Source organism: Mobula birostris, chromosome 10 (genome assembly GCF_030028105.1).
Source record: "Mobula birostris isolate sMobBir1 chromosome 10, sMobBir1.hap1, whole genome shotgun sequence".
NCBI lineage: Eukaryota > Metazoa > Chordata > Chondrichthyes > Myliobatiformes > Myliobatidae > Mobula > Mobula birostris.
In genome coordinates, this window is record NC_092379.1 from 62,573,523 (window position 1) to 62,717,701 (window position 144,179).

At 41.2% G+C, this 144,179-nt stretch overlaps 1 protein-coding gene and 1 long non-coding RNA gene across 2 annotated transcripts; one reads left to right on the plus strand and one right to left on the minus strand.

The window, feature by feature from the left end:
* Positions 1-5,654: 5,654 nt before the first annotated feature.
* LOC140204519 (uncharacterized) lies at positions 5,655-61,118 on the minus strand. The gene is made up of 3 exons (XR_011887660.1): positions 61,003-61,118; positions 24,667-24,809; positions 5,655-7,427 (listed from the first exon to the last, which is right to left on the minus strand). It is a non-coding gene; the product is annotated as an uncharacterized lncRNA (long non-coding RNA).
* A 1,127-nt stretch (positions 61,119-62,245) lies between these two features.
* LOC140204521 (POU domain, class 3, transcription factor 4-like) lies at positions 62,246-64,571 on the plus strand. The gene has a single exon (XM_072271228.1). The coding sequence runs from the start codon at positions 62,353-62,355 to the stop codon at positions 63,448-63,450; it is 1,098 nt and encodes a 365-aa protein (XP_072127329.1). The 5' UTR covers positions 62,246-62,352; the 3' UTR covers positions 63,451-64,571.
* The last annotated feature ends 79,608 nt before the right edge of the window (positions 64,572-144,179 follow it).

The window sequence follows — 144,179 nt, forward strand, 5'->3', positions numbered from 1 at the left end:
AATCTTGTCTTAAATAGATTAACTGAGGTAGCCTCCACTGCTTCATTGGGCAGAGAATTCCACAGATTCACCACTCTCTAGGAAATGCAGTTTCTTCTCATCGCCATCCTAAATCTAGTCTCCCGAATCTTGAGGCAATGTCCCCTAGTTCTAGCCCTTGTCTCACCTACTATTGGAAAAAACTTTCCTGCCTCTATTTTATCTATCTCTTTCATAATTTTATATGTTTCAATAAGATCTCCTCTTATTCTTCTGAATTCCAGAGAACACAGTTCCAGGTGACTCAATCTTTCCTCATAGCCTGACCCTCTCATCTCTATAATCAACCTGGTGAACCTCCTCTGCACTGCTTCCACAGCCAGTATATCCTCCCTCAAGTAAGGAGACCAGAATTGTATGCAATACTCCAGCTGCAGCCTCACCAGTACCCTGCACAGTTGCAGCATAACCTCCCTGCTCTGAAATTCATCCCCTCTAGCAATGAAGGCCAACATTCCATTTGCCTTCTTGATGGTCTGCTGCACCTGCAAACCAACGTTTTGTGATAAATGCACAAGTCCCAGGTCCATCTGCACAGCAGAATGCTGCAATTTTTTACCATTTATAAAGTAATCTGCTCTTTCATTTTTCCTACCAAACTGGATGACTTCACATTTACCAACATTGTACCCTTGCCCACTCACTTAACCTATCTATATCTCTCTGCACACTCTTTGTATCCTCTGCACAATTTGTTTTTCCAGTCAATCATCAGCAAACTTAGATACACTACAGTCAGTCCTCTCTTCCAGATCGTTAATGTGTATCATGAACAGTTGCGGGCCCAGCACAGACTCCTGCGGCCCACCGCTCTCCACTGATCGCCAACCAGAGTAACACCCAAGTATCCCAACGCTCTGCCTTCTATTAGTTAACCAATCCTATATCCATGCTAATACATCACCCCCAACTCTATGCATTCTTATCCTATGGATAAGTCTTTTATGTGGCACCTTATCGAATGCCTTCTGGAAATCCAAGTAAGTAACGTCCATCTATTCCCCTCTATCCACTGCGCTCATTATATCCTCAAAGAACTCCAGTAAGTTTGTCAAATAGGACCTGCCTTTCTGAATCCATGCTGCATCTGCCTGATGGATCCATTTCTTTCCAGATGCCTCGTTATTTCTTCTTTAATGATAACTTCAAGCATTTTCCCAACTACTGATGTTAAACTAACTGGCCTGTAATTACCTGCCTTTTGCCTACATCCTTTTTTGAACAATGGCTTGATATTCACCATCTTCCAGTCTGCTTGCTGGGACCTGCACAGAGAATTTCGGTAAAATATCATCAAAGCCTCTACTATAACTTCTGCTATTTCTTTCATTACCCTGGGATGCATTCCATCAGGACCAGGGGATTTGTCTATCTTCAGGCTCACAAGTTTGTTTAGCACTACCTGTTTAGTGATAGCTATTGAATCAAGGTCCTCACCTCCCATTGCATCCATTAACACCTCTCTTTGGCATGTTAGACATGTCCTCCACCATGAAGATCAACACAAAATAGTCATTCAAAGCCTCTGCTATTTCCTCATTATCCAACATCAATTCCCCCTTCTTGTCCTCCAAGGGACCCACGTTCACTTTAGCCACCCTTTTCCACTTTATATAATTATAAAAACTTCTACAATCCATTTTTATATTTTGTGCTGGTTTCTTTTCATAATCTAGCTTCCCTTTCTTTATTGCTTGCTTAGTGGCTCTTTGTTGCTTTCTAAAGTTTTCCCAATCTTCCAGTTTCCCACTACTCTTAGTGACTTTGTACACATGAGCTTCTAGTTTGATGCCTTCTTTTATTTCCTTAGTTATCCAAGGCTGGCTCTCCCCACCCTTACTGTCCTTGCTTTTAACTGGAATATACTTTTGTTGAGAACTATAAAAAATTTTCTTTGAAAGTCTTCCACTGTTCCTCAGCTGTCCCACCATGTACTCCGTGTTCCCAATCTACTCTAGCCAAATCCTCCCTCGCCCTGCTGTAGTCTCCATTGTTTAGGCATAATACACTGGTTTTAGATCAAACTATTGCACCCTCCGTTTGTATGAGAAACTCAGTCATACTGTGATCACTCTTTCCAAGAGGATTCCTAAACAGAGGATCACTAATTTCACCTGTCTCATTGCACAGGACCAGATCTAAGATAACACGTTCCCTTGTAGGTTCAGTAAAATGCTGTTCAAGAAAGCCATCACGGATGCATTCTATGAAGTCCTCCACAAGACTGCCCTGACTAACTTGATTCACCCAATCTCTGTGCAAGTTAAAGTCCCCCATGAGAACTACTGTTCCATTCTCACATGCCTCAGATATTTCTCCGTCTATTGCCTGTACCACTGTAATGTTATTATTGGGTGGCTGATAGAAAGTCACACCAGCGATTTTTTTCCTGTTAGTACTTCTAATCTCTGCCCAGATGGGTTCAACATTCTGCTCCTTAGGTCTTATATTGCCTGTCACTATCACCCTGGCCTCATCCTTAACTAAGAGTGCTACCCCACCTCCCTTACCTTCCTCCCTGTCCTTCTGTATTAACTGATATCCTTGGATATTTAATTCCCTATTCTGTCCACCCTGCAACCACATTTCTGTAATGGCTGCTAAATCATACCCCCTTGTACTGATCTGTGCACAAGTTCACTGATCTTGTTTCAAGTACTACGGACATTCAGATAAAGTGCCCTTATACTCATTGCGCTTTTAAAATCTTGTAATCCTTGATACTTTTGCAGTTCACTTTTCTTCACTTCCTCTTACTCTTTTTTACTTTTGCTTTCTCTTTATCTTGTTGTGCAGTGGAGAGTGCACCGCAGCTTGTATGGAAACACTAATGCCCTTGAATGGAAAATCCTACAGAAAGTAGTGGATGTGGCCCAGTCCACCACGGGTAAAGCACTCCCCACCATTGAGTGCATCTGCAGGGAGTGCTGTCACAGGAATGCAGTATCCATCATCAGGGTCCCCCACCTCCCAGGTCATGCTCACTTCTCACAGCTGCCATCAGGAAGAAGGTACAGGAGCTTCAAGACTCACACCACCAGGTTCAGGAACAGTTAGTATCCATCAGTCATCAGGGTTTTGAACCAAAGAGGGATGACTTCACTCATTTTCACTTGCCCCATCATTGAAATATTCCTGCAACCTATGAACTCACTTTCAAGGACTCTTCATTTCATGTTCTTGATATTTATTCCTTATTTATTTATTGTTATTCTTTCTTTCTTTTTGTATTTGCATACTTGTTGTCTTTTGCACACTGATTGAATGCCCAAGTTGGTGCAGTCGTTCACTGGTTCTGTTATGGTTATTATTCTATTATGGATTTATTGAGTATGCCTGCAAGAAAATGAATCTCAGGGGTGCATATGGTGACATATATGTACTTTGATAATAAATTATCTTTGAACTTTGAAATCAGCCATGAAAAAATGGCAGTGCAGACTCAATGGGACAAATGCTCCTATGTCTTATGGTCTTATACCAATGCCAATCTTGGTTCATTTCCCTCAATCTATGGAAATCACTTGCTATCTTGCTCTGTAACATAATTCATGTAATTTGGAAATAAATATAAGTGAAAAGTAAACTTTGTTGTCTTCTAAATCAGTAATGAATAAGGTAAGTGAGAAAGAGACTTAATACTAAGCTCTATGAAAGACAAACATAACCAAATACAAATGGGGAAACAACTCTTATGGTTAATTTCATTCAACAGAAATTTATTAAAGAATTCCACATACAACAATTTAGAAAAAAAATCCAAGGAAAATCAAATTTGTAAATCAATAATCAATCTAGTCTCTTAGTTCCCCTCCTGATCATAACATCAAAAGGTTCACCTACCACCCCACCAGCCTTCGGGTCCAACATATAATTCTCCATAACTCCCGCCACCCCCAATGGGATCCCACCACCAAGCACATCTTTCCCTCCCCCACTTTCTGCTTTCCGCAGGGATCGCTCCCTAAGCGACTCCGTTGTCCATTCGCTCCCCCCATCCTTTCCCACCGATCTCCCTCCCGGCACTTATCCTTGTAAGCGAAACAAGTGCTACACATGCCCTTACACTTCCTCCCTTACCACCATTCAGGGCCCCAGACAGTCCTTCCAGGTGAGACGACACTTCACCTGTGAGTCGGCTGGAGTGATATACTGCGTCCAGTGCTCCCGATGCGGCCTTCTATATATCGGCGAGATCCAACACAGGCTGGGAGACTGTTTTTCTGAACACCCATGCTCTGTCTGCCAGAGAAAGCAGGATCTCCCAGTGGCCACACATTTTAATTCCACGTCCCATTCCCATTCTGATATGTCTATCCATGGCCTCCTCTATTGTCAAGATGAAGCCACACTCAGGTTGGAGGAACAACACCTTATAATCCGTCTGGGTAGCCTCCAACCTGATGGCATGAACATTGACTTCTCTAACTTCCGTTAATGCCCCTCCTCCCGTTCTTACCCCATCCCTTATTTATTTATTATTCTTTATTTTTTCCCTTTTTTTCTCTCTCTTTTTTTGCTCCCTCTGTCCCTCTCACGATAACTCCTTGCCTGCTCTCCATCTTCCTCTGGCGCTCCCCTCCCCTTTTCTTTCTCCCTAGGCCTCCCGTCCCATAATCCTCTCCCTTCTCCAGCCTTGTATCCCTTTTGCCAATCAACTTTCCAGCTCTTAGCTCCATCCCTCCCCATCCTGTCTTCTCCTATCATTTCAGATCTCCCCCTCCCCCTCCCACTTTCAAATCTCTTACTATCTCTTCTTTCAGTTAGTCCTGACAAAGGGTCTTGGCCCGAAACGTCAACTGTGCTTCTTCCTATGGATGCTGTCTGGCCTGCAGCGTTCCACCAGCATTTTGTGTGTGTTACTTGAATTTCCAGCATCTGCAGATTTCCTCATGTTTGTGATCAAAAGATTGGATGCTCTTTCTCAAATACGGCCTCTTTCCTGAATTCATGTCAGATAGCCAATATCATCCCAACATATTCTACCAACTCTTTAAAACTCGTCTTTAACTTTCACCAATAACTTCCTTGTAAAATGAACTCATTTGCTTAGATGATAGTGGGAAGCAAAGAGATGGTTGTTGTTCTGAGGCACTGGCGTGTTTTCACGTTGCAAACAAATACAAATTGTTACACACGTGTTGAATGCACCTTCAGATTAGAAATTGAAAATTAGGTTGGAGTTGTTGGTTAAGAATCCATGTGAAAGAACTCTTGGGCCTGGTTACTTTTTATTGACTTGATTTAATCACATTTTGAATACCTGTGTCTCTATCTCATTTTTCTTAGTGTTGTATAAGGCTTCATTACCTTCCTTTTCTCTTTGGGCCAGAAGGACCTGTTACAATGCTGTACTTCTAAATATGTTAGGTAAATGCATTTACTAGAATTTTTTGAAGGTGTAACTGGTGGAATAGGTAGGAGGGAGAACCAGTGGCTATGGTATGATTGGACAGCTTTCAACACAGTCTGGTATCAGAGATTAGTGTGCACAATTAAAGCACATAGGTTTGAAGGTAATTGTAGAAAATGGAGAACTAGTTGGCAGACACAATCAAATAGTATAAATAAGCAGATCCCTTTCCAAGTGGCTGTCTTTAACTAATGAAGTTCGAAGTCGAGTTTATTGTCATATGCACAAATACATGTATGCAAAAGCCAGTGAGGTGCTTAATTGCAGCAACATCACAGACACATAGCATTAGATGTTAAAAGTCACAAGAAAAACATAAACACATATTGTACAAAATTCTAAAAGAAAGACATAATTAGAACAAAACAAAAGATCCGTTGTAGTGCAACGTGGCCCAAGTCATCATAAATGTTACTGTAGGATTAGTGCCAAAATCTTGGATGAGGTAATGTCATTAATACCTTCAGCTTTAAGGGCAGCACAAAGCTAGGTGGAGCAGTAATCTGTGAGGACACCGAGCCTATACAGTGATTTATGTTTAGATGAGTAGATGGGTAAATGCATGTCAAATACACTCTAAGGTGAATAAATGTGTCTCGGCCATGTTGATGCCACAAAGGGGAAGGCAGGCCAGGCCTTGAGGCCTGTGTGCAGGTCTGGTCTCCTTATCTGAGGAGGGAGTGCAACAGGGCTTCAATGGACTATTTCCTAGCAGGACAGAATTACCTAAGGGACTGGGCTTACACTCCTTAGTTTAGAAAAATGAAAGAGATGTGAGCACAGGTTCCTGATGGTGGAGAAGTCCAAAATCAGGAGTCACAGCCTCAGAATACAGAATAGGCCTCTTACTAATGAAATGAGGAGAAAATCTTCCACAGAGTGATGCGCGTATGTAATTCTCTTCCACAGAGAGCAATTGAGGCAAACCACTCAGTCCATTCCAGAAGCAATTTGAAGTGAAAGGATATAGGCTTTCAGCAGGACCAGGATGATCAGCCCTGGTTCTACTGAGTGACAGAGAGGGCTCCCAGGGTCAACTGGCCCTGGCTGCTTCTACTTTAAATGATTCTGTGTCTCATTTTGTTGGTGGCAGCTGATAATTAAAAGTCTTGGTGAAGCACAAGCCTTTTGCAAATGCATCCACCAATAATCTGTCACTGACACAGCTACTCTTGATCAACCCTCTTCCATGATACTTTGGTAATATTCAATCATTATTTTCCTGTGGGCAGATCCTGTTCCAACTCCAATTAAATATTAGATTAGATTAGATTATGAGGACACGCAGTCCTCTTTTATTGTCATTTAATAATGCATGCATTAAGAAATGATACAATGTTTCTCCAGAATGATATCACAGAAACACATGACAAACCAACTGAAAAACGGACAAAAACCACATAATTATAACATATAGTTACAACAGTGCAAAGCAATACCGTAATTTGATAAAGAACAGACCATGGGCACGGTAAAAAGTCTCAAAGTCTCTCGAAAGTCCCATCATCTCACACAGACGGTGAACCTCCGGTGCCACAAACTTGCTGATGCAGCATCCTGGAAGCATCCGACCACAGTCCGACTCCGAGTTCGTCCGAAAACTCCGAGCCTCTGACCAGCCCTCTGACACCGAGCACCGAGCGCCATCTCTGCCAAGCGCTTCGACCCCGGCCCCGGTAACAGACAATAGGCAAAGCTGAGGATTTGGGGCCTTCCCGTCCGGAGATTCTCGATTGCACAGTAGCAGTGGCAGCGAAGGGGGCATTTCAGAAGTTTCTCCAGGTGTTCCTCTGTGCTTCTCACGGCTGTCTCCATCAAATCAAGATTGTGCATGGCCCCTAGTTACACATACGATATCATTCGGAACAGCCGCGCGTGCTGCGTCGCGCCGCCATCTTCTCCTCCCTCCTCCTGTATCTGGTCAGTTCAGAACGAATGATCTACCACGAGCTTCCATTTCAACAAACCATTTCATCTGTTGGGAGAGAAGGGATATAAATTAAAATCTAAGCACTCAGAAATGGGATTAAGCCTACATCCACTCTCAGTGTATTAATGGTGAAGAAATTTCACTCCCCTGTCAAACCCTAGTACCTTGTGTTATGCTCTGCTGGTAGCCAAGTTTGTTTGTATTCATAGAACAGCAGCTTGCAGCTTTGTGCTATTTTAGTTCCTGATCTTGTTGTTTAAGAGGCATTTAGATTCACACTTTAATATGAATACACTTGTAGCAGACTAAGTCAAGGCAGACACAAGATATACTGCTGATGCTGGAAGTCTAGGTCAACACGTATAAAATACTGAAAGAACTCAATGGGCTTGATGAAGGTACTTGGCCTAAAATAGTAACTCCTCATTTTCCTTCTGACCCGCAGAGTGCCTACAGAATTTTGGGCATGTTGTTGAGTCAAAGCAGTGATTAGCCTGTGCCAATGAAATTTAAAACCCATTGTTGTGGTGCTGTTGACATTACAAGTGTTAGTTGGACTGGCAGGACCATGACCTACTGACCCCTAATGGTCAATTGACAAGCCTCTGTAAATTACTTAGACATTTCCAATATTCGTTAATGCTAACTGGTTTTATGCAATTTTCTCTCGCGATAACACGACCACAGCAATTTAACTCCCAAAATTCTCCTTTTCAAGTTGGCACGTAACTCTAACAGCCAATACAGCTACCTTTATCATACAATCTACTTTGAAATTGACATACAGACACTTTATTCAATAAGCATTATCTTTACAGTTGGTTAATAATCTGTTTTTGCACCTTTGATTCTTCATCTTATGAGTAATGATACTTAAAGTGTTATAAACCTTGAGAGTGTAATCTAGACCTTAATTGTATCTTCCCATTCACATGTTGAAGTTGGAAGCAATCACTGATCTTGAAACCACAGCCCATCATTATACCTGCCTATCTGGAGATGTTCCTTTCTCTGTTTCAATGGTAACCTGTAGTATTCATCTAAACTCCATGTGCAATCAGAATGCCTGTCTACTAGTTAACCCCCTCGAGATCTCAACTCAAGTGCACTTATATTTCCCTTAAAAAGCTGACCCTTCCCCCTCACGCAACTATGTTTTTCCCTAAAACATCACTATAACCTGAAAAGTAAAAGCCGGAGAAAGCCAATGAGACTTCTGTGCCGTTCCACCACTCTTGTACATCAGTGCCACTTTGAGAGAGTCAGAGGCTCATGGAATTCTGCAGCATGAAAACAGGCTCTTCAGCCAAACTATTCCATGCCAGCCAAGGCAACATCTTGAACTAATCTCATTTGCCTGCATTTAGCTCTTAACATTATCTACAAACCTGTTCAGATGCCTTATAAACATTGTAAGTCCAGCCACATTTTTTAGTAGCTCATTCCATGTACACCCAACCCTCTGCCTGGACAAGGTACCCCTCAGGTAAGTCTTACCATCTGAATTATTAATAGTCTTCTCCAGAGTAACAGCTCCATAGCAGATGCCATCTCACTGGCTCTTCACTCAACTCTGGAACATCTAGCCAGCAAAAATGCATACATCAGGATGTTGTTTCTCGACTACAGTTCAGCAATCAATACCATAAGACCATAAGACATTGGAGCAGAATTAGGCCATTCAGCCCATCAAGTCTGCTCCACCATTCCATCATGGCTGATCACGGATCCCACACAACCCCATACACCTGCCTTCTCGCCATATCCTTTGATGCCCTGACTGATCAGGAAGCTATCTACTTCTACCTTAAATATATCCATGGACTTGGCCTCCACCACAGTCTGTGACAGAGCATTCCACAGATTCACTACCCTCTGGCTAAAAAAAATCCTCCCCACCTCTGTTCTAAAATGTTGCCCCTCAGTTTTGAGGCTGTACCCTCTAGTTACAGACACCACCACCATGTGAAATATTCTCTCCATATCCATCCTATCTAGTCCTTTCAACATCATCCCTTCAACACTAATCAATAAGCTTCAAGAATGAGGTTTTATGGGTGGAACTGAGGAATAAGAAGGCTACGGCCAGGTTAATGGGCTATATTATAGACTACTCAACAGATCACAGGATTTAGAGGAACAAATTTGTAGAGAGATTGCAGACTGTTGCAAGAAACATAAGGTTGTGATAGGTGATATTAATTTTCCACATATTGACTTGAGACTTGCAAAGGGCTAGATGGGACAGTGTTTGTCAAATGTGTTCAGGAAAGTTTCCTAAACTGGTATATAGAAGTCACAATGAGAGACCGTGCAATACTCGATCTCCTATTTGGGAATGAGTCAGAGCAGGTGTCAGAACTCTGTGTAGGGGAACGCTTTGCATCTAGTGATTATAATGCCATTAGTTTCAAACTAATTATGGAAGAGGATAGGTCTGGTCCTCGGGTTGAGATCCTAAATTGGAGAAAGGCTAGTTTTGATGATATTAGAAATGATCTGGCAAGCGTGGATCGGGAAAAGCTATTTTCTGTCAGAGGTGTACTTGGTAAGTGGGAAGGCTTCTAAAGTGAAATTTTCAGAATGCAAAGCTTGTATGTGCCAATCACAATAAAAGGCAAGGATAATAGGATTAGGGAACCTTGGTTTTCAAGAAATATTGAGACCATGGTTAAGAAAAAAAGATGTGTAAAGCAGGTACAGGCAGGTAGGAACAAATGAGTTACTTGAGGAGTATAAGAAATGCAAGAGAACACTTAAGAAAGAAATCAGGAGGGCTAAAAGATGGCATGAAGTTCCTATAGCAGACAAGATGAAGGAAGATCCTAAGGGTTTCTACAGATATGTTAAGAACTAACAGATTGCAAGGGACAAAATTGGTCCTCCGGAAGATCAGAATGGTAATCTATGCATAAAGCTTAAAGAGATATGGGAGATCTTAAATGGACTTTTTACATCGGTACTTACTCGGGAGGCGAACACAGAGTCTATAGATATGAGGCGAGTCTCCGGCAAGGTCAGGGACCCTATACAGACTACAGAGGAGGAGATGTTTGATGTTTTAAGGCAAATGGGGGGGAGGGGCAAATAATCAGACCGTAAGACATAGGAGCAGAATTAGGCCATTCAGCCCCTCAAATCAGCTCCACTATTCAATCATGGCTGATCCTTTTTTCCCATCTTCAGCCCTAATCCTCAGCTTTCTCCCCATTACCTTTAATGCTAGGGCCAATCAAGAACTGATCAATCTTCACTTTAAATACACCCAATGACCTGCTGTCCACAGCTACCTGTAGTAACAAATTCCACAGATTCATGGCGCTCCGGCTAAAGAAATTTCTCTGCTTCTCTGTTTTAAATTCTCACTCCTATATCCTGGGCTGTGCCCGCTTGTCCTGGACTACCCCACCATGGGAAACATCCTTTCCACTTCTTCTCTGTCTAGGCCTTCTAACATTTGAAAGGCTTCAATGAGATACCCCTCATCCTTCTAACTTCCAGTGAGTACAGACCAGAGCCATCAAACGTTCCTTATGTGTTAACCCTTTCACTTCCTGGAATCATCCGATGAACATCCTCTGAACCCTTTCCAATGCCAGCAAAACTTTTCTCATATAAGGAGCCCAAAACTGTTCACAATACTCAAGGTGAGACCTCACCAGTGTCTTATAAAGCCTTAGCATCATTTCATTGCTCCTATATTCCAGACCTCTTGAAATGAATGCTAACGTTGCATTTGCCGTGCTCACCACTGACTCTACCTGCAAGTTAACCTTCAGGGTGTTCTGCACAGGGACTCCCAAGTCCCCTTGCAGCTCAGATTTCTGGATTTTCTCCCCATTTAGAAAATAGTCGGTGCATTTATTTCTGCTACCAAAGTGCATGACCATGTATTTTCCAACATTGTATTTCATTTGCCACTTTCTTACCCATTCTTCTAAGCTGTCTAAGTGCTTCTGCAGCCTTCTTGTTTCCTCAACTCTACCTGCCCCTCCACCAGTCTTTGTATCACCTGCAAACTTGGCAACAAAGCTATCTATTTCATTATCTAAATCATTGATATACAGCATAAAAAGAAAAGTGGTCCCAACACCAACTACTGCAGAACACTACTAGTCACTGGCAGCCAACCAGAAAAGGATCCTTTTATTCCCACTTGCTGCCTCCTACCAATCAGCCAATGCTCTAACCATGCCAGTAACTTTCCTGTAATGCCATGGGCCATGGTTGGTAAACAGCCTCATGTGTGACTCTTGTCAAAAACCTTCTGAAAATCCAAATATACAACATCCACTACATCCCCTCTATCTATCCTACGTGTAATCTACTCAAAGAATTCCAGTAGGCTCATCAGGCAAGATTTTCCCTTAAGGAAACCATTCTGACTTTGTCCTATCTTGTCCTGTGTCACCAAATATCCATAACCTCATCCTTAACAATTGACTCCAACATCTTCCCAACCACTGAGGTCAGGCTAATTGGTCTATAATTGTTTTTCTGCTGCCTTCCTCCTTTCTTAAATTTTCCAGTCCTCTGGCACCATTTCAGAGTCCAATGATGTTTGGAAGATCATTACTAATGCCTCCACAATCTCTACTGCTACCTCTTTCAGAATCCTAGGGTGCTGTTCATCTGGCCCAGGTGATTTATATACCCTTCGGTCTTTCAGCTTTTTGAGCACCTTCTCCCTTGTAATAGTAACTGCACGCACTTCTCTTCCCTCACACCCTTCAACATCTGGCATACTGCTAGTGTCTTCCACAGTGAAGACTGATCCTATATCCACTATCATTTATTTTTTCTTTACTTGCAAACTCTTTTTCTATCCACCTTGATATCGTTTGCTAGCTTGTTTTAATATTCCATTTTTTCCCTCCTAATGAGTCTTTTAGTTGCTTTTTGTAGGTTTTTAAAAGCTTCCCAATCCTCAATCTTCCCACTAATTTTTCCTTTGTTGTATGCTTCTCTTTTGCTTTTATATTAACTCTGACTTCCCTTGTCAGCCCATTGTACTATTTTGCCATTTGAGTATTTCTTTGTTTTTAGAACATCTATCCTCATTTTTCCCAGAAACTGAAACCATCAGGGTCCTTTCTGCCTTTGCAGGTTCTTAACTCAACCCAAAAAAATTCAACATCTTTCAATCCTATGTCACAACTTTCTACTGATTTGATGACATTCTTTACCTGCAGAGCCACACCACCCCTTCTGCCTACCTTCCTATCTCCCTGAAAAGATGTGTAACTTTGGACATTCAACTCCCAACTACAACCATCCTTCAGCCATGATTCAGTGATGGCCACAATATCAGACCTGACGGCCTGTAACTGTGCAACTATCCGATCTATCCTGAGTCCTTTCACTCCAGTTCCCATCCCCCGGCCAGCTCTAACAAACCTGCCCACAAGAATTGGTTCCCCTCAGATCCAGGAGTAACCCATCCCTTTTGTATAGGTCATACCTCCCCACAGAAGAGATTCCAATGATCCAAAGACGTGAAGCCCTGCATTCTCAGTCATGCATTTATCTGCCAAATTGTCCTGTTACTGCCCTCGCTGGCATGTGACACAGGTAGCAATCCAGAAATTACTACCATGGAGATTCTGCCTCTTGGTGTTCTGCCTAGCTCTCTAAATTTTGTCTTCAGGACCTCCTTGCTTTTCCATCCTATGTATGTGTACCAAGAAGTCTGGCTGCTCTCCATCCCCATCTAAAATGCTGCGACGTCTCTGATCCCGGCATCTGGGAGGCCTGACAAGGTGTTCCCTTCGACCCTGCAGGAGGCAAAGTTCAGAAGTTGCCAAGACCCTAGCAGAGATATTTAAATCATCCTTGTTGACAGGCAAGGTCCCAGAAGATTGGAGCATATGTAATGTTGGTCCACTGGTTAAAAAGGCTCAAAGAGAAAAACAGGAGGTTATAGGCCAGTGAGCCTGACATCAGTAGTGGGAAAGTTATTAGAAGGGACCTGATATATGAGTATTTGGATAGACAGGTCTTGATTAGGAATAGTCAGCATGGCTTTGTGCATGCTAGGTCATGCCTAAACAATCTTAGAGAGTTTTTTGAGGAAGTTGCCAGAAAAGTTGATGAAGGCAAGGCAGTGGATGTTGTCTACATGAACTTTAGCAAAGCATTTGACAAGGTCCCACACCAGACACTCAGCATTCAAGATGAGGTGGTAAATTGGATTCGACATTGGCTTTGTGGAAGAAGTCAGAGAGTGGTGGTAGACTGTTGTCTGTCTGACTGAAGGCCTGTGACTAATGGAGTGCCTCAGGGATCAGTGCTGGGTTCATTGTTATTTCTCATCTATATCAACAATCTGGATGTAATGTGGTTAACGGGATCAGCAAATATGTGGATGATACCAAGACTGGGAGAATAATGGACACAGAGAGGAAGACTATGAAACCTTGCAGTGGAACCTGGGCCAGCTGGAAAAATAGGCTGAAAAATGGCAGATGGAATTTAATACGGACAAGCGTGAGGTGTTGCGCTTTGGAAGGACTATCCAGGGTAGGTCTTACACAGTGAGCGGTAGGACGCTGAGGAGTGAGGTAGAACGAAAGAATCTGGGAATTCAGCTCCATAATTAATTGAAAGAGGCATCACAGGTAGATAAGATTGTAAAGAAAGCTTTTGGTGCATCAGCCTTAATAAATCAAAGTAATGAATTCAGGAGTTGGGATGTTATTATTGAAATTGTATAAGACATTGGTGAGGCCTAGTTTGCAGTATTGTGTGCAGTTCTGGTCACCTACCTACAGGAAAGATGTAAATAAGGTTGAAGGAGTATAGAGAAAATGTCCAAGGACGTTGCCGTGTCTGGATGACCGGAGTTATAAGGAAAGGTTGAATAGCTTAGAACTTTATTCCCTAAAACATAAAGGTTGATGGGGATTCAATAGAGTTATACAAAATTATGAGGGGTATAGATTGGGCAAATGAAAGCAGGCTTTTTACACAAAGCTTTGGTGACACTGCATCTACAGGTCATGGGTAAATTTGAGAGGTGCAATGTTTAAGGGGAACTTGGGGGAAATTTCTTCACTCAGAGCGTGAAACGAGATGCTGTGGATGTGATTTCAAATTCAACGTTTAAGAGGAATTTGGATAGGTACATCAATACGAGGGGTATGGAGGGCAACGTTGCAGATTTGTCTAAGGAAGTTGGCAGTTTATAAGCTGGGCCAAAGGGCTTGTTTCTGTGCTGTAGCTATCTATGACTCTATGACTCTATGCCCTTGACCTCAATACGCTCTTAGCAATTGGATCCTCAATTTCCTCACTTCCACACCCAAGTCATTTCGGATTGAAAACAACATTTCCTCCACCATCTCCATCAGCACAGACTGGTGCCATTAAAATTCCCTCTTACTCAATGTCAACAAGACTAAGGAGCAGATTATTGATTTCAAGAGGAGGAAACCAGTGGTTGATGAGCCAGTCCTCATCGGAGAATCAGAGGTGTAGGTCGGCAACCCTAAATTCTTCTGTGTTATTACTTTGGAAGACATGTTGTGTGCCCAGCACATGTGCAATTATGAAGAAAGCACAGCAGTGTCTTTACTTCTTCAGGCGTTTGTGAAGATGCAGTATTACATCTAAAATGTTGACAAACTTCTTTAGATATATAGTGAAAAAATATTGATTGAGCACATCTACACAAAACATTGTTGCAGGAACACAGCATCCATCATCAGGGACCCTACCACCCAAGCCATGCTCTGTTCTCACTGCTGTCATCAGCAAGAAGGTACAGGAGCCTCAGGACCCACACCAGCAGGTTCAAGAACAATTATTACCCCTCAACTATCAGATTCTTGGAGATAGTTTCACTCAGCTTCCTTTGTCCCATCATTGAAATGTTCCCACAACTTATTGACTCATGTTCAAGCACTCTTCATGTCATGTTAAGAACACAGAACAGTACAACACATTACAGGCCCTTCAGCCCACAATGTTGTGCCAACCCTCAAACCCTGCCTCCCATATAATATCTGCCTCCACCACTGACTCAGGCAGTGCATTCCACGCACTAACCACTCTCTGAGTAAAAAACCTTCCTCTAATATCCCCCTTGAACTTCCCACACCTTACCTTAAAGCCATGTCCTCTTGTATTGAGCAGTGGTGCCCTGGGGAAGAGGTGCTGGCTGTCCACTCTATCTATTCCTCTTATTATCTTGTACACCTCTATCATGTCTCCTCTCATTCGCCTTCTCTCCAGAGAGTAAAGCCCTAGCTCCCTTAATCTCTGATCATAATCCATACTCTCTAAACCAGGCAGCATCCTGGTAAATCTCCTCTGTACCCTTTCCAATGCTTCTACATCCTTCCTATAGTGAGGTGACCAGAACTGGACACAGTACTCCAAGTGTGGCCTAACCAGAGTTTCATGGAGCTGCATCATTACCCCGCGACTCTTAAACTCTATCCCCCGACTTATGAAAGCTAACACTCCATAAACTTTCTGAACTACCCTATCTACCTGTGAGGCAACTTTCAGAGATCTATGGACATGTACCCCCAGATCCCTCTGTTCCTCCACACTACCAAGTATCCTGCCATTTACTTTGTACTCTGCCTTGGAGTTTGTCTTTCCAAAGTGTACCACCTCACACTTCTCTGGGTTGAACTCCATCTGCCACTACTCAATATGTTCTCAATATTTATTTACTATTATTATTTCTTTCTTTTTGTATTTGCACAGTTTCTTCATCTTTTGTACGCTGGTTGAACACCCAAGTTGGTGGGGTCTTTCATTGCTTCTGTTATGGTTATTATTCTATTATAGATTTACTGAGTATGCCTGCAAGAAAATGAATCTCATGGTTGTATACTGTACTTCAATAATAAATTTACTTATTATGTATGTACTTCAATAATAAATTTACTTTGAACTTTAAACTTTAAATTAAACCTATGTGCTTTATCTTTAGACTACCCTACACTTGGCCAAAGTCTGATAACTCACCTTTTATAGGATCCTGATGATGTTTTCAACCTCTATTCTTTCCTACGCTCTCTCTCTATTTCTTGAATCCTTTGATACTTAAGACTTCATAGTCCTATTAGGTACAGAATTCTAATGATTCACTACCTGTGAGGGTACAAAATTCTTCTCAGCTCTCTTTTACATGGCCAATTCCATAACATCCAGTTTCAGATGAGGGAAATACCATCCCTGGATCTGCCCTGTCAAGTCCCCTAAGAATGATGAGGTCACCACTCATTGTTCTGAACTCTGGAGAGCGTAGGTAGAATCTGCATGACTTCTTCTCATAATCAAGTTTATGAGTCTTCACCGCAGCATATCTATCCTTTGATAGAGAGGCCAGGTATACAGTAAACTCAATTTGTAAGATGTTGTCTTACCAGGACCCTTTACAATTAGAACAGGACATCTCAGCTGGTGTACTCAGACCTCTAGCAATGAAGGTCAATATACCATTCGTCTTGTTGACTGCTTGTTTCACCTGAAGAGTAACTTTCAATGATTACATACAAGAATTGGCAGATCTCTCAGAATACCAAGACCTTTCAAAATCTCCCTATTTAGAAATGATATCCTGCCCTTCCATTTTTTCCATTAATCAAGAAGATTTGGAAAGCGGTGAAATGATCGGACAAAGTCAGCATGGATTTGTGAAAGGAAAATCATGTCTGACGAATCTCATAGAATTTTTTGAGGATGTAACTAGTAGAGTGGATAGGGGAGAACCAGTGGATGTGGTATATTTGGATTTTCAGAAGGCTTTTGACAAGGTCCCACACAGGAGATTAGTGTGCAAACTTAAAGCACACGGTATTGGGGGTAAGATATTGGTGTGGGTGGAGAGTTGGTTAGCAGACAGGAAGCAAAGAGTGGGAGTAAACGGGACCTTTTCAGAATGGCAGGCGGTGACTAGTGGGGTACCGCAAGGCTCAGTGCTGGGACCCCAGTTGTTTACAATATATATTAATGACTTCGATGAGGGAACTAAATGCAGCATCTCCAAGTTTGCGGATGACACGAAGCTAGGTGGCAGTGTTAGCTGTGAGGAGGATGCTAAGAGGATGCAGAGTGACTTGGATAGGTTGGGTGAGTGGGCAAATTCATAGCAGATGCAATTTAATGTGGATAAATGTGAAGTTATCCACTTTGGTGGCAAAAATAGGAAAACAGATTATTATCTGAATGGTGGCCGATTAGGAAAAGGGGAGGTGCAACGAGACCTGGGTGTCATTATACACCAGTCATTGAAAGTGGGCATGCAGGTACAGCAGGCGGTGAAAAAGGCGAATGGTATGCTGGCATTTATAGCGAGAGGATTCGAGTACAGGAGCAGGGAGGTACTACTGCAGTTGTACAAGGCCTTGGTGAGACCACACCTGGAGTATTGTATGCAGTTTTGGTCCCCTAATCTGAGGAAAGACATCCTTGCCATAGAGGGAGAACAAAGAAGGTTCACCAGAGTGATTCTTGGGATGGCAGGACTTTCATATGAAGAAAGACTGGATGAACTGGGCTTGTACTCATTGGAATTTAGAAGATTGAGGGGGGATCTGATTGAAACGTATAAGATCCTAAAGGGATTGGATAGACTAGATGCAGGAAGATTGTTCCCGATGTTGGGGAAGTCCAGAACGAGGGGTCACAGTTTGAGGATAGAGGGGAAGCCTTTTAGGACTGAATTAGGAAAAACTTCTTCACACAGAGAGTGGTGAATCTGTGGAATTCTCTGCCACAGGAAACAGTTGAGGCCAGTTCTTTGGCTATATTTAAGAGGGAGTTAGATATGGCCTTTGTGGCTACGGGGGTCAGGGGGTATGGAGGGAAGGCTGGGGCGGGGTTCTGAGTTGGATGATCAGCCATGATCATAATAAATGGTGGTGCAGGCTCGAAGGGCCAAATGGCCTACTCCTGCACCTATTTTCTATGTTTCTATGTTTCTAAGATGTCATAGTTTTCCATACTATATTCCATCCATCATATCCGTGTCCATTCATATGTTTTCTGCATCTCCCCATTGTCCTCACAGCCAATCCTGAATCTATGACTCTATGACACAATGACACTGAACTTTGTGCCATCCATATATACACACATTCTTTTTCTCTCTCTCCTTTTTCACCCTCTGTCCCTCTCACTATATCCCTTGCCCATCCTCTGGGCTTTTTTTCCCCCCTCCTCTTTTCTTTTTTCCTGGGCTTCCTGTCCCGTGATCCTCTCATATCCTTTTTGCCAATCACCTAACCAGCTCTTGGCTCCATCCCTCCCCCTCTTGTCTTCTCCTATCATTTTGGATCTCCCCCTCCCCCTCCCACTTTCAAATCTCTTACTAGCTCTTCTTTCAGTTAGTCCTGACGAAGGGTCTCGGCCCGAAACGTCGACTGTACCTCTTCCTAAAGATGCTGCCTGGCCTGCTGCGTTCACCAGCAACTTTTATGGAAGGTGACAGTAACTCAGATAACCACATGAGCAATAGAAGAGCACCTCGGAATGCACAAGACATTGAATTTTGACTGGATGAGATACAGCAGCAGAAGACCACATACACACACTCAGTGGCCACTTTATTAGGTACAGGAGGTACCTCGTAAAGTGACCACTGACTGTGGTGGAGAAGGAATTATCAATTGTCAGTTTGACAATTTCTTCCCTACCTTGACCCACTGAGTTCCTCCTCAGTTTGTTTGTTGCTCCTGAATCCACACCTGCAGTCCCTTGTGCCTCCAATGCATGCAACACGGCCCCTCCTAACCCAAGAATAATCTACTCTCTGTTTACTGCATGTGAACAAATACTCAAAGCACACCAAAAAAACCCACCCAATTCTGTGTTATTTAAGTTTTGTACTCTATAATCACTTGTATATAGCTTCTTTATCAATGACCTCCTTAAAATTTATATACATCAACTGGTTCATCCTATCCTGTTTACTAACGCCTCAAAAATTCCAATAGATTTGTCAAGCAATATCTCCCTTCCAAAAATGAATCCTGAATTTCCCCAACTATATAATTATTTTCCAAGTATCCTGTAATGACTTCCTTGATAATAGGTTTCAGCATTTTCTGTATTACTGATGTCAGATAAATTTGTTTGTATTTGTCTGTATAAACTTGTAAATTTTCCTAGCTTTCTCTTTCCCACCTTTCTTAAATTGTGACATTACATTTGTTAACTTGTAAACTGCAAGAACGTTTATAGGACCTATGGAATTTTGAAAGGTGATGGTCACTTTCTCTAAAGACAACTTCCTCAAAACCTTGTGATAAAGATCATCAGCTCCTGCGAATTTATTACATTTCTATCCCAAGAATTTCTCTAATTCCAGTTTTTTTTTACTATTTCTAATTCCTTGATCCCACCCTTCTAACCCACCTAGATCATATCCTTGTTCCTGTATTTCAGAGGGACCTGGGTGTTCTTCTACATGAACCGCTGAAAGTTAACACACAAGCAATCAAGAAGCCAATGATATGTTGATCTTCACTGCTGGAGGGTTTGAGTACAAGGGGAGAAGGTGCTTTACTACAATTATATAGCACCCTGCTGAGTCCACATGCGGAATACACATCGTTTACCAAAGGAAGGATATACACGCAACCAAGGTTCACTAAGTTAATTACTGGGATGAGTATTTTTCTTATGACACAGTTTTGGACATTTTTGTAAACGCACTTCTAAAGACACACTGAAGGGATAATGGATGGATATCATTGGCCTAAAAGAGTTATTATTGGTAAGGTAACTTTCGGTACCTAAAAAGAGCCATTAACCAGAAAAATAAATGACTAAGAACATCTTTACAGTACAGGCATCACAGTGCCTTCCTGCAACTGCAAGCTTCTTACACCACCATATGCGCCACTGCTTCTCAGCTGCTATTTACAGAACCAAAATACTCAATTTAGATTGTGTTTTATGCGTATCTTACCACCTCAGCCGCAACTTGCATCATCCAATCAGTGTTCTTAATACAGCAAAGGTTTACATTTATAATTCCATGGAAGTATATGGAATCAGATGAAATGTTAGCATGTGTAAGGAATTGGTTAGAAAGTGGGGATAATTCGGCATCTATCTTCAGCCAGTAGTATCCCTTGGGGATCAGTCAAGGGGCCTCACTTTTTCACAAAATACGTACATCAAAGTAATGGCATAAATCTCTAGATTGCCTATTACACTAAATGTCATGCCAAGAAATGTAGATGGAAGCAGACAAGTGATGGAGGAAGTGGGTGGGCAAAACTTTGGCAGACTATTTCAAGACCATGGGACCATAAGACATAGGAGCAGAATTGGGCCATTTGGCCCATCAAGTCTGCTATTTGATCATGACTGATTTATTATCCCCCTCAACCCCATACTCCTGACTTCTCTCCATAAGCTTTGACACCCTTACTGATTAATTACTTATCAACCTGCACTTTAAATAGACCCAATTACTTGGCCTCCAGAGCTTTCTGTGGCAATAAATTCTACAGATTCACCACCCTCTGGATAAAGTAATTCCTCCTCACCCTTGTTCTAAAGAGACATCCGTCTATTCTGAGGGCAAGGCCTCTGTTCATAGACTTTCTTACTATTGGCAACATTCTTTCCACATCTGCTCTATCCAGGCCTTTCATGTTAACGCTCAGAATTAACTGTGTCCATGTGGTTTATATCAATTAATGTTGGTTAGATTCAGCTACTGCATTTAAACAGGGTGACTTATATCACCGAGCACAGTACAGGAACAAGCTATTCAGCCCTCCGAGTCAATGCTAACCCTCCTATTTTATTCTCCCCACGTTTCCCTCAGTTCCCTTTAGATTCCACCATTCACCTACCTATAAGGATCAATTTAAAGAAAAAAAATCTACCTTCTAACTCATGTCTCTCTGGGGGACTGTGGGAGGAAACCAGATCACTTGGGAAATACTAATTTGGTCATAAGGACAAGATACAGGAAATCAGGATTGAACCCGGGCTGCCAGAGTTCTGTGGTGCTGGCTCTACTCGCTGTTCCACCATTAATCTATTTGTAATCGATCGAGTAAGGAAGAAGAGCATACATGGACTGTGTGGTTAAGAAGGCATACAGTGTATTGGCCTTCATCAACCACTGGATTGAGTTCAAAAGCCGAGAGGTAATGTGGCAGCTGTATAGGATCCTGGTCAGACCCCACTTGGAGTACTGTGATCAGTTCTGGTCGCCTCACTACAGGAAGGGTGTGGATACAGGGAGAGAGTGCAGAGGAGATTTACCGGGATGTTGCCTGGATTGGGGAGCATGCCTTATTGGACAGCATAGCTTGAGTGAACTTGGTCTTTTCTCCTTGGAGCGACGGAAGATGAGAGGTGACCTGATAGAGGTGTATAAGATGATGAGAGGCATTGATTCTGTGGACAGTCAGAGGTTTTTTCCCAGGGCTAAAGTGGCTGACACGAGAGGACACAGTTTTAAGGTGCTCGGAAGTAGGTACAGAGGAGATGTCAGGGGGAAAGTGTTTTACGCATGGAGTGATGAGAGCGTGGAATGGGCTGCCAGCAGCGGTGGTGGAGGCAGAAACAATAGGGTATTTTAAGAGACTCCTGGATAGGTACATGGAGCTGAGAAGAATAGAGGGCTATGAGTAACCTGAGGTAAAGTAAGTACATGTCTAGCACAGCATTGTGGGCCAAAAGGCCTGTATTGTGCTGCAGGTTTTCTATGTTTCTATGTTTCTATGTTTCTAACTTAATCCTAGTGTTCTATCCATTATCTGCCTACCTGAAATTTACAATCAGTTTGGACTTCAACTACATAATTCACAGTATGTTGGAATTGTTAAGAAGCAGTGGAGGAGCAGAGAGATTTATTAGCCCAGAAGAGATACTGAAAACCACAAACTTATTTGGTGACTATTTTAAGGGCAGAACTAAAAGAAAGGGGGAAATTATGTGTTTATACTGGGTTCTGCATTTAGCTCAGGGAGCTGCATGTAAAGGGTGCCGGGAAGAAGGTTCTCCTAATTTACCACTCTGATAATGAGTACGGAAATCCTAGTTGAATGGCAGATACTTTTATACCTCATACGTGGAACTTTACAGGTTGATCTAAATAATCTCGTTGAGATGATTAAATACTCATTGCAAGAATAGGGGAGTCTGAAGGTACCCAGTTTAAGGTGAGAGGGAAAGAGTTAAAGGGAAATTTGGAGACAATGTTTTCACACAGAGGGTGGTGGTGTATGCAGCAAGCTGCCAGAGGAAGTGTTTACAATTGCAGTTCAAAGACATTTGGACAGGTAGATGGATAGGAAACATTTAGAGGATATGAGGAAAAATACAGGGCGATGGGACCTGCTCAGGTAGACACCTTGGTCACATGGATGAGTTGGCCAAAGAGCCCATTTCTGTGCTAAACAATTCTATGTCTCTAGCTTTGTAACACTATGACTCATTTTGGTGGGATGAAATGAAACAATTCCCCCTGTAAGAAAAATTGGAACAAGAGGAGATAACCTTCCAGTTCAAAGACTGTGAAAAGCTGCTATTCCCATACTTGAAGAGCTGTACAGCCCAACAGTCAAGAAAAAGCTTCAATTCATCTAAATGATGATCTGGTGCTTTGTTGTCTCCAAGAGTGTTCCACGAGGCTACGACAAAAGACCGGAAGCCAGGAGATGGAGAGCGAGCCCATGATTGACTCCATCTATTGCCGATCTCACCGAGGAAGACTGAAATCGTCAGGGTGGGCGCAGAAGGCAAGCAAGCGTTCAGCACCATCGAACAGCATCTCACTGGGTGCTGCTATAGTGGTCTCTCGCTGCTCCCGAGGGAAGGTCCTTGAGTTCGACTGATCTCTCTCCCCCTTGTTGCTGTTGGTAGATGGAGCAAGGATTAAGTGATGCGAATTATAGATCTGGGCTCCAGTTCAGGTTTATCTAGTTCTAGTTGTGGTCACTCTTTTTTGTTCCTACTTTTCAGCGATTTTTGAATCAGGGTGGCCTGTGGATAATGAACACTGAGCTGAACTGAACTGAAATATGCCTTTTGATTTTGCACGTTATTTCCTGTGTGTTCACTTGGTTTTCTTGTTGCCATTTGTTTGATTTTTTTGCATGTGGGGGGTGAGGGGGAGCTTGATGTCTGTTTTTGAATGGGCCGGTTCTATGGTTCTTCTTTGTTTCGTGACTGTCTGAAAGAAGACAAATTTCAAGGTTGCATACAGGATACATACTTTGATCATGAATGTATTTTGAATGTTGGATTTCATTTAAGGGATACAACTCCAAGGCAGATAAAGGAATTTGAAAGATGGGTCATTATAGAGCCAGGTAGCTCAGAAACAGGTCCTTCAGCTCACCGTGTCTTTGCAGACCATCACATACCCATCTGTACTGTTCCCATTTGCAGGCTCTTGCTTCATCACCACCTGTACCTTGGTGATTCAAGTGCTCATTTTAAAAGTTGTGAGCATTACTGGTTTATGCAATATAATAACTCATCGGGAAACTGCAAAGAACAGAGGAACTAGGATTTCACAGGTTGCAGATGCTGGGTTCTGGAGCAACAAACAATCTCCTAGAGGAGATCAGCCGGTGGAGCAGCATCTGTTGGGGTAAAGGAATTGTTGATGTTCCTGATACAGGATTCCAACTTGAAACATCAATAATCCCTTTCCCCTGACAGATGCTGTTCAGCACACTGTGTTCCTCCAGCAGATTGTTGCCAATGATCTCTCTGGGGTCTGCTAGGATTTTCACAGAAAACTAATAAATGTTGTCCTTATTTTACCTGATCTGAGAATGTACAAAATTATTAGACTTTACCTAATTGGATTTGAATGCATGAGCACTACTGTAATCTTATTTAATGCTGGAGTAGGAACAAGGGGCTAAATGGATCAGAGAATCTGAATCTAACTGAACTTGATTCTCTTATGAACTTGTGTTTAGTTAGTTTGAAAGCATCTCAATATAATTAGGATTAGTCAGATACAAGTAGGGTGGAACATTTCTTAACCTCCATCAACTCTTTAGTTAACTTTTACTTCCAAAACTGGCAGATATTATTCAATGATCAGCATTGTCATCAAGTTGATACATTGATACCCCAATAGCTAATATATTTCTATGACTTGGTTAAAAGTTAAATTTGTTGCCCCATTTTACAGCAGAAAATAACTTCTTGAGAAATGTAGCAATTATCTTCTCTCACAAGAAAATGTTGGCTTTGTTATTATTTAACGACTGCATTTGATTACATGAGACTAGCTTTTAAATTGTTTTATTTATAACGCCTGGCCATCATTAATTATTACCTTTACTCAAACTGAGCTTCATTTGAAAAGCACCAGCGTGAAAGGAACACTCTTGCTGGGAAGAAAGTTATCAGAGCTGCAAATGACCATCGAGCAGTTAAGCTGATGGTACATTGATGCTGGTATGTAATGAAGTCATTACCCTGTGTAAAAAGAGAACACCAAGAGAAAATCATGTCATTGCACATACTGTAAGCACAATAAAACATTAGATGCACTTGTTTAAATTGTGTCAGGGAATATTTTAAACATTGAAAGGGAAATGAGCGCTGAGCTCATATCACCAGAAACCATTAAGTGTTTTAATATGATGTTACCAAGATTTTTGCAAATTGCATTCTGAAACATTAGGGACAACCATGCTGAGATGGAATTTGCAGTAGTTACTTCTTGGCTTATTACTATCAGGTAAAACTACGGGGGCATGACCATGATGTCTGGAGTTTTCTTCAAATTTCTCATGGAAGTTCTGGCATTTGCAGGCCATTAACAAAGCAGGGTTTGTCTGTGCAGTTGCCTCTCCTTTGGCCTCATCAAGGATGCCTATTTAGGGAGCTGTCTGAAAAGGACACCTTTAGATAAGAATTAGGATTAGAGATTGGCCGACCCAGTGTTATAATAAGTAGATATACCTAAAATGTTTAAGTGTATATTAAAACTTATATTTGATCACGTATGGAAGTTATCATATATAGGATCCTCTAAAGTTGCTAAGGTGAGAAAATAAATACATATTTTTACAGAACAGCACGCATTACAATATGAAAGAAATGCTAGATGTTTGACCAAGGCTTACTCAAACAAAATATATGAAATATAGATCTCAACTTTTTATATTGTCTTTCATCACTGGAGGATGACACAAATACCTGTAAAGCCAATAATAATTTTGAAGTAATTTTATATGAGAAATCTGACAGACATTTGGGATAGAAAGATGCCAGAATTAGCATTGTCGGTGTTCTTTGTGGCAAGGAATTGACAGAAGAGTGGAGATCTATGGTTATAGTTTAGTGGTGGCATTTTTGTTTCATGCAGAAGGTTCTGAGTTCAAGGGCCACACCAAAGCTTTCACAACCTTAATCAGTCTGATGTAGTAATGATTGCTGCCTTTCAGGTGAGAAGTTCAACTAAACCCCTCCCTGAAGATGCACTGGAGAATTCTCCACAGTTCTCCAACCAATATTTCCCTACACCTCCCCCTATCCACTCAGCCAGATGGACAGAGACAACACAGGCAAATGCCTGCTGGGGAAGAAGGGCATGTCACAGTATTATTACTCTATGTGCTACTTGGTCCTATTCTAACCACAGATAACAGGTTCTGAGCTTGGATACTGCCTGTGCACAAACTGCACTTTCTCCCTGTGACCTCATGGATTTACCCTATATACTTCAGCTTTCTCCCTCAGTTAGGCAACTTGATCAGCACAGACAAGATGGGCTGAAGGGTCTGTTTGCAGGCTGTATAACTCTGAGGCATGTTGCTTGGGGAGAATTAATTGGTTGTTATAATAAGCTCCTAGTGGAGGTGAGTGACAAGGGAATGAAATGAGAGGCGAGAAACGATGGGGATACAAGGAAGAAATGGGATTACCACAAATGATCATCAGGCAGGGATGCAGTAAACCAAACAGCCTGTTTCCATGTCTTCTACATCCATAAGCTTTATAACAGGACATTAAAATGAAATGGCGTCCAAGACAAATGAAGGATGAAAGGCCAAAATAATAAATGTTATTAATCAAATTCAGTCAATCATTACAATTGTAGGAATGTTGACCATTCTACCATTTAGCTTCATTTATAGGGCAATAGTTATGTTGTAGCTACTGATTCCACAGGATCTTTTAATGAGATTTCAACTGTCAACACCAATATTGCATATTTTATTAAATAGAATGTATCTAGTCCACTATCTGAATTCATTTATCCCTTTTATTACAAATAACTCCTAGTTCGAGGAGTTGGACTGCATGATCTCAATACTAACGGGGTCTAGCCGCAAGGCCAGTGGGAACTATGAGGCAGAGAAATACACCATCAACAATCAAAAAACATCTAAGTAGTACTTGAATCACCTAGGCATAGACCTAATACAGATACATGGGACTAGTGTAGGTAGATATAATGACAACATGCATGTGATGGGCTGAATGGCCCATTTCTGTGCTATAAAACAGTAAGACTTCAAAGAAAGAGGTTATGGCTTCTCTACATACTATGAAGTTTTAGCTCCAGAAATGACACATTTTATCCAATATGAGCTTCAATATCAGCTTGGAGCACCGTAGGACACACTAAGGAACAAGTGAGGAGCCCCAAGATGACAGAGGAAGCTCAATTGTCAGAGACCTTACCTAGGAAGAAGTCTGATCCAGGGTTTCAACCGTGTCAGACCTGAGGAATTGAACCTCAAATCCAAGGGGGCGGGGGTTAACATCTCTGAACACCTAAGATGAGCTGTTACTATTATGGAGGGCCCTTGTTTCAAGAGCAGCAACTATTGAGGTTGGAGTGAGGTTTGGAGTTTAAACAGCTCTCTTCTTGGCTTAGAAGCAATGTTCCAGAGGCTCTTCAATTCTGGGTTGTTATATTTCACAAAGCCAAGGATGTCCCACCAGCCACTGTTAAACTATTGGCTGTACAGTAGCAGAAAATGCTGAAAATGCTCAGGTCAGGCAGCAGCTAAGGAAAGTGAAACAAAGTTACAATTTCATGTCAAAGACATCAAAACTGGCAAAAATTAGAAAACAGGACAGCTGTAAGTTGCACAGAGGAGTGGGGAGTGGAAAAGACAGAGAGAATATCTGAGATCATGTGAAATATTCTCTTCAGATCAATCCTCTATATGGCTCTTGATTTTTAACTGCCTCCTCTGTTCTGGGGCAACTAGGGATGGACAATAAGTGCTGATACTGCCACATATGTCCAATTCAACTCACAACGCAGATAAATTCTGACTCATACTGATTCAAATCCACATCCTGAGGTCAGGGTGCAAGTTCATCTCTCTCAGCTGACAACCTCTTACTTACTTCTTGATGTTGACAACAGGGACCCTCATGTTTGACATCACTTACTAAGCAAAACTAACTGTATATTGAATCACAGTATATTAGAATTAGTGCCAAACTAGCATCTTCAATGAATTGTAACCTGTGGGTGCAGTTAATGCAAACTACATATTCAAGACTGATGTTTGAAGTGGTTCTGTGAAGGACAAAATCCCAATGATTCGAATTCACACATCCAGGTCATTTATAATCTCTCTTCCAGCCTTACTTCTCCACTGCAAAAATTCTCCTTTGGTAATATATTTCAACAAAACAAATGAAAATTAAGCACTTCCAGGCCTTTACAGATTAGCATAAAAAGTGCTCACCTGACCACCAGCAGTCCTGAGGGTACTCCCATGTCTGAAGGTACAGATAGAATTATTTCCGAAAGCTGCAATGCAATCCCAATGCCCAGGGTTGTCACTTCCAAGAAGTCTGTAAAAGACTCAGTGTATGGAAGTCAAAAAGGGTTTAGTAGCCAGACTCCTAAGATGACAAAGATAATGTCCCAAAGAAGAAAAACAACAACCCGCTCTCTGGCTGACTATTTTCATTATTTCCATTGAAGTTAGTAAGCAAGTTACTACCCTGAATGTTCTTCTAAAAATAACAGTTTTACAGTAATTAAAATAATTGCAACTTCCAGTCTCTATATAAATGTAGTTGGACAGAATTACTTAGGTAATCCTTAGAAGAAAATATAATTTTTGAAGGATTTTAAAGCATCACATTACTTTTGTTATATTTCATACTTTTGGCTGTGCTTTCTGCTAATGTGTATGCCCAATCTTTGCCTCACTTCTCGTATGATGATCCATTTATTGTTTAGCATTCCTCAGTGAGCCTATTTCAATCCAATTGGTTGAAGAGCCTTCTTGCTGCTTGACCTGCTTGCTCAGGTAAACTGGAGAGGTTATGAATTGGGTATGTAATTAGCAGAAGTATTTGCTGAAAAGCACTCAAACAGTTCTAAGCAATAGTAGCTGAAGTAACTAAAGTCATTTATTCACTATTTATCACAAAATACAAACTAGTGTATTGTGTTCCAGAATAAACCAACTGCTAATAAAGTATAAAATTATCCAAAAACCTCTTCATTCTCCTACTTTCTAATTGTGTTTACATAGACCATTGACCTCTGCAGCTCTGCCAAGCACCCAGACTACGACTCTCTTGCATATCTATCTTGCTTTGTGTTGAGCTGGGAAGAGAAGAAAGCGACAAAGAAATTCTAATTGTTTAATCGAAATTTTCAAATTAAACTATTGTGATTTATCGCTGAAAACCTCCAGCTGTTTTCAATTCAAAGCCAAAGTCAGAGTACATTTCTTATCAAAGTATGTATACAGCATACAAGCAACACACACATCCCCAACCCCTTTTCCCTTTCTCACCTTATATACTTGCCTGCCCATCGCCTCCCTCTGGCACTCCTTCCCCCTATTCTTTATTCCATGTCCTTCTGTCCTCTCCTATCAGACTCCCCCCTTCTCCAGCCCTGTATCTTTCAACAATCATCTTCCCAGCACTTTACTTCACCCCTCCCCCTCCTAGTTTCACCTGTCACTTTGTATTTCATCCTCCCCTGACCCCACCTTTTAACTCTACTCCTCATTTCTCTCTAGTCCTGCTGAAGGGTCTCAGCCTAAAACATCGACTGTACTCTTTTCCAAAGATGCTGCCTGGCTTGCATTTTGTGTGTTGCTCAGATTTCCAGCATCTGCAGACTTTCCCTTGTCTGTGGTGCAGTATACAACCCTGACATTGATCTTCCCCGCAGACAGCCATGAAACAAGGTAAACCATGGAACTCATTCAAAGAAAATACATCAAACCACTCCTCCCCATGTGCAAAAAAAAACAAATTCCACATGCAGCAGTAAAAAACAAGCTAAAACACAAACTGTAAAACACAACATTGACAGGGTCCAGGAAAAATTGATGTAGTTTTTTTTTTCTTTCTATATTATCATGCATTGCATTGTACTGCTGCTGCTAAGTTAACAAATTTCACGATACATGCTGGTGATAATAACCCTGACTCTGATTCTGGTGTTCAGTTCAGCTCATTCCTTGCTACCTACAGACCGTCTGGATTCACCCCGATTCAAAATCACCCAAAAATAGCAACAAAGCCACAGGCCACTAAAAAAAAATGCTCTTAAAAAGAATATAGGAATTTCATTTAAATAGCTTTGTATTAAATGATGGAATATCCCTTAGAGGAGGTTATTGTACTGTTTTAGGGCAGAAGGTACAGAAAAATTACTTTAGTCAGAGGGCGGTAAAACTGTGGAATTTGTTGCCACGAGCGGCTGTGGAGGCCAAGTCATTGGGTGTATTTAAGCCAGAGATAGGTAGGTTTTTGATTAGCCAGGGCATCAAAGGGTATGGGGAGAAGGCAGGGGAGTAGGGATGACTGGAAGAATTGGATCAGCCCATGATTGAATGGCGGAGCAGGCTTGATGGGCCAAATGGCCTACTTCTGCTCCTATATCTCATGGTCTTATGGTCTTAAGCTTAGCATAAATGATAATAGTTATCAGGAAATATGTAAGAAATCAAAACTACTTCAATGCACCTGTTGAATCAATGTTAAAGTTTGGACTGTCTGATATCAATACATCTATGGCATACATCCACAGCACTTGTCAAGTAATTACAATGAACAACATGATTTTCAAATCTAGACAAGTCAAAATACAAGAAAACTTGGAATCAATTAGCATTGGAAAAAGATAAATTATACAAATGAAGAACAGAAATACTCCAAAATCTCTTTCCACTAGCCTTTGAGGAAGACACTCTTGACCTTCCCAAGAAGAAACTGTTTTATCTACCCCTGCCTAAACCAGGGGTTCCCAACTTTTTTGATGCCACGGACCCCTATCATTACACGAGGGGTCTGTGGACCCTAGTTTGGGAACACCTGGTGCCAATAAGTGACAACTCTTTCTGTGCAGCTTCAATGGGAGACATCAAACATTTCCATTTAGTACTACTAAAGCTGAAATCCACATCAGAGCCATGAGAACTTCAGTAAGCAATATTGTTGCAAGACGGTTAAAAAATCAATTGATTCTCAAAATCAGCAGACCCCGGACGGCAGATTCAAAACGTAAGTGCAGTTCTTCTTTAAGAGGAAGTAAATGGGGAAGGCACGCCAGGCTACAAGTACAATTGAAATGCAAAGGACCCTCCACTCCCGACTATCCTGCTGATGAATGTACAGTCTCTGGAAAATAAAATTGAAGATGACAGGAACTGCTGTGCACTTTGCATCACAGAAACAGGACTATCTCCTGCCATTTCAGGCACAGTGCTACCGCCTGAGGGTTTCTCTGTCCACCATAAAGACAGATCACCTTTGGAATCTTCTAAAGGTGGAGTAGGTGGAATATGCTTTATGATTAACTCATCGTGGTACACAGTCATGGTGGTTCTGTCTCAATCCTGCTCACCCCACCTGGACCATCTGGCAGCCAGCTGTCATCCATTTTACCAGCTGAGGGAGTTTTCGCTGTCATTCTGGTAGTGGTGTACATTCCACCTCTGGCCAACATCAGGAAGTACTAGGAGGAGCTGAGCGTCATGATCAGCAGTCACAAAATAGCGCACCCTGATACCTTCCCTATCATTGCGGGGGATTTCAACCAACTGACTTGATGAAGTCGCTGAACTAGTAGCAAGATATCACCTTTGGAACCAGAGGAGACAACACACTTTATCACTGTAATACCACCATCAAGAATGCCTACCATGCCATCCAACAGCCACACTTTGGAAAGTCTGATTACTTGTCTGTACTTGTATCCCAGCATAAAGGCAGAGACTAAGGACCTCAGGGCCAAGAAGGTATGGTCAAGACAGTCAGATAAACATTCACAGGACTGCTTTGAGTCAGTGGACTGGACAATATTCTAGGATTCATCTTTGAATCTGAATGAATACGCCACAGTTTTCAACGACTTCATCAGGACCTATGTGGATGAGTATGTGCCTACAAGAACATACCAGATATACCCAAACCAAAAGCTGTGGATGAACCAGCAAATTTGTAGTCTGCTGAGTGCTAGATCTGTGGTATCCAAGGCCGATGATCCAAAATTATACCAGAAATCCAGGTAAGCCCTACAGAAGACTACTTTAAAAATGAAAAAAACAAATACAACTTAAGTAAGAGATTCAATTGGATGCACATCAACTTTGGCAGGGTTTGAAGGCCATTATTTTCTACAAGGTAAACCTAACATCATGGATGGCTGTGATGATTCACTCCCAGGTGAGTTCAACACCTTTTATGCATGCTTTGAAAGGGAGAATAAAATCACACCTGCAGCACCTGGTGACCATGTATCTCCGGGGCCAACATCAGAACATCTTTCAAGAGGGTAAACACTCGCATGGCATCAGACCCTGATGGTGTACATGGTAGGACACTTAAAACATGTGCCAACCAACTAGTGGGAGTGGTCAAGGAATCTTCAATCACCAACTTCATCAAGACCTATGTGAAGAAATCTCTAAGTCTGGTTTAAGATGGTACTACAGAAGATGTGTAACGGCTTACTGGTAAGAGTATCGACTAAAACTGTTACTTATAACATCCTTCATGAAGCAAATTGTGGTGAATTATCACCACAGACAGTGAGGAGTTAGGAGAAGGTGAGGCTGGTCTGAGGGATGAGTCATGGTGGAACATTGCAAGGCACAACGTATTCGGGCCATTGGTTCATAGACAGAGTTGGTGGTATCGCTGCCGGAGGTGGAGTGAACATTTTGGAGAGGAGTCAAGAGGGAAGAGTTTTGATGTCCATCCACCTAACCCGGGTGCGAGGTTGGACGGCTCCAGGCACCGAGCCGATTTGGTGAGATCGAGAGTAGCTTCGGGCCTCAGGCATATCGGGGTGCCCGGGTCAGGTCCCGGAATGTGGCACTACTCAGTGCTTGGTCAGTGCAGATGGACTGGAAGTCCGAGTGTGAGGTACAGAGGAGAGGGTTGAGCTGATTTTGCTCGCTTTCCCATGAATGTTCATGCCTTTCTTCGTGGCACCAAGGCTGTGAACTGATCTGGCTGCTCTGTGTTTCTGTCCCACTGGTGTGAAAACTGGGGACCAAAGCTTGGCTTAGCCTGCTCTGGCTGCTCCCGGAGCAGGTCTGGGACTCAGTCTAGTTCGGGATGCTGTTAGCTTGTTTCTACTGTTTGTATACTGTGTTTTTTTTTCTCTGCACAGTTGATTTTTGTTTTTATATTTGTTTTTTGTTAATTGGGTTATTTGAGGTTTCTTGCGTTGTGACTGCCTGTAAGCAGACAAATTTCAAGCTGTATAATTTATACATTCTTTGATAATAAATGTGCTTTGAACCTCACTGCTCCTGCTTCAAAGAGGTGACCATCATACCACTGCCCAAGAAGAGCAGGCTGAACTGCCTCAACAGCTATCACCCAGTTGCACTCACATCTATTGGGATGAAGTGCTTCGGGAGGCTGGATTTGGCCAGAAACAATTCATGCCTAAGGACATGGACCCCCACTGCAATTTGCCTATCGCCACTACAGCTCTGCAGCAGATGCAATCTCACTGGCTCTCCACTCAGCCTTCAATAACCTTGGCAACTGCATTACCTACATAGGCTGCTTTTTATTGATTGCAACTCAGCATTTAATACAATCATACACTTTGATCTAATTGACAAGCTCCAAACCCTGGGCTTCTGTTCCTCCTCTACAACTAGATCCTTAACTTCCTCATTGAGAGACTACAGTCAGTATGGATCAGAGATAATATCTCTCCCTCGTTGACAGTCAACACTGGTGAACCACAGGGATGTGTGCTTTGCCCACTGTTCTACTCTCTCTACACCCATGACTGTGTGGCTAGACACAACTCAAATGTCATCTGCAAATTTGCCAATGACACAACCATTGTTGGCAGAATTTCAGATGGTGACGAGAAGACTTACCTAAATAAGACAGATCAGCTGGGTGAGTGGAGTCACAGCCACAACCTTGCACTCAATGTCAGTCAGACCAAAGAATTGATTGTGGACTTCAGGAAGGGGAAGTCGAGGGAACACACTCCAGTCCTCATCAAGGGATTAGAAGTGGAAAGGGGGAGCAGTTTCAAGTTGCCGGGTGTCAATATCTCTGGAGATCTATCCTGGGCCCAACATATTGATGCAATTACAAAGAAGGCATGACGGAGGCACAGAGACTATATTTCATTCGCAGTTTGAGGGGACTTGGCATGTCAGCAAAGACTCTTGTAAATTTTTATAGACGTACTGTGGAGAGCATTCTAACTGGCTGCATCACTGTCTGGTAAGACGGGGGGGGAGGGGTGTGGTGGCAGCCATTGCGTAGGATCAGAAAAGGCTGCAGAAAGTTGTAAACTCAGCCAGCTCCCACAACATCAAGGATACCATCAAAAGTTGATGCCTCAAAAAGGAGACATCCATCATTTAGGACCCCCATCACCCATCACATCTCCTCACTGCTACCATTATGGAGGAGGCCACAGAGGTACAGAAGCCTGACAACAGGCACTCAACTGTTCAGGAACAGTTTCTTCCCCTCCACCATTAGATTTCTGAATGCCCAACGAACACCTACACTATTGTGTTCTTTCCTTCTATCTCTTTTATGTATGTATATATTTCTTATTGTAATTTATAGTTCTTTTATTTTTATATATTGCAATGTACTGCTGCTCTAAAACAACAAATTTCACATCATATGCCAGTGGCATTAAACCCAACTCACATTCTGATTCTGATTATTTTGAAAAGTGATTTCTAATATCCCACAACCCTCTTGAGAGCCACCCTATGCAGACCTCTCAGGAGCTTATGATGAGATCACGACAATGAGACAATGACCATTCAATGTGCTTTCAGAAAATCGATTGGTTAATAAATGCAGTGCTTTACATGGTGAGAGAAACACAGGATTGCTTCAAAGTAAGATTGCTACTTACCTTATAAAGTCTTCCTGACGGCACAAACATCCAGCTTTGCTGTGGCACCATTGACAAACTCAGTTGCCCATCTCTCAACACCGGTAAAAGGATATAAGTGAGCCAGGAACTTCAGATGCTGGATATCTGAAATATCCAGCATAAAATACTATAAACTATAAACACCCAGCATGTCAGGCAGCATTTGTGGAGAAAAGTTGTCAGCTGAAAAATCTCTACAAATGATGCCTGATCTGTTGAATATTTCTAGTACTTTCTGCTTAGCTGTAAAAGGCCTTTTAAGAACACTAGACTACAAAGAGTTTGCTTTCTAAATACTGTTGAGTGTGTCTTGTGGATTTTGGGCTACAGATGATGAAATTCAGTATTTTATTGAAATTGCCTATATTTGTTATCAATTCATAATTGAAGTCAATTGAAATGTTGCCCACAATGTATGCTGAAAAGTTTTCTATCTTGTCCAGGCATACCTGGGCATGCTTTGGCAAAGCAGATGCTGCATGTCACGACAGGTTTTAGAAAGGCTATAAAAGAATCATGCACTCACCGTTCTATGCATTTCATATGCATGTATATCGGATTGTGATCATGCTAAGTGCATAGCATATTGTGTGTACTTATTATTTTAAAAATTGTATTTTCAGGAGTACTTGTGACAGCAAAATGTATCACCAGTGATGCAACAGCCATGATACTTTCTGTTATATTTGTGGTGAATATACACTCAAATCGCAAAGGCAGAGCATGACTCCTCTTATTAAGAAAGCCAATGAGCTCTACTTTGGGTGTTATATTGGTGACCAAGACAAAGCCTGGGCTCCTCACATTTGTTGTACAACATACACTGTCGATCTTGGAGCTTGGCTCAGAAGTACGCAGAAGTCAATGCCGTTCACTGTCATGATATGGTGAGAGCAGAAGGATCATGTGACAGACTGCAACTCCCATCTGGCCAGTGCATTTGGTTTATCTGCTAAAAGCAAGAAATCTTTTGAATACTACAATCTCCCTTCAGCCATGTGACCTGGGCTGTATGGCAATAGTCTTTCAGTATTGAAGCCACAGTAGAGATGGAGTCAAGAGGAGGCAGATGAAGATGCCATGATGAATGAGCCAGGAGTGGAAAACAACACTGATGCTGATACAGATTTTGAACCCCTAATGTTGAGTGAGACTCATCTGAGAACTCAATCTGAGTTAAATTACCTGGTCAGAGACTCAAGTTTGTCAAAGGTAAAAGCAGAATTACTGAGTTCAAGACTGCAAGGATGGAATCTGCTGTCATCAGACCCAAACATTTCCGTAAAGGATTTCGATATTTGAGACAGATGTTTCCCAGAATAACTGATGCCAAGATTAAGGAAGGCAGTTTTGTTGATCCACAGTTTGAACTGGTCATCAATGATGGGTAATTCAAAGAACTTCAGCGGGACTGGAGAAAATCACATGGAGGTCATTCAGGACATTATTGAAAATTTTCTTGACAACTACAGAGCACCAAACTATGTGCAGCTGGTTGACAACATGCTTCAAGAATACAAAACCATGAAGTGCAACAGGTCATGAAAGATTCATTTTCTGCATTCCCATTTATTCCCTGCAAATCTCGGTGCTATCAGTAAAGAGCATGGTGAAAGGTTTCAACAGAACATCGTGGTCATGGAGAAATTGTATCAGGGCAACTGGAATCCATCAGTGCAACACACACAAAATGCTGGAGGAACTCAGCAGGCCAAGCAGCATCTACGGAAAAAAGTAAACAGTTGATGGTTCACTGGGTCTCCCTGACCTGCTGAGTTCCTCCAGCATTTTGTGTGTGTTGTCTAGATTTCCTTCATCTGCAGATTTTCTCATTTTTGGAATCCATCAATGCTGGTTGATAATTGCTTAAGAAAGAAATCTCAGACACTGGGTAGAAATGAAAATCAACAACAAGTAGTCTGAAATTATATTTGTATTCAGCTTCAAGCAATCTATCATAACTATTAAAAAATTCTGAGGAAGCAACACTTTCTAAGAAGTTTGCTGTCCAGTGTAATCATTAGGATTTGATACTCAGAGATACAAAAAAACTGTTCAAATTGATGTTAAAGAATAATAATTAAAAGATGGGAAATAAATATCACATTAGAACTAACAAATAAAAGCAACAAACTTATCGAAAAAAACATTCCTATTTTGACCTTTGAGTAGTTTACAACCAATGGCATGATCATCAATTTCTCCATTTTCAGGTAACCCACTCCCCTTGTGTTCCTTTCCCACTCCCAGTATCTCTCTCACTTTGTTCATCTGTTCCATCTCTCCCTCTCCTTCATTACCAAGACATCACCTTCCCCCTCCTTGTTCCATCTGCGACCACCTATCGACTTGGACTTCCTCTCCCCTGATTAACTTTTCTCTGCCCTCTCCACCTGCCTCTGTCTGCCCATCAACTCTCCCTTATCTTGTTCCACATATCACCTACCAATCTCCACCCTCCACCCTCTCCTCCCCCACTCAGATCCAGCTGTCTATTTTTTTCTCCTTGCTTTTCCACCATCACCCACCAACCTCTGTCTCATTATTCCCACTTCCCCTCCTCCATGTGGTTTCATCTCCCCATCAACAATCCCCTTCAACGTGACCACCTATCACCTACCAACTTCACTCTCATTTTTTTGTGATTTCTATCACTCCCCTGCACGCTCATGCAAAATCTTGTCCTGAAACATCAAACACGGTATTGGGGGTAAGGTATTGATGTGGATAGAGAACTGGTTGGCAGACAGGAAGCAAAGAGTGGGAATAAACGGGACCTTTTCAGAATGGCAGGCAGTGACTAGTGGGGTACCGCAAGGCTCAGTGCTGGGACCCCAGTTGTTTACAATATATATTAATGACTTGGATGAGGGAATTAAATGCAGCATCTCCAAGTTTGCGGATGATACGAAGCTGGGGGGCAGTGTTAGCTGTGAGGAGGATGCTAAGAGGATGCAGGGTGACTTGGATAGGTTAGGTGAGTGGGCAAATTCATGGCAGATGCAATTTAATGTGGATAACTGTGAAGTTATCCACTTTGGTGGCAAAAACAGGAAAACAGATTATTATCTGAATGGTGGCTGATTAGGAAAAGGGGAGGGCAACGAGATCTGGGTGTCATTATACACCAGTCATTGAAAGTGGGCATGCAGGTACAGCAGGCGGTGAAAAAGGTGAATGGTATGCTGGCATTTATAGCAAGAGGATTCGAGTACAGGAGCAGGGAGATACTACTGCAGTTGTACAAGGCCTTGGTGAGACCACACCTGCAGTATTGTGTGCAGTTTTGCCATAGAGGGAGTACAAAGAAGGTTCACCAGATTGATTCCTGGGATGGCAGGACTTTCATATGATGAAAGACTGGATGAACTAGGCTTATACCCGTTGGAAAGTGTATGTTTATGCACTTTGGCAGAAGAAATAAACGGGCAGACTATTATTTAAATGGGGAGAGAATTCAAAGTTCTGAGAGGCAACAGGACTTGGGAGTCCTCGTGCAGGATACCCTGAAGGTTAACCTTCAGGTTGAGTCGGTAGTGAAGAAGGCGAATGCAATGTTGGCATTCATTTCTAGAGGAATAGAGTATAGGAGCAAGGATGTGATGTTGAGGCTCTATAAGGTACTGGTAAGACTTCATTTGGAGTACTGCGAGCAGTTTTGGGCTTCTCATTTAAGAAAGGATGTGCTGACGTTGGAGAGGGTTCAGAGAAGATTCACTGGAATGATTCCGGGAATGTGAGGGTTAACATATGAGGAATGTTTGTCCGCCCTTGGACTGTATTCCTTGGAGTTTAGAAGAATGAGGAGAGACCTCAAAGAAACATTTCGAATGTTGAAAGGCATGAACAGAGTGGATGTGGCAAAGTTGTTTCCCATGGTAGGAGAGTCTAGTACGAGAGGGCATGACTTAAGGATTGAAGGGCGCCCATTCAGAACAGAGGGTTATGGTGAGAAGGCGGGGGAGTGGGACTAAGTGGGAGAATGGCAAAATGGCGGAGCAGTCTCGATGGGCTGAATGGCCGACTTTTGCTCCTTTGTTTTATGGTCTTATGGTCTTACAGAACTAGATTGCCAGTCCATGAATCATGTATCCCAGCCTCAGCATTACTAGTCCAAGAGTGAAGCCCTCTGTCAGAAAGACTAAAGTTGCTTTTAGTAAAGATGTTCGACCTATTAATGAATTAATATGTTAGAGCATTTTGGTCTGCCACATTCGGAAAGTGTGACTTCATCAGCTGGGGCTTATAAACAAGGTGCAGTAAATAAATGTTTTTAAGGTTTTCCTGGTAGAGTTAAATGTATTTTTTTTTATCTATTTGTCAATGTTTTAATCAAAACACAATGCAGCAGAACACAGGAACAGGCCCTTCATCTGGTCTTGCCAGCACCAAACATGATGCCATTCTAACTAATCCCTCTGCCTGCACAAGGTCTGCATTCCTTCCAGTCATACATCAGTTTAAATGCCTCTGAAATGTTGCTGTTGTATGTGCATCCGTCACTTCCCCGGCAATATGTTTCAGGGACCTACCACTCTTGTTTCACACATCCGCTTTAAACTTTCTCCCTCTTATCTTAAATGCATGCTCTCTAATACTTGATATTTTTACACAGTGAAGGAGATTCTGTGGCTGTCTACCCCAACTATGCTCTCAAATTTGTATACATTTTTATCAAGTTGCCCTCCTAGCTTCTCATGCTCCAGAGAAAGCAATTCAAGTTTATCCAAACCCTCATTATTGCTAATATACAGGTAACATTCTGGTGAACCTTAAAGAACTCTACTCTGTCCACAACTTCTCCAGACATGGTGACATCCACAAACCTGCTACATTAGTCTTCCCTACATTAATCATTAATATATATCACCCCAACAATGGAGATTGCAGCAGTGATCCTTGCAGAACATCACTGGTCATGAACTTCCAGCTAAAATAACAGCATTCCAACCCTTAATCTCCATCTTTTGTGTCCTCTTAGAGCCTCCATTTTCTTTCCATAGTGTAGTGACCAGAATTGCAGAAAATACTCCAAATGTGGTCTGACCAAAGTTTCATACAGCTACAATATGAATTCCCAACTTTTATATTCAACACCACAAAGTTCCTCTGTGCGTCAGTCCTCCAAGAGTCCTGCCATTTACTGTATTCTTTCCTCTTGTGTCTGGCCTTCCAAGTATACAAGCAAATTATAACTACTGTTTCATATTTTGGAATATTTTGATTATGAATAGATATATGCAAATATCCACAGTGAAATCCGAGAAGTTCTGAAACAAAAATATAAATTCGTACTTTCTTAAGAAATGGAGAATCAAATTAATACTAGAGATTCTGCAGATGCTGGAGGAACTCAGCAGGTCTGGCAGCATCTATGGAAATGAATTAACAGTCAACATTTCGGTCTGAGACCTTTCATCAAGATTGGAAAGGAAAGAGGAAGATGCTAAAAATAGAAAGGTCAGGAAGAAAAAACAGGACTAGTTAGAAGGTGATAGGTGAAACCAGGTGGGTGAGAAAGGTAAAGGGCTTGAGAAGAAGGAAACTGATAGGAGAGGAGAGTGGACAATGGAAGAAAAGGAAGATGGAGGGACACCAGGGGTCAATGATGACAGGTGAAGAGAAGAGGTAAGAGGCCGGAGTGAGGAATAAAAGAAGAGGGAAAGGGGAGGGGAAAAATTACCAGAAGGAGAAAGCGATGCTCATGCCATCAGGTTGGAGGATACCTGGAGGAATATATAACCTCTCGTTGTGGTACAAGAGGAGGTTGCCCACTGGGAAATTCCACTTCTGGCAGACAGGGCGGAAGTGTTTAACAAAGCGGTTCCCTAATTTATGTAGAGCTTCACCAATATACAGGAGGCCACATTGGGAGCACCAGATAAAATAGACAACCCCAACAGTTTCGTATGTGAAGTATTGCCTCACCTGAAAGGATTGTTTGGGAACCTGAATGGAGGTAAGGAGGAGGTGAATGGGCAGGTGTAGCATTTCTATTGCTTGCAGGGATAAGTGCCAAAAAATTAGTGGGGTGGGACGAATAGACTAGGGAATCATGGAGGGAGTGATCCCTATGGAAAGTGAAGAGTGGAGGGGAAGGTAAATATGTGTTTGGTGGTAATATCTCATTGAAGTTGCAGAGAATGTGTCATATGCTGAGCTTCACGGGGTGGTAGGAGAGGACAAGGGGAACTCTATCCCTGTTAAGGGGGTGGGAGGATGGGATGACAGCAGATGCCTGGGAAATGGAGGAAATGAAGATGAGGTGAGGGCAGCATCAATGGCGGAGGAAGGAAATCCCTGTCTTCTGAAGAAGGAGGACATCTCTGATGTCCTAGAATGGAAACCTCATCCTGGGAACAGATGCAGTGGAGATGAAGGAACTCAGAAAAGGGAATAACATTTTTACAGGAGACAGGGTGTGAAGAGGTATAGTCAAGATTGCTATGACTATCAAATTAATCAACTAGCATTCAAATCAAATTTACAAGTAGGTTTCATTATTACAAGTTAGGCCCAGTATGTTTATTCTCCTTCTGAAGTTGAAAGATATGATCTGTCAAAATGTTTAAAAAAGGTGTTGTACTTCTTCAAGTAGAATGGTACAATGTTGATGTTGGGTCTCATTTGCTGTCTGTCTCAGCATTAAATCCACTGAATCATTGCAATGTGTGCAACCTGAAATAACCAGAGAAAGTTCTGTCTTGACAGTATGCACACAATCATCTGACACTTCATGTCAATCAGCCACTGTGGTACTGAAAATTAAATAGTAAAACTCCGAAGTATATTTTAGTGCTTCAAAAATGTCCAGTGCGTTTTCAGAAGGGTTGTCAATGTGAATCGTGAAGTAGCAGAGAGAGCAGACTCCATGGTGTGCATTGGCCTGTTCTGAACAGTTCTGGCAGATATACTTAATTATATAGATTTCCCAGTTTGTAAAGTATGAAAACAATGGACTCATTTCTATTTTTTTACATTCACATTTGTGTAAATTAAAAGGTTGTGATTTCAGCTTGAGTAGATTTGAAGTCCTCACTTTCAAGGGCTCTTCATCTCGTTTTACTGGCACAGGTTTAAGGTGCTTGGAAGTAGGTACAGAGGAGATGTCAGGAATAAGTTTTTTATGTAGACAGTAGTGAGTGCATGGAATAGGCTGCCGGCGATGGTGGTGGAGGCAGATATGACAGGGACTTTTAAGAGACTCCTGGAGAGGTAGATGGAGCTCAGGAAAACAGAGGGCTATGGGTAACCCTAGGTAATTTCTAAAGTAAGTACATATTCAGCACAGCATTGTGGGCCAAAGGGCCTGTATTGTGCTGTAGGTTTTCTATGTTTCTATGCTTTCTTTGATACAATTTATTACAGTACTGTGGAGATACGATAAACATTCTCCTACTTATTCTTAAGCATTCTTAAGTCAGGGGGTGATCAGCCAGAAGTCATGGTCCAAGTAGGTACCAATGACGTGGATAGGGTGAGTGACGAGGTTCTGTACAGGGAGTTCAGGGAGTTAGGTGCTAAGTTAAAGGACAGGACCTCCAGGGTTGTAATCACAGGATTGCTACCCATGCCATGTGCTAGTGAGGCCAGAACTAGGAAGATTATACAGTTCAACACTTGGCTAAGGAGTTGGTGTAGGTGGAAGGGCATAAGATATTTGGATCATTGTGCTCTCATTCAGGGAAGGTGGGACCTGCACAGGTGAGACAGTTTGCACCTGAACTGGGGGGACTAATAACCCAGTGGGAAGGTTTGTTAACGCAGCACAGTGGGGTTTAAACCAGAGATGAAAGGGGATGGGAACCAGAGTACCAGAACAGTTAGTGGAGAGGTTGTGGAGGCAGATGTTGGTAAGACCTTTATACTTTATACTTTATACTTTATTGTCGCCAAACAATAGGTACTAGAACGTACAATCATCACAGCAATATTTGATTCTACACTTCCCACTCCCTGGATTACATATATTAGATATTAAAAATAGTTAAAATTAGTAAACATTAAAAATTTAAATTATAGATCATAAATAGAAAATAGAAAAATGGGAAGTAAGGTAGTGCAAAAAAACTGAGAGGCAGGTCCGGATATTTGGAGGTTACGGCCCAGATCCAGGTCAGAATCCGTTGGGCAATCTTATCACAGTTGGAAAGAAGCTGTTTCCAAATCTGGCCATACGAGTCTTCAAGCTCCTGAACCTTCTCCCGGAGGGAAGAGGGATGAAAAGTCTATTGGCTGGGTGGGTTGTGTCCTTGATTATCCTGGCAGCACTGCTCCAGCAACGTGCGGTGTAAAGTGAGTCCACGGACGGAAGATTGGTTTGTGTGATGTGCTGCGCCGTGTTCACGATCTTCTGCAGCTTCTTTCGGTCCTAGACAGGACAACTTCCATACCAGGTTGTGATGCACCCTAGAAGAATGCTTTCTACGGTGCACCTATAAAAATTAGTGAGTGTTTCTGCTGCACTAAATTAGTGAGGCCAAATTTCTTTAGTTTTCTAAGGAAGCAAAGGCACTGGTGGACCTCAGACAGAGTTAAGAATCAAAATGTTCAGCATGGTATAACTAGTGTCCTGAGATGCATATATTTAGTATCATAGAAAAGGCGGATGATAGTGCTGAAGATGAGGTAGCTGGTTTACAAACAGAGGCAACGTGTAGTGAGGAGAGGCTGTTGATAGGGCAAAATTTCAGTCAACAGGATGAGCTGCAATGTAAAAGGCAGACAAAATCAAAAAGAATGAATACTGTACAGGACTAACTTTTATGTGCGCAGTATGCAGAATAAGGTAGATGAACTTGTAGCATAGTTGCAGATTAGCAGGTATGATGTTGTAGGCATCACTGAAAAAGGATTATAGCTAAGAGTTTGATATCCATGGATACACATTGTATTGAAATGACAGGCAGAAAGGCAGAGAAAACAGTGTTGCTCTGTTGGTAACAAATGAAATCAGATCATTAGAAAGAGGTGACATGGGATCAGAAGGAGTTGAATCATTGTGGATAGAGCAAAGGAATTACAAGGGTAAAGAGACCCTGATGGGAGATGTATACAGACCCCCAAACAGTAGTCAGGATGTGGTCTACAAATTACAACAGGAGATAGAAAATGCATGCCAAAAGGGCACTGTTACAATAGTCATGGGGGATTTCAATATGCAGGTAGATTGGGAAAATCAGGCTGGTATTGGATTCCTTGAAAGACTTTAGGGTAAAAGAAGGTAGATTCTCTACCCAATGAAGCAGTGGAAGCTACCTCAGTGAATTGGCTAGATGGACTAGATGGCCTACTCCTGCTCCTATTTCTTATGCTTTTATATTCTTAGAATATGATCAAATTCACTCTGAAATTTGCAGAGAGCAGAAGTTAAATGTATCAGTATTACAATGGAGTAATGGGAATTACAGAGCCATGAGAGAGGAGCTGGACAGAATTGATTAGACAAGTACACTGACAGAGATGACAGCAGAGCAGCTATGGCTGAAATTCCTGGTAGCAATTCGGAAGGCACAGGGTATGTACATCCCAAAGAGGAAGAAATATTCTGAAGGAAAGATGACACAACCATGGCTAACAAGAGGAGTCAAAGCCAACATAAAAGCCAAGGAGAAGGCATGTAATAGAGGGAAAATAAGTTGGAAGTTAGAGGATTGGGAAGCTTTTAAGAACCAACAGAAGGCAACTAAAAAAGTCATCATGAAGGTAAAGATGGAATGCAAAAGTAAATTAGCCAATAATATTAAAAAGGATACCAAAAGTTTATTCAGATACAAAAAGTGTAAAAGAGAGGTGAAAGTTGATAAAGAACAACTGGAAAATGCTGCTGGAGGGGTAGTAATGGGGAACAAGTAAACAGCATTTGAACTGTATAAGTATTTTGCATCAGTCTTCACTGTGGAAGGCACTAGCATTATGGTGGGAGTTCGAGGTGTCAGGGAAGTGTGTGAAGTTACCATTACTAGAGAGAAGGTTCTTAGGAAACTGAAAGGTCTAAGTTGACTGGACCAGATGGTGTACACTCCAAGGTTCCGAAAGAGGTGGCTGAAGAGATTGTGGAAGCATTAGTAACGATCTTTCAAGAATCACTAGATTCTGGAATGGTTCTGGAAGACTGGAAAATTGCAAATGTCACTCCACACTTCAAGAAGGGAAAGTGGAAGAAGAAAGGAAACTATTAGCCAGGTAGTCTGACTGGTTGGGAAGACCTTGGAGTCAATTATTAAGGATTAGGTCCCGGGTATTTGGAGGCATATGATAAAATGGGCCATAGTCAGCATGGTTTTCTCAAGGCAAAATCTTGCCTGACAAATTTAACCAATGTCCCCCGGGATCAATAAAGTGTGACTATGACTAAATCTGTTGGGGTTCTTTGAAGAAATAACAAGCAGGATAGACAAAGGAGAATCGGTTGAAGTTGTGTACTTGGATTTTCAGAAGGCCTTTGACAAGGTCCCACACATGAGGCTGCTTAGCAAGCTACGAGTCTATGGAATTACAGGAGAGATTCTAGCATGGATAAAGCAGTGGCTGATTGGCAGGAGGCAAAGAGTGGGAATAAAGGGAGCCTTTGCTGGTTGGCTGCCGGTGACTAGTGGTTTTCCACCGGGGTTGGTGTTGGGACTGATTCTTTTTACATTATATGTTAATGATTTAGATGATGCAATCAATGGTTTGTTGCAAAGTTTGCAGATGATATGAAGATAGGTAAAGGGGCAGGTAGTTTTGAGGAAGTAGAGAGGCTGCAGAAGGACTTAGACAGATTAGGAGAGTGGACAAAGAAGTGGCTGATGGAATACTGTTTTGGGAAGTATATGATCATGCACTTTGGTTGAAGAAAGGTTGACAATTTTTCTAAATGGAGAGAAAATACAAAAAACTGAGGTGCAAAGGTCCTTGTGTAGGATTCCCCAAAGGTTAATTTGCAGGATGAATCTGTGGTGAAGAAGGCAAATACAATGTTAGCATTCATTTCAAGAGGACTAGAATATAAAAGTAAGGATGGAATGTTGAGAATTTATCAAGCACTGGTGAGCCCTCATGTGGAATCTGAGTAGTTTTAGGGTCTTTTATCTTAGAAAGGATGGACTAAAACTGGAGAGGGTTCATATTTCACAAAAATGATTCCGGGTTTGAACGGCTTATCATATGAAGAGTGTTTGATGGTTCTGGGCCTGTATTCACTAGAATTCAAAAGAACGAAGGGTGACCTCATTGAAATCTATTGAATGGTGAAAGGCCATGATAGAGTGGATGTGCAGAGGATGTTTCCTATGACGGGAGAGTCTAAGACCAGCCTCAGAATAGAGGGCTGTACATTTAGATCAGAGATGATGAGAGATTTCTTTCGCCAGAGAATGGCAAATCTGTGGAATTCTTCGCCAAAGGCAGCAGTTTTTATGTATATTGAAGGGCAGAGGTTGATCGATTCTTGATTAGTCAGGGCATGAGGGACACAGGGAGAAGGCAGGAGACTGGGGCTGATGAAATGGCAGAGCAGACTCGATGGGCCAAATGGCCTAATTCTGCTATTTCTTATAGATAAAATCAACTTACAGACATCAGTAAAAATAGAAAAAAAAACACATTACTTCATTACCCAGTGACAGCTGAATAAGTTCTGACTGCTGTAATAATTATAATAAAAACAGAAACTGCTGGAACGAGACAGGCAGTATCTGTGGAGAGATAAACTAAGTTAACATTTCAGGTCAATGCTCTTTCATCAGGATTGTGTATTTCTTGTGCGGTGACAATGCAATGAAACATCCAAACATTAAAATTGTTACTGCAGGATATTTATTTTTCTGTGATCCTTACTGGCAGGACAGCACTCGGTGTCATCCTGAATTGCTCTTGAACTGAGTGGCTCATTCAAGGAGCAGTGAAGTGGGATTTCCGGTGTGTTTGATACCATATTTCAGTGAGGCTAAAGACATCAGACTTCCTTCCCTGACATAACATGGAACTACTTTAAAAAGAAGAATGTTATTCTAAAAGCATTAGTGATCCAAATGGGAATTTAACAACAATCAACAAACAATAAAATTGTTAACTACTTACTAGTGATTTTTAATCTATTTTGACCATTTAGCCGACCTATGTTCCCATCTTCCATTATGGGATTTGACCAAGAGTCCTCCAATCCATAGTCCAGACCCCAGCATTACTAGTCTTGTAATTTAACCACAATGCCATTAATGTCCCTTGTCCATAGATTACAGCAGTGAACCACATGTTTTAAGGAGATTGTGGATATAGTTGCTGCACCATGAACCACTTAATTCAGTTATAAATGGACTTGGTAACTAGGCAGGAATTGTCTGCCACTTAGTTGCGAGTAAAGCAAAAGTAATTGGCCACTTTCATCAACTTCAATCAGTCTCCGCAACTCCATCCTCTAAAGGCCTCAGTTGATTCTGAATGATCAAGGACTTACTTCAGAAGTGCCCATCTTCAAATAGGAATCTAAACCCCTTGCTTCACCCAGGATAAAAGAAACCATCAAATTGGTGATGTCCAAACTACCATATGACCTGTCAACTTCAGGAAAAGGAGCATAAGGAAATGAGATGAAATGAGCAAGTGTGGGATAAATTATTGGATGCATTATTAATGATTATTATATTAAGAAGTTTTAAGAAGTTTTTTGGAACTAAAAATAATGTAATATTTGCAGACATACTAACTGAATATCAATAGCACAAATTGTAACCACCCTATTACATTTCTATAGAATCTAGCATTTCTTTAAAACCATATGTATATACACAATGCAAAAATATCAGAATCACTGACATGTGACGTGAAATTTGTTAACTTAGCAGCAGCAGCAGTTCAATGCAATAAAAATAATAATAATAAATAAACAAGTAAATCAATTACGTATATTGAATAGATTTAAAAATCGTGCAAAAACAGAAATACTGTATTTTAAAGAAAAAGTGAGGTAGTGTCCAAAGATTCAATGTCCATTTAGGAATTGGATGGCAGAGGGGAAGAAGCTGTTCCTGAATCGCTGAGTGTGTGCCTTCAGGCTTCTGTACCTCCTACCCGATGGTAACAGTGAGAAAAGGGCATGCCCTGGGTGCTGGACATCCTTAATAATGGATGCTGCCTTTCTGAGACACCGCTCCCTAAAGGTATCCTGGGTACTTTGTAGGTTAGTACCCAAGATGGAGCTGACTAGATTTACAATCCTCTGCAGCTTCTTTTGGTCCTGTGCAGTAGCTGCTCCATACCACACAGTGATGCAGCCTGACAGGAAGCTGTCCACGATACAACTATATAAAATTTTTAGTGTGTTTGTTGACATGCCAAATCTCTAATAAAATATAGCAGCTGTCTTGTCTTCTTTATAACTACATGGATATGTTGAGACCAGGTTACACTGAGGAAATTGAAGCTGCTCACTCTCTCCACTTCTGATCCCTCAGCTTACTGACATTGAGTGTCAGGTTGTTGCTGTGACACTATTCCACTAATTGGAATATCTCACTCCTGTACGCCCTCTCATCACCACCTGAGATTTCACCAACAATGGTTGTATCATCAGCAAATTTATAGATGTTATTTGAGCTATGCCTAGCCACACAGTCATGTGTACAGTATATAGAGAGTAGAACAGTGGGCTAAGCACACACCCCTGAGGTGCGCCAGTGTTGATCGTCAGCGAGGAGGAGGTGTTATCACTAATCCACACAGACTGTGGTCTTTTGGTTAGGAAGTCGAGGATTCAATTACAGAGGGAGATACAGAGGCCCAGGTTCTGCAACTTCTCAATCAGGATTGTGGGAATGATGGTATTAAATGCTGAACTAAAGTTGGTGAACAGCATCCTGACATAGGTGTATGTGTTGTCCAGGCCATCTAAAGCTGTGTGGAGAGCCATTGAGATTGCATCTGCCATTGCCCTATTATGGAGATATGCAAATTACAATGGGTCCAGGTCCTTGCTGAGGCAGGAGTTCAGTCTAGTCATAACCAACCTCTCAAAGCACTTCATCACTGTCGATGTGAGTGCTACTGAGCGATAGTCATTAAGGCAGCTCACATTATTCTTAGGCACTGGTATAATTGTTGCCTTTTTTAAGCACGTGAAATAATTACGTTTATTATTATTTTTGTAAGAATTTCTATCTATTCAAACATCTACTGTTTGGTAAACTTTCCTTTACGACCATAAGACATAGGAGTAGAAAAAGGCCATTCAGCCTATCAAGTCTTTTCCATCATTGCATCATGGCTGATTAACCTATCAGAACTCTCTTGTCCAGTGGATGTAAGCTCACCTTATAATAATCAAAACAAATCTTTTGTTTTAACATGATTCTAATTGCTAATTAATATTTTTTCACATCATAAGAATCAATAGATTTTATGAAGCCAATAAACTACATTGCCAATATATTGTGATACAGCTCTTAGTTATTTATACGTTATGACAAAATGAGTAAATAGTACAAATACAAATAGATACCTTCCAAATTGAATATGAGTGCAGAAAGCATGAAATGTGGTATCAAAGCTACCAATTTGGATTATTTTAAATTGTCATCAATCCGTTTGGTACATTTTGTTGTTTGTGAACGTGATAATGGAGGGAGGGGGTTCAGTGATGCATTTGGGACAGATGATTAGGCACGTTTTTGTAGATGGGCATTAGACTGTACTTGTACTTAACTACATCTCCATCGAGTTGCTCATTATACACTTCTCCCTTATCATTGTCCAGCCAATGTTTTGTGTCTGTGCACACATGGTAGGCCTTGTGTGTTATTTTCACACTGATTCCTGATTTATAATTTGTACGCTTTGTGTAACTGTTCATTGGTATCTTGGGCTTCTCAGTCAGGAGGTTACAGTACTTGCAGGGGAGCTTGTAAGTGATGATGTCCCAATGTGTCTACCATACCTGTCCTTCTTAGCGGTGGATTTGGGGGACATTCAATATCACTGGTGCAGTTTGAGCTGGCTGGATCTGAGAGCCAGCCCTAAGTAACTCTAGTCTATTTGTAGAATGTCCACCTTGCCAGCAGGAGAAATTACAAAGTGGATGGGGCACCAATCAAGTGGCTTCTTTGTCAAGTTTCTTGATGTAATGGGGGTTGCTCTACCCAGATAGGAATTCTTCTCTTTCTTGACCTATGGAAGGGTTTAGCATGCCCAAAGGCAAGTCAATATTGTAGGACACCCAGCCCCTCACCTAATTTTTTATGCATATGATTGGCTCAGTGATGTTAGTACCTTTGCATCTGAGATAGGTGATTAGGCGCATTCTTGAAGATGGACATTAAACTGTACTTGTGTACCAGGAATGCTACTAGCTACTTCTCGGGAGAGTTGTTCAATTTTGCCACGTGCATGCATGGACTTTGTGAATGGGAAATTGCATATGGAATTGGGCAGTAAGTGATCAATAGCTATTATCCTTCATTCTGGTCTAACGATGCAAGAAAAGTCTTTAATGAGGCAATTCTACCAGACTTTCCCAAGGACTGCCCTGAGGAAATATTGTGATACCTTGGCACTGGGATGATTGCTGAACAACAACTGCAAATCTCTTTATTTGTCGACTCTCATCTTTGGAAATTTTCTGCTTGCTGCTTATTGACTTCCTTAAGTTTCAAATAAGAATGTGCACAGGTTGACCACACTGGCCCTGTACAGTCACTTATGCTAATCCTATGTTCATCCCAGTTTTTATTACTCCCACATTCCAATTGAGTCCCCTCCCCCGACCAATCCTACCACTCAACTATCAGCAGGGACAACTGCAGTGATCGACTAACCTATCGACTCACACTTCTATGGCATATGGGGGAGCCAGAGCACCCCAAGTAAACCCACACAGTTACAGGGAAGACATGCACACTCCACACAGAGATCAAAGTTGAACCGGAATTCTCTGACGGCATCAGGCAGCAGCTCTACCAGCCACACAACTATTCCAATCTGATTTTGTGCCTATAATCCTACTTTATTTTCCCCACATTCCTGCATACTCTCAAGTTCTTCCGAGAATTCAACTCTCTCGTGCATGTTTTGACAAGGTTTGGAATCAAGCTGAAACCTAACCTGGGGATGAGTGATCAGATTATTGGTGATGAGGTGGTGGTGTTAATTAGTCCAATCTTGACATATCTTCTTGCTGTGAACAGGAGATATTTTCTATTACATCCGATAGATGCTGGTGATGTAACTGTACTGAAACAACTTGGCCTGAAGTTGGCTCTGAGCACACTTTGAGCGGGAGTGTTACTACATCACAGCCTTTAATTTATCACATTATCACAGCCTTTGCTGGATCCTGCACCCTTCACCATGTCCTGGTATTGCATGAATTAGGTGAAGGCCATTTTCTGTGACAGTGGGGATCTCAGCCATTTTGATCTGTAATTGATACCAAATGATTCAGTCTTGTCTTTGACCAATTGTGTGCTGGGCCCTGCCATCATTGAAGAGGGAGTTGCTCTTGGAGCCCAGTGCTGCTGTTAGCAGTGTTATTATGCAATGCCACCCCTGACTGGTAGTGGCAGGGTTAGATCTGATATATATATATGTGTGCGTGTGTGTGTTTGTGTGTGTGTGTGTGTGTTTATGTGTGTGTGTGTTTCTGTGTTTGTATGTGTGTCTGCGTGTATATATGTGTGTATTGTGTGTGTGTGTGTGTGTGTATTGTGTGTGTGTGTGTGTGTGCTTGTGTGTAGATGTGTCTGTGTGGATCCATCTGTCTGTGTATTTATGTGTGTGTTTGTGTGTGTGTGTGTGTGTGTTTCTGTGTTTGTTTGTGTGTGTGTGTGTGTGTTTGTTGGGTGTCCTGAGAAATAAAATGGGGTTTCACAAGTCAGTCACATAAGGAGTTTCTGTGGCTGACCCTGTGCTTGACAAACATGCCTTGCAGTTGCTTCCATAAGAGCTTTTCTCTTCCCTCAACTGATATTGACTCCATCCAATATCAGATGCCAAGTTGGATAATATGAAAGATACTGTATTTTTAATCTGTTTCCGAGTGAAGATGAAAAAGAAAAGCCTGGATTTTTAAATAGTACACCAAAAACAGGCACTGTTGTTGTTGGAATGAAATGTGAAACAAAGGCACATCAGTCTTGCTGATCAATGATTAATTTGAGCCAGCTGTCAGCATGATATTTTGTTTGGTGACATGGAGAAAAACAACAGAAAAGTGTTTGTTCCAGTTGCAGGAGCCATGATGGCATGACATCTCTCTAAATGAATCTATCATGAATTGCTTTCAAAACTTAACTATAGCCCTACAGTGATACCATTTCTAGCTCTTCCTTCAACGTGATTCCAATGTTCTTTACAAAGCAGTCCTCTAAAGGTATTGTATTAATTCAGTTCTAACACATTTTACAAAACAGGGGCAATCACCACTTCAAGTCCATACATTTAAGATGCAAATTGATTTAACAAAGTCATGCTATTTCATCTAGAAGAGTCACTAAGATTAATCCAGTTAGCAAATAATAAATAACTTCAGACATGAATTTAAGCACATCTTTGGCTTGAAAGAAATATTTGTAAAGTTTGTTTTTAATTAAGTTAGCATCATTAAATGATAACAATTTGGCATTCATCAACAATCAGAATGTACTTACTGTAAATCTAAAGATGCTTTCAACTTTGACGAATAGATTTTATAAGTAATAAAATGTTAACTTGTAAATCTTTTCCCCCTTAATTTGTTCCTACAAACTGCAGTGCATATTTCACAGTAATGCCTTATATTTTAGCCTGAGATTTAAAAGATTTAATCATTGGTCTAATGTAAACTCAAAATGATTAATACAGCACAATGCATCTTCAGCCAAAATATATCTTTAAAAATCTACTGACTTCATATAGTGAAGTATTTGTATTAATGTGAAAGAATTAAAGATTGGACTCTGTTCTAATTTCTTTAACAAAACAATTGCCAACAATTACATGAACTTCCATTCTGAACATATCAGTTGTTTTATTCAAACAATTTGGTCCACTATATCAGACGAAATCGCAATTATCTATTTCTGATGGCAAGTTACAAACACTTGGCCAAAACAAACACCATTAATTAACGGATGTTGATGCCTGAACAGAGTAATGGGAATGGACGGTAAATATTATGGCCACATCTCCGGAAATGATAGCCAGCCCCAGAGTTTCAACTCAAATACCTGGTCCTGAAGTAAAACGGTATAAGACCCCTTGGTGGAGAGACTGGAGAATAAAGAAAACTATCGTTTGATTTTGTCGCCCTGTCCTTTTCTGCATGATTTTATAGCAGTTGGCAATGGGACATGTTCGCTGAAGCCAGACCCGTGCACATTCTCTTTCGGGAGGTCAATACTCTACGGAAAAAAATGGAGCTGCAGACTTCGAAATCTAAGCCTTAAAATAAGAAGGATTGAGGTCATGTTATCTAGGATCGCGAAAAGGACAAGCTCAGCTCTATGGTCAGGTTCATGACAATTATACCAATTTACACAATTTACTAGCTTCCACTCCATTCTCAAATCAATGAATCGGTGTGAAGCGAAGATCGGTAATGTTTTCTGAAATCACTTTCAAGCTCCTCTTCCAGCTCCACGGGCATGGGTACTTACTCTGAGCCCTCCTAAGGCAACAGGTCCCAGCAGCTTTACAGCGACTACCTCCGCTCACCTGCACCGAAAAGAAAGGGGGTGCCAGCGGTCGGAAAGAGGGCAAATGAATCCGTCCACTTTCAACTCCTGCTAGATACAACACTGAGTTGTTCAAGATTAGTTAATTATGTTTAAGTTTATCATTATATTTCAGGGGGAAAGAATGCAAATAGGAGATAGCTAAACTCAGAAAACAGATTAGACGGACTCTTTCCGACTGGACATGTCTTTGTCCTCAGTGAAGGGAATGTCACATATGCAAAACCCTCCAGAAGTGCAACAGCGACGTACTTAATGCAATCTCCGATGTCTTTGCGTTTCTTATTGCGCTGTATTTCGCAATCATTCTAGTTCCAATCCTCACTACCCAGCGGGTTTAATTTAAAGCGATGCATCTGAAATGTTTGATGTACTCAGTAAGTTTGGTGCAACAGTCACTTGAAGATTCAAGATTGCTTATTATCATTCCTCAGTACATGAGGAGAACAAAACGATTGTTACTCCAGATCCGATGCAGCATAAAAACACAATAAGCATAAAAAACACAATAGATATAAATATGAAAGCAATCCTGTAACACACCATGTACAAGCAACTGTTGGGTGTGGCCGTACAAACATGAGATTAGTTTATTCACATAGACTGACTGAGGTGGGGACTGTAAGCATAAGGTGACGGTGCATGGGTAAGGATGAAGGGTGCTGAGGGGTAGGGAGAGGAGCGGCTCATGTGGATGAAGTGGTGACTTACAGTGAAGGAAGGGCACGACAAAAACAAGGCTTCAGTTTCCCTTCTGTACAAAATAAACTTAGTTGTCAAACAATGTCCAATTTACTCGCTTTTCATTTTATAAGAATACAACTCCAAACTGTTCAATTCATTCATTAAAATCTAACAGAAATACAACTCAGACTGCTAGATTCGTTCATTAAGAGTTGATAGGAATACAACTCCAAACTTTTCAATTCGTTCATTAGGGGTTGATACTTGAATGTCGATTTTCTGAGTACCTACAATATCTTTACTAGTTAATAACTCAGGCACCAATCAACATACATAAAATTATTACTGAAGAGATTTCAGAGACACAATAGGAGCTAAATCAAGCATGATTCAGATATGCATCCACTTTTGATATTTTTTTAAAATATGTAGTGCCTAAATTGACTTTGTAGTGTGCTTCTTATGTAAAACTGAGTTCAAAGCAAATCTGGCTTAACAAAGTGTCCTTTTATTGGTGATGAAAGTTTCCACATTCTTCTTTGTAATTTAATTTAAACAAACCAATCAATTCCAGCATAGTTTTAAGTTTAAAAAATATTTCTCAAACTGATTGTGATATTAGATGTTTTACTTTACAACTTAACCTTGAAACAAAAACAAACTCTAGTCTCCACGATACATCGTTTATTAATTAATCTGATGCATTCGCTGTCGTTCTAAAACTTTCTTTAAATGTTTTACAGATGGGGGCAGTTAATATGGAACCACAATTTTATTTTATTTGGTGATATAAGTGTCAAATAACAAAACATTGGACTATGTAAAATATTTTAGCTGAATACTGATTGCTTCATCGTAAATTTTCTGCGTCTTCCCGCAGGACATCTGTTAACTTATTTTGCGCGTTAGTGATGTGTTAGCTTATTGAGTGAGTAACAAAACCAAACTCTTACTTAACCTTGTCTTTCAAATAAAATTTAGCATTAGCAGGGAATCTTTTGAGAGAGTCGCGGAGGTGTTATCAGCAGTTACAACACGAAGGTGCAATGCAAAACGTAGAAAAGATTCAAGGTGTACTTTCACTGTCGGGGCGAAAAGGGGACTCTTTAATGTTTAGGATTAAGTTCCTTCCTGAGTTTGCCCAAGGCATTAAAGTAAAAAGTGACTGTCATTTCCCCTAGCGGGTTTGGGCTATCATTCAGTTGATCGACGGCATTTAGAAGGGTTTTTTTTCCATTAACAGTGTAAACCCAACTCACTGCCTTGGAGGGTTAACTACGGACGCATATTTTAACCTGTCTACTTTATGAAACAGCTGGTTAATAAATATTGAAGAAAACTATAATTAGATATATTACCTATATACGACGTAAGCACGACCCTTGACCGCAAACGAAGTTGTCCATTTGTTGGTATACAGTAGAGAATGGACGATAAAGTTTGTGGTCAGCTCTGGAATTCATCATTATATTTCAAAGCTGGGCTTTCTCCATATCATTCGAATTTTTGCCCCCCTCCCCCCCCCCAAAAAAACACATTTCTTGCTTCACAAGTTAAAGTGTAACTGAATATTTGACTCCGGTTTCGTTTCAAAACTCTCTCGGCTAAATGGAGCAAATAAGATATCATTCGGAGTCAGCAATAGTGGGATTTAAAATTCTGAGCAAGCTATTTAAAAATCGATCTTCCCAAAAGTAAAACATGCCTTTGTTATTTCGGGACTATAAGAAAGCAAAGGAATGAGAGCGATATCTTCACAGATACTGTACTAATTAATATCCAGTACCTGAGATGATTCTATTGGTATATTCAGCCCTTGGCAGAACAGATGTTACTTGGTACTAGGCATGCCATTGTAAGCACCTTGCTTGCGCCGACTGCCAACGTTACCGAAATACCCGAACTCAGTGTAGCTTCTGGAGTCAAGAACAGGTTTTTAATTAAGCAATTTTAAAAGTATGAATACATGCAAATTAGATGCTATTTTCTATATACTTGGCTCTAAAGAACAATGCGCATCACCCAAATCTAGGTCCAAACAAGAAAAATCTCAAGTAGGTTGTGACAGCCATATTTCTACGTGGCGGATCAAACTCTCGATCTCGGCGTATTTTCTAGACAAGTGAGAAGTGAGGAATGATACCCCGCTAAGTATGCAAGTAGTGCACTGTATAATGTAGATTATGGCTTTGAAATAGTTAAGAACTAATGGTGCAAAACAACAAAATATTTGTAATAGTTTTAATGAAAAGGCGACCTTCGCTTCTTTAGATCCTATCTATATGTTTATACGTGTTACGGCCGTTTAGCCTTAAAGGTTGAAATGATGGAGTTTTCCATTTTGATATTATAGCAGTGAACCGTATTTACACTTTGTCATGAAATAAATTTAATTCAATCTATGAAGTATTTTGATTAGCGAGTATCTATCCATTCCCACCTCAATAAAGGAAAGATGGTATTTCTATATTTTAATTGTAAGTTGTAACAAGTTGTTGTTAATATTTATTTTGAAAACTTATTTACGTTGCAGTATTCTGATATGAAAAGCAATGCAAGCCAACAGCTTTGAACCCTTCCTTTACAGAAGAAAACGCAGCATTCAGCGCATTAATCAACGTCAAATGCCAGCTCTGTTATCGGCCGGTGTTCTGTGGAAACTTCCCCGACCATTCCAACAAAAGACACAAAGTAGAAAGTTGGCTGCGTATTTATCAACAGACATTTATACTCTCTATTCCAGAGAGGAGGCGGGGGTCTGTATCAGAGATTACTATAAACACAGAACTATCGCTGGACCTAACCAATTCTTTGAAATCCCCAAAGCAAAATTTTTAAAAAAGAAAACTAAAATAAAAACAGAAAATGCCGGCAATACTCCGCAGGTCAGGCAGCAACTGTGGAAACAGAAACAGGAAACATTCCAAGTGACCTTTCACCTCACTTCTTCTGAGCGTGTGGTATCGATTCCTTCAAAATAGAACAATTTTTAAAAACAAAACTAATTTACTAAACTACCGAGTTAGGTGTGAGAAAAATGTTAAACGCAAGGTGGTGGGAAGTCTGAGAACTCGTTTACATTATCTCTTAATTTGTTGTTACGTGAGTCCGGATTTGGATTTGTAGAATGCGAACGCCGATTTCCAACAGCGTTGGGCTGATTTGAAAACTTCGCAGAACTTTTTTTATGCTTCCTGCAGTTACTCTGAAATTGGACGTTTGGAGAGGTTTGCACAAAATGATTTTTTGTTTAAATGGGCAAGAAGAACCCACAGAGTCAAAAGCTAGATTGCACCCCAATCTAGGCCTCTGGACAACAATTTTTAGAACGGCGAGAGCGGCAGAAGCGTTGCCCGACAACGTGTGCATTAGATAGCCCACCCGTGATTAACTCCTTCCTCGCCAATGCTTAGATTTTGTTCCTAAACAAAGCTCTTGTTGTGCTGAAATTTAGTTCACAGATCACTGGCAAGGGTGTAATAGAAGACCACGAGTATAAGAACTTGAACTACATTCTACTTTAAAAACAGAATCATGGTAATATTTCCGAAAGAGAAAGCATTTTAAATTTCCTCCGGGCATAAAGGTAGGGTAAAACAGTGTATTCTCATCGTTAGAAATAAAAGTTTATGTTCCTTCACTTGCGCTGGAATAGGATGAATGAAGCAACAATTCTTTCAAAACAACTCTCCCCTTTCTCCTTGCACCGTGGTCTATTTCCGTCCCGTACTGGCAGTGTCCGTTTAACATTCATTAGCTCCCAGCCAGCGCCGCTGACTGCCATCTATTCGGTCCTGTACAGTTGCTGTATCCTTCCCTGCAGTCGTCGTGATACAGCGGGACACGTCTTTCCACCAAAATCTTATTTCTGAGTCATCTTATTTACACACCTGCACCCCGACCGACATCAGTCATAGTTTATACAAAATAATTAAAACGGCGCATATCACTTCGCAGCCGGTCTTTGCCCAAAACTCCTTCCACTTTCCACTATTTCTCATCTAACGATATGTTTATGCAAGTGAATTGCTGAGATTAAAATAAAATTGATTATAACTAAACATTGAAATGGGTAGATTCTGTCGTGAACTTGGACAGGAGCGGAACGGACCAGACCGAATAGGCAAGACATACCAAAGGATTGTACACTATCTATTCCATCTATGATGTGCATCAATTGTTCGAAGCCTTTTTAAAACCTGACACGTTATTTACTTGCGTTTTCTTTTCCTCAACTCTACCCTAGTTTTTATCTCTGAGATAGACAGCCAGACTCCTACCGTTACCACAGCTTCTCGTACACAAAATGTATGTTTTTGTTCAGCATTATAAGCATACATATATCAATACATACACATTACACACATCTTTAGGTCCAAAATGAGAGTGCTGAGCGCCAAAGACTATTAAGTGCAAGCTACAAGCCCTTGCCAAGCGCCCATTTAAGCCTCAAAAATATAGAACTGTTTGAAAGGAAACAGTCGCACAAAGATATGTTCCAAGCGTGAGTATTCCTGAGGATAGGGGACAGCCGTGTACATTACAGCGAAATGTCAAGAATAACAAATGGATTTTTTTAAAGTGTCTAAGCCCAAAACAATTAAGAATATATGTTTATTGTTTCACGCGTGGTATATCTTAAACAATCAAACTGGTTGTAAATCAAACAGCTGTAAATCAAGCTGGTAGCATTTTAGCTAAGACATAACATATATTTAGCAAGTTCGTCTCCACGTCCTTGCTCTAACCTGCTGGAAGTACAGAGACTTCCACTGGTAGCTATCAAAAACGATCAGGAAGCTAACACCAACAACTGAAGTTTACAAGTTTTTTTCATAAATATTAAATCGTTCCTCGATAAATTTCAAAGTAAATGAAGCAAGGTTACTCGAATCAAATGATTCCAAATATTTTTGAGCACGCTGCTTAGGTTGGGGACAGACATCCTGAACTTTCACATTGAATTGCTTCATGGATTCAGGCTGCGTGATTATGGAACGAACACTCGGGTAACTAAATGTATATAATTAGGCAACCTGTAAATTGTAGAGGTGCTTACAAAGAAAGAAGATTATCAAAATTGGGATTTCTTCAAAAAATTAAGCAGTGGACGTTCATAAAGAAGCGCAAAATTGTTGTATGACTATGTTGTCAGGAAAATACAAACAGTGCTGAAAGGTACTGTTTTGAATACGTGCACAACATCTCAGCAAGAGTACGCATACCAAGCAACAATAAATTGACTTGTGCTCATTCAAACCACATCATACTTAGAACTTAGTATCCTCGCAAAAGCAAGTATATATTTTTTTTGCCTCTTCATCCCACGGTATCTTAACCTGTAAAACGTCCCCGGGACGGGCACTAAAAGATCATTCCTCACTGGAGAAAATGTTACAAGGTGGCTCGTATCAGTCTAAGATTTGGGTGGACATCGGATTAACCGGCAAGTGATCAACATTCACCATTGGTAGAGAGTTCAATTAAAATCGAAACTAAATTCGTGGGGGCTGAAATACGAGAAGGCGCCTCTTCTTTATTATTTTTAAGTGTGTGGATTTAGGCAGGATCTGCGGGCTGCAAGTACTCAGAGGCAGGTGAAGTTCCAGCGAAAAGGTCGTGACACTGATTGGCAGTTAGTGTACTGGGTTTAGTGGTGTTTTACCTCATTGACACTACTGCAAATCTAACCAAAACTAAAATACGCCGCTATGGCAGAAAATTCAACATTTGTCTGTAGACAGACCCATTTATTACTAAATATGAAACATTTGTTGTAAATGTATTTCCTCCGGTTAACAGTAACCCAGTACCACCCTTCAGTTCGCTCACTCCTTCTCCCATGTCCGGCCAGTCTACTTGTTTGAATTGGGCTCTTTTATTCTCCTCCTTGGATATATGGTATAATGTGACCACTGTTCCCTCTTTTATTTCTCTCTCTATGGTAACCAAGATCATCGGCGCAAAAATGTGTCTATGAATAAGGGAATCAGCATAAAAGGCCGTCTGAGAGCCGCATCTGTTACACTTGGAAAGTTAGCGCCTGTTAGTCTAACATGAAAGAAGCCAAGAGGGAGATTCCAGCATCAGCCCTTTTAAAAAACACACCACTGATAAGGTGACAAATCGAACTAAAACAACCAACCGTAAATTCATCTTCGGCATCTAATATGATCTTCTAACCTTTGTATGCTACACTTGACGAAAAACATTATAAATTAAAATTACGACGTTCAGAGGTCAGATATTAGACTGTTTATCAAATTAATCGTATTTTCCATAATGTTTTACTGTCAATTGTTGACAGGTTTATTTCAGCCGCTGTTAAGCTTAGGTAGCTGGGTCTGAAATCTCCGATGCTTAGGTTACTTCAGAAAAGAAATCCTTTAGAAAGATTGGACCAGCGCTGTTTCACTCTTTTGTCTTGACCTTGAAAGTGACAAGTGAAATTAGTCGGGATTTTGCCCCCAACGGGAAAAGAAAGCCCGTTCAGTATCGCAGGTCGCCCAAACTTTTCTGGAATAAAATGGGCTCCTGGCTTTCAAAGCATACCTCCTGTTTCCACTCCGGCTACTGGGGGCGGTGGACAGATGCAGACCGCAAAGCAATACAAGTACGAGACGTCCTATGTACTAACCGGGCATACTGGTCCAGGCCGTCAGAATTGCCCACGCCACGTTGTTTGCTGCATTGTTCGCCTTTCAATACGAGCCATTAGAAGTATTAACTCTCGGCCACAGTCCAAAAGTAAACATTGTATATTAAATTTGTTGAATACCTTTGCTTTCTCGGCCAATGACACGGCAGCTACGATATTAAAAGATGCAAAAATAAAATCTGCTTCGTGAAAAATGACGTTGCTAACACATTACAGAACTGTGTATTTCAAGATATGAAAATGAGAGCATACCGGGCTAAGGCCGCTTTGCAGAGCTAGGAGCCAGCTCTGATGGGAACAGCTCACCTATTACCGCCCTGTAGTCCCTTCGAAATTCTAGTACAGCACAGCTGAATTTGGAGAAACTGTTGTTGGCAATGGCTAACAGCTTCTCCCGGCCTCCCTTTATTTTGCCCTAAATATATGAAAATGTATGCAAATTTAAATCAATCTTAACCTAGGATCTCTCGTTGAATTTAATGGAATTTCAAACCAATAGCTGAATTCTGAAGCCGCTATTCCAATGTAAAATGTAATTATTCCGCGTACCTACATCTCAGAATATCTATAAAATTCTCTCATCGTTTCTGATCAGACTCTCACGGAATAAGGGACCTAACGAATGAGATTTCGGCCCTATGAAACTAATTTCTTTCTCTCAGTGCTCTACCGATCTGTTTCCTTTGAAGATATTTATTGATCTAAAGAATTACAGAAGGGCCCACAGTATTGTTCGTCGCAGCCTGGGTCCGGAGTTACTGACTCGCCGTTGTACACACACACACACACTCGCACACACACAAATATCCACATGATTTACATTTTTAATAAGCAGGCAACAGCGTGTCCTTAATTATATATGTTTTAATGAAAGGACACTAACAGCGAAAAGTTGCTAAAAAGGCTACATTCGAACGTACATGAAATTCAAGCTGCAACTCCATGTACAGTCTCTACATCGAAAATAGTTTACGGTTGCCGTTAATTCATGATCAATAATTATAATCTGAGCATTAAATAACCAGCCAGGTTGCTTGCAGCATGATCAATTATTATGAAGTTATAGATTTATTTTATTGGCAGCACAAAAAAAAACTCTCAACTTTTTAGAAAGATTGTTGCTGCTGCGTGCTTTCTCAGAGACCAAATGGGTGGGGGTAGAGCATTGAGATTTGATACAGATTCGAGTCAAAACTTGCTGGCATGCAAGGGGCAGCGTGTGTGTGTGTATTCCGCTCCAGCAAGAGTTAACCATCAGGCGTGGGCACGGGAGGTGGGAGCTGTCAGTTACCCTGTGGGGAGCCAATGGGCTCCGGCCTTTGATTGACTTCCTCGTTGGGTTCCCCCACGCTCGAGGTTTGGAGTTCAATGAAACAAAATGCAAAAATGCGGAGTGTGGCTCCACCTCTAGCCTCACGATTGGTCGGAAACGCCGTGACGCCAATGCCTTAAGGCAGCCGGGAACCCCAGCGTGGCTTGCAATTGGTCCTAAGAGGTGCCAGTCATTGACCTCCCTGCTGACCTGCTTTACCTAAGCTTTGTTGTCAAAGAGCGAAGCTGTTCCCGTAGGCAGGTTATTATTACTGAGGGATTCGTGGAGCCATGGCCACGGCAGCCTCCAACCTCTACATGCCGAGCAGTAGTATCCTCACATCCAACTCCATCGTCCCCACCGACTCATCGAGCATGCAGCAGGCGGGCACATTCCGGGGCCACCAGAAACTCATCCAAAGTGACTATCTGCAAGGACTGCCCAGCAACGGGCACCCCCTCTCTCACCAGTGGGTGACGGCTTTACCTGAAGGCAGCCCGTGGTCCGCGGCCATTTCTCCAAGTCCCCTGAGCCAACAAGACGTGAAGCCTGGCAGGGAAGATCTTCACGCTGGCACCAGCCTGCACCACCGCTCTCCACACATTGCCCATCACTCACCGCATACCAACCACCCGAGCGCATGGGGAACGGCTGCGGCTCACAACTCGTCCATAACCTCGGTCGGGCAGCCTCTCAGTATCTACTCCCAACCCGCCTTCACAGTCAACGGCATGTTAGACCACGTTGGGCCGCCGCCGCCGTCTGGAACCGTTGGCCAGTCGATGCACCCGGGTCTGAGGGACAGCGCCGAGCACGGGGAACTGGCACACCACCACTGCCACGACCACTCAGACGAGGAAACCCCCACATCTGATGAGCTGGAACAATTCGCAAAGCAGTTCAAACAGAGGCGGATTAAACTGGGCTTCACCCAGGCAGATGTGGGACTGGCACTGGGAACCTTGTACGGAAACGTCTTCTCACAGACAACCATCTGCAGGTTCGAAGCCCTGCAGCTCAGTTTTAAGAACATGTGCAAACTCAAGCCCCTGTTGAACAAGTGGCTGGAGGAAGCAGACTCTACTACGGGCAGTCCCACCAGCATCGACAAGATAGCGGCTCAGGGCAGGAAACGAAAGAAGCGGACTTCCATAGAGGTGAGTGTGAAAGGTGCGCTAGAGACCCATTTCCTCAAATGTCCCAAACCTGCGGCCCAAGAAATTTCAAGTCTAGCCGACAGTTTGCAGTTAGAAAAAGAAGTTGTTCGGGTCTGGTTTTGTAACAGAAGACAGAAAGAAAAAAGAATGACCCCGCCTGGGGTACATCAACAGGACGAAGTATTTTCGCATAGTGTTGATTCAGAGACGCCGTCACATCACGATCTTTAACAAGGACCCATGACAGTGGTCACTGCCGGCACTCGCCTGATCCCGGACTGAGAAAGCGATGGGAAACTCCTTCCCCCCACCCCCCCTCTTCTTCCTAAATTATATATTTGACTATCCTATTGAGGGAGGAGGCAGGAGAAAAGTTATATATCAGAGAAAAAGAAGTCAGCAAGCAGGCAGTATTGGTAAAACGTGTTCAGTTAGCAGTCGCGTTGACATTTTCCGCATCTGTGGTGAAGAGAGCGAAATCAAGGACATGGTTTTACCGCAAGTGTGGTCAATTGTTTCGTTCAGACAAGGATTGCAGTCCGACTGTGTGCCTAACACCTAACAGCGCCTTGTTATCTCGACTATATCAGGTGAATTTGTTCTTACGGACGGTGTCACTCTTTTCTCCCTCCCCCGCAACGTTTGTTTTAATACCTGGTTACGAGCAGGAAGGTCTGATGCCAGAGCCTGCCCTATTACAGTACCCCATCCTGAAATGACCCACGGGAAACAAGGACAGACACGTTGACCAGGAATCTGCATTAAGATAAAAATAAGATAAAACCTGAATATTTCGAGGCTTATTTCTAAATTATTCATTCCAAATAAATAAGACTTGCCCGAAGTTTTGTTTAAAATAATTTTCTTTTTACTTTTTCTCTGTGGAGTCCCAGTTAAACAAAACACTAACATTGCCGTCTGGAAAAGAAAACTATGTAAACGGACAGGCATTTTTCATAATTATCATTGTCTTACATTACCGGCCACCGGATCTGCCAATGGGAGTTTTAAAGCAAGTTCTCTAAAAGTTGCCATTTTTAGAAAGGGGAAGGTGAGGGGAAAAACTCTTTTTAAATTTAAAAGAAAATGACGGATCAGTTACTGATCCGAAATATAAAATATTTTCTTTAAATGTTTCTTTTTTCAACAATTATATTTGGAGGCTGCGAACAGTAATTTATTTTCCTCAAATTTTGTATTATGTTTTTAAAAGACAGAATCACACGTTAAAAAGCAGTAAAATGTTTGTTGGTTAATAAATTATATATTTGATGTCAGATTTGATTGTAACCCGATCTAAGTTTGTGATTTGGTGACGACAATTTCATTTTGGTGTACAGAAAATCAAATCTGTTCAAATAAATTTGCTATTAAAATGATATTGTGTTTGGAGTTGTATCTAACTGTGAGCGGAGGATTCGTACGTTCAAGCGCTCTCTTAAATTTAACGTTTAATTTCAGAGCGGTTTGTTTTGTGCATTAGTTTACAAACCCGGAGAGATAAAAGTTAGGGAGAATAAAATAAAATCGGGAGGAACACAGTGACTAAACTAGATTTCATAATACGATTCGGTTCTATATTTATCTCTGTTAGATTGATTGAGGTCAGTCTGATCTGCATCCCGTTTAAATTGTAGTCATACTCTCTAGCTAAAAGCAGATAGATGAGGATTAGTACCGCAACTAAAAGGCTGCAATTTAAATGATTTCTCATTCGATTCTCATCCTTAGCATTGCACTTTATTGTCAATTGGAGACTACGCAGTGTGTTAAACACATGCCCTTAAATTTGTAGCTGATCTGGATATTTTAAGTATAATTTTGAGTTCTATTAAATTCGAATTTACCAACCCTGCCGTCAGGAGTCTATAAAAGCATTCAATGGGAAAAATGTTTTAGTGCGTTCCATATTTGCGAAGACGAATCTAATCTCTGGTAGATAAAACGTCTCTACCTAATGTCCGGCAATCCTCTTCCGAGGCCTTTGGTCTCTCTTCCAGGACTAAAATTCTTAAGTGTTTTATTTTGTCTCCAAACACTGGACAAGCAACGCCGCGGGTGGAACGGTGCGGAAAATAAGCAATTCCCCTCCAAATCTACACCATTTATTTCATCATTAGGATACAGCTTTGGAAATGGACTAAAACGGCAAAGAAACGAAGAAATAACCAGTGAAAGAACAGGAGATTTCTAAGAGCAATGCGCATACTAACATTGTTTTGTTTTCAATACGCAATTCAGTTTTATTCTTCCACACGATCTACCATTTAATGTATGATCTGAAAACTTGGTTTCATTGAACTATTACTTGGGACATCATTTAAGGATAAGTTTTTAAAATTAATTCTATAATCCGCATTCAGAAGAAATGGATATGATGTAATCACTTGTATCATTGTTAAACTGAAGCCATTTATAATGCAAAACCGACGCACTCGTCAGAAACATGCCTAAACTGTAACAAAAGATTTTATTAACGGGATGCACAGAGAGAGAAAAAAATACCCAGTGAAAGATTCTTGGGTACTCAAAGTAGGTTTCGAATGAGCCTAGTGGGTATACAGAGATTAGTTCTTTCCTTGAGCAGTGCATCTGTACAGAGAACAATAATCGCTACATATTCTCGTTTCAATTTAGAAACCTGGTTTCATGTAATCCAGTCGTATTTACATTTTTCTCAAAACACTTTCCCTACCAATGAGGAAAGTAAAAGGCTAACTGGGTTCTTCGGAGCCAGATTCACAGTTCAAAGTTAACATTCGCATTCACTGATTATGCCGTCGAGTGTAACTACACGGGAAAACACGCTCCTCTCCTCCAAAGAAGCTCCAATGGACCTTCAATGAAATATATCCTGGGTCGGAATGGATCAAATGTTTTAGTGCAAGGGCAATGGAATTTTAATACTGGTACCGACCTGTAACATGTGGAGTTAGATTTGATCCATCTACCTCATGATGTATAAAGATGTTTGAGGATAGAGGATGACATATGTACATTACGCGTCGTTTGCAACGCTCTGATATATACAAACAATTGCCAGTCAGGGTTGTACAATCAGCAGTGATACAGCAATATTTAATTTATGCTGCGTTGGATTTAAGTAAGGTTTTGATTCATCTTCAGCTTTGTTTAGCTGAGTTGTACGGTTCTGTGAAAATTAGGGAAACAAAATCCAGGCTCAAACAGTAGATATAAATTACATTCGTTTAGATTGTTTATTTAAATATCTAAAGAAATGAACGCCCTACGATGGTAGAAGTATTTTCACGTGCATTTTGCTTGAGAAAAAGAATGTGTATTTCGCATGGCTTTGATTTGTGATCAGCCTGGTGTAGAGTTTGTCCAGCTGGCACTGAAGAATTGACAGGGATTTCCCGAATGATTAAAATCGTGGATGCTGTAATGTTATCGATTTTTTGCTTTCCACGACACACGCCCGCATAAGAAACATGGAGCTACTGACTTTAAAGTGTTTCCATTGGACAAAATAATTAGGCGATTTGTTTGCGAGCTGGGTGTGTAACAGATTGCTGATTGAATGATTTGTAAATTTGACATGTCTAACTAGGGAGTAGAAAGACTGGAGCTGTTGTAAAGGACTCGCGCGAGAGTGTGTTGTGCTTTCATATTAAGATTGCCGGAGTTTGTTTTCATTAATTCAACAAATTGATCTCCAAAATAGGGATTTTTACTTCGCATTGGAAACTTTCATGGATTTTTTTTCCTCTTCCCTGTCCTTCTTTTGAAGTGGACTTGTAAAAGATTACTTCACCAACCGTAGAAGTATTGAGTACGCCTGCAAGAAAATAAATCTCAGGGTTGTACTTGAAGAAATATTTGTACTTCGGTAATAAATTTACTATGAACTTCGAACTTTGAACTTTAACTGTTCGACGTTCAAACTGTTTATTCTTGTTGCTGCTTCGCTACCCTTGAGCTGAACATTGTATCACAGTCCGGGTGCGAGGGGCAAAGGGTTTGAAGGATCAGGGGGCCAGCGTTTGAAAGACACCTCCCACAGACTGAGATGGCACAGTTCTTAATAGTCACCGTGAGATTTCAACTTGGATCTGCAGAGGATGTCTTCGGGAACTTGGGAGGATTTTTTGAATGGACAGTTAAATTCAATGCATGTATTGTAAAGCAAATAAGATGCGAGCAAGTACTAAGAGATTTAAAATGGGCTTCTCCTCTGGGTTTTTAAAGGCAAATTACAATAACTTTACTCCGGAAGAATGCAATTCGTTGCCAAGTTTTCTGGCACTCAGGTCGTTCGGCAAATCCAGTCTCTAACATTCCATTCCATTCAGCAGCGGGAGAGGGAAGTTCTCCCCTGTAAAGTGGATGATATCACCGCAGGTGCACTGAAAAAAAAATGCAATTTGAGTTCCCACTAGACTTTGGCTCCTAAATAAAACGGCCATTTGCCGGTATCGGATGATCAGCTGGAAGGTGAGGGGTTTATAGCATTGGCGTACTAACCGGAGTCTCCCCAGAAGCGAGCCCTCTTCTGGAAAGCCTGCACAGGACGATAGAAGTTACTACTCCAATTATTTAGATCATAACAGAGGATAAAATTCCTTTGATCCATTCTGTCATTGACGTAGGCACAAAAACACAAAATGGTGATCTTTTACCGCGTTAATTTAACGGCGTAAAATATCGGCACGTGGAATTTTATCAATCCAAAAGGTGAAAGATGTGAAAATGGCTGATGTTACCGCTTTTATTAATGAGCGTGAATACATGAATCTCTAGAGATAGGTTGGACCTTCAGCAAGGACACTATTTTAAAAGTTTAATACAAGTGTATTTCATCGTATGAATTGTGTTGTTATTTTAACCAATTTTATTTAGCGTTTTAAACAGAAACTATTTGCAGTAATGGCCAATGGGTGCTGTTTGTGATATAACTCATGCAGTACAGCAACTTATTTAAACTTCACTGTGAAGTTGCAAAGATATGTAATTTTGTAGGCATGAGATAACTGACTAAGGATGAACTATCAGTAGGACACGGAATCACAAAGTACTGGAGGATCGCAGCAGGTCAGACACTGTTCTCATCTCCAGACAGGCATATTTCACTCCAGTTCCTCAATTCCTCGAAGACATTTGCTTTTCTGTCTTTTTTTCACTCTGCAGGAAAAGCTAGACACTCGCAGAATGGCGACTGACCTGAAACAGTAACTTCATGACGTCCTACTACACCGATGCTGTTTCAGCGATTATTTTCTGTTTTCATTTCAGATTTCCACCATCCTCAAAATGTCGCCCGTGTCTTCAGTTTTCTCTAAGATTATGTTCCGAACATAGTGGAGTCTGGTTAAGAAAAGGCAGGTGACAAGAAATAGCCCACAACACCCATGCCAAGTAGTAGGAGACCAAAATACAATTCAAGGTGTGAAACCTGCTGTTTCGCCCTCTCTGCTGTTGGCACCTGGTACTGTACAAATCCGCCCTGTCAAATCCACCCATTTGGGGGAAAAATCCTCATTTAAAGATAGGTTGATTAAATGCCTCTCGATGTAAAAAAAAACAGATGTTAAAAACATCACCATTTAATTTTGTTACATATTCGTTCGCTATAATCATCAGTGGCACTGAAAGAATTAACGAGATTATTTCACCAGACTGTGCTAACTTCTGTTTCATCTAGCAATTACATATTCAGAACTTTGCAAATTTTGGAATCAGAGCCTTTCACACCAGTTGCTATAGGATAATATTTTCCATTAGCTGCTTTTTGATTTGATTTCAGTTCACAAAATATTTGTGTCAGATCCCGTAAGACTGCTTCCTTTTTGCACATATTGGGGTAACAAATAAAAGTTCCTGTGCTTGGATTTTTGTTTGTGCAGCTTGTTGAAATGTAATCCTTGACTATGTCACCACAGAAGAAAATCATTAGCAATAACTTGGCAAAACGTTTTTTTCAAAAACCTTTGGATACCATGCATATTTTCTTAATATGTAAATGCCCAAATTCAATTTGCTCTTATTTTTCTATTTAGTGAGTAAAATTGAGCCACATTCTCCAAGGCTCATTGTTAATATTTTCCAATGAAAACTTAAATCTTTGTTTTGAAGACATTTCAGATCCTCATTTAAAATGACTTGCTCCTTTTCCACTCAATATATGGTGAGATATTTAACTGCCTTTGCAGTGATTTTCAGAGCCGGGAATTTGAGTTCGTCAGCTGGCTCTTAAACTTGTTCTGACATTGGATAAGAAGGCAGATCTAATTTGCCTCAAAACCACTTTCTTACTCACTCCTCACACCCTTTGACATCTTTGTCATTCAAATGTCTTGTTAATCCCCACCTTAAATACATTTTGTCCTTCCACAGCTATGACAGAGAATTCCAAGAAATCATGATTAGGAGAGAGAAAATAATTCTTCCTTGATTCCATCTTAAATTGATGACTCCATACTCTGAAACTGGGCTCCATAGTTATGAGTATAACAACTCAAAATGGGCCCTTCGGCACAGTTTATCCAAGCCAACCAAATGCCCATCTAAGTTAATCCTATTTGCCCGCATTTGGTCCATCGCAATGAGGCTTTCCAGTCTATGTGTCTTTTAAACATTGTTATTGTGTTTGCCACCACCACTTCCTCAGGCAGCTCATTCTATGTACATAACACCCTCTGTGTGGGAAAATTGCCCCTAGGTTCACTTTTAAATCATTCCCCTTTCACCTTAAACATATGTCTTCTAGTTCTCAATTTCCCAACTCTGAGTAGAGCTAATAGGACTTGATGTTTCAATCCCTATGGTAAGTCAATGTTGGCAGTGGGCTTGGAGTGGTGACAAGGAGGGAGGGTAGGTACCTCATCAGGGTCATCAGGTGGGCACCCTCCTTCTTTGACATTTCGTTGATAAGCCCACGACGTCTCCAGAGGGCTCAACGGTGCTACCTGGCATCCCAGATACACCCCCCTTCAGTTCCATACCCTCCTGTCTTCATCTTGCAACCCAGTTGTTGTCTTTCTTCTTCTGCTGTATTTGAAAAGGACTTGATTGCTTGTTGGAGTGAATAACCCCTCACCCCCATCTTCTTCAATAGACTGGTCATAGATGTAGCCACGAATCCCCTGCATCCCACTTCTACAGAGAAAATCTCGACCCTCCAACCATTCTGGGCAGCTGCAGTTGCCAGTTCAGGGTACTTGGTCTTTTTCCTCTCATAAGCTTCTTCATATATTCTGCATTCTAAATATACTCTGCATTCATCCTGTCATGATATCTCATGTGCCACTCATGATTTTGTACGTCCCTGTAATGACATCCTTTGATCTCCTGTCCTCCAAGAGGTAATGTCCTAGCTTGCACAAACTCTCCATATAAATCAGGTCTTTAAGTGCTGGCAACATTCTCATAAATTTTCTTTCCATTCTTTCAAATTTAACAAAGCAACCAAAAACTATGCATAATGCTTCAGGTGGAGTCTCATTTGTTCTAGATATGTGCTCACCAAGGAAGATATTCTCTCAGCATCCACCTTACATGATTCTATAAGATTACCCTTCATCTTCTGTATTTAAATTAGTACAGGCCTAACTTCTCAACTTTTCTTTGGACATAAATGCTGTCATCACAGGAATCAGTCTATTAGAGATTTTCTGCAGTAACTTCAAAGCAATTGCATTCTTCCTTAAGTACAGAGATCAAAATTACACTACTGTCAGCTTTTGCAGGGATCCATTCCAGAATGAATCATGAAAACTATGCATAGCATTTCTTCCCTGCTGACTCAAGAAGATTATTTTGCAAGAGTCATTCACAAAGCTGAATGACATTCTTATTTGTCGTTAGATTTGTGTTGGATTTCTTCACCTGGTGTGCACAAAGGTACAGGTACTGACCTTGGGCTGTTGGTGGGACTCTGAATCCTTTGCTAGCTGCAGATACCTGGTGTTTTTCAGCACTTTACTCAAAAACTTCTTCTGGAAACAACATTCCTTTCCTCACTAATAGAAGTTCAAGCCATGTCAATAGTTACAAAGCCTATGGGCATCAGGAGGTGTTAGAGAAATACTGTACTAGTGGACGCTGACTATGAATTTGGGAAACTGTGGAAGTTAAAGATTGGCTATATTGCACCAACTCCTTCTAATGATTCATCAAAATGGCTCCATTGCAATAAACACCAACATTCCATGAATTTTACTGATTATGGTAACCCTTTGTTTATTCCTGTTTCAAGAATCCTGAGCTCTTTATGCTATAAAACCCATCTCATTCTGTTTAAATAATCACTTAATTGTTCAGGCCAAATGGACAACCTCATAGTTTTCATCAGTATACTTTATTTGCCAAATTGTTGCCTAGTCATATAACCTATCAATATCCTTTTGGAAGCACTTAGTGTCCACCACAAGTCTTACAAACCCCCTATCTTCACATCATCAGTAAATTTGACAACAGTACTTTCAATCCCTTTATCCATGTCATACAGATTGTAAATGTTTAAGGCCAGCACTGATCCTAGTTCCATCCTAGTCATTACTGATTTCCAATCCAAATTTGACCCATTTATCCCAACTCTCTGTTTTCTATTACTTGGTCATTCCCTTGTCTACGTCAATAGATTTCCTCCAACCCCATATGCTCTTGTCTTGTTTACATATGCAATACAATAATAAATCCCTTCTGAAAGTCCAAAATAAACTGTATCTATCTGTTCCCCTTTATCCATAGCATTTGGTGCATCCTCAGCAAACTCTAGCACATTCATCAAACATCAGTTCCCCTTTGTAAAACCACATTGACATTGCTTAATTGTTCAATAAAATTCCAAATGTTCTAAAATGTCCTGAAAATGGATTCCAATATTTTCCCAATGACAGATATTAAGATAAATAAACTAAAGTTTTCTCTTTTCTGTCTCCCTCCTTCTTAATATATATTTGCAGTTTTTCCTGTGATGTCTCCAGAATTCAGGGAATTTTGAGAGAGTATAACCAAGTCCTTTAAGGCCTAAAGGAGGCAGGGCTTCAGGTACAAAAGATTTGTGGCTTTTAGCCCCAGTAGTTTGTCCAGTATATTTGTTTTCAAGTGCTAGAAATAGCTTTATGTTCATCATTTCCTATAGGCCCTTAATTATCTATTATTATTTGAATATTTTTAGTGTCTTCTATCATGTAGACCAATCAAAAGTAAACATTAGAACCATTTTGCTATTTTCCATCACTAAGTCCCCAGTTTCATCCTCTTGGGAGCCAACATTTACTTTAGTTAGTCTTTTCCTTTTTATATACTTATAGAAGCTCTTATTGCATACTTTTATATAAATTGGCTTCAATATTATTTGCATTCACTATCATTTAATCCTTAGTCACCTTTTGCTGATTTCTAAAGATTTCCCAATTCTCTGTCCTACTGTTAGTCTATGCAAAACTGTATTTAAAGTATGTTCAACAGTTATGTAAAATCACTAACAACATATAATTTTATATCCACATGACTCTGTGTTATTCTTTTACTAAAATTTGTGAAGTGGAAGTAGAACATAGTCATGAGATTTCTGCTAAAGCAACTTATACTCCACAAGCTAAATATATGATTTAAGAACAAGTTATTCCAACACATCTGCATGTGACTAACTTGAAAGATCTAAAGTAAAGACTAAACTTTGATGTTGTTTAAGAAAAAATGTTATTTCAGTTAAACCTCATTAATTACATACTCACAATAATCCATTTCAAATATATTTCTTATAACTTTACAATGTAAAATTCTCTTCTAAGGTGGTGTCTAATGTTGGAATATATTATATTAAATTATATATGTTTACATACTATATTATATACATAATAATATATTTGTATGTAGTTTATACATTGGAAAAATACATTTATCAAGAAAACTTTAAAAATAAGTAAAGAATGGAATATTATGAAACTGCGGAACTTTCAAATTTGTATTAGACTAAGATCAGAAATCTTTGTGTTAAATGTTGACTGATCACATGCATTTAGTAGCAATTGTTATTGCAGATATATAAAGGTAATAAAATGTGGATACTGAAAGACCAATATCAATCTAGAAACAAAGGTGAAGTGATGGTAATCTAGAAGATGGTGCAGCTTTAATGTGGTAACCTAGAATGAATTGAAATTGGACATATTTTACAAATATTGCAGCAACCCTTTATATGCCAACTTCATCTGATTATAGCAGTTTATTCCACAATTGTTGCTTTTCAGGTGCATATTAAATATTCATGACATGTTTATTTGTTCAATATATTAGTTTTCCATAATCTGATGAAGTAGCTTTTCTTCCTTTCTAAAAACTAATCAGTTAAATTGCAAATAAAGCTATATGAATAGAATTAAAAATCTATCTGCTTCACTATTAGCCTTGAAAGAAAGGAAATCTGCTCTCCTTACTTGACCTGTGTTATATGTGACTCCAGACCAAATGTATGATTGACTCTTAATTGTTCTCTGATTGCGTCTTAATCACACTCTTAATGGTCCATCCATTCAGTTGTGTTTAAATTTTGGCACGTGCTAGCCTTGCTGTTGACATCGATATTCCATAAAATAGTTACTGAAGATACAGTTATTAAGAAAAGGTAAACATTTTTACAGAATTGTCTGTAAAGATTTCTATGTCATTAACAATATCTGATTGCACTGTCTGGAATGTAGAGAAAAGAACAGTACATTTTATGTATCCTTTTCTTCGCATAATTGCCAAATGTGTATATTGACAGAAAGATGATAACTAACATGACTGAGACTGAATTCTGTTCTTGCCTTTGATTCTTGATGATACAAACAAGTCTCAATATCAGCACATTTTAATGTGATAGCAACACTTTGCTTTCTCATGCTATTCCAATCCATTCCTATACTCTGAAACTGCATAACATAAAATATAATTATGCTTCCATTACAAATTTATGTTGAGGAAACTTAAGCATTTTGTCAATGGCTTTACTTTAAATCACTGTGTTAATCTATCAAGTTTGCTTTCTTTGTTTTTTTTTATCACTACTTATTTAATTTACTTATTTATTTTATTTAATTCTCAGTTTTCTTTTTCTCTCAATTATCATGTATTGCATTGTACTGCTGCTGCAAAGTTTACAAACTTCACGACATATGCCGGTGATACTAAACGTGATTCTGATTTATGTAATGCTCGTTGTCCCAAAATTCCACTGTTTTATTTTTCAAATATAGTAAAAATTATTGTGAAGTGAAACAACATTAAAATATAAGGGGAGAAAGATGATCAAGTACAATTTAGGGAACAAACAGCAAACAGAGTGAGGGAAAATGACAGGCGTAAATAACCCTACAAATCATAATTAGGTTTGGCATCCTGATTAGTAGGTATATGTACATGAAGGGAATTTCACAGAGATAGTACATATGAAAATACATTATTATTTAACTATATCTAACCAGCAGACTTTTTTTAATAGTCGTATCTTCATCTCAGTGAAACTCTCCAAATTTGCTTTCCATTCACTATTTTGATTCTTCCTTTTTGGATGATAAAAATTGATCCTGGATTTCTCCGTGCAGATTTCAGCCAGATTTTGTGAGGGTTTTTTTGAATCAGCTGGTTTAACTTTTGCCATAATGTAAACCATATACAGTATTTATTAAACAAAAGAATAAACAGGAAATTATACTGCATGACTTACGGCACAATGATTAACTCACTTGAACAAAAGAATGTGATGCTTACCAGCTTTCACTATTGCTCATTACTTCCAAACAGTACATAGATTTCCTTTTAAAAATCATTTTAGTTTTAGACCACCATTCTTCGCAACAAGGCGGTTTCATTAGAAAAATACTTTTGAAAGTCTTTAAAAAAAATGGACTTGGCAACATATTCAAAAATAGTCAAATTGATCAAAACAATTTTGTTAGGTGCAGGTATCAAGGGACGTAGGGGTAAGGCGAGTAAATTGGGTTGCAATGCAAATCCTGTGCCTTTGTTCCTAATCACTTTCATATTCACAAAAATGTAACATACGCCAGCCAGTACTGCAGCTCATTCCAGAAACCACATATGATAGTGCAATCATTTTGAAACATTATTTAAATGAGGTCTGTATAAGCACTTTTGCCAACAAACACGTTATTTAACCATTTGATTGAGGCCTTTTTCAATATTAGCAGAGCTATTGTTTTTCTTTTACGCAAGAGTAAAAGGATATTATGAGTTTGTTCCAGTGCAGGTTTAACATTATAACAGGGAAGCTAAAAGTTTAAACAATAATTTCCTCGATTCATTATGGAATAGTTTCTTTACAGAACAATTGGAACATTTTAGCTTCCTTAGCAAGTAGAAACTAACTGTAGTAGAGATTTCAAACTGTTTATTCAAGGTAAGGCAACATAAACCCCAGCTAACTGAAATAATAGGCAGCACAATGTCAAAGCCAGTAGAGCCATCGACACACAGTGCAAAGATCCAAGTTCAATCCTAACCTTGGGTGCTATCTGCATAGGTATTTCATGTTCGACCTGTGACTGAATGGGTTTACTCTAGGTGCATTGGTTTTCTCTTGCAGCCCAAACATCGGCATGCTGATACATTCATTGGCCTCAGTAAATTGTCCCTAGTGTGTAGGGGAGTGGTAGAATCTGGGAAGAGTTGGTAGGAATGTGGGGAGAATAAAAAACTGAATTAGTGTAGGATTAGTGAATGGTAGATGATTGATGGCTGCCACAAACTGGGTGGCCCAAAGGCCCTGATTTGCTGCGGTATGATTCTGAATAAGTAAAATCAGAAGATTGTTTATTTGGATCAATTTTGTTTTTCCAAAGGACCCATTATTTGAATAGACAAGGATCCACTTAAAGAGGAACCAACTGTCCACAGATCCAAAGCAAAACATTACCAACTTCCAGTATCTGCAATACAAACAGAAGCTGCTGAAAATACTCAGCAGGACAGGGAGTATGTATAGAGAAGAATCAAATTAATGTTCTCTATCAATGAACTTTAATCAGAACTGGGAAAATTTGGAAATAAACATGGGGGGGGGCTGGTGGCTGTGAGAGGTGGAGAGAATAAAAAGATATTTTTGTAATGGAGTAGGAACCAAGAGATATTTATTATCCCTCCTACTGTTCTTTAACTTCAAACTTTAATTCCTAACTGTTCTTAGTTTTTCTCTCCACAATGCTGCCTAATTTGCTGAATATTTTCTGTTTTTTTTAGATTAGACTGTCCAGTAATATCTATCAAGCAAAACTCGCTGTTTTTTTAATGGTACTCAGAGCTTCTCAGGATTAGTTGTAAATTGACACGTTTTGGCAGCACATCTGCAAAATGCTATCAAATTCCATGCAAGACCCTCTGAATTATTTTAGTCAGAACTTTAAAATGATCACTGTATTGAAAAGTGGGAAATTGTTCTTCACAATTAGAATCTTAAATAAAGTAGGATATTTAGATAACACATGTAAGATTCCACACATTACTGCAAGCACAATTGACAAAACTGTCAGTTTTACATTTGAAGTATATAGAACTATTCAGATCTTCAAAAGACTGCAACTGAAGTGTTTGTGGTCAACATATGGAAACCAAAGAATTTATCAGTTTCATCAGACAATGGGGAGACTTCTTGGTAGAAGGTGACTGATTACTTCAATTATGATAAAGATTTTGAAAGATTAGATCCCTGATATCTTTGAAATCAGTTATTAACTAGGCTAATTATGTGAAGGACTCAATAAACAAAATAATTATCAACTTATTAATTTGCCATGTATAAAAGTGTAATCAATCTATATAAATGAAAACCAATAAATAATATATACATTTCAGATATTGCCCATTTACAGAATTTATTAATGGCTGGCAATATCACCATCCCTCATTAGCCTTCCTTGATTACATGAAGAAAAATATTATGTTGAAGTTGAAAGTCCTGGCATTAAATGAATTTTATTATTCTAATTTTGTCTTACGGTAAATGTGCAACAAATAAGCAATCATATTAAAGTACATTTTAAAATGATAAGCAAAATGATTAAAATGAGGACTGATATTGCATAAGGTGACATATAAAAATACAACTCCTAAAGACCACTTTGATGATTTTTCCTATTTGCTTTAGTTCAGTTGAAGAAATTGAAAAGCAGTGGTAACAAGCAAATTATGATATGGTGCCCATTTTGTTTTTCTTTGCAATAGGTTTGTTTCACTTTAATATTATTCAATTCTCTCAATCTTCAAAGAGCATTTGGCTAATTTTGCTTGTGATTTGGAAAAACTTCCATAACATGATGATATTTTTGGAGAGATTTATGAATCTTTCAAGGCACAAGAAACATTTTAAGTAGTGCTCTGAGCCACATTCCTTCTGCTTCTGTATGTTGAAGTTTGAATGAACCAAATTCAAAAACTTTAATATGATCTTTTAACAATTACTTGACCACAAGTATTTTTCTTAGCCACTAAATAAATTGTTGGAATTTAAGCAAGTTTATAAAAAAATTGGATCATTAAACCTAGTTGTATAATAAAATGATAATAAATTACTCCCCAGCCATTAACAAATAATTTACATGATATTGCGTGCTAATTTGCAATGACCAAAATAAATTGTACTGGATGCAATATAATATATTTGACAGGGTAAGTTAAATAATGAAGAAATGGTTCACACATGCTATGCTTACGTGCAATTCATCTAGAGTGGAGCTCAATGCAACAAAATCAAACAGTCTGATTTCAATGCAGATCTGAGAAATTGAGGTTTGAGTTTGATAAATAATTAATTAAAGTCAACTATATTGACCTATAAGCATAAGAATGAGAAAAGCTTTGGATAAATATTATTAATATTAGTTAAATTTCAAAATGTTAAAGATTCACAGATATAATAATAACACTAAAAGGCTGAAGCTGTTCAGATTGTGAAGGAAAAGATTATATGGAATGGACAAAACTAGGGAATCATATTAGTGCCCACAGTAATGAGAAAATTGTCATAATTCTTGACCTTATAGTTGGAAGTGGAGTATATGCCTTATAAATCCTTAATCATTTTAGTGTAACCTTCTGCACTATTTTATGAATCAATGCATTGATTGTTTAAAAAACACACACATAATATACTCTCACTTAGCACACATAGTTTCTTCTCAAAAATCTGTCCTGAAAATGAATAGTTGTAGATTTTTCTATGTTTCTTCAACACGATAGCAGGAATAGAAAATGAGTTAAAAGAAATCTGATTTTAATTGAAGCTTATATCCATAACAAACAATTCAATATGTCCAACGTCCACTGGCTATGGCCTTCTGCAGATAGCTTAGTGACAATGAGTCAACAAGAATGAATTACGTGTGTCTGAAGTTCTGCCTGAAAGGGTAGTCCAGGCAGAAACTCTCGCCACATTTAAAAGGAGGAGGCAATAGAGAACTGAGCACCATTGATTTGATTGCACTGCCTCAGCAATATGGGCATGTAGGGAGAATGGATTTCTACTGTGATGTAATTGTTGATGAGTCAATGCTTTCATGTATGCCAGTAATAATTATACTATTTATATAGTTTAGTATTGACACATATTATAGCAAATGTCTGAAATTTGGGTTGTTATATATAGCTTTTCAGTTGATCAAAAGCTTATAAGATCCATATTTAATACCTATTTATGGATAAGTATATACATATACAAGTAGGGTCTGCACTTCTTCACCGTTAGAGAACCTTCAGTTACATCACTATGGATGGTTATTGTTTGCAAAGGAGGCACTTAGGGAACATTCAAATGGATACGAATTAAGGGAAGATTATGGGACTGTCTCTTCTTTACAACACTCTTTCAAACAGAAAGGTACAGGTACATCACAGCATTTGCAAGATCTGCTACACAGTGACCATTAAATTATCTTGAGGTCTTCTCTCTTTGAAACCTGCATGTGTTGCCCTCACAGCCACTTTCCAATTTGTGAATTTTAACAGTTCTGTAAGTCAGGACACCTAAAACAGTGAGATGATGCATAATTTCGTAAATGCCATATAATGCAGTTGTATCCAATCTCCCTACATGTCCATGTTGGCTGAAGCCATGCTATCAAACCAATAGCACTACCTGCATTAGGTAGATTTAGTCAGCTGACTGATTGTTAACTGGCCATCATCTATCCATCAGGGAGAGATTTGAGGCAATCTCAGTCAGGTAGGATTACAGTGATAGACGTGAAAGTTTACTTACTTAGAGATATAGTGTGGAATCGGCCCTTCAAGTCACACTGCCATGCAACTCCCAGCAACCCCTGATTTAACCCTACCCTAACCACGGGACAATTTACAATGATCAATTAACCTACTAACCAGTATGCCTTTGGATTGTGGGAAGAAACACCCAGAGAGAACCTGTGCATTCCACGGGGAGGACGTACAGGATGAACACCAATGGCCTGGGCTGTAATAGCATCATGCTAAGTTCTTGTACATAAAGGGATTGCTCTTAAATCTCTCCTCCCAAGACTATAATGACACCACATTCAATCTGATTTCATTTGACAACCATAAAAGATCAGTTGACGTTAACTACTGTTTGATTTCTAACATCTGCAGTCTTTCTTGTGTCTTTGTTTTTATTGTAGTGTTATATTTGGCATAAAAACAACATGTCAAATTTCACAGACTTTGACAGGAAATTCCAGTGCAGAAGCAGAAGATATTAATGCTTCAAACATTGCATTATCCTATCCTTCTAATGGTTTCTCCAAACTTCCATTCTCCCTCATCTGCTTTCCTTTGAAGTCATCTGGATAAGTCACCTCAAATATTCCATAAAGTAGCATGTTTCACATTCCAACAACACTCAAATTAATTTCCTCTGCAATAAAAACAGTAAATGCTGGAAATATTCAGCAGGTCAAGCAGCATCTCTAGAGGGAGAAGTGGAGTTAACATTTCTGGTTAAGGACTCTTCATCAGAACAAGAAAGAAGTGTGTAAGCAGCCATATTTTAAAATTTCCTCAGTTTCTTGTTGGACTTGTCAGTGACTTAGATTAGCCTTTCCACATGTATGAGTATGTACTCCACATGCACCTTATGAAATAATGTTATACTTCAGAACCTGGATTCTATCAATCTTTACCTTTCTCCTCTCTGGAGAAAAGTGCCTTTAACTGTGGAGTTTTTCCTGATGCACATAATCTCTCAATCTGTCTGAGGTCCCACTCATGAACTGCAGCTTTCTTTTAAACTTGATTTCAAGTCTCCAAATAAGCTTCCTACATTTAAACTTACGCTCAGCTTCACCTTTTATGTATTATTGGAAGAGCATAAAGCAAGTATTTGTTTAGCCCCAAATCAATAACCCTTTTAGTTCTAAAATCCCTCCAGCACTTCTGAGTGTCTGCTTTATATCCAGTCCACTCCCAATTAACCAATTAGCACCTTGTTAACTTCGGGCTACAACAAGCTATTAGGTATTTACATTCCGCGATAACCATCAGACCGCCAAGCCCTATGCTTCCAATTTCCATGCATAACGCCTGCACTTTATTTTACGGGGCTGAAATTCCCTGAAACTTCAACGTAGAAGGCCCAAGTAGTTAGTTCATATAAAATAGAGATAACATTCAATTTCCATTGTACTTGTTATTTTCCATTACCTCAATTTTACAACATGAAGTTGTAAAGTCATTGCAGCAACTTTTTAAAAGTTTACCAATATTATTTACATAAAAGCAAATGATAGAGAACCATATTACTCTGGTTCTCTGTGGATTATGCCATATATATAACATTCTGTCATTTAGTAGGTGACCAATGAATGAGAAGCATTCAATGCATCTCAAATATATGTTAACGTGTGCATATTCAATCATTTTCAGAAATTTCTCGGCTAGGAAGATTCAACTTCAAGTCAATGGATAAAACAGATAAATTAGTCATTATGCAGCAATTCAACACACTGTAATTGTGTTAAATAATAATGGAAAATGCCAGATTGTAATGAGGGCAAATTAATACCATATTTGAAAAGACAAAACAATTTTGGCCAGTTTCTTGTAACATTCTTGAATGTATCTTTCCATCTTGGGTTTGGATTAAATGCAGCTCAAAACATCTCGGCCCGAAACATCGACTGTACCTCTTCCTAGAGATGCTGCCTGGCCTGCTGTGTTCACCAGCAACTTAGATGTGTGTTACTTGAATTTCCAGCATCTGCAGAATTCCTCGTGTTTGCGCTCAAAACAGGTGTTGTCTCTCAAACACATCAAGTTCAGGTCTTAGTCAAGTGGGATAGAATCCATTTTGTTTAAGACTCATTGCTGCTGGAAGCTTCTTGTGCACAAACGCTACTGCATTTTTAACATTAGGGAAAGGAGGGTGAGTGGGTCCACAGGTATAAAATGAAATTAAATCCTTAAAAGGATGTGACATAGGATCAGAAGATGTAGAATCCTTGTGAATAGAGCTCAGAAACTGCAAAGGTGAAAAGACACCGATGGAAGTTACATACAGGCCTCCCGATAGTAGCCAGGATGTAGGCTACAAATTACAATGGGAGATAGAAAAGGCATGTTAGGCCAATATTGCGATAATCATGGGGGAAAACAGTATGCAAGTAGATCAGGACATTTGGTTGGTGCTGGATACCAGGAGAGAGAATTTGTAGAATGCCTATGAGATGGTGTTTAGAGCTTATGGTTGAACCCACTTGGGAAAAGGCAATTATGAATTGGGAGTGATGTAATGACCCAGATTTGATTAGGAAGCTTCAGATAAAGGAACCCTTAGGAAGGACTGATAATAATGTGATAGTATTCACCCTGCAGTTTGAAAAGGAGAAGCCAAAATCAGATTTATCGATATTACAGAGAAATAAAGGGAATTACAGAAGCTTGAGAGAAGAGCTGGCCAAAAATGATTGTCACGGGACACTAGCAGGGATGATGGCAGAACAGCAATGAATGATGATTTTGGGAGAAATTCAGAAGACACAGGAAAGATATATCCAAAAAATGAAGAATATTCAAAGATGGATGACAAGGGAAGTCAAAGACAGCTTAAAAGCAAAAGAGAGGGCACATAATATAGCAAAAATTAGTGGAAAGGTAAAGGATTGGGAAGCTTTTAAAAATCAATAGAAGGCAATGAAAAAGCTATAAAAAGAAAAGGTGAATTATGAAGGTAGGCTAGTCAACAATATAAAAGAGAATACCAAAACTTTTTTCAGATATATGTGGAGTGAAAGAGAGATAAAAGTGGATATTGGACTGCTGGAAAATCTTGCTAGCGAGGTAGTCATGGATGACAAAGAAATGGTGAAAGAACTTAATAAGTATTTTGCATCAGTAATCACCATGGAAGACACTAGCAGAATGCTAGAAATGTGAGAGTGTTGGGCCAGAAGGGAGAGCCATTGCTATTTCTAAGGAGAAAGTGCTTGGGAAGATAAAAAGTCTAAAGGTAGGTGAGTCACCTGGACCAGGTGGACTCCACCCCAGGGATCTGAAAGAGGTAGCTGAAAGGATTGTGGGGGCATTAGTAATGATCTTTCAAAAATCACTAGGTCCTGGCATGGTTCCTGAGGACTGAAAAACTGCAAATGTCATTCCAATCTTTAAGAAGGGAGGGAGGCAGAAGAAAGGAAATTATAGGCCAGTTAGCCTGACTTCAGTGGTTGGAAATACGATGTAGTCTATTATTAAGGATGAAGTTTCGAGATACTTAGAAGCACATGATAAAGTAGGCCAAAGTCATCATGGTTTTCAAAATAGGAAATTTTGCCTGATAATTCTGTCGGAATTCTTTGAGTAAATAACAGGCAGGATACACAAAGGAGAGTCAGTGAATGTTGTTTACTTGGATTTGAATTGAATTTACTTTATTCCTTACATCCTTCACATGAGTGAGGAGTAAAAATCTTTACGTTATGTCTCCATCCGAATGTGCAATTTATGGTCATTTGTAATAAACAGTATGTACAACTATAGTATAGCATAGAAATACAATTTATCAGTGTAAATTAATCAGTCTGATGGCCTGGTGGAAGAAGCTGTCCCGGAGCCTGTTGGTCCTGGCTTTAACGCTGTGGTACCGTTTCCCGGATGGTAGCAGCTGGAACAGTTGTTGTTGGGGTGACTGAGGTCCCCAATGATCCTTCGGGTCCTTTTCATGCACCTGAAACTGTAAGTGTTCTGAATAGTGGGAAGTTCACATCCACAGATGCTCTGGGCTGTCCACACCACTCTCTGCAGAGACTTGTGATTGAGGGAAGTACAGTTCCCATACCAAGCAGTGATACAGCCATTCAGAATGCTCTCAATTGTGCCCTGTAGAAAGTCCTTAGGATTTGGAGACTCATGCTAAACTCTTAACACCTGCCTATAAACTGACAGGAAGTCCAGGATCCGCTACACAAGGCAGGGTGAAGGCTGAGGTCTCTGAGCTTCTTGTCAAGCCTGAAGGGAATTATGGTGTTGAATGCTGAACTGTAGTCCAAGAACAACATTCTCACATAAGTATCCCTCCTCTCCAGGTGTGCAAGGTCGGTATGTCAAGCTGTGGCTATTGCGTCATCAGTTGATTGGTTGTGTTGGTAAGCGAATTGTAGGGGATCAAGTGAGGGTGGTAGCAAGCTGCAGATGTAGTCCTTGACCAGCCTCTCAAAGCATTTCCTTATTATTGAGGTGAATGTGACAGGACGCCAGTTATTCAGACATGTTACCTTGGTCTTTTTAGGTACAGGAACAATGGTGGATGTTTTGAAGCAGGAGGGCACTCTACACTGGGAGAGGGAGAGATTAAAACTGCCTGTAAACACACCTACCAGTTGTTCCACACACACTTTGAGTATGGTTATATGGGATGCCATCTGGTCCCGAAGCCTTGTGGCTGTCCACTCATTGGAAACACCTGCGTACTTCAGCCTCAAAGATGACCAAGGTCCAGGTTGCATCAGTAGCTCTCCCCGGAGGCTCAGTGTTGGCAAAGTCAAACCGAGCAGAAGAAAGATTTAGCTCATCTGAGAGAGAGGCAGCACCACAGTATTTAGCCTTGAAGTCTATGTGCAGGCCTTGCCATAAGCTGCATGCGTTGTTGGTGGAGAGTTGTGTCTGGATCTTGTCCCTGTATTGTCCTTTCGCTGCCTTGATGACTTCACATAGATCATAGCTGCATTTCTTGAGTTCCTGGTGGTTACCAGAGGCAAAAGCTCTGTCTCGTTTGGTGAGTGAGCACGGGGCTGTGGATCCATGGTTTCTGGCTTGGATAGACCCTGACCGATTTCTGGGGAACAGCATCCTCACTGCACTTCCAGTTGAAGCTCGTGACCACTTCTGTGAACTCGGAGACATCCTCATCATGAAAGACATTCCAGTTGATGTCATCAAAGCAGTCCTGTAGCATAGAGTTTTAACTATGGTCACCTCTTGTTTCAGCTTCGGCCTGTACACAGGCAGAAGCCGGATAGAGGAAAGATCAGACTTCCCAAACAATGGATGGAGGAGCGTTTTGTAAGCATTGCGGAAGGGAGAGTAGCAGTAGGATTTTCAGAAAGCCTTTGACAAGGTACTGGACATGAGATTGCTTAACAAGGTAAAAGCCCATGGTTTTATGGAAAGGTACTAGCATGGATAGAAGATTGACTGTCAGACAGGGGGCAGAGAGTGGGAATAAGGGGGGCCTTTTTCTGGTTGGTTGCCAGTGGTTTAGTGGTCTGCTGTGCCTCTTCCTTTCAAGTTGTATGTCAACGATTTGCATCAAGGAACTGTTGGACTTGTGCATAATGCAAAGATTGGTGGAAGGCTATGTAGTGTTGAGGAAGCGCGGTGTCTGCAGAAGGACTCGGACAGATAGAGGAATGGGCAAAGAAGTGGCAGAAAGAATATAATGTAGAGAAGTACATAATCATGAATTTATTTTGTAAATGGGGAGAACATTCAAAAATCAGAGTTGTAGAGGGACATGGAAGTCCTCATGCACGATTCCCTAAGTATTAACTAGTAGGTTGAATCGGTGGTAAGGAAGACAAATGCAATGTTAGCTCTCCTTTAGAGAGGACTAGAATACAAAACCAAGGATGTAATGCTGAGGCTTTATAAGGTATTGGTCAGACCACAGCTGGAGTATTGGGAGCAGATCTCCCTTATCAAAGAAAGAATATGCTGGCATTAGAAAGAACCCAGAGGAGGTTCTCGAGGATGATCCCAAGAATGAAAGGGTTAATATATGATGGTTCTGGGCCTGTACCCAATGGAGTTTAGAAGAATGAGGGGATCACATTGAAACCTACCAAATAGTGAAAAGTCGAGGATGTTTCCTATAATGGGAGAGTCTAAGACCAGAGGACACAACCTCAGACTTGAGGGATGTCCATTTAGAACAGAAATGAGGAAAAATTTCTTTAGCCAGAAGGTGGTGAATCTGCGGAATTCTTTGCGACAGACGGCTGAGCAGGCCAATCATGTGAGGAGGAGGTTGGTAGGTTCTTAATTAATCAGAACAACAAAGATTACAGGGAGGAGGTAGGTGAATGGGGTTGAGGGGGATAAAAAGAATCAGCTATGATGGAATGGCAAAGCAGACTCGATGTACAGAATGGCCTAATTCTGCTCCTAGGCCTTAAGGTCTCATTATTGCAGTGCCTGCACTCCTTTGGATTGAAGATAACTGTGATATCCCGAGGGTGTGAAGGGCGACCTCTCACTTGAGCTAATTGTCTAGGCTTATGCTTTCACCTTACAAGTGGTTAGAACCCAAGAATGTAAAATTTCCTCCACATTTTGAACTAATTGGCACTAACTGAATATACAATTGTTCTCTGCCCGTGTACATTTTTGCAACTGTACTTTATGTTCTGTAAATAATGTATAATAACCTGCAATCTAGCACAATTCTTCTCGATAGATGCAGATTGACATGATTAAACTGTGTATTACCCATTATGTTTAATCAGCAGAAAATTACTAGGTAAAATTTATTTTTGATATTGCAAAACCAGCAGGCCAATTTGCAAATCATGGGGCTTCAATATAATTCTTGGATCAGATAAGGTAAAAATGTAGGGATCAGACAGATTCCTTTTAGCTCTGAATGAGATACCATTTAAATATTTGTACTTTACTCTGGACACCACCTACAAGTGTCATGGAAGACAGTTTTCATGTTTCTCACATAATTTGAAGTTGGTAGATTTATCTTGCATATAGCCTATCTTGTCTTCTATTTCATTACACACACCACTACCTCATAACCTGAGAAGGATGTTCTTGGACTTCACTAAACTTCCTCTTATCAAACACTTGGCTTCTTTCAAAATGTGTGGATTTGGAAAATTATACACATGCCTTTTCTAAAAATCTAATAAAGATCTTCATTTAATTTTTAAAATGCATTGAGCTGTCTCTGATTTAAAGCCGTACAAGAGCTAAAACACTTTTTCAGCCTACTGATAACTGCCTGACCTAGAGCAAATTCTGCAGAAGCACAACAGGCTAATGTGAGACATGGTTCAACAGCTTTCCAGTGTGAGAGAACAGTATGACACAATACACCTGATTCAATATCTTCTAGCAGATCTTAATTGTTGTTTTACTGTCCGAATGGATTTTTGTCATGAGCACAACTTAGGCAAAAATGGATTTCGCCAATTTTTAAAGATTCTTAGCTCTGGTATTTGTTTATAGTATCAATTGGTGTTCCTGGAAAGAAGAGTGAAAAGCTCAGAAACATTGTGAAATATTTACTCTTCTGCTCATTTATGTTAGTAAGCAGCAACGAAAACTTACATGATATTTTCTTTTCACTTACCAACCGTATGCAATGTTGGCAGCTTAAAACCATATTACAATTTGAACATTAAATGATTGTTGCTGATTAGTACAGGTTGGATATAAATAATTAACTCTGTTCAGCTTAATTTTCTTAAGAATACCAAAATGTATTGTTGGTTTAATTGGGACATTAAATTTTGTTGTTAGTTGATAGATTTATTACTTCTGTGTTACTGTAATCTGAAAGCTCTAATGGGAAAACTTTTAGCATTGTCTGGTCTCAGCATAAAACAGAAATGAGTATATGAAAGAAAGTTCGATTTACCATGCTGTTTGCATGTCTGGGTACATTTTTCTATCATCACACCAGGAGTGCATTTTTGAATGCCTGCCACAGCTTCTCTATCAACAACCTTTTTGTAATCAGGCCTCAGTTTGAGTTTATTGCGTGCCATAGTTAATATAAATATGTCAACTCCTGGATGTGAACAATCACTGCATACACCATAGTTGCCATAAGGTACTCAGCTATATTTCATTCTACAGGAAATTTAACAGACCCTGACTCCTAAATTCTCCATATTCAATATAAATATTGTTTAGAAATAGTTCTTACATTGCAAATCTTGCTGTAGCAAATTTTAATTATAACAAGGTTCTGCCTTCCTAAAAATATAAAATTAAATCAAAGATGGCAAAGATCATTCAGTCCATCGACAGTCCTCCTTCTACATAACTTGACTATCTCAAGATTCAACAGTAGTAGGAAGCATAGAAAATTAATTACAGAATAATAAATATTTGGTATAAATAATATTTTCTTGTGCCCCCTTTGTATAATTTAAGTTGGCTTTCTTTAGCTGTACAGATTGAGTGACGTTGAGGTAAATTTCACTTAAGGCTGGTCAGTGATCAACAAAGATTTGCTACAAGATCACAAGACAAAGGAGCAGAAGTAGGCCATTCAGCCCATCGAGTCTGCTCCGCAGCTCCCCCATGAGCTAAACTATTCACCCGTCTAGTTCCAATTTCCGGCTTTTTCCCCATATCCCTTGATACCCTGACCAATTAGATACCTGTCAATCTCCTCCTTAAACCCCCTCAATGATCCAGCCTCCACAGCTGTATGTGGCAACGAATTCCACAAATCCACAACCCTCTGGCTAAAAAAATTTCTCCTTATCTCTGTTTTAACTGGGTACCCTCTAATTCTAAGACTATGGCCTCTTGTCCTGGACTCACCCACCAAGGGAAACAACCTTTCCACATCTACTCTGTCCAACCCTTTCAACATTTGAAATGTTTCTATGAGATCCCCTCTCATTCTTCTATGCTCTAATGAATACAGTCCAAGAGTCGACAAACGCTCCTCATATGTTAGCCCCTGCATTCCAGAAATCATCCTCGTAAATCTTCTCTGAACTCTCTCCAACATCAGTACATCCTTTCTAAGATAGGGAGCCCAAAACTGCACACAGTATTCCAAGTGAGGTCTCACTAATGCCCCATAGAGCCTCATCAACACCTCCTTACTCCTATACACTATTCCTCTTGAAATGAATGCCAACGTAGCATTTGCTTTCCTTACCGCCGATCCAACTTGGTGGTTAACCTTTAGGGTATCCTGCACGAGGACCCCCAAGTCCCTTTGCACTTCCGATTTTTGAATTTTCTCCCCATCTAAATAATAATCTGCCCGATTATTTCTTCTTCCGAAATGTACAACCATACATTTGTCAACGTTGTATCTCATCTGCCATTTCTTTGCCCACTCTCCTAAACTGACAAAGTCTCTCTGCAACCTTTCCGTTTCTTCAACATTTCCTGCTCCTCCATCTATCTTGGTGTTATCTGCAAACTTAGCCACAAAACCATTTAATCCATAATCCAAATCATCGATATACATTGTAAAAAGAAGCGGCCCCAACACCGACCCCTGCAGGACACCACTAGTAACTGGCAACCAATCAGAATAGGATCCCTTTATTCCCACCCTTTGCTTTCTGCCTATCAGCCAATGCTCCACCCATTCCAATATCTTTCCTGTAATTCCATGGGCTCTCATCTTATTAAGCAGCCTCTTATGCGGCACCTTATCGAAGGCCTTTTGAAAATCCAAATACACATCATCCACAGCCTCTCCCTTGTCAATCTTATTTGAGCTTACGTCAAAGAATTCCAATAGGTTGGTGAGGCAGGATCTTCCCTTCATGAAACCATGCTGGCTTCGGCCTATCTTGTCATGCACCTCGAGGTATTTCATAACCTCATCCTTGAGGATTGACTCCAATATCTTTCCAACTACCGATGTCAGACTAATAGGTCTGTAATTTTCTTTTTGCTGCCTCCTTCCTTTCTTAAATAGCAGAACTACATTTGCTACCTTCCAGTCCTCCGGAACCATGCCAGAGTCTGTTGATTCCTGGAAGATGATTTCCAATGCTTCCACAATCTCCAAAGCCACCTCCTTCAGAACCCTTGGGTGCACCTCATCTGGACCGGGAGACTTATCTATTCTTAGTCCACTTAGCTTCCCAAGCACTTTCTGTCTAGTAATCTTGACTGTACCTAATTCTACTCCCTGATACCTCTGGCTATCAGGGATACTGCTCATGTCTTCCACTGTGAAGACTGATGCAAAATACTCATTCAGTTCCTCCGCCATCTCTTTGTTATCCATTATAATTTCTTCAGCATCATTTTCAATCGGTCCCGTATCTACCCTTGTCACTCTTTTACTCTTCATATATTTAAAAAAACTCTTAGTATCCTTTTTTATGTTAATCACCAACTTCCTTTCATAATTCATCTTTTCTTTCCTAATGACTTTCTTAGTTTCCTTCTGTAAGTTTTTAAAAGTCTTCCAGTCCTCATTTTTCCTACTAATTCTTGCTTCCTTGTACGCCGTTTCTTTTGCTTTTATTTTTGCCTTAACCTCTCTCGTTAGCCACATTTGTGCCATTTTTCCATTCATGATTTTCTTTTTTCTTGGAATATATTTTTCCTGCATTTTCCTTATTTCTTGTAGGAATTTCAACCAATTCTGCTCTGCCATCCCTCCATTTAGCTTACTTTTCCAATTGACTTGGGCCAGTTCCTCTCTCATACCACTGTAATTTCCCCTGTTCCACTGAAATATCGATACACCTGATACCAGCTTCTCCTTTTCAAATTTGAAACTGAACTCACTCATATTATGATCACTACTTCCAAGGGGTTCCTTTACCTCCAGCTCCCTAATCGCCTCAGGTTCGTTACAGAGCACCCAATCCAAAACAGCCAGTCCCCTGGTGGGCTTCTGGACAAGCTGCTTCAAAAAGCCATCCTGTAGGCATTCTACAAACTCCCTCTCCTGAGATCCATTATCTTCCTGACTTTCCCAATCCACTTTCATATTAAAATCCCCCATAATTATCTTGACATTTTCCTTCTGACACACTTTTTCTATTTCCAGCTGCAATTTGTAGTCCACGTCCCGGCTGCTGTTTGGAGGCCTGAATATAACTGCTATTAGTGTCTTTTTACCCTTGCCATTTCTTAATTCTACCCATAAGGATTCTACCTCTTCTGATCCTATGTCCCTTCTTTCTATTGATTTGATATCGTTACTTACCATCAGGGCCACGCCACCCCCTTTACCTACCTTCCTATCTTTCTATCTTTCTATGAATTCCTTGTCTCTGTACATTTAGTTATTAATTCTTTGTCAACTTGTTTTATCAAGCTTAATCCATATCCACCCATAGAACTCTCAGTTTTGCACCCTTTTAAAATTTATTATTTAGTCTATGGGTGGCGTTGCTAGTTAAAGAGGAGATTAACGCAATAGAAAGGAAGGACATAAGCCGGGAAGATGTGGAATCGATATGGGTAGAGCTGCGTAACACTAAGGGGCAGAAAACGCTGGTGGGAGTTGTGTACAGGCCACCTAACAGTAGTAGTGAGGTCGGAGATGGTATTAAACAGGAAATTAGAAATGTGTGCAATAAAGGAACAGCAGTTATAATGGGTGACTTCAATCTACATGTAGATTGGGTGAACCAAATTGGTAAAGGTGCTGAGGAAGAGGATTTCCTGGAATGTATCGGGATGGTTTTTTGAACCAACATGTCGAGGAGCCAACTAGAGAGCAGGCTATTCTAGACTGGGTTTTGAGCAATGAGGAAGGGTTAATTAGCGATCTTGTCATGAGAGGCTCCTTGGGTAAGAGTGACCATAATATGGTGGAATTCTTCATTAAGATGGAGAGTGACATAGTTAATTCAGAAACAAAGGTTCTGAACTTAAAGAGGGGTAACTTTGAAGGTATGAGACGTGAATTAGCTAAGATAGACTGGCAAATGACAATTAAAGGATTGACGGTGGATATGCAATGGCAAGCATTTAAAGATTGCATGGATGAACTACAACAATTGTTCATCCCAGTTTGGCAAAAGAATAAATCAAGGAAGGTAGTGCACCCGTGGCTGACAAGAGAAATTAGGGATAGTATCAATTCCAAAGAAGAAGCATACAAATTAGCCAGAAAAAGTGGCTCACCTGAAGACTGGGAGAAATTCAGAGTTCAGCAGAGGAGGACAAAGGGCTTAATTAGGAAGGGGAAAAAAGATTATGAGAGAAAACTGGCAGGGAACATAAAAACTGACTGTAAAAGCTTTTATAGATATGTAAAAAGGAAAAGACTGGTAAAGACAAATGTAGGTCCCCTACAGACAGAAACAGGTGAATTGATTATGGGGAGCAAGGACATGGCAGACCAATTGAATAATTACTTTGGTTCTGTCTTCACTAAGGAGGACATAAATAATCTTCCAGAAATAGTAGGGGACAGAGGGTCCAGTGAGATGGAGGAACTGAGCGAAATACATGTTAGTAGGGAAGTGGTGTTAGGTAAATTGAAGGGATTGAAGGCAGATAAATCCCCAGGGCCAGATGGTCTGCATCCCAAAGTGCTTAAGGAAGTAGCCCAAGAAATAGTGGATGCATTAGTGATAATTTTTCAAAACTCGTTAGATTCTGGACTAGTTCCTGAGGATTGGAGGGTGGCTAATGTAACCCCACTTTTTAAAAAAGGAGGGAGAGAGACACCGGGGAATTATAGACCAGTTAGCCTAACGTCGGTGGTGGGGAAACTGCTGGAGTCAGTTATCAAAGATGTGATAACAGCACATTTGGAAAGCGGTGAAATCATTGGACAAAGTCAGCATGGATTTGTGAAAGGAAAATCATGTCTGACGAATCTCATAGAATTTTCTGAGGATGTAACTAGTAGAGTGGATAGGGGAGAACCAGTGGATGTGGTATATTTGGATTTTCAAAAGGCTTTTGACAAGGTCCTACACAGGAGATTAGTGTGTAAACTTAAAGCACACGGTATTGGGGGTAAGGTATTGATGTGGATAGAGAATTGGTTAGCAGACAGGAAGCAAAGAGTGGGAATAAACGGGACCTTTTCAGAATGGCAGGCAGTGACTAGTGGGGTACCGCAAGGCTCAGTGCTGGGACCCCAGTTGTTTACAATATATATTAATGACTTGGATGAGGGAATTAAATGCAGCATCTCCAAGTTTGCAGATGACACGAAGCTGGGTGGCAGTGTTAGCTGTGAGGAGGATGCTAAGAGGATGCAGAGTGACTTGGATAGGTTGGGTGAGTGGGCAAATTCATGGCAGATGCAAGTTAATGTGGATAAATGTGAAGTTATCCACTTTGGTGGCAAAAATAGGAAAACAGATTATTATCTGAATGGTGGCCGATTAGGAAAAGGGGAGGTGCAACGAGACCTGGGTGTCATTATACACCAGTCATTGAAAGTGGGCATGCAGGTACAGCAGGCGGTGAAAAAGGCGAATGGTATGCTGGCATTTATAGCGAGAGGATTCGAGTACAGGAGCAGGAGGTACTACTGCAGTTGTACAAGGCCTTGGTGAGACCACACCTGGAGTATTGTGTGCAGTTTTGGTCCCCTAATCTGAGGAAAGACATCCTTGCCATAGAGGGAGTACAAAGAAGGTTCACCAGATTGATTCCTGGGATGACAGGACTTTCATATGAAGAAAGACTGGATGAACTGGGCTTGTACTTGTTGGAATTTAGAAGATTGAGGGGGGATCTGATTGAAACGTTAAAGATCCTAAAGGGATTGGACAGGCTAGATGCAGGAAGATTGTTCCCGTTGTTGGGGAAGTCCAGAACAAGGGGCCACAGTTTGAGGATAGAGGGGAAGCCTTTTAGGACCGAGATTAGGAAAAACTTCTTCACACAGAGAGTGGTGAATCTGTGGAATTCTCTGCCACAGGAAACAGTTGAGGCCAGTTCATTGGCTATATTTAAGAGGGAGTTAGATATGGCCCTTGTGGCTACGGGGATCAGGGGGTATGGAGGGAAGGCTGGGGCGGGGTTCTGAGTTGGATGATCAGCCATGATCATAATAAATGGCGGTGCAGGCTCGAAGGGTCGAATGGCCTACTCCTGCACCTATTTTCTATGTTTCTATGCTGTTTATTCTCGCTTCCAAATTTCATCAGTTCATTGAATTTTGGCTGGCTGGGTCACATTGGTGGAAAGAGAAACAAGTAACATTTTAAGTGTGGGACCTTTGGTCAGAGCTGGAATGAAGTGGCTCAATACCTCATCAAAGGCTAGAGGGAAAGAGAAACTGCAAAATTCTTTTCCAATTCTAACAAAGGATCTCAGACCTAAAACAAACCTTTTCTCTTTCTTTAAATGCTGCCTGGTCCGCTGTGTGTTTGCAGAATTTTTGGTATTTAATTTAAATATAGTTTTTTCATCATGGTTATAAATGTTATTCCTCATTTATTTTCACAGCAAGAAGACATTAATTGCTTTATTAACATGTTCAGCACTGATTGATATTAAAATGTTCCATCACTGGATAAGAGCAGGCTACAACACTCCTTGAGTCTGCTCCAGTATTCAACATCAGGCCACTGCATTTTTTGCCCATTTTCCATATGTCTTTACTTCCCGAGATTCCAGGACTAGAAATTTAATGGAGCAAAGGAAGTGCAGAAAAGGACTCTACCCTCAAGACCAATACTCTGAGCCCTCCACATGTGATTTCATGAATTCTGCAAAAGCTCCCCCCTTTGGAGGCCTTCAGTTGGTTCAATAGTTCCACTTAATATCAGAGAATGTATGCAGTGGAAACCTCAAATTCTTACCCTTCACAGGCATCCATGAAACAGAATGAACCCAAAGAATGAATACCAGAAGGAAGTTAGAACCTCAATGCCCCCCACACCCCCTCCCAAGCACAAGCAGCAACAATGCATCAACACTCCCCTTTCCCCTTCCCCCCCTAGTTGTTCTAGCAAGAAACAGCAATGCCCACCACCCACCAAGCAAGCAATAGCAAACCCCCAGACAGCCGGTAATCTACAGTCCACCCAAAACTATAATCCATAACCCAACACTTTGACATGCCACAGGTTCTCCCTCTCTCTCTCTCTCTCTCTCTCTCTCTCTCTCTGTCTGTCTCTCTCTCTCTGTCTCTCTCTGTCTCTCCCTCTCTCTCTGTCTGTCTCTCTCTCTCTGTCTCTCTCTCTGTCTCTCTCTGTCTCTCCTTCTCTCTCTGTCTCTCCCTCTCTCTCTGTCTCTGTCTCTCTCTCTCTGTCTCTCTCTCTCTGTCTCTCCCTCTGTGTGTGTGTGTCTCTCTCTCTCTCTCACTCACTAACAAGGAACAGAGAGATGGCACCTTTTCCACAGCAAGAGGGAGACCAACAAATCACTGTTTCGATGTTGCAATCTGGTTTTTCTCTCTATTAAATGTGAGTCATTTCATCAGTGGCATACTTCTTCTGTAATGAACCAGAGGTGACAGGTATCGCTCCAAATGTCTCTATGGCTAGGTGGCCGCAGCTCGCATCCACTATTGTGACACCTGAAGCACATTGCACAGAACAGGCACACAGCTGGTTAGCAGGGAGGTTTGGGGGGATATAGCAAAAGGCCTGGGACATGTCACACGAAATATAATGTGGAAAAATGTGAGGTCATCCACTTTGGTAGAAAAGGCAAAGAAAATTTTACAAGGTGGGAGATTGTTGGTGTACAGAGGGACTGGGATACCCTTGCACAAGAATCACTGAATATTAATATACAGGAACAGCCAACGGTTAGCAAGGCAGACAATATACTGACTTTACATGCAAGAGGATTTGATCACAAGGATAAAGGCATCATAATGAAATAATTTAGGACCCTGGTGAGACCTCACCTAAAACATTGTGTAAAAGGGGAACATGAATGGAACTTCTTCACTCAGAGAGTGGTGAAAGTGTAGGACGAGGTGCCAGTGGAAGTGGGTTTGGTTTCAACGTTTACAAGTGTAGCCCCCTTGCTCAGCTCCTATGTAAAGTTGGTTCACTATCTGGCTCTGCTAATGGCTACAGGGCTCAGTGGCCAGAAGGCCTAGGGTCAGTATGACCTGGGGTTCAACCACACAGGAAATTTGGCATGTTCTGATTAACAGGACCCCAATTTGAGCCAGAGCTGTGTAAATACTGCCCATGTACTGTTATTATTCGGCAAGAAATAACAGATCATGCACCAGACACAATTATAAAGAAAGTGTATTTACTCATTTCAGCTTTATCAAGCAGTTATTAAGAGAAAGAAAAGAAAAAAAATATAAAAGGGTCCATTACAATTAAACCAGTCTAAATGTGGACATCATTGGAGCTCGTATTGTCCAAAAGCTGGGTATGATCATTACTCACGGCACTGAATTCTCATCACCAATCACTGGTAGAGCTTCCATCTTGGACTCCTTCATCTCGCAAAGCATTCATTGCAATTGCATCTTCCCGTCGGATCGAATCCTACAGCCAATTCTCCCAATTTTCTCGTCTCTGTATCTTTCACCAAAAAGACCAAGAACCCCACCAGTGTCTGTCACAAATCTCTCTCCACCCATCTCTCTCTACAACCTTCTCCAAATTCCACCTTCTTGATTGGCTTGGACAACATTCCTTAGCTGAACATCATAGCCGAAACCAAAACATTCTACCAGCGGGTATACTGCTTTTACAGAAAGCTACGAAATGAAATACCCCACAGCATGAGCAGTAGAAATCTTAACTGGGCATTACAAGAGAAATCTGGGTAGGTACATGGATGGAAGAGGTATGGAGGGCTATGGTCCAAATTTTAGATTTGGATTATGAGAACACTCAGTCCTCTTTTATTGTCATTTAGAAATGCATACATGCATTAAGAAATGATACAATATTTCTCCGGAGTGATATCACAGAAAACAGGACAGACCAAAGACTAACACTGACAGAACCACATAATTACAACATATAGTTAGAGCAGTGCAAAACAATACAATAACTTGATGAAGAATAGTTCATAAGCACAGTAAAAAAAAAGTCTCAAAGTCCCAAGTCGATTGACTCCCGAGTCCCCAATAGCAGGCGGCAAAAAGGAGAAACTCCCTGCCATAAACCTCCAGGCACCGTCAACTTGCCGATACCTTGGAAGCAGCCTACCACAGCCGACATTGATTCCATCCGTCTGAAAACTCCGAGCTTCTGACCAGCCTCTCAGATACAGCCTCCTAAGCGCGATCCTCTGTCGAGCGCCTTCGACCTCGGTATTGGGACCACAGCTGTTTACGATTTACGTCAATGATTTAGAGGAAGGCATTGTGAATAACATCAGCAAGTTTGCTGATGATACTAAGCTGGGTGGCAGTGTGACATGTGATGAGGATGTTAGGTGAATTCAAGGTGACTTGGATAGGCTGGGTGAGTGGGCAGAAACTTGGCAGATGGCATATAATGTGAATAAGTGTGAGGTTATTCACTTTGGGAGCAAGAACAGGAAGGCAGATTATTATCTGAACGGTGTGGAGTTAGGTAAGGGTGAAATACAAAGAGATCTAGGAGTACTTGTTCATCAGTCTCTGAAGGTGAATGAGCAAGTGCAGCAGGCAGTGAAGAAGGCTAATGGAATGTTGGCCTTTATTACAAAGGGAATTGAGTACAAGAACAAGGAAATCCTTTTGCATTTGTACAGGGCCCTGGTGAGACCACACCTGGAGTATTGTGTGCAGTTTTGGTCTCCAGGTTTACGGAAGGACATCCTGGCTGTGGTGGAGGTGCAGCGTAGGTTCACTAGGTTAATTCCTGGGATGTCCGGACTGTCTTACGCAAAGAGGTTAGAGAGACTGGGCTTGTACACGCTGGAATTAAGGAGATTGAGGGGGGATGTGATTGGGACATATAAGATTATTGAGGGATTGGACAAGATAGAGGCAGGAAATATGTTCCAGATGCTGGGAGAGTCCAGTACCAGAGGGCATGGTTTAAGAATAAGGGGTAGGTCATTTAGGACAGAGTTGAGGAGGAACTTCTTCTCCCAGAGAGTTGTGGAGGTGTGGAACACGCTGCCTCAGAAGGCAGTGGAGGCCAATTCTCTGGATGCTTTCAAGAAGGAGCTAGATAGGTATCTTATGGATAGGGGAATCAAGGGTTATGGGGACAAGGCAGGAACCGTGTATTGATAGTAGATGATCAGCCATGACCTCAGAATGGTGGTGCAGGCTCGAAGGGCCGAATGGTCTACTTCTGCACCTATTGTCTATTGTCTATTGACCTCTCCCCGGCTGCTGAAACATGCAAAGCTGAGGATTGAGTCCTTCCCTTCCGGAGATTCCAGTTACCACACAGTAGCAGCGGCAGCGAAGCGGGCATTTCAGAAATTTTCCAGATATTCCTCCATGCTCTCACGTCTATCTCCATCAAATCAGAATTGTGCACGGTCCCCTATTTGACAGATAACAGACATCATCACCGAAGTGGCCGCGCGTGCTGCCGTTGCGTCGCCATCTTCTCCCCCCTCCCGGGAGGTTAGCCACATGCAGGTTAATGGGACTAGACAAATTAATAGATCAGCATGGACTAAAAGGACCGAAGGGCCTGTATCTGTGCTGTAATGTTCTATGACTCTTAACATAGAAAATATAGAAACATAGAAAACAGGTGCAGGAGTAGGCCATTCGGCCCTTCGAGCCTGCACCGCCATTCAGTATCATCATGGCTGATCATCCAACTCAGAACCCTGCACCAGCCTTCCCTCTATACCCCCTGATCCCTTTAGCCACAAGGGCCATATCTAACTCCCTCTTAAATATAGCCAATGAACTGGCCTCAACTGTTTCCTGTGGCAGAGAATTCCACAGATTCACCACTCTCTGTGTGAAGAAGTTTTTCCTAATCTCAGTCCTAAAAGGCTTCGCCTTTATCCTCAAACCGTGATCCCTCGTTCTGGACTTCCCCAACATCGGGAACAATCTTCCTGCATCTAGCCTGTCCAATCCCTTTAGGATTTTATACGTTTCAATCAGATCCCCCCTCAATCTTCTAAATTCCAACGAGTACAAGCCTAGTTCATCTAGTCTTTCTTCATATGAAAGTCCTGCCATCCCAGGAATCAATCTGGTGAACCTTCTTTGTACTCCCTCTATGGCAAGGATGTCTTTCCTCAGATTAGGGGACCAAAACTGCACACAATACTCCAGGTGGTCTCACCAAGGCCTTGTACAACTGCAGTAGTACCTCCCTGCTCCTGTACTCGAATCCTCTTGCTATAAATGCCAGCATACCATTCGCCTTTTTCACCGCCTGCTGTACCTGCACCTCCCCTTTTCCTAATCGGCCACCATTCAGGTAATAATCTGTTTTCCTATTTTTGCCGCCAAAGTGGATAACTTCACATTTATCCACATTAAATTGCATCTGCCATGAATTTGCCCACTCACCCAACCTATCCAAGTCACTCTGCATCCTCTTAGCATCCTCCTCACAGCTAACACTGCCACCTAGCTTCGTGTCATCCGCAAACTTGGAGATGCTGCATTTAATTCCCTCATCCAAATCATTAATATATATTGTAAACAACTGGGGTCCCAGCACTGAGCCTTGCGGTACCCCACTAGTCACCGCCTGCCATTCTGAAAAGGTCCTGTTTATTCCCACTCTTTGCTTCCTGTCTGCTAACCAATTCTCTATCCACATCAATACCTTACCCCCAATACCGTGTGCTTTAAGTTTGCACACTAATCTCCTGTGTGGGACCTTGTCAAAAGTCTTTTGAAAATCCAAATATACCACATCCACTGGTTCTCCCCTATCCACTCTACTAGTTACATCCTCAAAAAATTCTATGAGATTCCTCAGACATGATTTTCCTTTCACAAATCCATGCTGACTTTGTCCGATGATTTCACCGCTTTCCAAATGTGCTGTTATCACATCTTTGATAACTGACTCCAGCAGTTTCCCCACCACCGACGTTAGGCTAACCGGTCTGTAATTCCCCGGTTTCTCTCTCCCTCCTTTTTTAAAAAGTGGGGTTACATTAGCCACCCTCAAATCCTCAGGAATTAGTCCAGAATCTAATGAGTTTTGAAAAATTATCACTAATGCATCCACTATTTCTTGGGCTACTTCCTTAAGCACTCTGGGATGCAGACCATCTGGCCCTGGGGATTTATCTGCCTTTAATCCCTTCAATTTACCTAACATCACTTCTCTACTAACGTGATTACCCATTGAAGGAAGGATATTGTTGCAATATAGGGAGTGCAATGGACACTCATTATGTGACGGAGGACATCTTCCTAGCAACACACACAAAATGCTGGAGGAACTCGGCAGGCGAGGTAGCATCTATGGAAAAGAGTACAGTCGCTGTTTCCGGCTGAGACCCTTCAGCAGGACTGGAAGGCTGAGGAGTCAGAGTAAGAAATTGGAGAGAGGGGAAGAAGAACCACAAGGTGATAGGTGAAACCAGGAAGCGGGAGCAGGGAGGGGTGAAGTAAAGAACTGGGAAGTTGATTGGTGAAAGAGACACAGGGCTGGAGAAGGGGGAATCTGATAGGAGAGGACAGAAGGCCATGGAAGAAAGACAAGGGGGAGGAACACCAGACATAGGGAGGTGATAGGCTGGTAAGGAGATAAGGTGAGAGGGAAGCGGGAATGGTGAATTGGGGAGGGGGTACTACCGAAAGTTCGAGAAATCAATGTTCATGCATCAGTTTGGAGACGACCCAGATGGAATATAAGGTGTTGCTCCTCCAATCAGCGCGTGCCATGACATGTCAGAATGGGAATGGGAAGTGGAATTGACTGTTTCTCCAACCCTCAGAGGACCCCAGGTACTCACGTTCAATTGACTACTCCTCCTACCCTCTGAGGACATCGTCCTTTCAGGAGAGTTGAATATTTTGGGCCCAAGTACTCTAGCTATTAAAATAATTGTGAGAGGTAGTTATATTGCTACAGAAGCCTATACAGTGAGGGTTCAGATGTATGAGACATGAAGTCCCACACCACCAGGTTCAGGAGCAGCTATTGTCCTATAACCACCAGGCTATTGAACTGATCTGCACAGCCACAACCCTACCTGAGAAATGGAATACTGTGGACCACCTCTTACACCACCTTAGACTTGTATCTGATTGTGTGTGTGTTTTTTTTTGCACTAAGGTCTTATTTTGCGCAGATCTCTTCACTGTTATAACTTATACTCTGTTTGTTGTCTGTACCAACATGCCTGTGATGGTTTTCACTATACCTGCAAGGTTTTCACTATACCTGTATCTCACTATACTTGTGCACCTGACAATAAACTCAATTTAACTGAAAATAGATCATTCTTAGACAGCTTGACAAGATAGATCCATGAACGATGTTCCTCTTGGCTGGAGCCTCCAAAACCAGGAGTCACATTCTCAACATAAATGGCCATTCATTGACAACTGAGATTTGAAGAAATATCATCATTCAAGAAGTGGTGAATTTTTCAAATGTACTAAGTGTGGAAGCCCAAAGCCTTGAGAATATTCCAGAGAGATGTTTCAATGTTAAGGAAATCAAGGGATAGGAGAGAGGAGTACAGGAGAATGGCACAGGAATAAAAGATCAGCCATGATCTTGAATGAAAGTGCAGGCATAGAGGGTTGAACGGCTTACTGTTGCTTCTATTTCTTAACTTTTTAACATTGTGTTCTTTTGAGCTTTGTCAGATGGAATAGTAAGCTGTCTTTTCCAAAAGAGACTATCACTCCATTGGGAGGTGCTTTCACTCTGAGATTACCCTGCCCCAGAGAAGTTTAATCACATCTGCCAGTAAAGTCACTTTGCATTGGCACCGGATGCATGGCATGATGTGAGAACACAACAGCTCTTTCCACATCACTAAAGGAGTCATCTGCAAGATGTTCTCCGCCCTTCATGCACACATTGACTAAAAGGTAAAGTCACACAGACATTTTCTCTCCTCCAAATCTGCAAAGTTGATATCTTACGACAAATAATTGGATTTTTATAACAACGTGTTTTTCTTTCCAACCAGAATTTATAAGGAAAATTGCTTCTTTGCAAAGTAAGTTGCTACAGCTTGACTGTGGTAACAACTCAGAGAACATAGGTAAGAATCACACCTGAAAGATGGTTGGGATTTTATATCAAGGGGTTATGTCTAGTCCCATTTTGTTGCACATTATGGAGATCAGATTCTCAGATTTCATCAAAACAATGGCCTGTCCCCTTAGGTAGAAGAATGAGCATGAATGTTACAACTAAACAGCAGATCACTATTGTGACAATCATCTTCACAGAGATACAGCACAAGGACTGGATGATTAACTAGACATTGTGATTGTTATCTGCATCCACTGGTTTATAACCACACACTTGGTTCGTCACACTAAAGTGCAGTGATATTGTATCTTGGCAGGAGTTGCACAGCACAATAGCGCATGTAAACCCCATTAAATCCAGGCTGATCACACAACACCCACTAACACCACTTCCCCAATTCCCATCAACTCCCTCCTTCCCCATCACCTACATGCTAGAGCCAATTTACAGTGGTCCATTAATCTACCAAACTGTCTGACTTTGAGGTTGGGGAGAGACAGGGGCACTTGAAGAAAATGACACATGGTCTCAGGGAAAATGTGTAAACTCCACACAGCTCCAGAGGTAGGATTGAACTTGAATCGCCAACTCCACTGGTCATGACACCACAGGGGAAGATCATAGCCCACATGTGCTGTAAATACAAAAAAAACAGATTAATGTCATTGTTCTCCTTATTCCCACCAGGAATTGACTTCCCACTGGTGCTGGCACTCAGGCTGCCAAACCCACAGAGTGGTGTGAATGCTGGGAACAGCAACTTCAACAGATATGGAAAACCTGCTGGAGACACAGGAAGCTCCAGATGCTGCAATCTGGAGCAACAAACAATTGATCAAACAAACAAAAAAAATTAAAGATTTTCTCTTCTTTTCTCATTACAACCTAACAATCGCAAAATTTAAATAATGTATCATTGATACTCTTGTTTCATTTGATATTTTAGTAGAAGTCGATCCGATGAACATAAAGTTGATTAAATCAAACATTTTATGTTTTTATATCCTTTGGACACTCCATGTTCTTGCTTCCTTGTTCCTAATGCCCTACGTTCCTCAATGAGGTATATTTGCTCTAATTTCTAATCACTACAAGATTTGGTGTAACATGATAACAGGTAAGTTGTTTAAAACTGAGGTGCATAGGAACATCCTGTTGCAGAACAAGAGAATCTCTGACATTCTTTACATAGAGAACTATTTAAGAGGAAGTAGAGATGTGTGTTTGAAAGTTTATGGTACAGAGGGTTACAGCACTGAGGGAGCTGAGTGGGAGCTGAGCCCTGAAGAAGATCATACACAATCATCTTAATGGGTGAGTCAAGATTGAGAAGCCAGACAGCCTACTCCTGATCCTATTTTCTTGTGGCCTGAGCCTCCCCAAGGTCTACAGAACATGGAAGGATGGCAACATGTGTTCATCACTGATACCAGAACCTGAGCCAATCAAATATCTCCTTCATTAACTTGAAATGGGTACACAAATAAATCCTGCAAGTCCAGGATTTGGAGCCAAGGAAAACTTAAACATCATTCTTTTAGGCTAAAACATTTGCCAATAAAGGCATCATTTTAGAGAAATTCACACAGCTTGTGAATATTTAGTTTGAGTGACTATCAACCAGCCTCAAGCAATGTGATCTGTAACCAACCATTTTATTGTGACCGCAACACAAAATATAAAGCAGGTGTGAGTTAAGTTCATTGTCAACAACTTGCATGCTGTGCCAAAAGTCTGAAAAGCCAATGCTAAGTCAAATTTAAATCTGTTTTGTTTCTGTTACTCTGCATTAAACCAGCAGATGGAAGTACAATGTCAATCATTGTCTTAAAAATTCCATCACTTTTGTTACTCTAAGCAAGGCTTATCAGTCTTGTGTTCACACGTGTGTACATACATGTGTGCATCTGGCTCCTTCTGTCGGCTATTCTCTCCAATAAAAACTAGTTATGACTTTGAACACTTTTAATTAAATACTGCATCCACAAGCAATCCTGAGCCTTGTATTTGTGGAATTGTATTGTTTTCATTTTAACAGCAGTTATGATCCACAAGGTAAAATTTAGCAGCTTTAAAATTTGTCTCACATGATCCTTTCAAACTAGTATTTTGCTTATATCTGTACATAACAGTAGTTAGTTTCCAATAAGAAAAGAAACTATCAGCAAGCAACCACATTGGTGATTTTTATCTGCAATATCAAGTCGGTAATGAGATGGTAACACGATTGAGACGCAAGAGCAGGTGGTTAAACTCCTTAATGGAATTCTAATACATACAGGGATTTGACCCAAAAGGACAACAATTTCTTTTCTCCCACAGATGCTGCTCAAATCACTGAATTACTCCATCAAACTGTTTGTTGCTCCACATCCCACCTGGAACTGACTATTGATTGGTATATGTGCGACGCAGACATTATTTGCCATTGATTAACACCCACCTCTGAATTCTCACAACTTGCTACGTGCTACTGACACTGCTTTGTTTCCTGAAGAATTGTGAACAGAATTGAACATTGTGCACTCGTCAGCAAACATCCTCATTTCCCACTCTACCATTCAGGAAACTCTTCAATAAAGCAGCTGAAGGCAATGAGGATTGCCCTGGCCCACTCCTGCAGCAAAGTCTTGCTGTTGGGGTGATTGACTTTCAACAGCCACAACCATCTTCTGGGTTTCACTCCAATCATTGGAGTATTTGTCCATTAACTCTAATTTTACTAGGGCTCGTTAATGCCACACTCAGTCAAACACTGCCTTGATGTCAAGGACAGTCACTCTCACCTCTCCTCACTCTGGGATTATCTCTGTTCCACATCTGAAAAAAAGCTTTGATGAAACCTGGAGCCAAGCTGTGCCTGCAAGCCTCAAACTGAGCATTGGTAGCAAATTGCACCACTTGGAGGTGATGAAGGGTAAATTATTGGGTGATAATTAGCCAGACTGGATCAGTCCAGCAGCTTGTAAACATCTGGGCAGTTTTCACATTGTCAGACAGATGCCAGTGTTGTAACTGTGCCCTGATATTTGACTACGGATGTCGTTCATTCCAAAATGTCTTCAGGACCAGAGCTAAGGAGACTTGATGTTTCCATATATTAAATGGAGTAAATTGAACTCAAAATTGAAATTAAAGACTGGCTTTTGAGATGGTAGGTATCTAAGAAGCTATAAAGGATCATTAATTTGACACCTTAGGCTGAAGATGGTTGTATATGGGTGTCTTTGTTTCAACTGATCTGTCCCACACAGTACAATTGTAATGCAAAACAACATTTCTGAAGAAGTCTCAGCGTGACAACCAAAAGTCAAATTTATTGTCATCTGCACAAGTACGCGCAGCTGTAATGATGTTCACTTGTAACAGCGTCACAGGCACAGAGCATCAGATAACTGCCGGTAGACGTGATGGGGCCAAGTTGGTTGATTTCTTGTGTTCATTCGCTTGCTATTGGCTACATCCCATGCTTAATGAGAAATGCATGGGGTGAATCAGCTTCTGCTTCTTGTGCTTTTATGACTACTGGGAACACTTCACTTATCTGTAATCGAAATCCATTTTAGCAGAACTGTACACATTGGATAGGCCATTTGGTCTATGACGTTATGCCAATCTTGGTGCAAATTGCACTAAAATCCCTCCTCCAATGTATCAGCCATGTCCCTCCATTCCCTTCATATTAGATTAGATTAGATTAGATTATGAGGACACGCAGTCCTCTTTTATTGTATTTAGTAATGCATGCATTAAGAAATGATACAATATTCCTCCAGTGTGATATCACAGAAAACACAGGACAGACCAAGACTGAAAAACTAACAAAAAACACATAATTATAACATATAGTTGCAACAGTGCAACAATACCATAACTTGATGAAGAACAGGCCATGACACAGTAAAAAAGTTCAAAGTCTCTCAAAAGTCCCACATCTCACGCAGACGAGAGAAGGAAGAAAACTCTCCCTGCCACGCCCGACCACAGTCCGACTCTGAGTCATCCAAAAACTTCGAGCTCTAATCGGTTCTCCGACACCGAGTACCAAGCACCATCTCTATCCGAATGCTTCGATCTCAGTCTCGGTCGCCAGCAGCAGGCAAAGCCGGGGATTTTGGGGCCTTCCCTCTGGAGATTCTCAATCACACAGTAACAGCGGGAGCGAACCGGCATTTCAGAAATTTCTCCAGATGTTCCTCTGTGCTTTCACATCTGTCTCCATCAAATCAGAATTCGTGCCTCTATTAAAAAGCCTCTTGAACTCTACCCATCTGCCGGACTCCATTACTACCAATGGTAATCCATTCCAGGCCCCTAGCACTCTCTTGGCAAAAACTTGCCCCTCATGTCACTTTTAATCTTGCTCCCTCAAACTTAAAAGCATATCCTCTGTTGTTTGATATTTCTATTCTAGGGAAAAGATTCCAACTGTCCACCCTATCTATGCCTTTCATAATCTAAAAAAATTCTATCAGATCTCCACTCATCCTCCAACACTCTAGGGAGAACAATTCAAGTTGTTTCAGCCTTTCCTTGCAGTTCATACTCTCTAGTCCGGGCAGCACCATGGTAACCCTCTTGTAATCCTCTCCACATCCTTCCTATAATGGGGTGAGCAGAACTACACATAATGTTCCAACTGCAGTTTGACTGAAGTTTTTTATAGCCACAACATGACTTCCTTTCTCTTATGCTCAATGGTCACATGGTTTTTCTACAATCTTACCTACATGTCACTTGTGTTAGATCTTATCTACTTGTGTTAGATCTTATCTACTTGTGTAGCCACTTTCAGCGAACCATGGACCACAAGTTCTTTGGTACCTCAATGCTGTTAATGGGCCCACCATTAACTGTATATTTTCTCCTTTCATTTGATCTCCTAAAGCGCAACATCTCACACTAGTGCAGATTAAACTCTGCCACTTCTCTGCCGTACCTGTAACTGATCTGCATCCCACTGTATTCTTCGATAGTCCTTTACGCTGTCCACAGTGCCACCTGTGATTGTGGAAGTGGTATCCCTAAAAAAAGAATTTTATTCTTTCTCTTTATTAAGGGTGAAGGGGGAAAAGTTTAAAGGGAACATTGTGGGGGGCTTCTTCACACAGGGAGTGGTGGGAGCGTGGAATGAGCTGCCAGATGAAGTGGTAAATGCAGGCTCACTTTTAACATTTAAGAAAAACTTGGACAGGTGCATGGATGAGAGGTGTATGGAGGGATATGGTCCAGGTGCAGGTCAGTGGGACTAGGCAGAAAAATGGTTTGGCACAGCCAAGAAGGGCCAAAAGGCCTGTTTCTGTGCTGTAATGTTCTATAGTTCTATGGTTCTATTAGCCATGTAATATCAAAATAAGTTATCAATACATTTACTAGAACCCGTAACCTCATTATTTTATCTGGACATGCTTAAGGACTTAATGATCAGGGGGTAATATTTGAACATCTGTGAATGAAAACATATAACCCTTTAAAACAGAATCAGAAATAGAATCAGGTTTATTATCACTGGCATGTGTCGTAAAATTTGGTAGCTTAGCAGCAGCAGTTCAATGCAATACATAATCTAGAAGAAGAAATAATAAATTAAACAATAAATTAAAAATAAATAAATAAATAAATAAATTTAAAGTATACGTATATTAAATAGATTAAAATCATGCAAGAACAGAAATAATGTACATTAAAAAAGTGAGGTAGGGTTCATGGGTTCAATGTCCATTTAGGAATCGGATGGCAGAGGAGAAGAAGCTGTTCCTGAATCGCTGAGTATGTGACCTCAGGCTTCTGTACCTCCCACTTGATGGTAACAGTGATTCCAACTTGCAGGGAAAATGAATGTTGGTCAGGAGTGCAGTGTGTTTTGGATAGGGTGACTTTGATGGCCATAATGATTCACCTTGGACAATGTTATTTACAGGAAAATTGCTTGAGTTTCAATTGGAAGAAATAACATTAATATTCGAGGTGTTTTGGATCCAGCACACCCTGCACTGATCATTGCCTGACAATTCCACCCTCCTTTCAGTTGATGAGTTGGTGAAGGTGATAAGTTGCATAGGGCAATGGCAGAGACCGTGGGGGTAAAACTTGTCATCAGCCAAAAAGCAATAAGCTCACGAATCTAGAACACTGTACAATGGGTACAGAGCAACTGCTCATTTCCTGTGCTCAGTCACAATAGCTTTACTGACTTGCACCAATTGAATACTGGCACTCATCATTTAAAGAGGAGATGTACCATGGCTGATGCAGGTGCTATGGCTAAATTTGACTAAGGATTAGTTAAGAATGGGATGGCATGGGAAAGAGCAGAGACCCAGATTCTCTGACCTTGTGTCTTGTTAGATGAGGAAAAGGGATGGATCCCCCAGACACATGCTGGGAATTCATTGGAAGTAGAAATCCCTGGACAGTCATATCAGATATTTAGCCCAAAGAGTTGGATGAATGTCCTAAGAAAATTAATAGTGATTTCTCACAAATAATTACCTTCCCGCACCCTGCACTTCTCCATATCCACATGAATCACCTCACAATGATCTTTATCAATGTGTACTCTTACTAAACCATAAGACCAAAGATACTTGAGCAGAATGATGTCACTCAGCCCATTTAGTCTGTTCCACCGTTCAATATGGGCAGTCTTTTTTTAACCACATTTTCGCTCTTTCCCCCACAACCCTTAATCCAATAAGAAACCCTTAATATCTATCAAAGAACTATCAATCTCAGCTTCAAATACACCCAAAGACCTGGCCTCCACAGCCCTCTATGGCAATGAATTCCAGAGATTCACCACCCTCTTGCTGTAGGTATCCCTCCCTATCTCTGACTTAAATACTCTCTTTATTCTGAAACTGTGCCCTCAAATCCTAGACTCTCCCACTATTGAAAATATCTTCTCCAATCCATTCTATCCAGTTCTTTCCAGTAGGTTTCAATCCAGTAGGTTTCAATCAAAAACCTTCTAATTTTTATGAACTCAACTCCATCAAGTTCAGGGCCAGAGACATTACACATTCCTCATATATTAAATCATATTCCATCTGTCACTCTGCCATTTATGCAAGTTAGAAACATAGAAACATAGAAAACCTACAGCACAATACAGGTCCATCGGCCCACAAAGCTGTGCCGAACATGTCTTTACCTGAGAAATTACCTGGGGTTACCCATAGCCCTTAATTTTTCTGAGCTTCAAATACTTGTCCAGGAGTCTCTTCAAAGACCCTGTTGTATCCGTCTCCACCACCGTCGCCGGCAGCCCATTCCACACACTCACCACTCCCTGTGTAAAAGACTTACCCCAATATGTCCTTTGTACCTACTTCTAAGCACCTTAAACCTGTGTCCTCTTGCGCTAGCCATTTCAGCCCTGGGAAAAAGGCCTCTGACTATCCACACGATCAATGTCTCTCATCATCTTATACACCTCTATCAGGTCACCTCTCATCCTCCGTCGCTCCAAGGAAAAAAAGGCTGAGTTCACTCAACCTATTCTCATAAGGCATGCTCCCCAATCCAAGCAACATCCTTGTAAATCTCCTCTGCACACTTTCTATGGTTTCCATATCCTTCCTGTAGTGAGGTGACCAGAACTGAGCACAGCACAGTGGAGTCTGACCATGGTCCTGTATAGCTGCAAAATTACCTCTCGGCTCCTAACCTCAATCCCATTATTGATGAAGGCCAATGCACTGATGCTTTCAGAACCACAGAGACTTGAGTGTCCTATGGACTCGGATCCCAAGATCCCTCTGATCCTCCACACTGCCAAGAGTCTTACCAGTAATACTATATTCTGCCATCATATTTGACCTACCAAAATGAACCACCTCACACTTATCTAGGTTGAATTCCATCTGTCACTTCTCAGCCCAGTTTTGCATCCTATCAATGTCCCGCTGTAACCTCTGACAGCCCTCCACACTATCCACAGCACCTCCAACCTTTATGTCATCAACAAATTTACTAACCCATCCCTCCACTTCTTCATCCAGGTCATTTATAAAAATCACGAAGAGTAGGGGTCCCACAACAGATCCCTGAGGCACTCCACTGGTGACTGACCTCCATGCAGAATATGACCAGTCTACAACCACTCTTTGCTTTCTATGGGCAAGCCAGTTCTGGATCCACAAAGCAATGCCCCCTTGGATCCCATGCCTCCTTACTTTCTCAATAAGCCTTGCATGGGGTATCTTATCAAATGCCTTGTTGAAATCCATATACATTGCATCTACTGCTCTTCCTTCAACAATGTGTTTAGTCACATCCTCAAGTAATTCAATCAGGCTCGTAAGGCACGACCTGCCTTTGACAAAGCCATGCTGACTACTCCTAATCATATTATGCCTCTACAAATGTTCATAAATCCTGCCTCTCAGGATCCTCTCCATCAATTTACCAACCACTGAAGTAAGACTCACTGGTCTATAATTTCCTAGGCTATCTCTAGACCCTACCTCTGCAAACTACCCATTCTTCTACTAACCTTGGTATCATCTGTAACAATCATGAGTTCCAGTTTTTCTTGAAAGCCTCACACTCATGTCACTAGACTTGCAAACATTTCTCCTCTCTACACTTGTTGTCTCAGGAAGAGGGATGTAGCTGAGAGACAATAGCCAGTGAGTGATAGTAGAGACAGATAAGGAGAGAGAAAAAAGGGGGCAGGTGGGGTAAGGAAGTGGTGGGTGGAGGTACAGAGAGAGGCTGGAGAGTGATAAGTGGAGATACAAGAGTCTGTAGATGATGGAATCTGATAAGTAAGGAAGATGATAAGTGAAACCAGAGCAGGAAAGGATGAAGGGCAGATGGAACCAGCTGTGAGAGAACCTGGATTGATCAGAAGAAAGGATTACAGGGGATATGGGTTACCTGAAACTACAGAATTCGGTGTTCATGCCGTTGCCTTGTAGACTACTCAGGAAGAATATGAAGTACTACCATAAGAGAAATATGGAAAGAGCAAGAGGGAGAGAGAGAGTCCAAAGAATGAGAAGTGAGAAGTGTGAAGTATGGGGTTAATATCAGCCAGGGTTAGAACGTTGGGTTAATAGGAGCAGAAGAGGTACAGGGAAAGGAATAGGACGGTAGTAATGGGAGAAGGGGTCAGAAAAGGGAGTTTTAGAAAAGTGGAAGGAGATTAAAAAGAGTCAGGAAATGTGGGAGGAGATCAGGAAAGGGGAGAGAGTTGAGAAATGGTAAAACGATTCAGGAAGGAAGTGTGTCAACAAAGGAAAGGGAGATTCGGTCAGCAAAGGGAGGGAAAGGATGGTCAGGACAGCATCAAGTGTTTATACAGTGAATTCTCTAATAACCAGTGAACACTACTTTCGTTCTGGATGACTGAATGTTGGATTCTGGAAGCAACAGGAGCAGGATCTTGATATTGAGGGAGGCCCCCTCAGTGCCAGTAATGCAACGAGCTTCATACAAGAAGGTGCGCTCAAGGTCAGTTTTTCTCCATGCTTTCTTTTCTTAGACAAGGACACCTATTTTGCATTATATTTGTGTGTCATTTTAAGCAGCCTTTATATCTCTTATTCAGACCAGCATGAAATTGCTTCCAAATTTCCGATATAAGGTAACAAGGGTATAAAAGAAGGAAGATGGCTGTTCAACACATTAGTGAGCAAAGCTTTCAGCAATTTCAAGTCCATTACATTAACTTCTCTCTAATAATCTCACACTTGGTTAGTAATCATTTAATTTTATAGCCCAGATAAGCTTTATGTGAATTATTCCCTGGAAACATTTTTGTTTTCTTCAATTTGACATCTGGCAAGATTAAAAAGATTTGATTGACTTCAATTTTGCCCTAGGGCGGTAGTACAAACGGGACTTCAACAACAAGAGTTGATTTGTCAACTGAACTCTGCTTGTTTTTATTAAAATCCCTTTCAGAAACATAATAACTAGCATTTATGAGCAATAATAGATCACATTAAAAAACAGACACAGCTGCTGTATTGAAAAAGAGAACATCAAGCCATTTTATACTAATACCCACATTCATCAAGGGAAGCTAAGACGTGGCCTTAAGAGCTAAATTGGGTGGTTTTGATTTCCCAGATTATACATTCAAAGTTGTTGGTACACAACTGAAATGAGAACAAAAGTATTCAAAGTGGCTCATTCTCAGCTGAGATGGAACAGGCATCACAGGGTATCACAAGCCCATGCCAGAGACCGGGTTTCTGCCCTTTGTGTAGGAAATCTGAGGGCTAAAGTCCATTTGACACTTCTATTGCCAAACTATTTTTCCATAATAACACAGAGTGCCAGGCTATGTATGTCTACAGGTGGCCTGGAGGGAGCACTGGATCAACAAAGCAAGTTTGAAGGATTATGGCCTGAATGCAAGGCCAGGGGATGAACAGTGTAGCCCCTGATTCTTCGCGAAAGTCAACAGCCACTCCTCCTTGCCCAATTACCTCCTTGGCCTCACTCCTGGCTCTCCACTCTTTCGTGATAACTTACCATAATTAATGTCTTGTTGCCACTTTCCAAATCGCTAATCCCAACAGGTCTTCTTCAGAGCTTGAATTTCCTCCACAGCTCCAGCGTCTCCTTTTCCTTCCACTTTCCAAACCAACACAGGCTCAGTGACTGCAATAAATTGCTTGTTCCAGGGGTGTCAAAACAACAAACACCACACCTGCCTGACCTAACTAAAGGTCGAGTGGAAATAAAACGCAACTGGAAAAAAATAGCCTGGAAAAAGATTTTGCAGCATTACAGCCTAAAAGACAAAGCTGAGGAGAATGGTGAAGCGATGGGAGTTGTTTCTGCTTCCACCCTAAATTCCACTGGAAAGTGAGCCGATTGCTGCAGTGGCCATTTACCCCATGTGCAAAAGGAAAAGAGGAAAAATATCTTCTATTTCTAATATTTCCCGTACAACCCTCTGCCTCACTCCTGCAAACTGGCATTACAAAATGGCACAGTTGCAGGACATCTAATTTAGAAGAATGGCAGATTGTGTCCAGTTCCATAAATCTGAATATGGCCAGAGTGATGATGTCCTGGTCATGTTCATGTACAGGATTGGGAAAGCAGAGAAACAGAGCCCACATCTGCCCTCGGGATGCTGGTAGCGGAACACTTTTCTGTGGATTGGAAATGGACACTAGCGGATCAGTGACAAGTGTAAACTCTCTCTCATACCAATACTGGTTAAAATGTTTTACACCACAAACCAGACTCAAGGCCTTTCTGAAAAGCAAATATCCAGAGACGCTGGAAATACGAAATAAAATCAGAATATTCCGAGGATACTCAGCAGGTCATGCAGCATCTGTGGAGGGGAAATAGAGAAACGTAAATTCTGACAAACTAACTGTTCCCCTTTCCACAAATCCTTCTGATCTGTTTAGTGTTAGAATTTCTGATTTTATTATACGTGATACATTAACTCAGCTTCTCTCTCTACATAAGTTGCCTGAACTTGTGAGTGTCCATAACATTTAGTGTTTGTATACCAGAGTCCATTTTCTTCTGGGTGATCCTTTCTCATCCATCAAGTGCAGATCATCTGGGTGCACCCAGTGCTCTAGCTAGGAACTAAGAAAGAAAAATGATATTTTCCCTCAGGTTTCTAGATCATTGGTCAGGGCATTGAGATTAATTGTTGTGAAGTCATGTTGCAGCTTTACATATAAAGCTTTGGTTAGGCCACATTTGGAGTACTGTGCACAGTTCTGTTCACCCACTACAGGAAGCCAGTGGAGGCTTAGGATGGGCTGCAAGAGAGGCTCATCGGAATGCTGCCTTGATTGGAGCTCAATAGCTATAAGGAGAAATTGGACAAGCTTGGACTGTTTTCTCTGGAGTGTCCGAGAGTGAGGGGCAACCTGATAGAGGTTTATACGCTACGCCACAGTGGCATTGCCGTTAGTGCAATGCTATTACAACTCAGGGTGATAGAGTTCAGAGTCCAATTCCAGCACCACCTGTGAGGAGTTTGTACGTCCTCCCTGTGAACACCTGGGGCTCCCCCGGTTTCCTTCCACATTCTAAAGATGCACTGGCTAGTAGGTTAATTGGTCATTGTAAATTGTCCTGTGATTAAGTTAGTGTTAAATAGTGGGTCGTTGGGTGATGTGGGTCGTTGGGCCAGAAGGTCCTGTTCTGCACTGTGTATCCAAATATATAAACGAAATAAATGTAGATTGGGTGGGAAGTTGAAGTCCATTTCCTGGCTAAAAGTGTCAAAGACTGGAGGGCAGAGATTTAAAGAGTCTAGGAAACCTTTAAAGGAGGTTTGTGAGGCAAGTATTTTACACAGGGAGTGGTAGGTGCTTGGAATATGCTGCCGGGGAGGAGATGGAAGCACATAGAATAGCAATATTTAAGAAAGATTTAGACAGGTGCATGAACAGGCAGAGATCAGGGAGATGTAGACCGTGTGCAGGCTGGATGGGTTTACTTTGGATTGGCACAACATTGTGAGCTGAAGATCTGTTCCTGTTCTATGTTATACATGTCTTCTACTAGCTCGTATAACAGGAAGGACAAGTACCCTGTGCTGGAACAAAAGTCTCTGTTGTTTCATTATACCAATGATACATTTCTATTTTCTTGGAGCTGATTTGAACAAGGTAATAATTGCTTACGGGAGTAGGGGCTGACCTTTATCTGGATTCATTGAGGTCAGCTCATTTAAATAATTATCTCTGTGCCTTTTCTACAACTATGGGCAAGTGGGCAGGGATTAGAGAGGGCAGCTCATCTTGTTTTCTTTTTGTCAGCTGTTGTAATGGGGTCTTGTCAAGGCTTAGAATGCTAGTCAGCCAGAATGCTGGAAATGAGATCTACAGTATATCTGAGGCAGAATGTTCATTAAGCCCAACAGATCAATGCCGATTCCATCTTGAGCAGATGATTGTCTACAGCCTTGCATGAAGAAAGACCACTAACATTGAAAATAAATCTAATATGTTGTCAAGGCAATTAATCACATGCATCCATGTGATTTGACTAACTTTTAGTCATAGTCATAGTCATAGTCATAGTCATACTTTATTGATCCCGGGGGAACTTGGTTTTCGTTGCAGTTGCACCATAAATAATAAATAGTAATAAAACCATAAATAGTTAAATAGTAATATGTAAATTATGCCAGGAAATAAGTCCAGGACCAGCCTATTGGCTCAGGGTGTCTGACCCTCCAAGGGAGGAGTTGTAAAGTTTGCTGGCCACAGGCAGGAATGACTTCCTATGACGCTCTGTGTTGCATCTCGGTGGAATAAGTCTCTGGCTGAATGTACTCCTGTGCCCAACTAGTACATTATGTAGTGGATGGGAGACATTGTCCAAGATGGCATGCAACTTGGACAGCATCCTCTTTTCAGACACCACCGTCAGAGAGTCCAGTTCCATCCCCACAACATCACTGGCCTTACGAATGAGTTTGTTGATTCTGTTGGTGCCTGCTACCCTCAGCCTGCTGCCCCAGCAGATCTAAATAAAGAGATACCAGCTGATGTGTCAAAATGGCGGGGCATTGGGAGCAAGGGTGGACCCAAATGCAAGACATATCTTGTGAGGTTAATTAAATTTAGTTTATTGTTCGATATCAGGAGAGCTAGGCAGGAGCAGGTGTAGCGAACCGGACAAGTACTGAGGACTACAACTAGGCTGGGACCAAGGGTCTGGGCTAGGACTCTGAATCGGCTCCCAGAACTAGAGGAGACGTGAAGAGGTTAGGGTATGGACTCCGAGCCCGAGACTGGGCAAGGACCTAGTACCTGGGTCTTGCCTCGGGCTCGGACCCCAGAACCAGGCACGGAAATGACATGGGCTCGGGAGAGGAGGAACATGGGAACACAGAGCCTCGGTCTCGGGAGAGCAGGTACATGGAACCATGGACACATACACAGAACACAGAGTCGGGACCCCTCCTTGGGTACAGGACATAGGGCCGGGACTCATGACCCTCCACGGGGCAACGGCAAGACGGTCTGACTTCCCCCACGGAGGCGAGGACCAGGACAAGACAAGACACAACTCCCCGCGGGGCAATGGCAAGACGGTCTGACTTACTCCACGGAGGCGAGGATAAGACAAGAAATGACCAACACGAATGAACACCAGACAGTACCTGTCTAGCTCCGGTGATGGAACTAGACCGAAGTGTAGGTGGGGGCTGCAGATGAGAGCTAGAGGAGAGAGGGGCAGCGAAGAGATTCAGACAAGGGGGTAGGACAGGAATCACAGACCGCCAGGACCAGGACTAGACTCAGAACTGGGAAGCCACCAGGGCCAGGACTTGGACGTGGTACTTGGGTGCCGCTAGGGCCAGGACATGGACGTGGTACTTGGACGCCACCAGAGCCAGGACGTGGACATGGTATTTGGATGCCGCTGGGGCCAGGACTTGACTTGGAACCTCCGGGTAACGCCAAGCTCTCGACTCGGCCCGGGAACAGAAGACAGCGGTTCTTGATTCTCTCCGGCGGGTTAACTGACAGACCCACCTCGATGAGGAAACTTTGCAGGCTCGCTTCGGCAAGGTAACTGGACAGGGTTGCTCTGGTGAGGAAAGGCGAATTACTGACACTCACTTTGGGCAGAGACAAGGCTTGTTCCGGCCAGATGACATTGGCACGCCGTGACTTTGCAGACGCTCCCGCACCGAACGGCTGAAAGCCGGAGACTATAAACTACCGGTTCAGCCGAGTGTTAATTGCGTCTAATCACCAAAGTCGAGGGACACGGGAAAACAGGGAATCAACGGTCCGGATCGTAACATAAACAAGGTAAATTTAAAGGGACCCCGATCCCGACCATAACAGATGTACCATATCTTTTAAAAGAGGCATCTGAAAGTGTTACTGCAAAGTTAGGGAAACTTTATTCACATAAATAGCAGGTGAGTTAAAAGAGACAAACTAGAAAGAAGAAATAAATGGGTCAGTTCCAGTTTGTGACTTCTGAGGTTCATGAAAGATAGAGGATTGGCAATTCAGCCATTCACAATTTTTATTAATCCCTTGGATGAAAAGATAGAGTGAAATGTATCTAGGTGGGCCAATGGTAAGTGAACTGTAGAGAAGGCATAGAGAACCTTCCAATGAATGTGGGCAGGTTTTATCAAATGGGCAAGAAGACAGGAGATGGAACATCATATGGGAAAATGCCTATGCACTTTGGTGGGAGAAATACTCTCTGAAGGGTCTGAAGTGAGTCATCAGAATCATAACCAGAATCAGGTTCAATATCATAAACACAAAAAAATCTGCAGACGCTAGAAATCCAAAACAATTCTGCAGATGCTGTCCTGAAGGAGGGTCACAGCCTGAAACATTGACTGCTGCCTGACCTGCTGAGTTCTTCCGGCATTTTGTTTGTGTGGGTTCAATATACTGGCAGTACTTTAGTGAAAATCCACCTTTGACTGTAGAAATCAAGTACAATGATCATTGAAAAGTAATAAAGTCGTGGAAACCCTGCTGGTTTTAAAAGTTTCAAAAGCTAAGAAAGGTTTTGTTACGTTTGTAACTCCAAAACATAAAACAAATTGAAAGAAAAACATGAGGAGACCAGTAGAATGGGTACACTCCATTTCTTTACTTTAGCGAGGAGGACTTATGACATGGAAGCATAAAGACATATGCCATTCATGTACTTTTACACACAACCATCATAAACTATGTAAACAACAAAGAACGCTTAATTAAACACACACACACACACACACACACACACACACACTATACCATACAATCATACAATACAACCACACTGTACACATTCTAAATTTTAAATTGTCTATTCAGGTGTAAAGATTTAATCAGTGTGGAGGACCCACTCTTGTGGGATAATGTCTTTCTTGACGGGGGTGGGAGGAGTCACTCTGCTTGAAAGGTGAACACTTGTGGCTGTGGAACAACCTCAGGTTCGGGGGCCTCTGTGGTGTTTGGAGGAGTTGACTCTGAGACTGCAGGAACTGGATCTGACAACTCTGGATACCTTTCTTCTGGACGTGCACAGCATCCCGCACAGTGCAAGGCAAGCTGCTTGATCTGCTGATCTATCCCAGGCCACCGGTCAGAGCTTCCAGCCAACATTTTCATTTTGACCATGTCCAGATGACCGGCATGTAGCTCCTCCAACACTTCAGCTCTCAGCTTGGATGGTACAGCATCTCTCAATCTTCATACGAGGCACCCTCTATCAAGGGCATGTTTATCCCAGCGCCAGTAAAAATGAGGGAACTGGGATTTCTGTTGCATAATCGAGTGGTTTTGGTGACCATGTAGACCTGAGACAGTGTGGGGTCTATTCTGTTTTCACTTTGAATCATCTCTGCCATAATAAGGAGACTTTCAATTTGCAATAGGGTGAATTATTTAAGAGAAGTGTCTTCTTTTGTAATTTTTTCAGGTATTTCTTTTACCAAGTGTAAATGGGACAATCCAGCAGCATTTCCATCTTGAATTCAGTGTTGTAAGTGTGTCCTCCAAGAAACAGAGCCCATGCCCGCAATCATGCTGTTGCTAGTGGAACTCTCTCCTGTGGATTGAAAATGGACACTAGTGGTTGATGATCAGTAACAAGTGTAAGCTCTCTCCTGGTTGAAATGTTTTACACCACAAACCAGACTCAAGGCCTCTCTGTCAATCTATGTAATTTTTCTCTGCAACAATTAGGGAAGGTGATGCAACGGGGTGTTCACTCCCATCACTCATCACATGTGACAAGACTGCACCTATCCCATAAGGAGAGGTGTCACAGCAAGCTTCACTGGACGATGTGGATCATAATGTGAACCATTTCCCTTGTCTTTTTCAAAGCCATCTCACACTGCTTTGTCCATTGTCATTTCTTCCTGATCTGCAGAAATGAGTTCAAGGTGGAGCACTGTAGCCAGGCTTGACAAGAACCTCTTTTAGTAATTGACAAATCCTAAAAAGAAATGCAATGGTGTTGTGTCCTTTGGCCTTGGGCAACCACCACTGCTTGAATTTTCTCAGCCCATTTGTGTAATCCTTTTGCTTTAATAATGTGACCACAGTAAGTGATGCTTGGTTTAAAGAATTCACATTTGTTATGTCACTCATAATCTTCTAATCTTTTTAACACTGTCTTGAGAATTTGGAGATGTTCCTTGTCATCCTCACCAGTAACAATGATGTCATCCAGGTAACATTGAGTGCCTGGGCAGTCCTGCAGTACCTGGTTCATAGCTTTCTGGCAGAGTGCAGGTGCAGATGCTACTCCAAAAATAAGCCTCTTTTAACAATTAAATCCTTTGTGAGTGTTTATGGTGAGAAACACTTTGGACTCTTTTTCCATTTCCATTTGTAGGTGAGCCACTTTGCTGAAGTGTTTCCCTCCAAAAAGGTTTGCAAAGATATCTTATACCCTGGGCAGAAAGTATTGATCTACTTTTAGTACTAGGTTGATGGTGACCTTGAAATCACCACAGATCCTGACAGAACCATTCTTCTTGGCTACTGGGACCACTGGTGTTGCCCACGGGTTCCAGTCAAACTTGGAAAGAACTCCTTCAGCCTCCATGCGATCTAGCTCACTGGTTACTTTATCACAGATGGTATAGGGCTCTGGACAGGCTTTGTAAAACTTGACTGTGGCATTTTCATTTAACACTATTTTACCCTTGAAACATTTGAGTTTTCCAGTGTCATCTTTGAACACTGTTGTGACAGATGTAAGCCATATTGCTTGTCTATTGTTAGTTTCACATTATAAATCTCACATCGCTCACATCGTTATCAGATTTTTCATCAAGAGCATGCTGATTAGTGCTCTTTTTGAAACTGCAATTTGACTTTTTATCTTTATTTCTTCCCTGTGCATTCCATTTATTTTTAGTCTACCCAACATGATTGTTGTATGTATCCCACTTTGTTGCATTTTCTGAAAGTTTCGCCTTTAAATTTGCATTGGTCTGGATTGGGTAGTAAAAGTACCTGAATGGCATACATTATCATGCCAACAAGAAATAAGTGCACGATTTGTTAAAAAAACGAAATGTACACGCTCTCCAGGTCTCACCGTGCTTTTCTTTCAATAAGTTATATGGAGTTACAAAATATAACAGTGGCAATAACTAAGATTTAAAATGAACCCAAGTTGAGTACCTACCTCTTGAAACGCAGTGAGTCAGCCAGGCAGGTTTCTGTTTAGACATTGCAATTTTGTTCATGTTTACTTTCATTCCTGGCTGCACCTCAACTGCATCTCTGGCTTTTAAGTGTGAGTTGTGCTTCAGCTAGGAGCTGTTTTTGAATGCTGTCTTGTAAGATTCCACAAATTAAATGAACTCTCGGTACATCTTTAAGCCCTTTACCAAACGGACAAAGCTCAGGCAATCACTTCAGTTCAGCCATGTAGGCTGAAATGAACTCCCCTTCCTTTTCAAGAAAGCTTTTCAAAATATTCTTGTTTTACTTGCATGATATCAGTAAAGCTCATTTCAGGTGGTTTGGCTGGAGCAGTTAAACTTCTAAGCAAACTGTATGCACTTCCAATTCCATCTATTACACTCAGGAAAACTAGTAATCACTTTGCATTGGCCATTTCAATTGCTTCAAAATCCTGCTCAACTCGTACTGTATACAATATCCAGTTGTCTCTTGTGCAATCAAAATCACCTATCTGTCCCAAGTAGCCAGGTACCTTTGCATTTTTTAAATATATTATTATTATCACCCCGTGAATTTGTCCATTTTCTGCCCTTTTTTAAATGGGCCAACTTCTGTCCCTTTGCAAGTGCTGCATTGTTTTTTTCCACTTGACCGCTTCTCGCTGCGCTTTTTTAAAACTCAAACATCTCACTGCGTTTCAACAGGTAGGTACTCAACTTGGGTTCATTTTAAATCTTAGTTATTGCCACTGTTATATTTTGTAACTCCATATAACTTATTGAAAGAAAAGCACGGTGAGACCTGGAGAGCGTGTACATTTCGTTTTTTTAACAAATCGTGCACTTATTTCTTGTTGGCATGATAATGTATGCCATTCAGGTACTTTTACTTACAACCTATAATGAATTACGTAAACAACAAAGAATGCTTACTCAAAACAATATATCTACTGAAATATTAAATACACAACAGATTTATTTAAAAGTAAACATTTTACAATGCAAGTCAAGATGCCTGGTTCTAATGGACAAGCCATAAGAATAAAAAAAATTATAGGATGTGTTGTCATGAAAACAAGGAGTTTGCCACAAACTAGGAGTATTCTCAAATCAGGATGTAGACCTCATATATGGTTGGGGTGAACAATTGTGGGAGGGGGGTAATAATGGTGGACTGAAAAACAGGGCAACATATTTACCAGAAAATTCTGTTTCGATTTACCAGTGAAGCAAGCTTGTGAAATATGGATATGCATCTGACTGCACTGGTTGTGCAATGGGCCTTCTGCTTTTAACCTTAGGTCTGCCATCATTTGAATTTGGTCACTGTTCAAACTGAGCACAGATGGGCTGGTTGAAATATAACTTCAGTGACTTATAGCGATGTAAACATTCATTTTCATCGTTGTCAATTACTTTCAAAGAAACATATGAACAAGAGCCATGCAGGTGGAATGGAAGTTTTATTGCTCTATTGTTCAGCAAATGAGAAAAGATTCACTATTCATTTGGTATGGTGTTAGAAATAGTCAATATTGACCACTAGAGCATTAAATGACTTTCTCCACTCATGAACTTTAAACCAAACTAGGGAAAGGAGCAAAACTGTGGGTGGAGATAACTTTCAATCTTCTCATTACAGATGTTTGATTTCACAAGTGTAGATAAACTTTCAAGAAAATCAGCAAGACCATTCACAAATTCACTTGTAACTGACAGTTGAACTGCGTTGTAAAAATTCTATTTTGATCATTTTTCTTTAAGTTTGGATTTCACAGTGAGTCTGGTCCAACTGCTCACACATCAGTATTTTCTGGAACACATGGGAACATTCTGTGACTATCAAATTTTAGAGAGAAGCTTTACAATATGGAAACTGGTACAAGTTAGGTAGATGGGATGGTGAAGAAAGCATAAAACAAGTTTGCCTTCATAGGTTGGGGCATGGAATATAAAAGTTGTGATGTTGTTTTGCAACTTTACAAGATAGTAGTTAGACCATACTTGGAGTACTGTGTGCAGTTCTGGTTGTCACACCATAGAAAGGACGTTGTTGCACTGTAGTGAGTGCAGAGGGGATTCCTTGGACTGGAGGACTTTAATTATGGGGAAAGTTTGGATAGGCTAAGTGTGATTTTCTTGGAGCAAAGGAGGCTGACGGTGACCTGACAGAGGTATATACAAATTATAAGAGGCATGGATGGGGGAGATAATCAGAATATTTTTCCAATGGTAGGGATATTTTAAAAAGGAGAGCATGTACTTATGATGAGAGGAATGGAGTTTTAATGGGGATTTGAGGAGAAAACTTTTTACATAGAGAGAGGATGATTATCTGAAAGTTACTCCCTGAGAACATGATGGAGATGGTTTCAACAGCTACATTTAAGAGATAGGCAAGGCATAGGCAAGTAGGCAAGGCATAGAAGAGCATGAGACAAATGCAGGCAATTGGGATTTGTGTAGCTGGGCTTAGTATGAATGTGATGAGCCAAAGAGCCTGTTTTGCTCCTACACAGCTCTATGACGCTATGATTTTCAATTTATTTGTGATTAAAGATAACTTTAGGTTTTTTATCATTTTGTAGTAGGACTAAAATTAAGTAAAGTGTTGTACAAATGTGACTTTTTCACTTCCTACAAACTCAGTTAACTTTACATTTTACTGAATTGCAATTTATTTTCCATGATGTTTGCCAGTGTCATTTGGCCATTTATTGATAACATAACTTGTGCAACTGGCTGTGAGCTGATCAGCAGCTGAAGAGATGTGGAGGTCCCACATGGCCAACGACAACTTGATTATGGTTATGTCTTAGTTTTCAGAAAGTGTACGCCCATCTATTGGCATGAGAAATATGTGAAAAGATACTCAAACTTTCTCACACAGTTGGTACATATTAACAGTCATGAAGCATTGTCACTGACTATAGTTTTTGGGATTCTATCAATGAATAAATTTCAACTATGGTCAATCCTTCAGAATTTTGGAATTCAAAATCACGAGGAGTAAAATAGGTCATAAAGTACTCTGAATATATGTAAGGAATTGGTTGATTTGCTAAGACATACTTTGATCCAATGAAACTGGCAGAGGGTAGCATTTTTACAGAACTGCCCAATGAAGTATGAAAAATAATGGAAATGATAAATGCTGTGGCAATGAGCAAGTGCCTGTGCTGAACGGAGAGACGAGGTCTGATATGTATGGACTGCACATTTGGTTATTTAAAGATGTGCCTAATAAAAACTGCTGTCTATCTTTAGGAAATGAATAATCTGTCAGGTGTATTTGAAGACGGGAATAAAATTAAGGCATGTTTACTATAGGATTTTGCCAAAGCCTAAACTTTTATCCCAGTTGTAAACTGCATTTTGTTTGAACAAAGAGATATATCCTAACCATAACAAACATATTTGTTATGATTATCACAAATTGCTCTGCACTTTAGAACACAAATAATGGAATCTTTTATGGAGTCTTTGCAACTTTTAAGAATGAGAACTATGTTTTTCACATTTCATGGGCACTTTAATTTTGCGCTCTGGGACTATTCAACTTGTCAATAACAGCATTATTTCACAAAACATACCTTTGAGCATGACCAACTTTTATCATGCTGTATTGAAAGAGTGTTACTGACAGAAATGAGTCGGCCGTTTAGAGTTAAAGTTGATCCACCTTGTGTTAAGCAATTTTCCACTGAGCACTTCAGTCTATTACTGACAGTTGTCAAGTAACTTTACTGAAAGAGATGCATTCTGTAAGGCATATTTTGGGGGTACACTTGATTACTTGGTACACTTCTTGAATTTAAATTGTCAATCCTTGTGTTCAAACCCGTCTTCACCTCTGTAATCTCCCATGGTCCTCTTAGGTTCTGATACATTTCCACTCTCCCCAAGTTCTAAATCCAAATATGAACTGAGACTTGCTCATCCTTCCAATTCACTATAGCTAGATATACTTCAGATGCGTAGGTTCAGGATTTGGAATAGCTTTCCTAAATCTCATTGACTTTTGCTCTATTTCCTCCTTTAAGACTTTCTTACTATCTCTCTGACCATGATTTTGGTCATCTGCCCTATTTTCCTCTGATATGGCTCAATATCAGAGTTAATTTCATACTCTTGTGAACTGAGAACTAATTATCTGATGTTATAAATCACTCATCACCCAGATGGTAAAGAAGAAGTAGTAATCGGGACATTTTGTAATATTAGAATGCTATATAAGGCACAATTTGTTATTGTTGATGGTGATGTGTGCCAACATTACAAAATTGCAAAATGTTATAGATACAGAGACACAACACTAGCTATACAGAATGCACAACCTTAAAAATCTGTGGAATAATTTTAATAAGTGGGAATACAAAAATGATAATTGTATTGTTCATTCTTGTAAAGAAACAATCAAGAGGCAAAATATGTGGTTCTTCTACACCCATGGTTTTGAGATATAGGATTTCAATAGGATATCCAGGTTACTTTAGGCAGTGGATACTTTTCAACCCACTACCATCTCATCCTTTTATAATATCAACCATAGCATCTTCTACACCAGTCTGCAGTGTTCTGACTTCAGCATCTCACCTTGGCAATCATTTCATGCTCTTCATCATTCTTTGTATCAAGGAATACTTTGTGACAGATGCCCTGAACTTGCATTTTTCTGCTCTCCTTTCTGCATCCTTAAGTTATCTGCAAGCTTTGAACTAATTTGAATAACTCATTAAAATGTTGTTTTTCCCTTTCCAGATGAAAGATCTAGGATTATGGTAAAAGGAGAACTTTGGCATAGAGAGAATTATAAACTTAAAAGCTTCTTGAAATACCAGGATCGTTGGAACTCCATTGTAATCTAAGCCTGAAGAAAGTCAAACATAAACATCAACACGAGGAAATCTGCAGATGCTGGAATTTCAAGCAACACCAGCAATTTCTATATGTGTTGCCTCAAACATAAACATTCCTGAATCTGTCAGTCCTGAATTAAGTACAAGCCAAAACAGAAAAAATTCCCCTTTCATTTACGTGTCTCAGTTTTCATCTGTGAATGTCCAGTGAAATGCTGTTCAAATTCTAATAAACGTGCATCAGATCCCATTTCTGTGACTATTTTGCTGCAAACTGGCTAAATATTTAACGCACTGACTCTTCTCGTCACAGCATCACATTGTTGAAATAAATGCAAGGAGTTCTGATGAAGGGTCTGATGAAATGTTCACAGTATTTAAGACCATAAGATATAGGAGCAGAATTAAGCCATTTCACCCATCGAGTCTGCTCCACTATTTCATCATGGTTGATCCAATTTTCCTCTCAGCCCCAATCTCCTGCCCTCTCACCATATCCCTTCATGCCCTGACCAATCAAGAATCTATAAACCTCTGCCTTAAATATACATAAAGCTTTGGCCCCACAGCTGTTTCTGGAAAAAATTCCAGATTCACCTCTCTCTGACTAAAGCAATTCCTCTTCATCTCCATTCCAAAAGGAAGCCCCTCTAGTCTGAGGCTTGTTCCTCAGGTCTTAGACTCTCCCATCATAAGAAACTGTTCTACAACTTATCTACCTTATTCTGTGTACTGCATGCATTCAAATATAACACCTTCAGTCCTGAATTCACCCTTTCTGATTTGTCCGCCTTTCACATTGTAACTCATCCTGCTGACTACAGTTTTGCACTATCAGCAGCCTCTCCTCAGTACACATTGCCTCTGTTTGTCAACCAGCTACCTCATCAGCATTATCATCCACTTTTCCTATGATACTTCTTTCATTGAAATATACAGTACACAGCTCAGGAGACTGGTTGTACCATGCCTAACCTTTTGATTCCTAGTTTTGTCTCAGGTCTTACCAACATCCGTCTCCACAACCTCTCCACTAACTGTGCTGGCACTCTGGTTCCCATCCCCCTGCAACTCTAGATTAAACCTCACTGAGCAGCATTAATAAACCTTATTGCTAGGATGTTAGGCCCCCTCCAGTTCAGGTGCAAATTATCCCATCTATACAGGTCCCAACTTCCCTGGAAGATAACCGAATACTTTATACTTTATACTTTATTGTCGCCAAACAATTGGTACTAGAACGTACAATCATCACAGCAATATTTGATTCTGCACTTCACACTCCCTGGATTACAAATATTAAAAATAGTTAAAATTAGTGCAGTCCCCCTGGCCACCCTCAGGGTCGCTCGGCTCGCTGTCGTCTAGGGAAACAGCCTCGGCCCCGCCAAACTGGGTAATTCGTTTGTGTGGATGCTGTGTGAGGTACCCCACCCCGCCCAAATAACAGACATTACACCAGATGCAATTAAATGATATACAGTTTATAGATATTACTGGAACTATATAATTAAAAGAGAATAAAATATAAAAGGAAAATAAAAGGTGCCACACTTATCAAAGTTCAATCTCTTCGTGCACAAAAACCGTTGGAGCTCAAGGACCTTCAGCGGTCAACTCCCCTCCCTCGTGGTGGTTCGGAGCATCTACTAAGAGGGTCTCACCCTCAGCTACTTTCCCCAAGCCGTACCACCGCTGGGTCTCGTTTAAATTCGGTACCGGCTCAAGGCTGCTACACACGTCCTCAGAAGCAACTCGACACGCTGGGTGCCCAGAAAATGCCTCCATGAACTCCAGGGTCATTAACCAATCATCGTCTTCTGGATAATTACCGGCACTGGTACCCAAAGTCTCCGGTGCCCTTGTGGTTGTCAAGGATAAATGCTTCAGACACTGGTTGTAAAACGAACTGCCTCCGCAGTAACATAAAAATCGAAACCCCCTTACATTAGTAAATATTAAAAATCTAAATTATAAATCATAAATAGAAAATAGAAAAATGGGAAGAAAGGTAGTGCAAAAAAACCGAGAGGCAGGTCCGGATATTTGGAGGGTACGGCCTAGATCCGGGTCAGGTTCCGTTCAGCAGTCTTATCACAGTTGGAAAGAAGCTGTTCCCAAATCTGGCCGTACAAGTCTTCAAGCTCTTGAACCTTCTCCCGGAGGGAAGAGGGACGAAAAGTCTGTTGGCTGGGTAGGTCGTGTCTTTGATTATCCTGGCAGCACTGCTCCGACAGCGTGCAGTGTAAAGTGAGTCCACGGATGGAAGATTGGTTTGTGTGATGTGCTGCGCCGTGTTCGCGATCTTCTGCAGTTTCTTTTGGTCTTGGACAGGACAACTTCCATACCAGGTTGTGATGCACCCTAGAAGGATGTTTTCTATGGTGCATCTATAAAATTAGTGAGTGTTTTAGGGGACAGGCAAAATTTCATTAGTTTTCTCAGAAAGTAAAGGCACTGGTGGGCCTTCTTGGCAGTGAACTCTACTTGGAACCTTATGCCCTCCCTCCTACACCAACTCCTTAACCATGTATTAAATTGCATAATCTTTCTGGCTGTGGCCTCACTTGCACATGGCTCAGGTAGCAAATCCTGGTGGTTCTGCCATTTAACTTAGCATCTAACTCCCTGAACTCCCTATGCAGAACCTCATCAATTGACCTACCTATGTCATTGGTACCTACATTTCTTAGTTCAATAATGGCCTGCTTAGTATTCTCTTATACATCCTGTGCTTGTTCATAATTTCAGCATCTGCAGGCTTCTATTATTTTTAATCATATTCCTGGCCTAATTCGACAGCGTGTAAACCAATAAGCCAACTAATGCTCCATTCTTGGTGAATGGGTAATCACTGATCATAAGTCCCCAAAGATGCTGTTTGTTTCAATCTAAGATGCTAAAGATAAAGCAGCTAGGAGACACAATAGTTTGACATGTTGTCTGGCTCCAGTCAGTTCCATGGGATTTATGAGATCTGTTTTATGTATAATAATGTGACTGACCGACACTCTATGTAGAACCTCCAATGCTCTTTTTGTGAAGTCCGCATATACATTCTGTGACTGTGTGGATTTCCTGAGGGCATTCCGGTTTCCACCCATGTCCCAAAACTGTGTGAATTGATTGACTGATACAAATTTCTCCTAATGTGCAGGTGAACAGTAAAATCTCGCGGGAGTTGATAGGAATTTGGGAAAATAAGTAATGGCATTGGTTTAAAATTAGTGAAAATGGTTGTTTAAGGGTAAACGTAGACTTGGTGGGCCAAAGGGTCGGTTTCTGAGCTTTATCAGTCAGTAACTCGATGTATTAATGTCTGAGAACAAAGCGCATGGTTGGAATTTAGCTTGTGAAGATTAGTTGCTGGCTCTGGGAACTCAGTTCGTTTCAAGCTTCAGCACACAGATCTTTCTTTGTTCAAGCAGTTTGTGAGATCAAATATTCTCTATTTCTCACTCATTAATTGTTATCACAAAGTTAACACCCTAGATATCTGTTGTCCTGATTTCAGATTCCGAGAGAGGAGCTATGTATTCTCCAGGAAAGGTAAGCACTTAGGATCATTTAGAAAATTAAATTGTCCAAATACAATTATGCTTCATTTTACATGAAGTCAGTACTGTAAGAATAGACAATGTATTTATAATGGGGAGATCAGAACTGCACAATACTCTAAATGTGGCCTAACCAAAGTAAAGCTGCAACTTTAATGCCCTGACCAATGACCTAAAAATCTCAGGGATAAAGACCTTTTCTCTTTCTTTATTAGTACCTAGAATTGATCCCAGGACAGTGGTGTGTTCCACTTGCAAGATGAGGGATTAGACTGGGTAAATGCAAGCAGACTTTTTCCACTGAGGTTGGGTGGGACTACAACCAGAGGTCATGGGTTAAGGGTCAAAGGTGAGAAGTTTAAAGGGAACATGAGGAGAAACTTCTTTTCTCAGAGGATCGTGAGAGTATGGAATGAGCTGCCAGCACAAGAGGTGCATGCAAGCTCGATTTCAAAGTTTAAGAGAAGTTTGGACAGATAGCTAGATAGCAGAGATATGGAGGGCTATGGTCCCAGTGCAGATCGATGAGAATAGGCAGTTTAGATGGTTTCAGCATGGAGTAGAAGGGCCTGTTTCTGTGCTGTACTTTTCTATGACTATGTGGGAGATCTGGGAGATGCAGAGTGCATTTTTATCATATGAGAGGTCTATTCAAGAGTCTCATAACGGTAGGTTAGAAACTGTCCTTGAGCCTAGCAGTGTGTGTTCTCGGTCTGTTGTATTTTTTGCATGATAGGAGAAGGAAAAGGGAATTTGACTGGGGTGAGGGGCCTTGATTATGTTGGCAGCAGGAAGTGCAAAGCAGTCAAGTTATTTAAATGAGCCGAAAACTATTGAAGGGAGGGGTAGGAGAGAGGGTATAGAATGTGCCCTGTGCATTTTCCAAATACGGGCGTTTAGGTCAACTGTTACTGACATTAAGTTGATGGCATAGTGCACACTTAATCCACTCTTCGATCCCACAGGCAGAACTGGTGTTTGCCTTCTATGCAACAATTGCCGGAGACATGAACCCACAGTTTTTCAATTCAAAGGGTAAAAGAGGATGCTCCTCTTGCAAGAAGAAGGAGACCTGGAAGAACTCTAGTGTCCCTGATTGCAAAATCTGCAAGAAGTGCTTCTGGATGGAGCTCCTTACGGACCATGTCAGGGAACTGAAGCTGGAGCTGGATGACCTTCGGCTCATATGGGAGAATGAGGAGGTGATAGATAGGAGCTACAGGAAGGCAGCCACACCTAAGTTGCAGGAGGCAGGTAGCTGGGGACAGTCAGAAGAGAGAGAGGGAATAGGCTGACAGTGCAGAGCACCCCTGAGGCTGTTCCCCTCAATAACAAGTACACCTTGTTGAAAGAGACTGTGAGGAAGGATAGGCAGAAGATAGGGCATAAATGCAGTCAGCCGGATGGGTTGAACTGTGTCGCTTTAGTATGAGAAGTATCAGGAAAAAGGGTGATGAACTTTGAACATGGGACTGTACATGGAACTACAGTGTGGTGGTCATTTCAGCGACCTGGCTGCCACGAGGGCAGGAATGGCTGCTGGATATACCAAGGTTTAGATGTTTTAAAAAAGACAGGCAGGGATGTAAAAGGAGTGAGGGAGTGGCATTGCCAATCAGGGATAGTATCAAAGCCGCAGAAAGGGAAGACATGGTGCAGGGATCATCTTCTGAGTCAATGTGGGTGGAAGTCAGATACAGGAAGGGAGCAATCACCCTATTGGGGGTATTCTATAGACTCTCAACAGCAACAGAGACACACAGGACCATTGCAGGAGGCATATTTTGCAAAGGTGCAAAAATAATATGGTTGCTGTCATGGGTGATTTCATCTTCACTAATATTGATTACACCTCCATAGTGCAAATAGTTTAGATGGGGCAGAATTTCTTAGATATGTCCAGGAAGTACTCTTGCCACAACATGTGGACAGGGAGATTGGAGGAGAGGCCATATTGGATCTGGTACGAGGCAATGAACTGAGTCAGGTGACAGATCTCTCAGTGGGTGAGTGTTTTGGAGGCAGTGACGACAACTTCCTGATCTTTACCGTAGTCTTGGATAGGGAGAGGAGCAGACAGTATGCCTAATGTGAGAGAGCATATTTTTAAGGTGATTAGAGGAAAGTATAGAGAGCGTGTCTGATATAAGTTTTTTTTAAACACAGAGAGAGTGGTGGGTGGGTGTGTGGAATGAACTGCCATGGGTAGTGGTCGAAGTAGATACATAATTGACATTTAAGGGACACTTAGATCAGGACATGGATGAAAGAAAACTGGAGGGCTATGTGTGAGAGAGGTGTTAGAATGACTTTGGAGTAGATTAAAAGGTTGGAATGACATCGTGGGTCAAAGAGTCTGTACTGTGCTGTACTGCACTGCTCTTTGTTCTCTGTTCTATGGCAATGTTTGTAAAACCGTTTCTCCAGATCTAACCAGCCTTAAGCACAAGCTGTAATTTATTTATTTATTTACCCATACACTGCGGATTGGCCCTTCTGGCCCTTTGAACAGGGCTGCCCCAACAACCTCCAACAACCCCCAAAGCAACCGTAACCTAATCCCAGGACAATTGACGATGACCAATTAACCTTCCTGGTGCTCCTTTGGACTGTGGGAGGAAACCAGAGCACCCGGGGAAAGCCTGTTATGGGAAGGATGTACAGGCTCCTTACAGAGGATGCTGGGATTGAACTCCGAACTCTGACGCGCTCTGTAATGACGTCGTGTGAACTGCTATGCTACTGTGGCGCCCAATTCTAACATTCTAACAACCACTATGCCTGCTTCCTATCCTCTGATCCCCTCCGGGGACCCTGACATTTACTCTCCTGTGGAACTCAGACAGCACAAAACCAGCTCCAGTGATCACTGGCCATATTCTTTAACCCCTCCTCCTCAACTTGTGTTCATTATTTACATGAATGTATCCCCCAGCTGCTAATTTGCCTGATAGTCAGCCATCGATCAGCCTGTCAATCAATCTGAAATTCAAGCAGGAAACCTACTGAAAAAATGTAAAAGCATTCCTAGGTGTACCTCCTGCAGGAAGACAATATTTAAAAGTTTACTCTTTGGAAATCCAAACCTAATTCTATTAAATTTTCAGGCCTATTACCTTGATCAAAAAGTTCGAACATCAAGCCTTCTTTCCTATTTGTTAACATTTCTTTTGCCGACCCTGTTCCTCAACAGCAAAACCACAAACTGTGTGTGATTCAGCAGTTTAATCATTTTGAATTTATGTAGCTGCATTCCCTGCTATGCCTTTGAGATTAGTGCTGTACTAATTACAGTTACCTCATTAAAATCTAAAACACAGCCTCAGTCTACTCACATTCCAAATTCAGGAGGGATGTCGTCTGTGCAGACTAGGCAATACACAGTGTCAATTTTGTACTGTTAAATCTCCTGTACTCTGGGATCCAAATTTCAAAATATTTGCAAGAAAAAGCATAAAGTTGTCATATCTCCTATTGGACTGTGTCAGGATTACAACTTTTCTTGTAAATCCAATACTTCTATGAAATGGGATAATAATGTAACTTTATAACTAATTAATGATGAGACTATATGTTAATTACATAAATCCAGCATGGGCACATCCTTATAATGAAAAGCTGATAGGAGAGGCTAAAAACTAATTGGTGAGTTACATAATGCACAAGTTAATGATGATGGTTATCAGTGCATACATTTCCACAGGCATCAACCCTCCCAAAATACTAATGTCCCCTCAAGTAGGAAATCACAGGCATCAATTCACTGACATTTTTTATTAAAGAGCAGTAATTCCTTCCCACTTTCTGAAGCTGCTCAAGTAACTGGTTGAAAAAAATTCTACAATAAAGCTAAGATTTTTGACCACAGATAATTGATCCCAAATTTGATGGGCAAGTCCACAAAAGTCTGTAAAATAACCCATGTCTCTCTTTCTACTTTTCCTTTGGGATGGTCACTGTAGGAATTTGATTACTACTACTTATACTCCACACTCCAATTCTCCTGGAGTCTGTGACTGATTTATATGTCCAGGTTTGATTTAAGACCATAAGATAGAGGAGCAGAATTAGGTCCTTTGGCCCATTGCGTTTGCTCTGCCAGTTCATCGTGGCTGATCCAATTTTCCTTTCAGCCCCCATATCCTGCCTTCTCCCCATATCCCTTCATGCCCAGATCAATCAAGAATCTATCAACCTCTGTCTTAAAAATACATAAAGACTTGGCCTCCACAGCTGCCTGTAGCAAAGAATTCCATAGACCCAGCGCTCTCTGGCTAAAGAAATTTCTCTTCATCTCCATTCTAAAAGGATGTCCCTCTATTCTGAAGAAATGACAGAACTTTATTGATGAACTAAGGCATATGAGGAAGAATATGAAAGGATAAAAAAACTGCAGATCTGTAATTAGCTGGCTTGAAACTTTAACTGCACGGTTAGGCAAACAACAGGAATTCTGCAGATGCTGGAAATTCAAGCAACATACATCAAAGTTGCTGGTGAACGCAGCAGGCCAAGCAGCATCTGTAGGAAGAGGTGCAGTCGACGTTTCAGGCCGAGACCCTTCGTCAGGACTAACTGAAGGAAGAGTGAGTAAGGGATTTGAAAGTTGGAGGGAGAGGGGGAGATCCAAAATGATAGGAGAAGACAGGAGGGGCAGGGATAGAGCCAAGATAGGTGATAGGCAAAAGGGGATACGAGAGGATCATGGGACAGGAGGTCCGGGAAGAAAGACGGGGGGGGGGGACCCAGAGGATGGGCAAGAGGTATATTCAGAGGGACAGAGGGAGAAAAAGGAGAGTGAGAGAAAGAATGTGTGCATAAAAATAAGTAACAGATGGGGTACAAGGGGGAGGTGGGGCCTAGCTCAGGGGATCTCCCATCCACTGCTACCAACCTTATAGTTCCCACACCCCGCACTTCCCGTTTCTACCTCCTACCCAAGATCCACAAACCTGCCTGTCCTGGCCGACCTATTGTCTCAGCTTGCTCCTGCCCCACCGAACTCATTTCTGCATACCTCGACACTGTTTTATCACCCCTTATTCAATCCCTTCCGACCTATGTTCGTGACACTTCTCATGCTCTTAAACTTTTCGATGATTTTAAGTTCCCTGGCCCTCACCGCTTTATTTTCACCATGGATGTCCAGTCCTTATATACTTCCATCCCCCATCAGGAAGGTCTCAAAGCTCTACGCTTCTTTTTGGATTCCAGACCTAATCAGTTCCCCTCTACCACCACTCTGCTCCGTCTAGCGGAATTAGTCCTTACTCTTAATAATTTCTCCTTTGGCTCCTCCCACTTCCTCCAAACTAAAGGTGTAGCTATGGGCACCCGTATGGGTCCTAGCTATGCCTGCCTTTTTGTTGAGTTTGTGGAACAATCTATGTTCCGTGCCTATTCTGGTATCTGTCCCCCACTTTTCCTTCGCTACATTGACGACTGCATTGGCGCTGCCTCCTGCACGTATGCAGAACTCGTTGACTTTATTAACTTTGCCTCCAACTTTCACCCTGCCCTCAAATTTACCTGGTCCATTTCCGACACCTCCCTCCCTTTTCTAGATCTTTCTGTCTCTGTCTCTGGAGACAGCTTATCCACTGATGTCTAGTATAAGCCTACTGACTCTCACAGCTATCTGGACTATTCCTCTTCTCACCCTGTCTCTTGCAAAAACGCCATCCCCTTCTCGCAATTCCTCCATCTCCGCCACATCTGCTCTCAGGATGAGGTTTTTCATTCTAGGACGAGGGAGATGTCTTCATTTTTTAAAGAAAGGGGCTTCCTCCACCCTTCCTCCACCATCAACTCTGCTCTTAAACGCATCTCCCCCATTTCACGTACATCTGCTCTCACTCCATCCTCCCGCCACCCCACTAGGAATAGGGTTCCCCTGGTCCTCACCTACCACCCCACCAGCCTCCGGGTCCAACATATTATTCTCCGTAACTTCCGCCACCTCCAACAGGATCCCACCACTAAGCACATCTTTTCCTCCCCCACCTCTCTGCATTCCGCAGGGATCGCTCCCTACACAACTCCCTTGTCCATTCGTTCCCCCTCATCCCTCCCCACTGATCTCCCTCCTGGCACTTATCCGTGTAAGCGGAACAAGTGCTACACATGCCCTTACTCTTCCTCCCTTACCACCATTCAGGGCCCTAAACAGTCCTTCCAGGTGAGGCAACACGTCACCTGTGAGTCGACTGGGGTGATATACTGCGTCCGGTGCTCCGATGTGGCCTTTTATATATTGGTGAGACCCGACGCAGACTGGGAGACCGCTTTGCTGAACATCTACGCTCTGTCCGCCAGAGAAAGCAGGATCTCCCAGTGGCCACACATTTTAATTCCACATCCCATTCCGACATGTCTATCCATGGCCTCCTCTACTGTAATAATGAAGCCACACTCAGGTTGGAGGAACAACACCTTATATTCTGTCTGGGTAGCCTCCAACCTGATGGCATGAACATCGACTTCTCTAACTTCCGCTAAGGCCCCACCTCCCCCTCGTACCCCATCTGTTACTTATTTTTATGCACACATTCTTTCTCTCACTCTCCTTTTTCTCCCTCTGTCCCTCTGAATATACCTCTTGCCCATCCACTGGGTCCCCCCCCCCCTTGCCTTTCTTCCCGGACCTCCTGTCCCATGATCCTCTCGTATCCCCTTTTGCCTATCACCTGTCCAGCTCTTGGCTCTATCCCTCCCCCTCCTGTCTTCTCCTATCATTTTGGATCTCCCCCTCCCCCTCCAACTTTCAAATCTCTTACTATCTCTTCTTTCAGTTAGTCCTGACGAAGGGTCTCGGCCTGAAACGTCGACTGTACATCCCATTCCCATTCTGACATGTCTATCCTAGAGATGGTGCCTGGCCTGCTGCGTTCACTAGCAACTTTGATGTGTGTTGCACGGTTAGGTACTGGTCTGCTGTAAAATACTACCACAATTATACTTCTGCTGCTTCATATTCTCCTTGTGACTCGTTGAAAGAGGACTTCCATAAAATTTGCCAGTGCTATTAATTTAATGTCATAACTTGTTTGCATATTGCTCTTTGAGTAGGACAATGAAACAGGCATTGGAGAATCAGCAACTGGGGTTGTAATTCGTCAGATTAATATAATTGCAAAATATCTGCAAACATGGAAACCAGTTAATTGGTTCATACCACTGATCTTGCAGTTTGATTGGAAAAGGGGCATAATAGCAAAAAGGCTAAAGGATCAAACTGTTATTCTCCTTTTTGTAACAAATTTAATTTCATTTTTTATAAATGCTTATTATAATTTATAGTTTTTATTATTATGTATTGCAATGTACTGCTGCCACAAAACAACAAATTTCACAACATATGCAAGTGATATTAAACCTGATTCTGATTCCGATATTATAAATTGATTTAAGGGATGTGGCATCACTGGAAGGCCTGTATTTATTGTTGATTCCGATCTGGGCTTGGGAATGTGGCGGAGAGGTACCTTCGTGGATTGTTGCTGCCTGTCTAATGAAAGTACTGCTACAACGTTGTTGGGTTGGGTCCCAGAATATAAATCAAGTGATGTTGAAGTATTGCCAATATATCCATTTGCCCCCATGAAGACCATCCCCTCTCTGCCTTGCCAATGAAGTGCCTATTTAAATAGGTACCTTGATGAAGGGTCTCTGCTGGAATGCGATGAGGTGGAGGATAAATGCGTGGCTGAGGGATTGGAGCAGGGGGCAGGGATTCAAGTTTTTGGATCATTGGCGCAGGCGTGACCTGTACAAAAAGGACGGATTACACTTGAAACCTAGGGGGACCAATATCCTGGCAGGGAGATTAGCGGGGGCTACTGAGGTGACTTTAAACTAGAATGGTTGGGGGGTGGGAATCAAATTAAAGAGGCTAGGCGAGAGGAGGTTAGTTCACAACAGGGGGTGGGAACCAGTGCAGAGAGACAGAGGGTTGTAAAGTGAGGGTAGAAGCAAAAAGTACTATGGAGAAAAGTAAAAGTGGCAGGCCGACAAATCCAGGGCAAGCTTAAAAAGGGCCACTTTTCAGCATAATTGTATAAGGGCTAAGAGAGTTGTAAAAGAGCGCCTGAAGGCTTTGTGTGTCAATGCAAGGAGCATTCGTAATAAGGTGGATGAATTGAAAGTGCAGATTGTTATTAATGATTATGATATAGTTGGGATCACAGAGACATGGCTCCAGGGTGACCAGGGATGGGAGCTCAACGTTCACGGATATTCAATATTCAGGAGGGATAGACATGAAGGAAGGGGAGGTGGGGTGGCGTTGCTAGTTAAAGAAGAGATTAACGCAATAGAAAGGAAGGACATAGGCCGGGAAGATGTGGAATCGATACGGGTAGAGCTGCGTAACACTAAGGGGCAGAAGTCGCTGGTGGGAGTTGTGTACAGGCCACCTAACAGTAGTAGTGAGGTCGGAGATGGTATTAAACAGGAAATTAGAAATGTGTGCAATAAAGGAACAGCAGTTATAATGGGTGACTTCAATCTACATGTAGATTGGGTGAACCAAATTGGTAAAGGTGCTGAGGAAGAGGATTTCTTGGAATGTATGCGGGATGGTTTTTTGAACCAACATGTCGAGGAACCAACTAGAGAGCAGGCTATTCTGGACTGGGTTTTGAGCAATGAGGAAGGGTTAATTAGCAATCTTGTCGTGAGAGGCCCCTTGGGTAAGAGTGACCATAATATGGTGGAATTCTTCATTAAGATGGAGAGTGACATAGTTAATTCAGAAACAAAGGTTCTGAACTTAAAGAGGGGTAACTTTGAAGGTATGAGACGTGAATTAGCTAAGATAGACTGGCAAATGACACTTAAAGGATTGACGGTGGATATGCAATGGCAAGCATTTAAAGGTTGCATGGATGAACTACAACAATTGTTCATCCCAGTTTGGCAAAAGAATAAATCAAGGAAGGTAATGCACCCGTGGCTGACAAGAGAAATTAGGGATAGTATCAATTCCAAAGAAGAAGCATACAAATTAGCCAGGGAAAGTGGCTCACCTGAGGACTGGGAGAAATTCTGAGTTCAGCAGAGGGGAAAAAAAATTATGAGAGAAAACTGGCAGGGAACATAAAAACGGACTGTAAAAGCTTTTATAGATATGTAAAAAGGAAAAGACTGGTAAAGACAAATGTAGGTCCCCTGCAGACAGAAACAGGTGAATTGATTATGGGGAACAAGGACATGGCAGACCAATTGAATAATTACTTTGGTTCTGTCTTCACTAAGGAGGACAGAAATAATCTTCCAGAAATAGTAGGGGACAGAGGGTCCAGTGAGATGGAGGAACTGAGCGAAATACATGTTAGTAGGGAAGTGGTGTTAGGTAAATTGAAGGGATTGAAGGCAGATAAATCCCCAGGGCCAGATGGTCTGCATCCCAGAGTGCTTAAGGAAGTAGCCCAAGAAATAGTGGATGCATTAGTGATAATTTTTCAAAACTCATTAGATTCTGGACTAGTTCCTGAGGATTGGAGAGTGGCTAATGTAACTCCACTTTTTAAAAAAGGAGGGAGAGAGAAACCGGGGAATTATAGACCAGTTAGCCTAACGTCGGTGGTGGGGAAACTGCTGGAGTCAGTTATCAAGGATGTGATAACAGCACATTTGGAATGCGGTGAAATGATCGGACAAAGTCAGCATGGATTTGTGAAAGGAAAATCATGTCTGACGAATCTCATAGAATTTTTTGAGGATGTAACTAGTAGAGTGGATAGGGGAGAACCACTGGATGTGGTATATTTGGATTTTCAAAAGGCTTTTGTCAAGGTCCCACACAGGAGATTAGTGTGCAAACTTAAAGCACATGGTATTGGGGGTAAGGTATTGGAGTGGGTGGAGAGTTGGTTAGCATACAGGAAGCAAAGAGTGGGAATAAACGGGACCTTTTCAGAATAGCAGGCAGTGACTAGTGGGGTACCGCAAGGCTCAGTGCTGGGACCCCAGTTGTTTACAATATATACTAATGATATGGATGAGGGAATTAAATGCAGCATCTCCAAGTTTGCAGATGACACGAAGCTGGGTGGCAGTGTTAGCTGTGAGGAGGATGCTAAGAGGATGCAGAGTGACTTGGATAGGTTGGGTGAGTGGGCAAATTCATGGCAGATGCAATTTAATGTGGATAAATGTGAAGTTATCCACTTTGGTGGCAAAAATAGGAAAACAGATTATTATCTGAATGGTGGCCGATTAGGAAAAGGGGAGGTGCAACGACACCTGGGTGTCATTATACACCAGTCATTGAAAGTGGGCATGCAGGTACAGCAGGCGGTGAAAAAGGCGAATGGTATGCTGGCATTTATAGCAAGAGGATTCGAGTACAGGAGCAGGGAGGTACTACTGCAGTTGTACAAGGCCTTGGTGAGACCACACCTGGAGTATTGTGTGCAGTTTTGGTCCCCTAATCTGAGGAAAGACATCCTTGCCATAGAGGGAGTACAAAGAAGGTTCACCAGATTGATTCCTGGGATGGCAGGACTTTCAGATGAAGAAAGACTGGATGAACTGGGCTTGTACTTGTTGGAATTTAGAAGATTGAGGGGGGATCTGATTGAAACGTAAAAGATCCTAAAGGGATTGGACAGGCTAGATGCAGGAAGATTGTTCCCGTTGTTGGGGAAGTCCAGAACAAGGGGCCACAGTTTGAGGATAGAGGGGAAGCCTTTTAGGACCGAGATTAGGAAAAACTTCTTCACACAGAGAGTGGTGAATCTGTGGAATTCTCTGCCACAGGAAACAGTTGAGGCCAGTTCATTGGCTATATTTAAGAGGGAGTTAGATATGGCCCTTGTGGCTACGGGGGTCAGGGGGTATGGAGGGAAGGCTGGGGCGGGGTTCTGAGTTGGATGATCAGCCATGATCATAATAAATGGTGGTGCAGGCTCGAAGGGCCGAATGGTCTACTCCTGCACCTATTTTCTATGTTTCTATGTTTCTATGAAACATCGACTGTTTATTTCCCTCCATAGATCCTGCCCTGCGTGCTGAGTTCCTCCAGCATTTTGTGTGTGTTTCTCTGGATTTCCTGCAACTGCAGAATCTCTTGTGCTTATTATGCTGTTAAATGTAGTAGTTGTATCAGATTCCATCATCTCATTGGGGAATGAGTTCCGGATATCAGACACTGTGATATTTCCTTAAGATCCCTTTTAAAACTTTTTCCTTTCTCTTACTAAGGAGGCCATTACTAAGAATGTGGTTTTGGAGGCAAATGTTAAAACAGTGAAGTCAGCATGGTTTCCTTAAGGGGAAATCTTGGCTGATAAATCTATTGGAACTCTTTGAGGAGTTTTTTTAGCTGGAGAGTGATGTATCTGTGGAATTCACTGCTACAGACGATTGAGTGTAACTAAAGCAGAGATTTGTTTGTTGCTCTGGACTTCCAGCATCTGCAGTCTCTCCTGTGGCTCCTGTCAACCGTCAGCCCGATTACAGTGTGTGAGAGGTGATCAGCATTGTTACCAGTCAAACATGTGTAAATAGCAGTTGATCAGAAACAGAATCGGAACTATGCTTCTTGTCACTAACATTAGTCGTGAAATTTCTTGTGTTGTGGCAGCAGTGCGGTGCAGTTGTAACAAATTACCATAGGTTACAAAATAAATTAAAAAATAGACAGAGGAACAGCAAAGTAGTCTTCATGGGTTCATGGACTGTTTGGAAATCTGATGGCAGGGGGAAGAAGCTGGTCCTAAAATGCTGAGTATAGTGTCCAGGCTTCTGTACATCCTCCCCGAAGGCAGTAATAAGAAGAGGGCATGTCCATATGGTAAGGGTCTGAATGATGGATGCCACTTTTCTGATGGAATGATGGACTTCCCCACTTTCTGAGGAGGCTGAAGAGAGCTGGGCTATGCACATGAAAACTCATATATATATGTAAGAGGTTTCCTCTTTTATGTTACTGCATAGGCTAATTAAAATGGCTTCTTTGTTATGTTAATTGCTGAGAAAGTTCTCTCGATAGCAGCTTGTTTGGGTTATAGAGAGAGTTGTATTCAGTTGCTAACCAATTGGGATAGATGTTATTCTTTCTTGTGCATCTGTAAGCTATTGTGATGCTCGGGTTTTGGGGCAGAAGGCGAGATGGGGAGAGAGAGAATGGACGTGATGCTGTGAGCTTGCCGACAGGACGGACCCCGAGACGGAGTCCGAGGTCCAGGGTCTTCGGCGAGGAGAGGAGATGAAGACAGACTCAAGTGGAGCGTCTGGTCGACCACTGTGGTTGGTCCCAGACGGAAGGTCGAGGTGGTCAGAGGGGATGGAATGGTGAAAAGAGGATCGTTTCTAGAGCTCCAACTGTTTGTGCACGAAGAGGTTGAACTTGGATAAGTTTGGCGCCTTTTACTTTACTTTTATATTTGATCTCTATTAATATATAGTTCCAGTAATATCTATAAATTGTAATTAATTAATTGTATGTGGTGTATTGTCTGTTATTTAGCGGGGTGGGGTACATCACACAGCATCCACACAAACTAATTACCCAGTTTGGCGGGGCTGAGGGCCGCTTCCCCTAAACGAAAGCGAGCTGAACGAGCCTGAGGCTTACCAGGGGGGCTTCATGTATATGTGTGTAAAGGTGCCAGAAAAAGGGTATAGCTACAAGGCAGTGGAGGTTTAAGACTGGAGTTTTCCTTCTCCCAGATGAGCTGCTAACCATGACTGATGAGCCCCATCTGCCGAGCAACAGGTTTTAAAGCACCTGTAACTCACTTTTGCTCCTTCTCCTGTCAGCAGAAACGGTTCCACCAGGCTTAGTAGCTAAGCCAGGAGTTGAACTTAGTCCGCTGTCCGCCAGAGAAAGCAGGATCTCCCAGTGGCCGCACGTTTTAATTCCACGTCCCATTCCCATTCTAATATGTCTATCCACGGCCTCCTCTACTGTAAAGATGAAACCACACTCAGGTTGGAGGAACAACACCTTATATTCCATTTGGGTAGCCTCCAACCTGATGGCATGAACATTGACTTCTCTAACTTCTGTTAATGCCTCACCTCCCCCTCGTACCCCATCTGTTATTTATTTATATACGCACATTCTTTCTCTCTCTCTCTCTCTCTCTCTCTCTCTCTCCTTTTTCTCCCTCTGTCCCTCTGACCATCCTCTGGGTTCCCCCCCACCTTTTCTTTCTCCCTGGGCCTCCTGTCCCATAATGCTGTCATATCCCCTTTGCCTATCACCTGTCCAGCTCTCGGCTCCATCCCTCCCCCTCCTGTCTTCTCCTATCATTTTGGATCTCCCCCTCCCCTTTCAAATCTCTTACTAACTCTTCCTTCAGTTAGTCCTGACGAAGGGTCTCGGCCTGAAACGTCAACTGTACCTCTTCCTAGAGATGCTGCCTGGCCTGCTGCGTTCACCAGCAACTTTGATGTGTGTTAGTTGAACTTAGTTGTCAGTGGCCATTTGAGATGCAATTGGGAGCATTTAATAGGTATTGGGAGCTTGTCCCCACTACTACCCTAAAGAACCCAGAGAGCTTGGTTTTGTACATCTATGCCCACTTCCTTCGGATGTGCAGTAGTGAACATTCTAACAAGCTGCATCACTGTTTGGTGCAGAAACTGCAACATGGCAAACAGGAAATCTCTACAATGGGTAGTCAAACTATCCATTGCAGCACCGGCACCAGTGTATCCACTATCAAGGAGTTGTATACAGAAAGGTGCTGATAAAAGGCCAGTAACATCATGAAGGATCCCACCCACCCTGCTCATAGACAGTTTGTCCCATTCCCATCAGGGAGGAGGCTATGTAACTCCACGCCAAGACCACCTGACTGAAAAACAGTTACTTTCCCCAAACAGCTACCTTCACCCATTAACCCACTACTTTATCATTTCCTGGCAGAGTCATCTTATATACTGACACTTTGTGCTGGTGTCATTTTATGGACATATAATCAATCTATGCATACAAACTATCTGATATATTTATACATATTGTGTTGAATTATTATTATTATTATTATTGTCTCCTTTGTCTTTCTGTGTTTCTTTTTGAGCTCATCGGATCTGGAGTAACAATTATTTCGTTCTCCTTTCCATTTCAGTACTGGAAATAACAGTCAACAATCTTGAATTGTTGAATTATATAGAACCTTACCAAAGCAATTTGAAAGTCCCCTTATACCTCATTGGCTGCATTACCCTTTTCAACATTATCTGTTATCTCATTAAAATATTCTGTCGACTTGGTTCAACATAATTTGCCTTTAAAGAGATCTGTATTGTTGGCAGCAACACTGAATCAGAAACAAAATAGACCAGCATATGTACAACACATTTCTTGTCTTTTTCAGTACTTCTCAAGTCACTTTATTGTAAAAGAAGCTGATCTGTAGAAACGTAAGAAGTGGCACAATTGACACACAAGTTCCCACAGTAGCACATGACAATGACCATGTAAGCTCCCTTTGAACTTGTGGCATAAGTGCCATGATCTACTCACTACTATTTTAAGTAGTGCATGTGTTTTCTATCCCACTGAAATCGCTGATGACTCTTCAAGCTAAGATCCATGTGAAAGACTTATCTCTGGTATTGGGGCTAGATCGTCACCCTGGATTTTTGTGCTTAAATGAGACTTTCCGACTCAGAGATGAGATTGGTGCTGACTGAGCTACAGTTAATACAGTTAATGTCATGTTACAGTTAATGCACTGCAGTGTTACAGGGGCGATTACATTTCAGAAGTACTGAACTGGAGCAAAATGAATGAAATGATGTTATACAGAATTGAGTCTTTTTTTGTGCTTGTTAATCCACTTGACTAGGTGTAAACTATTGAGCAATTTCAAAGTCAAAGGAGATATCCTGAATACTTTTCCTTCAATTTCTCACTGGCAATGTTTTCTTTCACTTTGTCTTGGAAGGAGATGCAAATTATATTAACATTGCTATTAGCACCCTCTTATTGGTGTGGTATGTGAATAAAGTCGTAATCTCCATTTATTGTAATAGTTAGCAGCATTTAAGTATTAAACATTTATGTATGTAAACAAGTTGGTAGATATGGTCAACTGATGTATTAATAATTGAAGTTACAATAATATTTCAAATGTGTCACCACAATTCAGCATTACCCAGCTATTTGTAATTTAATTTTTAAATTAATTGTTCGAGATTGATATAAAGTTGGTTGGATTGGGTTACAATTAGACTCCTTATATGGCAAAGAAATTAACAGATCTGTTGGATATGTTAAAGGTCCTATTCATTTAGCCTTTTGAGTTGCTGCCTCATGATTGACTGATTAAATATTTGGATTGACAAGCAGGTGCACAGGTGTACCTAATAAAGTGGCCTCTGAATGTAAGTGAGATAGATTTAGCTATAGTTCTCTCCAACAGTTTCATGTGAGGAGGCTGAATGCTCTCCAGCAGGTTAACTCTGAATGGAGAGATATTGGAAGTGTACAGCTCCCAACCAGTACTTAAACCACCAGCCACAGGAGCAGAATTATGCCATTTATCCCACTGCTCTGCCACTCAATCATAAATCATTTATTTTTCCTTCCCTACCCCATCCCCCGGCTTCTTCCTGCAACCTTTGACAATAGAAGTAATCAAGGACCTATCAGTATATCTATACCTTTATATCTATGGAGGGAAATGGACAATTGACAGTTCAGGCTGAGGAACTTCTGAATGAGTGACAGGAGCTTACCAAGAGCCTGCCCAGCCAATTTTCTGACGAAGGGTCTCGGCCCAAAACGTCGACTGTATCTCTTCCTAGAGATGTTGCCTGGCCTGCTGCACTCACCAGCATTTTTTGTGTGTGTTGCTTGAATTTCCAGCATCTGCAGATTTCCTCGTGTTTGCAGCCAATTTTCTTCTAGTTTCTACTGTGACAAAAGAGGGTTACAAAAGTACACATAGACTAAGATGTTAACTGTCCTGTGCTAGCACCAGTGGGATCAACAGTTGATCTGCCATCTGTCTTCAGGAGAGAGAGGTAAGTAAGACAATGGAGCAGCATTTGGAAATGTTAATGAAGTGACGAGAGAGTTTAACGGAAGGAGACACCGGTCTGAGTATTGTCAAGACCGGCTCCTTTTAAACCCTGAACTGTTTGAAGTGTGATGGACAGGCGATACCCCAGCAGGGAGATAAAAAGGGGCAGGTTATCTAAGACACCACACACGACACCACGAGGTAACGAGACCCTGGAAGCGGTGCGCCCCCACAAGTCGGTG

Excerpts from the sequence above, each read along its gene's own strand:
- LOC140204521 (XM_072271228.1), top strand. The coding sequence starts at position 62,353 with ATGGCCACGGCAGCCTCCAACCTCTACATGCCGAGCAGTAGTATCCTC.